The 112831-nt window shown below is 38.1% G+C and overlaps 3 protein-coding genes across 4 annotated transcripts in view; 2 read left to right on the forward strand and 1 right to left on the reverse strand.

The window, feature by feature from the left end:
* The first annotated feature begins 773 nt into the window (after nucleotides 1-773).
* On the forward strand, nucleotides 774-27970 carry zc3hc1 (zinc finger, C3HC-type containing 1). Its single transcript, XM_066669238.1, has 10 exons — nucleotides 774-1014; nucleotides 3741-3843; nucleotides 3991-4141; nucleotides 4235-4318; nucleotides 4398-4525; nucleotides 12737-12864; nucleotides 13909-14155; nucleotides 14454-14639; nucleotides 17675-17887; nucleotides 27778-27970. The coding sequence occupies exons 1-10, from the start codon at nucleotides 881-883 to the stop codon at nucleotides 27823-27825; spliced, it is 1422 nt and encodes a 473-aa protein (XP_066525335.1). The 5' UTR covers nucleotides 774-880; the 3' UTR covers nucleotides 27826-27970.
* Nucleotides 27971-39504: 11534 nt separating this feature from the next.
* On the reverse strand, nucleotides 39505-103090 carry tmem181 (transmembrane protein 181). Of its 2 annotated transcripts, none has more exons than XM_066667577.1 (17): nucleotides 102961-103090; nucleotides 102618-102721; nucleotides 92258-92316; nucleotides 88468-88558; nucleotides 61844-61959; nucleotides 61540-61668; nucleotides 61336-61416; nucleotides 61070-61169; nucleotides 53811-53941; nucleotides 52674-52765; nucleotides 50431-50488; nucleotides 49905-50007; nucleotides 46961-47012; nucleotides 43598-43680; nucleotides 42380-42469; nucleotides 40376-40442; nucleotides 39505-40168 (listed from the first exon to the last, which is right to left on the reverse strand). In XM_066667577.1, exons 1-17 carry the CDS (start codon nucleotides 102966-102968, stop codon nucleotides 40084-40086), a joined length of 1449 nt encoding a protein of 482 aa, XP_066523674.1. In that variant the 5' UTR covers nucleotides 102969-103090; the 3' UTR covers nucleotides 39505-40083. The 2 variants fall into 2 exon arrangements, with proteins under 2 accessions (XP_066523674.1, XP_066523673.1); XM_066667576.1 differs by having other exon boundaries at nucleotides 61844-61962.
* A 5434-nt stretch (nucleotides 103091-108524) lies between these two features.
* The window catches only part of coa6 (cytochrome c oxidase assembly factor 6), a 5646-nt gene continuing 1339 nt past the window's right edge, over nucleotides 108525-112831 (forward strand). The window contains exon 1 of the mRNA XM_066668238.1: nucleotides 108525-108879. Coding sequence (XP_066524335.1) covers nucleotides 108736-108879 — 144 coding nt within the window. The 5' untranslated portion in view covers nucleotides 108525-108735. The remainder of the gene's footprint in view (nucleotides 108880-112831) is intronic.

The following is a 112831-nucleotide window of genomic DNA, read 5'->3' on the forward strand; positions in this document are numbered from 1 at the left end:
GGAGTGTGAGGGTCATGTTTTGCCAACCGTCCCATAATTGGACACTAAAAGCTGCGCTCTGTTTGAAACAGATACTGGAGGCATTTTATTCCATATTTCTGAGGTGAAATTGACAATGAAGCTCTGCAACTCTCCCTCAGCCTGAAAAAGTACGGGCTGTCTGTCGAGTGCTGTGGTGGAAACTGTCTAATCTGACTGGATAGGAGATAGGCCCGCCCACTGACGGATGATGGATAATGTTCATTCATTCATTCATTATCTGTAACCGCTTATCCAGTTCAGGGTCGTGGTGGGTCCAGAGCCTGGAGGGTGTGCCAGTCCTTCACAGGGCAACACAGACACACACATACACATTCACTCACACACACACACTCACACCTACGGACACTTTAGAATCGCCAATCCACCTACCAACGTGTGTTTTTGGACTGTGGATAATGTTTACAGATTTCATTATTTCATAGTGCAAGGCTGCAGGGCGCATGAAATAAGTATATAAATAGTTAAATAATTATTTAAATAATACAATTGAAAAAACATTAAAATGCACATTTAAATAACGTTTAAATGAATGACATACAATTATTTAAGTTTTATTTCAATAAAATGAAACATTTAACTAATTAATTGACCTTTTAATTAATTATGTATTTATTCATTTATTTTATTTATATTATATTGTCATTTAAAAAAAACTCAATAAATCCAGGTTGCCTAATTTAACCGTGCTTTGGCAAAAGGCGTCGAACATAACCGCAGTCAATAGGTGGCGGAATGCACCTCTAGTTGACGATATGCCAAATACCCACAGGAGAAGAAGAGAAACCGCGTTCACAAAACGAAGAAATAGTATAAACTCTATCGTTTTTTACTTCAGATTATGGCAACTTTAGGAAATGACGGAGACCCCATCGAACATCGTGATAAATCAGAAAAGTCGTCAGTAGTGTCTCCATTAAAAATTCGACAACTTCTCCGGGACGGATTTGCTTCAGAACACAATGCCTTAAATCGGTATGTGGGCTTCATAGAAATAGCTTAGTACAGAAGTGGTAGCACTAGCTGCAATATGCTGACAAATCTATATCACATTCGTGAATCCGAACGCCATAGGTGTTAGGTAGCTAACGTTACTAATTCCCAGCTTACGATTCGTTTTTTTCTATATTTACAACCACGCATTCGTTGGTTTCATAGTTTCTAATTCAGCGAATGTCGGTAAATTAAGGGAGTGTTCAAACGGCATATTTTGTATCTTCAGACATAGATCGACAAATAGTGATGTGCTAATCATTTGAGAGTTTTGTTTATCTTTTTACTCTGGCGGATACCTCACATACCTCACAACTGGAACAACGGTACGATAAAAAATTTGCATAAAAAAACATGCGGTCATTTCATTCCAAAAACTAATTGGAAATATGGCACATAAACTAGTGCATAAGGGCAAAGGAATAAAAAAAAAACTCTCCAAGGTGATTTTATGACTCAAAACATGCATATGTTTTACCAGAGAGTGCAGGCCCTGCAGAAACTAAGTGATTGCATCTAAGCAGCAGTAGATTCCACTAGAGCTTTTGGCTGATAAGGTGTTGCAATGGTATAGGTGTTCGACGTTATAGGTAGTTGCTATGGTGTGTTAGATTGTTAAGGTTCTTAAAGTTTTTAGCTTTTTGTGGGTGCTCAAACATTGTTAAGATAAGATATATAAGGTGCCACTCTGCTATAGCTGTTGGTTGAGGTCTAGTGTAAAGTTTCCTCAATCAGTGATGGTTTGGGGAGCAATGTCATCTGCTGGTGTTGGTCTACTGTGTTGTATTAAGTCCAAAGTCAGTGCAGCTATCTACCATGAAATGTTTGCGCACTTAATGCTTCTCTCTGCTGACAAGCTTTATGGAGATTTAATTTTCCAGCAGGACTTGGCACTTGTCCACACTGCCAAAAGTACTTATACATGGTTTAATGACCACAGTATCACTGTGCTTGATTGACCAGCAAACTTGCCTGACATGGGGTATTGTCAAGAGGAAAATGAGGAAAAACCCGACCCAACAATTCAGATGAGCTGAAGCCCACTATCAAAGCAACCTGGGCTTCCATAACACCTCAGCAGTGCCGCAGGCTGATTGCCTCCATGTTATGCCGCAATGATGCAGTAAATCATGCAAAAAGAGCTCCGACCAAGTATTGAGTGCATATACCGTACATTCTACTTTTCAGTAGGCCATCATTTGTTTTAAAAATAATTTTTTAAATTGGACTTATTTTCTAATTTTCTGAGATAATGGTTTTTGGGATTTCCATTGGCTGTAAGCCATAATAAATTAACTTTTTGATGATATTCAAAATTATTCAAATGCACCTGTATATGATAGGAAAAGGTTATGGCGGGGAGCTCATCATTTATGTAGAAATAATTACAGGTATAATGAAGGTCCAGTCACCTCGTATAAAATTAGACAAACCAGAAAAAACCCATTGTTCATCTGAATTTTTCTAATCTGAATATTTTACCAGTTCAAAATGTCAAATTTATCAAATGCCATACAAAAATAATTCAGACATAACATTTTCTGATCAATATAATTCAGCTATTAAAAATTCAATTCAAATACATATTATTGATTTAACACAAACCATAAATTTGCAACACCCTACATTCATCACTGTAGGACTCATTTTGAGATAAAATCAACGTTTTTAAATACTGTGGTATACAGTTACTGTCCAACCCTACAATAATTGGAAACATTACAATAAATGGAGACCTGCTGTGTGTGATCCACTCATACCAGCACAATACACATTACCACAACGTCAGTGTCACTGCAGCACTGAAAATGATCTAACACCTAAATCATACCTGTTCTGTGGTGTTCTTGACCATTTGAAGAACATGCTGATCCTGTAAGAGTGCTGGTTTTTTGAGTGCTCATGGTGTGCACAGATTTAATGGGCCCCATTGAAAACTTAGATGTGTTTACATGCAGCAGCGTTAACTGTTTTTAGTTATGCCTGAAGTCAGGGGACATGGTGTACTTAATTGCAATGTCAATTGTTTCTCTTTTTCTTTAGCATTTGGTCCTCTATAAAAAGATAGCTTTGGAAGTTGTTCATAAAGTCAGTGGCAAACAACTATTTTAGACGTTAGTGTTTCGCTGCATTCACACTGAAAGCTGCCATTCCACTCAGGCATTCTGCCACTCAGATGTCACATGCATACCGTTTACATGAAAAGGCACTCCCCCAGTGCCTAATAATTCTAGGCATAAACAGACAGACAGCCCTTTGTGATCTAAAAAGGTAGGGTGCGTAATAATAGAAGTAAGTTCACTCAAGTACTGAGAGGTGAGTCAATTTAAAACTTTTGACATGCAAAGCAGAATTTTGTAATCTATTCAGGATTTGACTACCAGCTGAACTACTGCTCATAATAATGGACAGAAATGGTCAAATTTCCTAATTCACGTTAGAACTCTGGCTGGACTTACTGAAATTTGTCTAAATATTTACTGGAACATCTTGAATGAATTTCTCAACATAATGTATTATTGATAATACACCCGAATCTTTGCAATATTCTGTATGATTAAGCAAAGCTAGAAATATGACTTATATTTTCATCAGAATGAACTGTGTATCATATAGTACCTATTTTGGAGTTATACTTGTTCTTGATTGCTATTTTAAACGTTGAACTCTTAAAATATTAACTCTCTCTTTTTTTTTTTTTATTTCAGTCCAGCTCTGAGTTCAGACTCACTGGCTTGCACTGTTGTCCATGATGCACCTTCTGAGGGTACAAGCAAAAATGCATTTTTTGACAGGGTGGAATCTTTCTCAATATCCTTTATTGCTCATTGGCTCATATTTTAATGTACCCTTTAATCCTCATATTTGTATAAGTGTTTAGTCCTTTTTGTAAGTATATGCTTCTGTTTTATTTAAATTTAAATGGCTAACTTTGGCAATATTTCTTAATTTTTAAACTGTTTGAAATGGTCAGGAAAGCCCTGTGTTCTCTCACCATTAAGATGCGCTCAGTATGGCTGGATAAATGTGGACACTGACATTCTTAAGTGTTCAAGTTGTCAGACTTTCCTTTGTGCATCTATTCAGCCAACACTGGACTATAAAAAATGTGAGTTAAAATCAAAAGAGTATTTTTAATCTTAGGCTGTAACTGACTAGAAAACATGTTAAATCTGCATTTGTATATTTTTTGCTTTTCAAGATGAAGGACGGGTTTTGGAGTTGAAAATCCAGCTTCAAACACAACATGAAAAGTTCTGCTCATGGCCAGATTTCCCATGCCCTGGTATTTATTTCAATCAGCCAATTTCAGTACAGTCTTGTTTTTTATTTCCAGTATATGATTTCTGCTCTTTCTCTTTTAGATTGGTTCTGGATGGTTCCAGTGGATGAGCCTGAGAAACTAATTAAAGGCTTCCTAGAGCGTTTCAGATGTGCTTGCCTTTTACAACAGCAGCTACCTATCATAAACCCAGAACTTTTCAAATCAATGGTAAGAATCTCTTTAAATTTCTTAATTTTTTTCAGAGGTTATGCTAATGTTTCCATGTACAGAAATGCCAACATTTCCCCTCAAAGGTTTATATTCTGTGGCTTTGCTTGTTTGAGGGTGGGATCATAACAGGAATGTGCCTTGTAAAAGGAGAAGAAATGCTGAAATTTTAGAAAAACACTCCTGTATGTGCAAGTTGCACTTTTATAATACTAAATATTTCTGTTGCTCTGTTGCAGGTTTATGAGTTGCTATTAACACACAAGGCTCCTTTTCAGTGCATAATAAGCGTGAAGGCCAGTATTTGGTCCCTCTTCCAATTTGCTGTATCACTGTTGCTACCCTGTTTTTCAAATACTTATAATCCTCAACTCCCACTTAATTTTGAACAGTGAATGTCTACTGTCCACATTATAGGATATATACACATACACATGAGTGCAACAAGCTATCTTTCATTAAACATTCAGTATTTCAAAATTCAAAATAGTTAGGAAAGAGGGTTTGGAGGAAGGTTGTTGGTTTGAATTCCACAACTTGCTTTCCAGGTGCTTGGGATGGCTGCTGGCTACTCTGGGCACTGCCTCAGTGCATTAGTGTATGTGTGTGTGCTAAATGTGCATTGATGGGTTAAACGTGCATGCCACATTAACTGCCTATAAATTAAAAATAGAACACTTAGTCCTGCAGCAGATTTAATGGCTCTTTAGTCAGTGTCTGTCTCTCTCTATTTCTCCCTTTACCTCCCCCCGCCCTCCTCTCTCTCCCGTTTTTACCGACCCTCAGTTTCACAGACAGACATGACCAAGTATCTGTACCAATAAACACATTCTCATTCAAACCCACACATGCGCACACATCATGAAATGTTTCTTTATATTGAAGGAGAATATGCTATAAATGGTTCTATATAGCCCCTTTTAGAAAAAGCACTGCTGCCCAGTTAAAACATCTATCAAAAATAGCAACTTTTACAGGAGAAGGGGAAAACTTAACTTTCAATGGAAGTCAATGTAAAACCATTTAATTCCAAGTAATTTTGATGCATTACTAATGGTCCATTTGCCTTGAAATTATGCACAATGTGAAGGACATCTGCTGTGTTCAAATCATGTGTTTATCTTTGGAGACTGAAAAGTGTGTGTGTGTAGTATTATAATATAAATTTAATATAGTGTACACACACACACAGAGTAATACCTTGACCTTATGAGTTTCATTTGTTCTGTGACCAAGCTCATAACTCAATTTGCTTGTATATCAAATTTAATTTTAAATTTCCCCATTAAAATGAATTGAAATGTTATTAATCAATTAATTAATTAATCAATCAATTAATTAATTTGATAATCATCAAATTAAAAGAAATAAACACTTGAAATATCAGTCTGTGTTTAATGAATGAGTATAATATACAAGTTTCACATTTTGAATGGAATTACTAAAATAAATCAACTTTTTCATGATATTCTAATTTTATGACAAGCACTTGTAATTTTTGGGGAAAGCTTTTCTGAATTGCAGCTGTATTTCTATGAGTTGTGGAATCCATGCTCCAATCCTGGAAGACACACAGTAAAGGATGACCAATAATAAATAATTATTAAAATTTATCTTCTTACAATTTTTTGGATACCACATATGTCCATACTGGGTGAATATCCACGGACTAGTTCGCACTCAGAAGGCTATAGCTACATCTTTTGGCCAAAGGACTCTAAAGTTTAATGCATTTCTACATTGAATATTTATAAATGGTCAATAATAATAATATGGCCAATAATAATAAGGTCATGGCTCATTTATTATTGTGGTTCATAAGGCCTAATTGTGGTAATTTTTGCTTCAACAGCAGTGGTGCACAGTAATGAAGTAAATGTAATTCATTACTGTACTTGAGTAGGGTTTCTTTATTTTTATTTTTATTTTTTTTTTCTTCTCCCCCCTTCAATTATCTGTACCTTACTGAAGTTTTCCATTTTGGCTGACTTTTTACTTTAACCCACTTTAACCTCCACTACATTTAAAAAACAAATATCTTAATTTTTACTCCAATCCATTATGAAAATCTACCCTTCCTTTTTGTTTAAGTGTGGGTAAAATAGTACCATATCTGAATAAACCTCCCAGCTATAAATTGCGGTACCGTTGCTAGGAGACACTGCACTAAAACAAGTGAAAATGTTTCTCTGCATAAAACCGATAATACCAAATGCAGACCTCTTTCTTTCAACTGTTGTGCGAATTTGAGACTGTTATTTCATAATGGTTCTAAGAACAGAAAATGATTACTTTACAAAGTGTCCTATGCCATTGTAAAAGTTTATACTGTTTTGTTACACTGTTATGTTTAAACGTCAACAGCTTTGTAAACGTTGTGGTATGCGGAGACACAAGAAGTTACATTTCTGGATAGGTGGCTGTGCTGCCTATGGCATAGGTTCGACACAAGCATTAATTGGGCATAATACTCAGGTGACCTCTGTCGGTTTGGAGGGGTAACACAAAGACTGGGGAACCAAGAGTTACACAGTCTTTTTTTTTTTTCAATTATTTATTTATCATTTCCAACTTTGACAACTCAAAGAATTAAGAACAAATAAACATACAGGCAAATAGATTAGGAGAAAAAAAAAAAAAAAAACAAAACAAATGAGGGTCACCAATACATAATGTCAACATACAGTCCCGACACAGATTATAAAGTCAGAGTTTCATTAGTGGTTCCCATATACTTTGGAAGACTTCTTCTTTGTCTTTTAATATAAGAGTTCGTTGTTCCAGTTGCAGTGTTTCCATCAAGATTTTTCTGAACAGATTGAAAGTTGGAGGCCTTTGCTGATTCCAGTTAAATAAGATGCATTTCTTTGCTATATATGATATCATTCCGAGCCTATTAGCAAGAATAGGGTCCAAAGTCCTATCCAGATCAGTACCAAACAGGTATTGTATAGGTGTAAAATTGGTATTTCCAGAGCCTTAACAGTCAAGTTGTGTATAACTTTCCAAAAGTATTTTAAGTTCCAAAACACATGCATATATGAAACATGTTTGGAAACATTTTGCTTAAATGGACTGGAGTGAGATATATTCTATGCATGAATTTATAATTCTGTTCTATTATTTTATTACATGACAATGAAGTAAAAACATTTCGATACATCTTTTCCCATTGTTCATCAGTAAAGGTACAGCCCAAATCTCTTTGCCATACGTTTTTAAGTCCGATTAAGGAGGAGTTATGACTATCTAGCAAAGTACTATAGATCAAAGAAATTTTCCCTTTCAATGATACAGACTTTAACAGAATCTCCTCCGAGCCTGATAGTTCTTGCCACACTTGATCTGATTTTTCCAAAGTATTAATTAAATGTCGAATTTGTAAATATTTATAGAAATCTTGTTTTGGGATACCAAATTCAGATCTTAGTTCTGAAAAAGATTTAAGGAAACTATTTTTAAACAAGTTCTGAAAGTTTTGGATACCATGTTCTTTCCACTTTGTGAACAGAGACTTGCCTATTGTAGGTGGTAGATCTGGATTGTAAGACGGGGGCTAAGATAGATATTTTAGCAAAAGAGCCACAAAACTTCTTTACATCTTTACAAGTATATTATGTATCACATAGGTTCACTAGAGTCTTTTCACCTACATTGTGTTAAGCATGAGTCTTGTTACAAAAGTGATAATAGGACATTAGAGTCATAATACCTCGTTGTATTTTTACATTCGATACCCAAGTACTTTTGAAGGTAAATACTTTTTTACTTTTACTCAAGTGGAGATCTACAACAAGGACTTCTACTTTTACTGGAGTAATATTTTACTTTTTCAAGTACGTGGTTTGTGTACTTTGTTCACCACAGTTCAACGGAAACCTGTTCCACTCATGTTCCAAGTGTCAGTTTTGTTCTAGGATCTAGGAATTGTTTGTGGTGTATTATCTGTTCACTTGAAGGCTTGCACATTAGGCCTTGTGCTTGCAAATTAGGTTCATTTTGCAGCAAGAAACCCACAATGTATATTTTGTGGTGCACTCTTTACAGCCTGATGGTGTCATAAAGCAGCTTTACAGAGTTGAATTTAAAAAATATTTAAACTATACTATAATATTACTATCACGTGGTACATGAGGTGGTTGTGTTCAGAAATGTTTTATTTCCCATCCTGACTGAATGAGGCCACCTACTTAGGAATTCCATGATCCAAATACAGATGGAAGTTTTCAAGCCCAGCTGCTTCAGATTTCTTACTGAACACTGAGGGATAATGGTGATGAATTCTGCGCTGAAATCTGTGAACAGCAGAATGTAACTGTTTTTCCTGGTGAGTTAAATGGTTGAAGATGGTGTCTGTTGAATGGCTAAATCAACATGCGAATTACACATTGTCTAGTGTGGGGGGCTAGCTACTTTTGATTTGCCTAATGATGAGCCTCTTGAACTACTTAATTATTACTGATAAGTTCCCTAGAATTGTAGTCATTGGACAGGAAACATCTTGTTGGCAAAACACTAAAGACTTCTTTGGCATTGGGATGATGGTTGTTAAGCACATAGTGATGAACATTATGCTTATAGACCTGTTTAAGATGTTTGTCAAAACATCTGCTAGCTGGTCTACTTTATGATTTACAGTCTGGCAGGCTTCAAGATTTTGACCATGTGTTTGGTCCTCAATACGTCATCTTTGATGAGACAAAGTATCTGGTTGTTTATTGAGAATAGGTGGATATCATTACTTGCTGTTATGTTTGTCTTTCAAATATATGTAAATAAATCTTTCAGAGCATCTAGTTGGGAGGCATCAATATCAAAAACGTGATTACTTGTAGTTAATGCTGGACTGGATACCCTGCCACTTGCTATGTGTGTCAGCAGAACCTGGAATTGGGAATATTTTCTGTGTAGAGGTGCAATTTTCCTCTCTGGTTGTCTAGGACAGGTTGGCTCTTGCTGTACTCTTGCCTACTTTCTTTTGATTTAAAGGGCTGTTTATATGTTTCTTAGCAGCACATGCACCTCTGATGCAGATACTCTGACTTGAGTCGAACTTAAGTCGCTCAAACAGTGACTTCAGACTCACCTTGCCTTCAAATGACTTGGACTCGAGATTTGGGACTTGTGAACAATCTTTGTGTAATGTAACTTATTGTTATTATTACTATCATTAGGTTTTTAATGTGTATGTTTGTTGTTTGTTTGGTGACCAGCATTCAGTTCCCTTCCTGCCATGTACAAAGAAGTATGCGCACATCCATAGATATCAGCACTGACCATGGCAGCAACAAGTTCACCCACTGTAGTTGGGTCATTAAATTTGATTATAAAATATAATTCTTTATTAGCAATTATTGTTTAAATATTGCTTGATTTTTAATTATAGTAGTACATGGAGTAAGCTTATAGGCTGCATATTTATTTGTAATTCAAATTGATCGTACAGCTGATCAGTTTGATACTAGTGTGTGCTAAAAATGACAGTACTGTATATGATTTTTAAATTATGATTTTTAAATTATAAGGAATAGCAATGCAGTTAATTGGACTTCAGCTCAAAGACTTGAGCCTTAACTCAAAAAAATGATTTGTGAACATCTCTGCTCAGATGTCATCAAGGCTTATAGTTTAGAGTGTGATTAAGTTCTTTGCGAAAGCAATGTCATCAATGTGCATGCTGAGGTATCCAGTTACTGATTAAAATGTTTTTCTCCAGGCTGATGGTGTCAACATTATTTGCTGCCCCTCTAAACCAATCACAGTTGTTGTTCTCAAAACAGTCCTGAAGAGCCATTATAGCTCCGAGGACAATCTTATCAAGTAAAATGCAAAGTGTCGGATGCCATCACTGGACTCTAGAGCAGTGGAGATGTGTTCTCTGGAGTGACAAATTACGCTTCTCCGTCTGGCAAGCTAATGAATGAGTCTGGGTTTGGCAGTTGCCAGGACAATGTTACTTGTCTGACTGCATTGTGCCAAGTGTAAAGTTTGGTGGAGGGGGATTATGGTGTGGTGTTGTTTTTCAGGTGTTGGGCTCTGCTCTTTAGTTCCAGTGAAAGGAACTATTAATTCTTTGGCATTACAAGAAATTTTGGACAATTTCATGCTCTCAACTTTGTGAGAACAGCTTGGGGATAGACCCTTCCTGTTGCATCATGGCTGCATACCAGTGCACAAATCAAGGTTTATAAAGATGTGGGTTATATGACTAGCCTGCAACACGACACAACACCTTTAGGTTGAATTAGTGCGGAGACTACTACCGGGTCTTCTAATCCAACATCAGTGTCTGAGCTCACAAATGTGTTCTGGAAAAATGTTCTAAGATTTGCATAAACACACACCTAAAAATCATGAAAAGCCTTCCCAGGAGAGTTGAAGTTGTTATAATTGCAGAGGGCGAGCTGACATCATATTAAACCCTATGAATTTAGAATGGGCTGTTCATTTGTGTGTGAAGGCAGACAACTAGGGGATACTTATGGCATTATATGTGTAATTCCACCTGTAAAAACAGCAACAAGAGGCTACAATGCTTGGCAGAGATTATGTAATGCAGCATTTTAAATTCATGGCAAATAAATAGATCTCACACAAAAATATTCCAAAAGAAATTTACCTCAAACAATTTTTTTTAATGTTTCAATTTGTTACATATAATTTCCAGATACATTGAAGAAAAAATAATGGTGTCACCCAATGTTGAGGAAATTATGGAATCATCAACAAAAGCAAAATCAGGCAATCCTAGTTTAGGTGCATTGCCGTTGTCTTTACAAGAATCACAGATATTTCATTAATGGAAAGAGAGTCACCATGTGAGTTCACAATATACATACTTATTAGAAGTCCTTGAAAGTAATGTAGACTCTGGGTAATTAACTAATGTGACAGCTGATATATATATATATATATATAATGTGTGTGTGTGTGTGTGCGGATATTTATTAGACATACCATTGTTTTTCTTGTGAAATTCCCTCTTCCCATTGAAAAAACAAAAGTTGGATCCAAAATGGCTGACTTCAAAATGGCCACCATGGTCACTACCCATCAGGTTCCCGTTCACATATACTAATGTGGTAAACAGGAAATTCCATTTTATTAAGGGGTGTCCATATAAGAGGCCCACCGTGTGTGTGTGTGTGTGTATGTATGTATATATATATATATATATGTATATGTATGTATGTATGTATATGTATAAAAGTTGGGACACTAAACAAATTGTGAATAAAAACTGAATGATGTGGAGATGGCAAATGTCAATATTTTATTCGTAATAGAACATAGATAACAGATCAAAAGTTTAATCTGAGTAAATGTAACATTTTAAAGGAAAAATATGTTGATTCAAAATTTCAGTGTCAACAAATCCCAAAAAAGTTGGGACAAGTAGCAATAAGAAAAATTTCAAAAAAGAAATTGAGCAAATAACGAACAGCTGGAAGACCAATTAACACTAATTAGGTCAGTTGACAATATGATTGGGTATAAAAAGAGCTTCTCAGAGTATCAGTATCTCTCTGAAGCCAAAATGGTAAGAGGATCACCAATTCCACCATTGCTGTGCAGAAAGATACCGAGCATAACATCATCAAAAGATTCAGAGAATCTGGAACAATTCTGTGTGTAAGGGTCAAGGCTGTAAAACTCTACTGGATGCTTGTGATCTCCGGGCCCTTGAACGTCACTGCACCTCAAACAGGAATGCCATTGTCAAGGAAATAACAGAATGGGCTCAGGAATACTTCCAGAAAGCATTGTCAGTGAACACAATCCGCCGTTGCCAGCTGAAACTCTACAGTTCATAGAGGAAGGCATTTCTAAGCAAGCTCCACAAGCTCAGACATTTGCACTGGCCCAGGGGTCTTTTAAGATGGAGTGTGGTACATTCTCTCAGTTTAAACTTTTGATCTGTGATTTGTGTTCTATTCTGAATATATTGAACTATATTTGAGAGCAAAAGGCCTTTAGTGTACACAGTAAAAGGTCAGCTCAGCCTTGCTGGCTTCAGTCTTTGTTGGAAGCATGTTCTTCCTTCACTAATGTGGCATTTGTTGTTCTTAGGGTGGAAATCTAGCTAATTGGTAAAACTTTAAATTGAGGAAAAAATTGGTTAAAACTAATAAAGTATTTTTAATGACTGTTCTGTTTGCTTATATTACTTGCAAGCTGTTTCTAGGTTATTTCATTTGTGTTTCTTTGTAGGCATTGACTGAAGATGTGATCTGCAGCCTGTTGCCGTTAACTGAGCAAAAGCAGAATGACTTTTCTTTGGATCAACCTAACATACAGATGGCAGCGTCTATTCTAGCCCTCTGTGGCTGGGAAGCAAGGTGGGAAGATGCACTATTGCATTAACACAGAGACTGAAATGATCGTTTTTACTGATATAATAACCTAATTTTCTAGTCCAGCCAAACAGATTTGATTATTGGCCTAGGCCCAGAATATTTTTTAACAAGAGAGAAAGAACAAGAGAAAGAGTGAATGTGTAGGAGGGAGGAAAATATGTAAACTTTCTGTAAGTATAGGCAAATTTCCTACATAAATAATCGCTCACTTGGAAACAAGCCCAAATTGAACTTAATCATTTAGTGAAAATTTGTAGTGTTGTAGTCTTGCATTTATATTGTCAAGACACAATCCCACTAATGTCTGGACTGGTTTGCAAAAGATGGCCAATCCTGGAGTTAAGCTGCATCTACAGACTCAAATCAGTTACAGTGAGCCAATTAGTGATTTTAAATTTCAGTGCCTGAAATGAGGCATTATCTGTGAATTAAAGATGTTCTTCCCCTCTTTTGAACAGTGGCGCCAACAGTGTGGTGTAATTCAACAATGTGGCGTATGGGCATAAGTCCAAGATACAAGTTATTTTGGTGCTATTTTCCATATGGTTTTCTACTTTACCATTAGAAGGTTGTTAATTTGTGGACATGAAGGGATGCACATTATCAGCAACAGTTTTGCTATAGGCTGTTTTTTATTTGCATTAACAGCCCCAACATGTGTCAGGCTTGATTTCTGACACAAAGTAGGTTGGTTCATATATTCATGCTGTGTGGGTAGCAAATTCTGACCCAGACATCCGTGTGCCTCAGAAGAAATTGTGATTTTTCTAGTCATTTCATAGTTTTTGACCATAGCTTTTCTGTCACTTTGAACTAGTCTCTGCATTCTTGAGGGATGTCTATCATCCGCACCACACTTCTGTCTACAGAACAGTCCATCACAGGATGTTTTTCTTAAATGTATCATGCTAAATAATTAAAACACTTTCTAGTTTCTAATTTGTTGTTGATTATGTTGGCACCTTTCTAATCAAAGGTGTTTTAGCAGCATTAACTCTTTTTGTGTGTGTGTTTATGTTTATGTAGCCCAGGTCAATATGAACTGAATCTGCCAACTCTCAACTGCGCACTTTGCATGAGGAAAGTAGGCCTGTGGAACTTCCACCAATTGGAGGGTGGTTTGGGTGATGGGGACAACTTTTCGTACTCCCAGTTTTCCACTCTGTTTCCAGAGGGACGTATTGGGGACAGATTGACATCCACTTCCTCTTCCCAGTCCACAACTGCATGTCGCATGAAACTTCGTAGCCAGGACAACACACGCATAGAGCAGGTTGTACACAACTATTCTGATAATGTTGTGGGAGAAATTCTTCTAAGTTTGAATGCACAATTTTACACATAATAATAATCTGCAAACCAAATTCCAAGAATTAAAAGGAAAAATACTTTTTCCTTTTAATTCTTAGAATTTGGTTTGCAGATTATTATTATGTGTAAAATTTTGAAACAAAATTAATTCCATACATCAGTGCTCCATAAATCATACAATCTTTGCTTAAATCATTGGGAGTAATTTGTGTTCTGTTACTTATAAAGATAATTTCCTGAACCTTGTTGTTCGTATATAGTCTGAAAGTACATCATCCCTCCCTCGCACAAGGAGTAGGGACTCCCCTAGCCCTAATGAGGATATAGCAAGGGGCAAAAGGCCCTTAACACGGAGCAGAGGCCACGGAGACAACCTGAACGCCGAAACACCTTCCAGCCCCCAAAGAAAAACAAAACGCCCACGGCTCTCTTTCTCCAGTGGTCCTGTAAGTACAAACTATTTTAGTAATGGGGTTTTGGAATGGCAGATAGTAATGCTATGTTATTGACATTTAACTCTTTTATGAACATTCTGAATGGCATAACCAGGTGTTCTGTGATTTTGTTTTACTCCAGTAGAGAAGAGAAAAATTGTCTCAGGCATTTTAATTTTAAATACACACACACACACACACACACACACAAAACAATTTATGGAACATTCGTTTGGGGGTGTGGGCAAGTTGGGGGGAGGATGCATATGTCTAAAATGGTTGAGAACCCCTCATCTAAGTAGCTGCAGTGGTTCATAATATAACATATGTTTGAGTACTGAGAAGCAAGATCAATTAGAAATTAATGTAGTAGCCTTATAGTGTTTAATGTTTATTTTGTGTTCTGAATTTGATAGGCAGCCATGATAATTTATGGATTTGTACAGCCACACTATGAACATTGGCTGCAGCATTCTGGACCAGCTGAAACATTTTTAGTCTTGTGCAGGACATTGCATGAACTCATTTATTTAGCATCTTGCATTGATAGTACATTTGTTAGCTTAGAAATATTTTGAAAATGAAGCAAGCTATTCTAGTAATACTACTACTTTTCATCAGAGGACAGATCAGAATAAATTGTAATGCCAATGTTTTTTCACAGATGTGTCTGATGTGTCCAACTCCGACTGGAAACGAGTCAGACTTACTGCCAGCCATACAAACCAGACTCCTGCTCTGTTTGTACAGGGACTGGATGGCTCGTAGCAAAGAGCCCAGTACCCCATACTACCCGAGCACCCCACACAAAATACCCCGATGGATGCGTGGGAGTTTGCTCAACCACTCTACGTGTGTTTTGTGGATCTGGAGAAGGCATTCGGGTTCCTCTGCCAAACGTTCCCAGCAAACACTCAGCACACGTTTGGGCCTGCCAGGTCTGTCCGGCATCCTCCCCCGCCATCTGATCCAACTCACCACCAGGTGGGGATCAGTTGACAGCTCAGCACCTCTCTTCACCCGAGTGTCCAGAACATATGGCCGCAGGTCCGATGATATGACTATAAAGTCGATCATCGAAATGCGGCTTATGGTATCCTGATGCCAGGTGTACTTGTGGACACCCTTATGCTCGAACTTGGTGTTCGTAATGGACAAACAGTGACGGGCCCAGAAATTGAATAACTGAACACCACTCGGGTTCAGATCAGCGGGGCCGTTCCTTCCAATCATGCCCTCCAGGTCTCACTGTCATTACCCACGTGAGCATTGAAGTCCCCCAGCAGAACAACAAGTGTTCTCCAGCACCCCCTCTAGGGTCCCTGAGAAGGCATGGTACTCTGAACTGCTGTTCGGTGCATAAGCACAAACAACAGTCAGAGCCTTTTTCCCAACCCGAAGGCGCAGGGAAATTGCCCTCTCGTCCACTGGGGTAAACCCCAACGTATAGGCGCTAAGCCGGGGGGCTATGAGTAAGCCCACTCCTGCCTTACGCCTCTCACCCTGGGCAACTCCCGAGTGAAAGGGCATCCAGCCCCTATCAAGGAGATTGGTTCCAGAGCCCATACTGTGTGTCGAGGTGGGCCCAACTATATCTGGCCAGTACCTCTCAACCTCGCACCCCAGCTCAGGCTCTTTTCCCACCAGAGAGGTTACATTCCATGTGTCAAAAGCCAGTTTCAGTAACCGAGGATCAGAACGACAGGGCCCCCGACACCGGCTGCCACATGACAGACCCGGATTACTACCTCTCCCACAGGTGGTGGGCCCATAGGAGAATGGACCCATATTACTCCTTCGAGCTGAGCCCGGCCAGACCCCATGAGTGAAAGTCCGGCCACCAGGCGCTCGCCAAGGGACCCCTCCCCCAGGCCTGGCTCCAGGGTGAGGCCCCGGTACCCCTACTCCGGGCAAGGGAGGTTGTGTCCCTGTTCTTAATCTATTCATCTTGGTCTTTATAGCCCATCACCTAGGACCAATTTGCCTTGGGAGACCCTACCAGGGAGCTGAACCCCCCCCCAAACCTTACCTAGTGTCCCTAAATGAGTAAAAAACTATGTTCTGGTGGAGAGAACACACTAAAGGCCAATTTTTGCTTTTGCATCGACTCAATGAAGAGCCTATGCCTTAGCCTTTGAAGGTATCTAATGCCGTTGTGCGTTGGTGTCTACATCGCTCATCAAAAACAAGGCCAAACCACTAGCTCTCAATTTCAAACATTTTTGTCAACCTATATAGCACACAATGCAGTGGTGCAGTGATATTAGTTTTACCTACAGCATAGGTTAAGCATATACAAACAAGGCTTAATACTCAGGAGACACCAACCTCTGTTGGTTTGGAGGGGCAGCAAATTGAGTGTGGTTAATAGTTGATATATCATCATTCATTTCATTTAATCTTTGCCCATTTCTGCTGTGTTCATGCATGTTATACTAATTAATGACATTCTATTAAATAACTAGGGAACCAAGAGTTACACTAGAGTCTTTTCTCCTACAATGTGTTAAGCGTTGTTCAGAGTCTTGTTACAAAAATGATAATGGGACATTAACGCCATAATACCTCATGGTACTTTTACATTTGATACCCAAGTACGTTGAAGGTAAATACTTTTCTACTTTTACTCAAGTGGAGATCTACAACGAGGACTTCTACTTTTACTGGAGTATTTTACTTTTTCAAGTACATGGTTTGTATACTTTGTCCACCACTGTTCAACGGATACCTGGTCCACTCATGTTCCAAGTGTCAGTCTTGTTCTAGGATCTAGGAACTCTTTGGGGTGTATTATCTATTGCATTTTACAAAAATGTCCCAACTTTTATGGAAATGAAGTTTCTACAGTTTCGTGTTTTGCTTCTTTGAAAGCATTTCTGAATTTGCATGCATTATACAGATTGCGCTCTAGGATGGTACGCTTGTAGCATAATTTAACATTTAACATTCATGTTAAATTATTTGACATACTGTAGGTATTTTTAAAAATCTATAATTTTTTTATTGTCATATATTGTTTTACTTTAACTGCTTCTGATTTGTTGCAGGAAGGGCTCTTGCATAGGTGCTTGTTTGATCCAATTGCCCAACACAGAAATTGGTGCCCGTGGGTAAACGCTGTAAATGAACAAGCAGGCCTGGAAAGTTTACTATCTAAGCGATGCGAGATGGAACTTCCTGTATCAGGCTGGAAAGCTACACTTGGAATTCTCCTGACAAAGAAAAGAGGACCTAGTCCAATAAGAGCTTTGTCATCTCAGGTAGGCAGGACACTTAACATGTTAACAATCAAATTTATTTATATAGCGCTTTTCACAACTGATGTTGTCACAAAGCAGCTTCACAGAATTCCAGTAAGACAAAGATTTGACATGAAATGTAAAAACAAATGTAAAACCCTCAATTGAGCAAGCCAGGGGCGACAGTGGCAAGGAAAAACTCCCCCAGCTGAGGAAGAAACCTTGGGAGGAACCAAGGCTCACAAGGGGTGACCCATCCTCCTCTGGTCAATCTACAGGTGATAATAGTTAGTAGTCCATGAGAACTTCAGTGTAGGGACAGCTTCAAGGCACTTGGTGGTTGTTGGAGCGTGGGCAGCTGGTCTGAAGCGTGGAGGAGGGTATCGACAGTCATCCATCAGTGTCCAGACAGACAGGTGGGCAGTTGTTTACTCGGAAAGATGTAAAGGGATGGAATTAGTTTTGAACTGTTTTGTGTTTATAAAGTAGAAAATATGAAAATTTCCAGAGTGTGGCTAATGACTCCGGCAGATCTGACTATGACAGCTTTAACTAAAAGGAGAGAACCAGGACACACAGACACGGGAGCATCCTGAAACACTGGCATCCCTCCGCTCCACCGTCAACAAACCTGAGTGATCGTGAGAAGCGGCGGGACGACAGCACCAGCGTCTCAGTTTACTATAATTCCCTGTGTCCATGGACCCCCCGGATCTGCCGCCTTTATCTATGGGGGAGCATTAGCTACCAAAAGATAAACTAAACAAATGTGTTTTTAGCCTAGATTTGAAGATTGCGACTGTGTCTGAGTCCCGAACATTTTCTGGAAGATCATTCCAGAGTCTGGGGGCTTTATAAGAAAAGGCTCTTCCCCCAGCTGAGGCCTTCTGAATTCTGGGAACAATTAAAAATCCAGTATTCTGTGATCTGAGTGAACGTGGAGGCTCATAATAGGAAATTGTATCTTGAAGATATTCAGGAGCAAGCCCATGTAGAGCTTTATATGTTAATAACAAAATTTTGTAGTCAATGCGGAATTTAACAGGCAGCCAATGAAGTGATGATAAAACTGGGCTGATATGTTCAAATTTTCTAGTTTTTGTGACGACCCTAGCTGCAGCATTTTGAACTAGTTGAAGTTTTCTTAAATTGCTGCTGGTGCATCCTGATAGTAGTGTGTTACAGTAGTCAAGCCTTGAAGTAATAAAGGCATGTACTAATGTTTCTGCGTCCTGGAGGGATAAGGCATTTCTAATCTTAGCAATATTGCGAAGATGTAAAAAAGCTGTCCTAGTGATACTACCTATGTGTTGATCAAATGATAAATCCGGGTCAATTATGACACCAAGATTTTTTGCTGCTGAACCAGGTTTAACTGGAAAGTCAGCTAGATTTAAAATTAAATCTGATAATTTATTTCTTGCCACTTTTGGACCCAAAAGCAGGACCTCTGTTTTGTTGCTGTTTAGAAGGAGGAAGTTACGCAACATCCAGCCTTTCACGTCTTTTACACAGTCCTCTATTTTCTTTAATCTGTGTTTGTCATCGGGCTTGGCTGAAATATACAATTGTGTGTCGTCTGCGTAACAGTAAAAGTTAATGTCATGGTTTCTTATAACTGTGCCTAGCGGTAACATGTATAATGTAAATAATAATGGACCTAAAATAGAGCCTTGTGGAATTCCAAATCTTACTTTAGAATAATTTGAATTTAGATTGTTTACTTTTACGAATTGATAACGTTCCGTTAAGTAAGATTTGAACCATAATAGGGCTGTCCCTGTGATTCCAACCATGTTTTCTAACCTTTCTATGAGAATATTGTGGTCTATTGTATCGAAGGCTGCGCTTAGGTCAAGAAGCACCAACAGGGATACGTGGCTTTGATCAGAGGCAAGAAGATCATTTGTTATCTTGACTAGAGCTGTCTCTGTACTATGATGTTGCCTGAATCCAGATTGGAATTTTTCATATATATGATTCTTATGTAGATATGAACTAAGTTGTTGGGCCACAGCTCTTTCTAAGATCTTGGACAGAAATGGCAAATTAGAAATAGGCCTGTAATTAGACAGTGTACTAGCATCAAGATTTGGTTTCTTGATCATAGGTTTAATAACTGCTAGTTTAAAAGCTTTGGGTACATGGCCCAGACTAAGGGATGAGTTTACTATAGTTAAAAGAGGATCAATAATAGCTGGTAGTACTTCTTTGAGCAACTTTGTGGGAATTGCATCAAGTGTGCAAGTTGTACAGTTTGCGGAGGTGATAATCTTCTCTAGTTCTAATTGTGGGAGTGGGTAAAAGGTTTCAAGTCTTTCTTTTACAGTTATATTATGTTTTATATCATTCACATCGGGTGGCAGCCAGGATGGATTTGATCCTGTGGCTTGAGTTTGTTGTCTAATATTCTCAATTTTATTATTAAAAAAGTCCATAAAATCTTTACTGGTGAGAGTTGCTGGAATTAGTTGTTCAGAACCTGCTTGATTTTTTGTAATTCTAGAAAACACACTAAACAGTGCTCTCGGATTATTTTTATTATTGGAGATCAGCGAGGCCAGATATGCTGAGCGAGCTTTAGTGAGGGCATTTCTATACTCTATAAGGCTGTCCTTCCAGGCAGAATGGAACACTTCAAGCTTGGTTGATCGCCATTTCCGCTCTAGTTTTCGCAATGTTTGTTTTAAAGTACGGGTCTTATCATTATACCATGGTGCGAGCTTTTTCTGTCTTATACTTTTATGTTTAAGTGGTGCTACCTTTTCTAAAGTAGATCGACAGGTATTTTCTAGGTAATCAGTTAGTACATCTAGGTCCATTGGGTCTGATGGAGTTGGAACTGGGGTCGATAGTTCTGGTAGGTTTTCTATAAATTGTAGGGCGGTAGATGGTTTTATTATACGCCTTGTAGAATAGCGAGGGTTCTTACATATATTATGGCTAAAACGTAGCTCATATGAAATTAAGTAATGATCGGAGATTGCTGAGGATTGCGGTAAGATATTAATTTTATCAATGTTAAGACCTAGTGTCAGAACTAAGTCTAAAGTGTGGCTGCAGTAGTGTGTAGGCCCTGTTACATTTTGAGAAATACCAATAGAGTCTAAGATTGAGGTAAATGCCTTTTTTAGTGGGTCACTTTCCTTCTCAAAATGGATATTGAAATCTCCTACAATTATAACTTTATGATTGCACACCGCTAGGTTTGTAGCAAAATCGCTGAATTCTTTCAGAAATTCTAAGTAAGGCCCTGGTGGTCTATAAATGTTGCATAATAAATATATGTTGCATAATAAAAAAGTCCTTTTTTGTGACCAGATTTGTAATAATAGTGGAGAGTACCTCAAAAGAAGAGAAGGTGTCACATTGTTTAAGACTAATTTCTAGGGTATTTTGGTAAATTACACATACTCCACCTCCTTTGCCTGATATTCTTGGGCTATGTGCATAATTATAGCCTAGGGGGGTGGCTTCATTTAGTGCTAAATATTCATTTGGCCTAACCCACATTTCCGTGAGACAGAAAACATTGAATTTATGATCACTTATAATATCATTTACGATGAGTGCTTTTGAGTTTAGTGATCTTATGTTGAGTAACCCAAATTTTAGTTCTGAGGTTTTGCTGCTAGGTGTTTATGATTTAATATTGATTAGGTTGCTGAAACAGGCTGATTTTGTTTTTCTACTTTTACATTTAGTTCGGGGGAAAGACACAGTCTCAATACAGTTGAACCTGGGTGACGCCTCAAGACAGTTCGCAGACGGTCGGTTTAGCCTGTCTGTCTGCGGCCTGGTCCCGGCTCTGGATTGTCAGCAGCTATCTACACTACTCTGCTGACTAACTAAAAGACTATGTGCTATGCTGCAAGAAAGTAAGGCAGCACCCTCCCGCGTGGGGTGGATACCATCCCTACCTATAAGACCAGGCTTGCCCTCAAAACGTAACCAATTGTCTATAAAGCCCACTTGATTTTCGGAACACCACTTGGACATCCAGCAGTTTAACGCCCAAAGTCTGCTGTAAGCTTCGTCGCCACGCCGCATTGGTATGGGGCCAGAGCAGATTACGGCATCGGACATCGTCTGGGCCAGTTTAATCACCTCTGTAATATTACCCTTAGTTACCTCAGACTGCCGCAGACGAATATCATTGGCCCCTACATGAATGACTACCCTTGAATATCTCCTATTAGCTAACAGTCTAAGGTTGCCACTAATATCCGGCGCTCTGGCTCCCGATAAACAGCTAACTGTTACTGCCGGCGCCCCTAAAGGAGTAGCTAATTTCACGTGTCGAACAATAGAGTCTCCTATAACCAGAGCACTCTTAACAGGCTCCTCAGCGGGTGCTTCGCTGAGCAGGGCAAACCTGTTTGACACGCGAATCGGAGGAGCGTGGTGTCCCGGTGGGCTAGCTTTGGCCTCAGCGTTAGCATCAGCCTTAGCTTTCCGGCTATGACGCCGAGACGTCACCCATTCACCCCGCTGTGAGGGCTCTAACGCCGGAGTCGTGGGGGTGCTAACTCTCCCTAAGGCACCCGGAGTTGCTAACACTGAATCTCGCTGTTTATCCCTTAACAATAATAAGCTCGGGATGCGCACTTCTAACTGGTCCACTTTATCCACCAGAGAGCTAACTAGCTGACACTTAGTACAAACACAACCACTATCTTTATCGCTAGAGGTGGAAAAGGGGGTTAAACTAAACATGCCACACTCTGAGCAGGCAAAACAGCCAGTAGTAGCCATGGAATTGCAGGTACTTACCGCTTTTAGTTGATTGTAGTAACTTACACCAAGAACGTTACTCCAGGGTCCAGTGGCAGTTTTAGTGCCTCTGTAATGAATATTCCTGCGGAGACAATCTAAAAGATAGATCTATGGATGGTTAGTAGGTTATAAAAACAGATATAAATATAGAAATAACAGTGGAAACGAGTAAACAGGAAAACCCGAGCGATCAAAACAGCTTCCAAACGGGTACAGAAACAGCCAAACGGGTTAAACCATGCCATTATGGATTTCGTTTAATACATTTTAGTGATTTTACTATTTTTATTATTGTGTTTATTAGTTATATGTTATTCAGAATGAATAAATCATATAAAAATGTACCAAAACCTGATTTAATTTAATTTTTCTGCTATGGTAATTATACAGGGTGGGCCATTTATATGGATACATCTTAATAAAATGGGAATGGTTGGTGATATTAAATTCCTGTTTGTGGCACATTAGTATATGGGAGGGGGGAAACTTTTCAAGATGGGTGGTGACCATGGTGGCCATTTTGAAGTCAGACATTTTGATCCAAATTTTGTTATTTCAATGGGAAGAGGGTCATGTGACACATCAAACTTATTGGGAATGTCACAAGAAAAACAATGGTGTGCTTGGTTTTATTGTAACTTTATTCTTTCATGAGTTATTTACAAGTTTCTGACCACTTATAAAATGTGTTCAAAATGTGTTCAACACAAGTCCCGTTGTGTTGGATTGTCAATGCAACCCTCTTCTCCCACTCTTCACACACTGATAGCAACACCACAGGAGAAATGCTAGCTCAGGCTTCCAGTATCCATAGTTGGTCATACATAAACATGCCAGATTTTGTGTTGCAGGCATTGCATCCGCTGGTTTCCTTAAATTTAGAATAGAATAGAATAGCTTTTTATTGTCGCTGAGAAAACAATGTTCAGAACAGTGTTAAAACAGTGAAATGTAGTTTTAGCATCCTCTCTCAGGCAGCAGTTAAAATCTAATATATATATATATATATATATATACATGTATATGTGTGTGTGTGTGTGTGTGTATGTATGTGTGTGTGTGCAAAATAGCAGATTGTTCAGAGGCATTAACACAGAAGATATATACAGGCTTAATTTAAAAGTGCTGCGTGCAATTGCTTGTCCATTAGAATGGGTCCGTTGATTCTACTGATTATCTATCAGGACGGATTGGTTACAGTAGTTTGGGGGGGGGGGGTGGGGGGTTTGATGACTTTCACAGCCTGGGGAAAGAAGCTGTGTTTCAACCTGTTTGTCTTTGCTTTTAATTGTCTGAATATCTTTTTGGAGGGGAGGGGAGGAAACAGAGTGTGTACAGGGTGCGTGATGTCCATTGAAATGCTGGTAGCCTTTTTCTTGAGTCAGCTGTTGTAAATGTTGCTGAGGGGGGGTAGTGAAGTTCCTATGATTTTTTTCCACCCCTCACCACTCACTGCAGGTCTCTCCTGTCTTGTGCTGTGCAACTGGTGAACCAGACTGTGCAGCAGTATGTCAGGATGCTCTCAGTTGTGGCTCTGTAAAAGTTCACCAGCAAGTGTTGAGGGAGGTGGGAGTGCTTCAGTTTCCTGAGGAAGTAGAGTCTCTATTGTGCCTTCCGCACTTGGTGTTGGGTGTTGAAGGCCCATGTGAGGTCAGCAGAGATGTGTACTCCCAGGAACTTGAAGTGTTCCACTCTCTCAACCTTCACTCCATTGATGAGGAGGGCCGTGGTCTCGGTGCGGGTGGATCTTCTGAAATCCACGACCATCTCCTTGGTTTTATTTGGGTTCAATTTCAGCTTGCTGTTCTTACACCACGTTGTCAAGTGCCGGACCTCCTCCCTGTAGGCTGACTCGTTGTTGTCCTACAACGGTGGTATCATCAGCAAACTTGATGATATTATTGGAGGTGTGAATGGGGGAGCAGTCATATGTGAAGAGTGAGTAAAGGAGGGGGCCTGTGTTCAAGATGAGAGTTGAGGATGTGCGGTCTCCCATCCTGACGTATTGGGGTCTGTTGCTCAGGAAGTCCAATATCCATAAGCATAGTGAACTCCATAAGTGAACTGCCTAGCCCAGATCGCCCCGTTTTTTGACCAGGTTTTGTGGAATGACTGTATTAAAGGCTGAACAAAAGTCCACGAACAACATCCTTACATATAAATTTTTCTGTTCTAGATGAGTGAGGGCTCAGTGGAGAGCTGTGATCACAGCATCCTCTGTTGACCTGTTGGTTCTGTAGGCAAACTGAGGTTGGTCAAGGTCAGCTGGGATGGCAGATCTGATGTGAGGGATAATGAGTTTCTCAAAGCATTTAGAGATGATGGGAGTTAGGGCGAACGGGAGGTAGTCGTTTAGGCAGCACACTGTGTTTTTCTTTGCTGCTGGGAGGCTGATTTGAGGCAGGTGGGAACTGCAGATTGTTGCAGAGAGAGGTTGAAGATTATGGTGAACACTCCTGCCAGCTGGTCTGCGCAGAGCTTTAGAATACGTCCAGCAACACCATCTGGTCCAGGAGCTTTTCTAGTGTTTAATTTACAATATAAAATTAATTCAGTCATTGGAAAATCTTTGTACATTTGTCAGTTAATTAAAAGTTCAAGAGAACGAACAAATCACAAATTCTTGCTTTTATAGCATTTTCCAGAAATAAGATATATACCAGTGTCCATTCTGAGTTCCACTGACCATACAGGAACACTAATATTATAATTACAGACTGTTGATTCACTGCCTTCTTTCATTTGTTCAAGTGCAATACTACATTGTACGGCTACATACGCAATAAGTTTGACGCGAAAGCACTCCACAAACACAATTTTATTTGTTCTATAGAGATTTAGTAAAGAATTCAAAGTTTACAAAGAATTTCCGTTTGTTTTCGGTCTGAAAACTATGTTGCTCAGTATTTCGTACATCCTTCCAGCTCTAACTAAGATGACTCATCAAAATGAGGGCAGTTCCAAAAAAATGTAATGTTCCAACTACAAATGAACTAGAGGGGGGAAAGGTTCAAACAAATAAAAAGGGAAATATTCAAAACTAATAAGCAAATATGGTATTTGTAACAAATTACATTTAAAGAGCCTTTTAAGAATATAAGGCTATCGTCCATTTGTTGCTCTGTATATTTTTCCTATTTCACCCTAGTCTTCAGTGGTCAGGACCACCACAGAGCAAGTATGATTTTGGTGGAGGATAATTCTCAGTGCTGCAGTGACACCGACATGATGGTATGTTAGTATGTGTTGTGTGGATCACATACAGCAGTGCTACTGGATATTTCAAACCCCTTAGTTGGAACAGATCACCAACCAAAGAGTGTGAGTGTGTGTGTGTCATCCCTTTGTTAATTCATTGGGTTAAATATGATACCCCCCTTTGCTGGTATAACGGTTTCAATTCTTCTAGCAAGGATTGGATGTGTGTTGGAAATTTTGACTATTCTTCCAGAAGTGCATTTGTGAGGTCAGGTGATGAGGTTGGACAAAAAGGCCTGGCTCACAGTCTCCTCTCTAAGTTATCCCATCAGGTGGAGGTCATGGCTGTGTGCAGACGAGTCAAGTTTATCCACACCAAACTCACTCATCCAGGAAGGGGTCATCCCCAAACTGTTCCCACAAATGTGGGAGCATGAAATTGTCCAAAATCTCTCGGTATGCTGAAGCATTAAGAGTTCTTTTCACTAAGGAGCTGAACACAACTCCTGGAAAAACAACCCCACTCCATAATTATGCACAGTGCAGTCAGACAAGTACTGTTCTCCTGGCAACCGCAAATCCTCAGAACCTCAGGCTTCACATCAGATTCAAGATATTGTCCTTGTGCTGTTTGAGATCTTTTTCTGTATGCTCAAATACAGGGTCATGCACTCCATATGCTGAATTTCTTTGACCACTTCCATCCATTGGTCAACAGTTCACTTGTAGCCATTTCCTTGTAATAGCTTTTCTGCTGGCTGCTGTAAGAATTTGGAATAAGTATTTGTCCCTTTTCCTTCATTCTCCAGGCATAAATCCAAAGTACAAACTGGTACAGTTATAGGGTATATCCAACTCTAGAATTACAGATATTTTATCTCTTATTTCTTTCCCAAATTAAATTAATGTAGGACAGGACCAGAAAATTTATATGATCTGCATATTTTTGCCATCATTCCTCTAACAAGAGCTGCTTTGTTTTAATTGATTCAAAGTTTGTTTAGGTGATACAAAAAATGACTTACTGACTTCCAGCAAAATTCCCTCCAAGTGTAGTTCTGGTTTGGGAGCTGCAAATGCTATCCCATTCCTCATCTGTAATAGTCACTTCAAGTTAATTTTACCATAGTTCCCAAGTTAATTTTATAAATGTTATGTAATAAAATTAGTACAAAATTATCAGTTAAATCAAAACTTCATTGCAGAATAAAAACATAAGGAACATTTGAAAATAAATAAATTTAAAATCTAAAACTTTCTATATAAAAAAAATATTTGTAAATATATTCTGAATCTTTTCTGTGGCAAATACATCCAGTTATCTTTAATTGTTTATTAATTTTATTTATAAATAATCTTTATTTATTATTGGTGAGATCTTTCTAGAACCAGGTTCTAGAACATAGTTTGAAAAGGCACACACAAGTCTTTGAAGGGTGCACAGTTTTCAGTGCATTTACAGGACACAAACCAAGCCTAGATGAAACCTGTCTTTGGAGCCTTGCCTTGGAGATTGCATATTGGCATGTAAAGTTCTCTGGTAACATATGGAAAAAGATTCTGTGGTCTGAGAAGGAAACTGAACTCTGGGCAAAACAGCCAATCCTATGCTTAGCACATTGGAATATACACACATTTTTGTTATTTGCCTTACTTAACATAAGCTAGTTTTGTTGTTTTTGTTAAGTCAACACTGGTTTTATCAAATAACAGGATTAAAAAAAATTAATAAGCAGCAATTCAAGTATGCTCTTGACTTTTGACAATAAATATGTAATGTTTCGGTTCTATAAACTGCATCTTTTGTTAGTAAAGTTTATTTTTAAATCTGTATTTTGAGGAGGTTAATCTGTATTTTGAGGAGATTAATTTGTCTGCATAAAAATGCCTATGCCAGCCTTCCATGGTCTCCTTTTTTTCCCCTCTGTCCCCTCTAGGTTCCTGAGGACAAATCAGAAAGGGTGTTCTCCATATTCCGTAAATAACTGTTCAAATCCTTAGTAGAAGCCTGAAAAAATACCAAAACCATAACCCTGGTTGTGCTCCCTTGATTTGTATTTGTATTCTGTTATACTTGCTTAGTTTGATGTACTTGGCTTTCCACAGATAAAACTGCATGTGCTTTTTTTTTACAAAATAAATAAACCAATTAATAATTGCAGGCTTTTTTATTGTAAAAAATCAGGTGGTACTTTGAAACAGTTGTAACAGCCAAATATTAAATGAGATGTAAATTTATCATTTGTTTGTGCTGTGAAATAATTTTTTTTCTTCACATTTAAAATCCATACATGTTAATCCTTTTTTCTTAAAAAGGTCATGCAAATAAATGATTGCTTTTATTTTGCACTTGCTGTACTAAATAATCTTACATATGCTTGGCAAATAATTTAAATCTTATATTTAATTGAAAATACAATATTTTAAATTATGAAACTGAGAAATTAGGTTTATTGCCCATTGTAAATTAGATTCAATTAACACATTTCAAAAATATAAAGGGCAGCATAAGACTGGAAATCATTGATGACATGTCCTCCATGCTTAAAAGGAGAGGGACCATCCATCCAGTATCGTTCACCATTAACAGTGCTTTCACCAATATGAATGTCATGCACACCATGTGCAATAATTCACCCTAATTCCACCACAGATGCAGTAGCGGTAATTACATGGAAAGGCATTGGCACCTTACATTCAGATTCCGCTGGCACATGCCAATGGAAACGGCATCTTGCACTTGGGTGACAGGGACATCGACATCTTGCATATCTAAACATTAGGGTAAAAACTGATTTTAAAAGAAAATCCACAAGTCATGAAGATATCAAGATATTCTGTCATTTAAAAAAATAAATGTTTTAAATTCCTCAATCAGTGTTGGTTCGGAGAGCCAAGTCATCTGCTGATGTTGGTCCACTGTGTTATATCAAGTCTAAAGTCAGCGCAGCCGTATACCATGAAATTTTAAAGCACTTCATGCTTCCCTCTGCTGACACACTTTCTGGAGATGCAGATTTTATATCCAGCAGTGCTTGGCACCTGTCCACACTTCCAAAAGTACCAATACCTGGTTTAATAATCAAATCAAATCAAATTTATTTATATAGCGCTTTTCACAACTGATGTTGTCACAAAGCAGCTTCACAGAATTCCAGTAAGACAAAGATTTGACATGAAATGTAAAAACAAATGTAAACCCTCAAGTGAGCAAGCCAGGGGCGACAGTGGCAAGGAAAAACTCCCCCAGCTGAGGAAGAAACCTTGGGAGGAACCAAGGCTCACAAGGGGTGACCCATCCTCCTCTGGTCAATCTACTGGTGATGATAGTTAGTAGTCCATGAGAACTTCAGTGTAGGGACAGCTTCAAGGCACTTGGTGGTTGCTGGAGCGTGGGCAGCTGGTCTGAAGCGTGGAGGAGGGTCTCGACAGTCATCCATCAGTGTCCAGACCGACAGGTGGGCAGTCGTTTACTCAGAAAGATGTAAAGGGATGGAATTAGTTTTGAACTGTTTTGTGTTTGTAAAGTAGAAAATATGAAAATTTCCAGAGTGTGGCTAATGACTCCGGCAGATCTGACTATGACAGCTTTAACTAAAAGGAGAGAACCAGGAGGACACACAGACACGGGAGCATCCTGAAACACTGGCATCCCTCCGCTCCCCCGTCAACAAACCTGAGTGATCGCGAGAAGCGGCGGGACGACAGCACCAGCGTCTCAGTTTACTATAATTCCCTGTGTCCATGGACCCCCCAGATCTGCCGCCTTTATCTATGGGGGAGCATTAGCTACCGAAAGATAAACTAAACAAATGTGTTTTTAGCCTAGATTTGAAGATTGCGACTGTGTCTGAGTCCCGAACATTTTCTGGAAGATCATTCCAGAGTCTGGGGGCTTTATAAGAAAAGGCTCTTCCCCCAGCTGAGGCCTTCTGAATTCTGGGAACAATTAAAAATCCAGTATTCTGTGATCTGAGTGAACGTGGAGGCTCATAATAGGAAATTGTATCTTGAAGATATTCAGGAGCAAGCCCATGTAGAGCTTTATATGTTAATAACAAAATTTTGTAGTCAATGCGGAATTTAACAGGCAGCCAATGAAGTGATGATAAAACTGGGCTGATATGTTCAAATTTTCTAGTTTTTGTGACGACCCTAGCTGCAGCATTTTGAACTAGTTGAAGTTTTCTTAAATTGCTGCTGGTGCATCCTGACAGTAGTGTGTTACAGTAGTCAAGCCTTGAAGTAATAAAGGCATGTACTAATGTTTCTGCGTCCTGGAGGGATAAGGCATTTCTAATCTTAGCAATATTGCGAAGATGTAAAAAAGCTGTCCTAGTGATACTACCTATGTGTTGATCAAATGATAAATCCGGGTCAATTATGACACCAAGATTTTTTGCTGCTGAACCAGCTTTAACTGGAAAGTCAGCTAGATTTAAAATTAAATCTGATAATTTATTTCTTGCCACTTTTGGACCCAAAAGCAGGACCTCTGTTTTGTTGCTGTTTAGAAGGAGGAAGTTACGCAACATCCAGCCTTTCACGTCTTTTACACAGTCCTCTATTTTCTTTAATCTGTGTTTGTCATCGGGCTTGGCTGAAATATACAATTGTGTGTCGTCTGCGTAACAGTAAAAGTTAATGTCATGGTTTCTTATAACTGTGCCTAGCGGTAACATGTATAATGTAAATAATAATGGACCTAAAATAGAGCCTTGTGGAATTCCAAATCTTACTTTAGAATAATTTGAATTTAGATTGTTTACTTTTACGAATTGATAACGTTCCGTTAAGTAAGATTTGAACCATAATAGGGCTGTCCCTGTGATTCCAACCATGTTTTCTAACCTTTCTATGAGAATATTGTGGTCTATTGTATCGAAGGCTGCGCTTAGGTCAAGAAGCACCAACAGGGATACGTGGCTTTGATCAGAGGCAAGAAGATCATTTGTTATCTTGACTAGAGCTGTCTCTGTACTATGATGTTGCCTGAATCCAGATTGGAATTTTTCATATATATGATTCTTATGTAGATATGAACTAAGTTGTTGGGCCACAGCTCTTTCTAAGATCTTGGACAGAAATGGCAAATTAGAAATATGCCTGTAATTAGACAGTGTACTAGCATCAAGATTTGGTTTCTTGATCATAGGTTTAATAACTGCTAGTTTAAAAGCTTTGGGTACATGGCCCAGACTAAGGGATGAGTTTACTATAGTTAAAAGAGGATCGAGTAGTAGATAGCTAGTAGTACTTCTTTGAGCAACTTTGTGGGAATTGCATCAAGTGTGCAAGTTGTACAGTTTGCGGAGGTGATAATCTTCTCTAGTTCTAATTGTGGGAGTGGGTAAAAGGTTTCAAGTCTTTCTTTTACAGTTATATTATGTTTTATATCATTCACATCGGGTGGCAGCCAGGATGGATTTGATCCTGTGGCTTGAGTTTGTTGTCTAATATTCTCAATTTTATTATTAAAAAAGTCCATAAAATCTTTACTGGTGAGAGTTGCTGTAATTAGTTGTTCAGAACCTGCTTGATTTTTTGTAATTCTAGAAAACACACTAAACAGTGCTCTCGGATTATTTTTATTATTGGAGATCAGCGAGGCCAGATATGCTGAGCGAGCTTTAGTGAGGGCATTTCTATACTCTATAAGGCTGTCCTTCCAGGCAGAATGGAACACTTCAAGCTTGGTTGATCGCCATTTCCGCTCTAGTTTTCGTAATGTTTGTTTTAAAGTACGGGTCTTATCATTATACCATGGTGCGAGCTTTTTCTGTCTTATACTTTTATGTTTAAGTGGTGCTACCTTTTCTAAAGTAGATCGACAGGTATTTTCTAGGTAATCAGTTAGTACATCTAGGTCCATTGGGTCTGATGGAGTTGGAACTGGGGTCGATAGTTCTGGTAGGTTTTCTATAAATTGTAGGGCGGTAGATGGTTTTATTATACGCCTTGTAGAATAGCGAGGGTTCTTACATATATTATGGCTAAAACGTAGCTCATATGAAATTAAGTAATGATCGGAGATTGCTGAGGATTGCGGTAGGATATGAATTTTGACAATGTTAAGACCTAGTGTCAGAACTAAGTCTAAAGTGTGGCTGCAGTAGTGTGTAGGCCCTGTTACATTTTGAGTAATAACCACAGTATCACTGCTTGATTGGCCAGAACTCTCACCTGATCTAAACCCCATAGAGAATCTGTGGGATATTGTCAAGAGGAAGATGAGAGACACCCGACAACAGTGCAAATGAGCTGAAGGCCATTATCAAAGCAACCTGGGCTTCCATAACACCTCAGCAGTGTCACAGGCTGATCGTCTCAATGCCACACCACACTGATGCAGTAATTGATGCAAAAGGAGACCCGAAATGTTTAGTGCATATAACTGTACATACTTTTCAGTAGGCCAATATTTCTGTATTAAAAAAACATTTTTAATTGGTCTTATATAATATGCAAATTTTCTGAGATGATGATTTTTGGGTTTTCATTGGCTGTAATCATCAAGCTTAAAATAAATAAATGGTTGAAATTGATCACTCTGTAATGAATTTGAGTTTCACTTTTTGAACATATATAATACTGTACGGTTAGTATATATGTACTACATAATACATGATATATGTATATGCACCAATAATATTTAAAAAATAAAAGGTCAAATTACAGTATAGGCAAAAAAAAAAAACCTTAAGGTAAAATATTCTATTTCAAATTAAATGCAAAAAGGATTAATTTAATGTTAATTAATAAACATTATTTACATTAATTAATACATGTTAATTAAATGTAGCAAAAAACATATGTTACAGATTTTCTCTAATTTTTTATAATGAACTCAGGCAAATTCCCTGACTGCAGAGGTTAAACACCTATAAGTGATGTGCTTAAAGCTGTGGTGGACATCCAAGTAAAACTGACAACTGGCATTTGCTCAAAGTATTTAAATAAGCTTAAAATCAAGTGCCCAAGAGAAACTGTTGACACTCAGGCCATATTCAGCAGTACATGAAACATAGCAAAGGAAGTTTTTCCCCGCATACCTTAGTCATATATTGGATTGTATGTACACCAACAAACAAATTCAAGTAACATGCATAAGAACAATTTTTATTAAACATCCTATTCAAATTTTTTAATAGAAACACATTTTTAAAAGATTTTTACAAATATTATTATTCATTCATTCATTGTCTTGAACCTTTTATCCAGTTCAAGGTCTTCTGCTGTGATCAAAGATACCCCTAGGTCTGGTTTATTTATCTTTCATCAATGTGAACAGCTGACTGGAACCTGTAATGTGGGAGTTATTCACATGGTTAGTACTGAGACCACCTGATTTGGTGAAACACCTATTTGATGATCAGCCCCTCTTTTGTATTTGACTAACTTCTCTAATTAGGTGTTTACTTACAGGTTACTCACAGGTGTTTACTTACAGGTTGTTGGGCATAATTATTCTCTTGCAGCTTTAACAACTTTATCTCCAACACTTCCTCATCCCAAATCAACCCATGGCTTCACTCCAACTATGATGAAAATAACATATTTAAAATGGGTTACACAACTTGAGGACATGGACACAAAGCATATCATGTTAGGATGTTACAGAAAATTACAAGGAATATCTTTCCTTGACACACCTTTTTCCACTTGACTGACCACGCTGACTCATCCATATTTCAGTAATTTTTCTTTGGTAAAATCGCAATGGTTCGCTTAAAGTAAGAATAAGACGGACACATATATAATTCACACTGGCGCATTTAGACTGGCGGCGTAACAGCAGCGACAGCATACAGTCACAGCTCCAAGGACCTGGAGGTTGTGGGTTCAAGTCCTGCTCTGGGTGACCGACTGTGAGGAGTTTGAGTGTGTGTTGCCCTGTGAAGGAGTGGCGCCCCCTCCAGGGTGTGTTCCTGCCTTGTGCCCAATGATTCCAGGTAGGCTCCGGACCCACCGCGACCCTGAACTGGATAAGCGGTTACAGACAAAGAATGAATTAATGTTTTAAATTACATTTGAACAATACACAACTTTCCTGAACATCGGGTTTGTATTTGCTTGCATTCAGAATAGCCATATGTTTTTCAAAAATCACCCTCACACACACACTCCTTTAAATGTTTACTATGGAAGCAAATCTGTCTCATCAGACTTTGAAATACTGCCACCTTTGTATTTGTAGCATTGAAATTTTTTTTGCACTGAAATTATGCATCTGAATATAATTGCTCTGGAATAGAACTCGTGAATTTTCAAAAACACGTTTTCATTGTTATTATTCAAGGTTAATAAATTCAGATAAAATAAAGTTCAAGCTCAAAAAAATTCAAACAATATATTTCGAAGTTGCTCAAATTCGGAAGACGAAATTCAGAGTACACAATCGAACTAACATCCAACCAATCAAATTACACGCCACTGGTCACGTGACGGCTGTGCTTGCAGCTACAGGAGGGCAGTAGCTATGGCGGCAAACTTGAGCGGCGCCTCTTCGGTGAGTGCATTTACTCTTTTATTTGCATTTCAGTAGGAGAGTTCACTTATGATTATTAGTAATTGAGAGAAGACTGGTGTTCCTAGGTCGTTGTTTTAGTACGTTAAACCACGTTAAACTCACATTTAGCGGTTTAGACTCTTCCTGAATTTGAGCCTTTACCTGTTTTTACAGTACTACTAATACAAATATCTTATGAATCATATATTGCATCCAATTACAGATATTTTAAAAAAAATACTCTGGATATCGAATGTTGAACGCTCTTCTTCAAGCTCGAAGGTTAAGGGTGTAAAGGGTGTAATTTACCCGTGTCTGAGCTTCCATGCACCATGTTGACACCACAGGTGTAATATCCCGTATGGTCCACTTAGAATGCATTGCTCGACGGACCTATTCAGTTCCAGGCCCCCAGGCTTTGATACATATAGATACCAACAACAACCTAATCCAGTAAGTTCTTCTTGAAGAACTTTTTTTTTAAAGTGAAGTTTAAATAAGCAATGCTTGTAAAATGCTTCTTTCATGTTACTGTCCTTACTGTCTTGAATTTCCCCTGGGGATCAATAAAGTATCTATCTATCTATCTTCACCATCACTGTAAATCACTTACAGCAACACCTATGTAAGAATTGGTCTTTTTGCTCCTGAACTCCCCCTACAGCTGCAGAGTGTAGAGTACCCTCTTTAATAGGCAAATGTACATTTCCTCAATTTTTGTTGACTTCAGATATAGTCCATTGTGTTTACTGGCATGTTGTTTACATAAGAATGAATGTCACTAATATTTTAGCCATTTGCTCTGTTCTCTTCTCTGGTCTATGTTCTGGAGCTGTCATGTTAACCTATCTGAAAACAATGGAATTTTATTTGTTTTATTTATTTAAGATATTTAAACATTTTTATATTCCAATGTCTGAATATTAATAACTAAGTTTTTTCTAAAAAAAAAATGCATTATGCTATTATATTTTCATTGTATCATTGGAATAAATTGGTCATAAAATGACAATAATATTGTTTATCACAATTATTTCTGAGACTGCTATCGTGTCTGGCCTAGTCTTGAAATGGTCGCCCTTGTTTGGTGTTTCACTTGGTCTCTCTTTCTTTTCTCTCTCTTCTTCCTCTTCCTTTTTGTCTTTTTGTTTTATTTTTAGCTACAACATAATTATCTTTGGAGGCACTGATGGTTTTTCCCGAAAGGTAAGCAAACATATAAGTGCAATGTGTAGAGTAAATACATTTCTAAGATCTCTAACTTTAGAATGCGTGAAAAGACATAAAACAGTAAAAAACAACTTTCAAATACAAGCTCTTATAGTTTTTGCTGAAAAATTATCTTATTTTTCTGTCCAGCAAAATACTGTATATTATTATTTACATGTTTTTAAATCTAGCTGAAACACTATTCACCTCTGCCTGCAGATAATGTATCTTGGTGCAGCCTCTAGCAACCTGGCATCGACCACCCTGGCTTTCTTTCAAGAATCTGTCAGGAAGTTTAAGTTTAAATTTACCTAAGAGGAAAACCAAACTGGTAATTTCTAAGTTTATGTGATTTGACCCAGATGGAGATCATATATATATATATATATATATATATATATATATATATATATATATCAGAGAGGCGATTGCTCTAAGACCGCAAGGGAAGCTCAGCTTCCCCTAAAATGTCAAAAAATAAGTAATCAAATATATACTGTTGTGTACATGTCATTGAATAAATATGCACTACAACCTGATCAACTTTTGTTCAGAATCAGCTTCTTATCACTGGTAAAGACGCGGCTTTCCTCTCAATCATTCCTGCTGCATCACAGTGCTTTAAACAGAGTTCAATAGCGAACAGAGACTGATATATTTCAAATGTTTATTTTAATTTGATGATTATAACTGACAACTAATGCAATCCCCTAATGCACTAACCCTCTCCTCTCCTCTGCTCTATCAAAAGAAAAAAACTGTTTTATACCTACACATACAAATAAGCACTTCATCATCATACAAGGAGTTATTTTGTAACTGAGACACCTATAAGACAAGAAAGAGAAGTTTTATGCAGAAACTTAGTTCTAAGAATCAGGTACATCCCATGCTCTTTAGAATGAAAAACGTCCTTGAGCTCCAGTATTGCAGAAGTGTAACTCTTTCAAGCTTCACTCCCATATCCTCCCGTCACATTCTTTTTTCTACAAAAGTTAGTAAAACACTTTGAGAAAACAGAATAATGCAACATACATTACATAAAACAGCTCATCTTCAGCATGAATTTAAAAATTCCCTTCACAGTGCATACACAGTACACACACATATATATATTTAAAGCTGTCTTTGTACTACAGTTAAATATAGTAATATCTGCATGCATGCTTATTTATTCAAATTCATAATGTAATATGTTTAATACATTTCTGCATGTACAGTATACATTACTCACCACAAGCATTTCAGTGTGTGGATGTCCTTGGTGTGGTGCAGCTGCCAAGGAGGAATGTGTATGTTTGTGTAATTCAAACAAATCATTGTGGAAAAATATTTATTTACATTCATTTGGTTCTTTACAATGATTAGCAATGTATTTAATAATAACACAAAGTAATAAAATTGAATTATCAAAAAAGTATTATGAATACCACTAAATTCATGCAGTAGACCAGCTATCAAGACAATTTACTGTCAGAATTTTTAGAGAAGTAATTGTGTATGTAATTATAAATGTATATTCACATTAGAAAATTCCATATTACATTGATACAAAGTATTTTAAGAGTGCAAGATAAACGTGGGAGTCCTAAATAAGTAGATTGTTCTGTATACAACACAGTCAAACAGTAAAACAAAAGCAGCAAATGTTTATTAGTAGTGATAGTAATATTAGAGTTAATTTTTTTTATGTTAAATGTCATGCAAAGGAGATGAAGATGCATGATATATGAAGACAAGTGTAGGAATAAAAATTCAGCAGTTGTTAGAATTTTCCATTGGAAGAAGGACCCAAAAGTAGGTTCCTAGTGATCTGAACACTGAAACATGTATGGGCTCTATAGTTTGATTTTATTTAGCTAATACAATCTAAATTCACCTTGTGTATGAAAGGTGCTCTATAAATAAACTTACCTTTAGTTTGTTCATTAATTAGCCAACTTGTCTATAAGTGCCTTCACAGCCTAATATACACTGTAAATGTAATTACATTACAGTAAGTAAATGAATAAATCTGACATTGTTTCACTGTAGCCTACACTGATTTCCTGATTATCAATGCAAATAATTTTAAAGGGCTTTACAGAGTGAAAAGAAAAAGTAAAAAAGCAGTTAAATCAAGAATTAAAAGAATATATATATATATATATATATATAGATAGATAGATAGATGTTTAAAATGATTCAATAAAAGAAAAAAATACTTGTGCGGTTCCAGAATTTAAAGTGAGGAGTATTTTAAACAGAACTGTAGCTGTTCAAACATGAATGTTTTCGGTCTTGATTCAAAAGTGTCTAAGGTCAGGGCTCTTCTACTGTTCAGCTGTTTTCATTTATGAGAGACACATTATCTTCTCCTTCTTATCTTAGGAAGGACTAACTAAAATAGTACAGTAGTGTGTTAAAACTGTTAATATAGTATTTTGTAACATACACGTAGAGATTCTGCTTCACTGCTGTTCTGGAGTTTAAACTGTGCAAAGTTTAACCTGTAGCACCACAGTTTCTGCCTTCTTTTGAAAGATCTGTTAAGACGAGTGGCTGCAATGGAAAATGATTGACACGTAACTCCTGTTGTCGATTGAGTTAATAAAATGTGATTTACAATAAAAGTCTAATATCTGACTGGCTGCTGTCGAAAAGGATTGAAGGGTGCCCTGCCCAGAGATCACACCCACTGGTGCTCCTGCCTGCAGCATTACACATATGGGCACCCTTGCACAATTGTAATGCAGTGTGTTATATTGTGAGGTATAGCAGGCACAGACGCAAGTCAGACAAAAAAGAAAGAAAAAAAAACTAACCTGCATGCACTACCCCGAAAGAGTCGGCGATCTGTGCAGCGCCGGGTGAACAAGCCTATAGCCTTTCAGCCCTCAAAAGAAGTAGGTTTGTCTATAGGAGATTTGCTGTCAGACCAGACCAGTTGGTGTGAACACAGAGCTGCAATAATCCTTCTAGGCCTTAAGTGTAATTTAGAGTTGTGGGTGACTTTGCAATATAAGGGCATTTCTAAGGGTAGGTATGGCAAGCCGTTTAAATATTACTATTAATATTTTGTTCGAGGCCTCAATGCAATAGAAATTCCAGCCAAAGTATTATTTCTGTGATTTTTTTGTTAGCAAATTAGGGAGCTGTGGTTTAGTCCAGTGACGCTCAAAATCACTCCCTGAGCATGATAGACACCTCAGACCTCTGAACCTTGAAAGTTGTGGAACAAGCTTCAGGCCCTAGTCTGTGGGAGAATGCTACCAGCTCCATCAGCACAATCACCTACTAAGGCTGTCTCTCTGAGCAAAGCCCAGGGGAAGAAAAGGAACGGTGGATGACTGCTGCTCCATTGCAATGAGGCCCATGTCTATGAGAAGCTCCAGAAAGCCTCTGAAGTCCTCTGCCCTGTTTTGGTGTAAGTTACAGTGTTATCATTGAGAAATTCCGTCATGTATTAATCTCGCTTTAGTACATTATACATACATATATTTAGTACATTATAAGAATGTATAATCAATATTCAATATTTGATATTTGATTTAATATACCAGTTGTGTTGATAAAACCAATCCTTGGTTATTTTTGTGTGCACCTTTCTTGTATGGAATTCTTACTTTCTGGTCAGATTAAATTTCAGAGCAAAGAACCCTTCAGTGGATCAATAAGCATAAGTTATTAATATAGCTATTATTAATTATAGCTAATATCGGCCAACATAATGGCCTCCTTGTCCAAGCTGAAATTGGACAGGTTAAGACACTACATGGGGTTATGAAGTTCAGGATCTTTTAAAATAACCCACAGAGCCCCATAGAGGTCTTCTATCACACCTTATCTGAAACATCATTTACTTCACGAGATTAACCTCAAACCCAACATAAAAAGAAACTACAGTTAAAGCATTTATAATAAATCTTGTGTAGAAACACACACGTACACTGCAAACTAACTGGAATTTCTTGTTTTATTTATCTTTTTTCTTAACAAAGCTTGTTTGAGGTAATTGCAAATTATCAAAATTATACCACATTATGTGGCTAGTCAACAAGTGGAAAAAAAATTATATATATATATAATTTACAAATGAGGATTTGAGGCTTTTAGTAAAGACATGAAACTTAAAAGAAAACATCTAAAATAATGCATTTGGCAAAGTATACACTGAAATATGTGTATACCACATATACCTGTTTAGTCCAACAAACCAAAGCCAATGCTCAAACTGTATGCATGTAAAACGAAAACACTGCAGTGGATGGAAATACAAATGACAAAATTACAATTTCCAAATATATTTCAAAGCTGATCTGAATTATCATTGGGTACTCGGTTTCAAAAACATGTTTCTTTCGACAATTGCTTTAATTATCAAACTCACACCCTCCTGTGTCAGTTGAAAAAAGAAATTACACACACAGGTTTTTGGCAAATACACACACACACACACAAAGATCAATGCATTTTTTCACTACATCTACACATCCATTTCATGCATTCTTACATACATATTTCTTAATAAAGCTGGTGAGTCTTGTCAGTCACTGTCAGTGTCATCTTGGTACTTGGAGGTGGTTTTAATAGCACGGCCATTTTGAAGAGGCATCACTTCATAATCGCTTCTTCATTTAAGAATGAAAAAAAAAATACATTTTAAATAGGTTCTAAATATAAGATAATATTCATTTATCACCTATAAAATTAATTCACTTATTTAAAAAATAGTAAATGAAATAATGCATAATAAAGACATAATCCCAGTGTCTAATTAAATATCTGTCAATCAATTTAATTAATGAATGCAACATTTTCAAAATTAAAAACTATACCCATAAATCACTTCATCATCTGATTCATTCAGCATTGAAAACGCAGGATTATCTTTCATCTGGGAATCTAAGGTAAAAGATACAAAGATAGTGGTTATAGAAATAACACTAAACAAATTGTGTGTATTAAGTTTTTCCCACCAATATAAATGAATAAAAAAGGATAATCACAAAGCAGCTTTTACAAGCATAAATTGACTTATTCAGAACAAGTCTAGTCAGAATTTCTGTCATTCATCCAACCTATTATTAGTTGTTAGGCATTCTTTAAAAAATAAATAAATAAAAATCTCAGATTGGCAAATGTGACTGTATTTGCCTGGTCATGAAAACTACATTTTCAAATGAAAAGGATTAAACACAGAGAAGACAAGACAAAGTAATTTATATAGGGGAAACAAACAAAAAAAAAGATCAAGAGAATATAGTCAGAATAAGACAACACGATGGAGCCTCATGGGCATGCCAGAGTTCACTCCCTCTGGATTGACCATTTTTGTGATAATTAATTGTATCATGTGAAACCACATGTCCTCTTCTAAATAAAAGGGTTCTTGCACAATTCAGCTTTTAAATACTAATCACAATCTGGTCGTAATATGCCAGAGGACTGATTTATTCCTGAAATCTATACCATAGTATGACTTCAGCAATACACTGCATTCCTCAATTACACTGTGGTTGTGTCTGACTTATTATATGTGCAGTGAAATATTCTGGATTTATTCTCTGAATTATTCAGACATTATTTTCAGAATTATATTAAATTATATTTTAAATATTTTAAAAACTCAACAAAACAAATTTCCGACATTGGTGTGGAGTCTATTACATCAATGTTCCTAATATATTTTATGTTGGTTATGTTCATACAAAATGTAATGAATTTCTATGAAACTGTGTGTTAAACTAAAAAAATTTGTCTAGTGCAGCATCAACTGCCATTAATTCCTCATTGGGGATATCCACGATTCCTTTTTGGGATCCTTTGTCATGATATGTGCCTGATGTTTATTCCTACTGAATTTCAAGGATCCAATGAACTTTAATTAGTTGAACAGAGTTCATTTAAGAAAATAATAAGTCATATGAAAAATTTAAAAATTTCCAGTATGGCTAACTTCCTGTTAGGCATGGTTAATACTACCCAATGGGTAATAACTCTGTCACTGAAAGGACATTGTTTCCACCAAACACTAAAAGAGTTTGAAAGAGTTCGTAAAAAATGTGTGAAAAATTCACAAATCACAAAGAGAAGGCTTCCCACTGGATGGAGTCTCTCACACTAGTATTGAAAATGTGTGCAACAACACCAGTTATGTTTATACCAAATTTCATATTTTTCTAAGCAACAATGTTCTGACCATGTTAAAGTCTCCCACTTATTCTAGTGTTTTGAGTAATAATAGTAATAATAATAACAGTAACAATAATAATAATAATAAATACAACAAAAACCATAGGGCTTTGCACCTCTGGTCTGGTCTCCTGTGCTCAGGTCCAATAGTAAACAGGCTCTAAAGAAGACTTTTAATCTAAAGTATATGTTGTGCAGCAGCCGTCAGCAAAAGAGGCCTAGTAGAATTGGGTCCATAAGTACACATCACAGTGCAAGGCTGAATTTATCAATTAACATTGCAGAGACTATTTTTGTTAGTTAGCTAGATTGTTAGATTAAATTAAGGCAACCTGAAATCTAGATGACCTGACAGGCTGTGCTGTTATGTTTTAAAAAGTACAGTAATCGAAGAGACTTGAATGGCAAAAACATTTTTTATGGTAAAAATGAGGGCAGCCATTGACCAATGTTTAGAGAAGTGGGCTTGGGACTGGAAGATTGCACATTCAATCCCCATGACTGACAGAAATAGTGGGTGTGGGGGTAGTGAAGGAATAGCGCTGAACTTCTCCCTCCACAGCTGAGCTGATGTGTGTATACTCCACTAGAAAATCAAACCACATTCTCAAACTCTGCTCCACAATGTTCAAGCTCGATATACATACCATACAAGGTGTTTCTAGAGGGTGAGTAGATGAATGCTAATGTGTAGAGATAAAAGTTCAGTAGGCCGTAGAAGGATAAAAATTCTGCTGGTGAATATGGAAGTTAAGGAATTAAAATGTATACAAACACACACACACACAGGTGCTGGTCATTAAATTAGAATAACATGAAAAAGTTGATTTATTTCAATTCCATTTAAAAAGTGAAACGTGTATATTATACTCATTCATTACACACAGACTGATATATGTCAAGTGTTTATTTCTTTAATTTGATGATTATAACTGACAACTATTGAAAACCCCAAATTTAATATCTCAGAAAATTAGAATATTACTTAATACCAATACAAAAAAGGATTTTTAGAAGTGATGGCCAACTGAAAAGTATAAACATGAAAAGTTTGAGCATGTACAGCACTCAATACTTAGATGGGGCTCCTTTTGCCTGAATTACTGCAGCAGTGTGGCGTGGCATCAGTCTATACGATCAGGCTGTGGCATTGCTCAGTGTTATGAGAGCCCAGGTTGCTCTGATGGTGGCCTTCAGCTTTTCTGCATTGTTGGGTCTGGCGTATTGCATCTTCGTCTTCACGATACCTCATTGATTTTTTACGGGGTTAAGGTCAGGCGAGTTTGCTGGCCAATTAAGAACAGGGATACCATGTGTTTTGAGTTAATTTTCTGAGATACTGAATTTGCTGAAAAGGAAATCTGAAGGTTTTCTGAAGTACATCTGAGCCCATGTGACTACATTTATCATAACAACATGACATAACAGTTTTCTCTTGTAAAAACCATCTGTGGGCTCAAAGGTAACAAAATTCACAGTGGTTTTTGGCCTTGCCCTACAAGGCCTGAGATTTTTCCAGGTGTCTTGAACTTTTGCACAATATTATATACTGGTACAAGACTGGTAAAAGACAAAGTAAATGTTTTTTTCATGGTCTTTCCATGAAACATATAACATTTTATAAATGTTAATTTGAAAATAAATAACTTTAATTTTCTATTTATTTTTTCACTCTTTATTGCTTCTGCCCCAACTTTTTTTTTAACATACTGCAGGCATAAAATTCTATATTTGTTTATATTTACAAAATACTTACGTTACAATCAGTTGGGTCAATTAAACAACTGGTATTTTGTCAATTAAACAAATGTATTAGAGAATTGAAAAATCTTTTTTTCTAAATGCATCATTCAGGAAAAGGATATAATTCTGATAGTGGTTAGACAATTCTGGAACAAAGTTGTCTTGTAGAGCTTTTGGTCCAAACCGCAGGTAAAGGATGACCAAACTTAAACAAGCAGTCATTTAAAAAAAAAAAAAAAAAAAAAAAAAAGCAGGGAGAGAGCAAGAGAGTTAAAATATGAACCCAATTTTCAGAAAAGTTGTGTCACTTTGTAAATTGTAAATAAAAACAAAATGCAATGGTGTGCAAATCATTTAGACCTTATATTTAATAGCAATTATAATTATACACAAGATATTAAATATTCTATGCCAGTCTGTTCGAGATTCACATTGTGCTGTGGACGGTTATTATCCGATCAGGCACTAGGAACCCCTATCAACTAAGGTTATTCATTGGGCACAATCCACAAGTAACAAAACACCCACTACATCTCTAACTCTTCACAGGAATCATCATGTAGCAACCAACAACAGCCAACAACACCTACTGAAGGCTCAACAGTTTGTCTTGAAGTTTGTCTTGCCAGATCCACCTCCCTCCACGCTAGACTTACAGCCCTTTCATACTCCTGTATGTAGATCCACACTGGCCTCCCTGATGACTAAGGCTGTAACAATCAATGCATGCTCAGTGCCACCAGTTCATGTGAACTTTACTCATAATATTAACTGTGCACACTAACAACAGTAAATCCACACTGGCCTCCCTGGTGACTAAACGTCTCAATAGTGGTGCTGAGGGGCACTGAGCACACATTGACCATGTTAGCTTTATGTGATAAACCAACAATGAACAGAATATCACGACAACACCCCTTTCACTTGCCCAGTCCTCCATGTACCTAAAAACACACCTCAGCCATTTCACCTTTACAGTACATTTTCCCATCTAGTCTGTGCTCTCCTCCTCCACAACCCTAGCCCTTTCAGCTAGTTTGGATAACTCCTTCACATTTTTGGCCCCAAAGCAAAACTTCACAAGCAGGGCACACTTCTCTACAAACTGTACTTCAGTATTTTCCTTTCAAAAGCTTCATCTACTGCTCATTAAATGTAATTAAGTCTATTAAATAAACTATCCATTTATTTTCACACTGTCTGGCCTCAGCATAGTTAATGGAATGTCCACCGGAAATTTCCATTCTTTTCCACCCCATCTACCAATATTTATAGCCTGCGCAGACTCTCCAATATGTTCCCGTCATGCACATAGCTAACCACTTTATTACTATCACATACACAATTTACAACTTACCCACTGTCCAAGGTTTTTCTGAGTTGGAAGGACATCATAAGTTGCTCCCAACAAAAATTTAAAACGACTAGCCTCCATTGCCCCCTTGCAAAATTATTTTCAGCTTCTCTAGATCTTCCCAATGAAGCCACTGGCATTGTTTGGCTTGTAACCCTGCTGTTGTGCACAGTGCATCCTCTTCCTGCTCTCAGATACAACCAGTTATTACCAGCCATTCACCTTCTCCCTGGTGACGTGGCCTTTTCCTTTTTAAACTCTTTCCTAACCCAAGGTCTACACTTCTGCATTGCACTTGTCAATGAACAACGAACTCTTGGTTACTTGCACCATCACTAACATTCCATTTCCTTCCTGCTTTTGTGACTGATGCTACGGCTTGTATCACCACATCCAGTACATTTACATTCCTCATCTAAACTTGCCAGTGGTAGCTCTAGAACACCTCTCCCATACCATGCCACACCACTTAAACCCTGCACCCCTAGCAAATTCCTTGTTTCATCATTCCTTACAAAAATAATCTCTCTATGCTATTAATAGCTTTCTCTTATTCGCTCTTTGCCCCACAACCTGGTGCTGTGCATCATGTACCTAAACCCTTCACTTGTCTTTCCAGTATACAACATATCAGATTTTCCCAATCAAATGTTTTTTTCTGTTTTCCTTTAACAGTTGACACACCTCTAGACTTTAAGTTAACTTTCAGCCTAGTCCACCTAACATTTAACTTCTCCAGCAACTGCAGGGTGCATAAAACCGTGTTCCTCAGTGTCATTCTGTCATCCATGTATGCATTAATTGAATGGAGCACCCTGGAGGGGGTGCCAGTCCTACAAAGGGTACCATACAATAGATTTTTCTTTTTTTTTTAGAGCTAAACATTGGAAATTAACAACATATTCTGTAAATATAATACTATTTGCAAACAATTACAACACAAAACATGACTTTCTAGCACACAAAGAAATTGCAAAGAAATACAGCATTGTTTTATGTGTCCTGATTACATGTTTGATGTATCCTGATAAAACACACATCCAGCTCTGTAATTTGTGAATCATGTGTCTTTTGACACAGATTTACCAAGCACAAACTTGCATGAGTAGATCTACAAACAAATGAGAGCCTGTAGACTTGCACATTGTATAGCCCCTGAACAGTAGGTGGCGCTGTGGGTTCACTTTACAAGATGTGACTGCATGGTGTATGCAGAATTTTGACTCTGGAGAGATTCCTGTCTCCTCCGCCATGGAGCAGAATGAACATAACAGAGTAGGTCTGGAATTCCTGTAGTTTATGGTTAAAAAGAAGTGCTGAACTTGATTTTTTTCTTCACAGTAAAGGTGTTTCTGGCATTAAATTCCTAATGGGCATATATGTTTCAAGAATCATTAAACTTTGAGTTTCAACATTTAAAAAAGATAGGCTTTAAATTATTTGCACATTGTTGCATTCTGTTTTAATTAACATTTTGCGCAGCATTCTAACCTTTTTGAAAACTGGATTTGTTAGTACCACTTGATTAAAACTATTCAAATTATTTAATTACATACCTAAAATATGAAAAAAATAAAGAATATTACATTACTTCATCAGAGTAATTGTGACAGCTTCTCCAAAAATTCATTATCTGAGTAACAAGAAACTACAAAATGCTTAGAACTTTCTTCAGATAATATGCTGCAAGTCACAGCTAGAGACAATATTACTAATACTAACATTAACCGTGTTAACAAATATCAATTATAGGGATTACAGCTTTAACATTTTTGGATTTTAGTCTATAAAATCAAACTCTGTATTGAAAGCATTGAGATAGTTCAATTCTACAGTCAGCATAGCATTTTATGACTTACAAAACAATAATAATAAAAAAACTGATTTGATTATATTCTTATATTCTCAGGTGTGAAAAATTGAGGACATCATTTTTAAGCTCTTTCTTCATAGAATATCATCCTGCTAGCTAGTGTGACAGTGTAAAAGTACCACTAACATGAATAATTGAGAACATTTGAGAACAATTACTGGCAAAAAACAAACAAACAAACAATCACCAGACCTTTCAGAGACAAAGAGAATTCGGGGCTGTTTTAGAGATGTTTATCTGTAAAAAAACTTGAATTACCTAATCACCAATACAAGAAATGTCAGAGTTGTCAGAAACTTCAGTCGCAAATCTGGAGAAAGAATAAAATATTTCTTTGACTGCTTTGAGAAATTAACCACATAGTGCAGAAAGTGAAAATTAGCAATTTATAGTATAGTCTGATTTTACTTGGGTAAATATATTTCTGTCAAATTACATGGTTTGTTGATGAAAAACAAATTTAGATATTCATTTTGGTTTGATGGGGATTTTTTTTGCAAACTCTACTTCATAGGTTACATTCATTCACTGTAGTATATTAAATACAATAAAACAATCTATAAAATGTGCACAGACATGTTATCTTTCAGTTTATTTCCACTTGGTGGAATAATTAAAACAAAAATCCCCATAGAAGGTTGTAATCTGTGTCACACATTCTGGCAGCAGGAAATTTGTCACGTTCATGCACCATGAGTTGCCTTGATGATGTTGTTAAACTTCGATTTGAGAAAAATAAATGGTTGTCTTATTCTTTGTGAATTTATATTGATTTCAAAGAAAAAAAAAAAAAAAGAAATATTGAATATTGAAGAAAAATAGTCGATGCCCTCTTAACCGTCATTATTTCTCATCTCGTCATTTCTGTTGCCTTTTTTCACCGCAACCAATACAAAGATACTGGTCAGTGGGAGGGCTCTGAAATTACAGTTAAAAATACTTTTAAAGATTTCATAGCAATATCTGCCACAATGCCAGGAGATTGTGAATAATAATAAAAGAAGGTATGGCATTCCAACGTGTGGGGGCAGCAACGCTGATGTAACGCCCTCGTCTTGTCATGTTTGTTTTCTCTGCACATGGCTTTGTTTTGTTGTTGTTCCTGTCTCTGCCCTAGCCCCACCTTAGTCCTGCCTCTGTCTCATTATTGTCTTCAGATGTTCCTCGTTTGCCTTCCTATATAGTCCCTTTGTTTCAGTGCTCCCTTGTCTGGTGTTGTGTGTGCAGATGTGTGTTACTCCCTTTTGTGTGTCTCACATGTCTACCCCAGTTCATGGCTGTCTACTTTCTGTCTCTGGATAATTCGTAGTTTAGTCTTCTCTGTTTCTGTGTATCTACCCGTGTTTATTTTGAGTCTATCTATGTTTAATAAAACTTCCTTGCGTTTACGTCCGTCTCCTCGTCCTCCCTGCACGGCCATGACAGCTGAAAAACTTGCCACCCATTGAGCATTACATCAGAAGAGCAGAGAACAGCTGGGTTAGGAGGATGAAGTAACTTTTTAACAGCTGAAAAAAATTGCTTAGGATCATGACCAGATCCATACTTAGAGTAGTAATTAGAGTGAGAATATTTTAACTCAGATTTTGGTGTGTTAATGTGATCAGAGAATGCGAGTGAATGTACATGTAAACCAGGTTTTTTTATAGAGGTGCTTAAGACATCTGCCAAAGTTTTTCATAGTATGAAGCTCAGGAGTAAACCAGGGAGAGGAGTGAGTTGAAGGCACAGTTTTGGTTTTTAAAGGAGCTGCAGCATCAAAGAGAGCAGCGATAGACTCATGATATAGCATCATCAGGAGAAGAAAGATTACAGATCGTAGAGAGAGAAGAGAATCTGTGTAGAGCAGAGAAAGGCAAAGGATCAAGAGCAGAGATGTTACGGAACAAAGGTCAGCTGTAATAGATTTGTGATCAGAAATACCAATGCACAGACCTGAGACCCTATTCACAGTACAACCAGTGGAACAATTCCGGTCAAGAATATGGCCATGCTTATGAGTTGGGAATGTTTAGGTGGCCGATAACCAACAGAAATATGGATCAGACACCTGAAGGGCCATAACTTCAAAAGAGGACACCTCCTGTAATGTACAAAGGCTGATTTTTACACCTTCCTGAAAGATAACTGCTGATATTGATGCTGGGTGAGGAAGAGGATTGCAGCAAACAAGCAGCATGTAGGACTCTGCACAAAAAAACCAACATCAACTCCTCAATATAATTTCTTCCTTCGCCTACGAACATTGGTGCAAACAGAGGGGATGCTGGCTTACGATGTCTTCAGCAACACTGGTTTTGGTCTAGCAGCACAAAGGACATAACGGGGCCAACGAGCAAGACAGATGGAGCAGCAGAATTTGTATGTCACTGAGTCCAGCCGGTAGTGGGAACAGAAAAAGCGAAGTTCCTCAGGAGTGTATGTAATCCTGGGCCCAGAGCTTGCGCCATAAAAGCCAAAAATGCAGATGACAAGAAATATCTAGCAGAACACATCGTAAACAGGTACAAATCCAGCCACTGCTGCAAGTGCTCAATTATGTTAGCCAGACACCACAATCCAACACCAATCAGCAACTTGGAACCCAGCAGATCAAGAGACATCCTAGCGTGTAACCAAGTGCATGCTAATACACCGGCATACAAGGTTTTTAGGATAGAAACAGAGTTGACATATCATTTTAGATGGATATCTCTTCACTCTCTTAAAGGGAAAAAACATTTTTCCCCCATAATCATGCAGCATTGTGGCAGACGTTGCTGTGCAAGGTAATCCCTTTTTGTCATATCAAATTATTTCAGAGTATGGTTCCAGAGCTGTCCTACTGACTAGCAGCTCTGAGACAATGAATGGACAGAAGAGAACATACTTTGAGTTATCATAAGAGCAGCCCAAGAAAACATAAAAGAAATGCCCTTTCTTGTTTTATTTTATTCCATTTTATTTTTTGCTTTCAAATAAAAAATTGGATAATGGGACTTTTCCCAATTTAAGAATAAAAAAAAAATTAAACTGACCACCAAAAACACAGCTTACCAGACTATTTATTTTTCCAATGTGCCTACATATTAAACATCTGTAACAGTAAGCAACACATTTTGGCAACAGGATTCTGAATGCATGATGACCTATTTTTTCTGTGGTATTTGGACATTTGAGAGTAAAACGGCAATAGATGCAGATGGGAATTAAATTGTATTACCTGAATAGGGCAAGTTCTTCAGCTCTGACCATGCTCTCACAAGCAGAAATACAAGATAGAGAACATATAGAATCACCACCAACAAGAAGAATATTTTCATTCCCTGCATGTAAAAAAAATCTGTTAGTTCCAAAAGTACTGAATAAAATAATTTATTTTGTCTTTCTAGTTTGATATTAAAAGCACACAGTCAAATTACAAATCAAGTGTTTTGTCAAAGCACTACGGGTCACCTCTAATCCTCCATCAGTGGTCATTTGTGGTCATCATTTTGGTTAATGAACTACTCAGAGCCCACTAGTAACACTGTGGGGGACTGCAATGTCAGATTCATCTGGCACATCAGATACCAGCACAACATCCACTACCTCATGACAACCACCCTAGTGTCACTGAACTGGATAAGCAGTTACAGACAATGGACGAATGAATTTATCTAAATCTATGTGTACATATGTATGGGTGTTTCTTCCCACAAGCAATATTTTTTAGCTGAGGTATAAAATGCTTGGTGCAGTTTTCTTGCCTGAAAATGCTGCATATCCATATTATACTGATATGTGGGATCCTGAAGTTCATTTACCCTAAGCATGGTAAAAAATGAAATAATTATTACATACAAACAAATAAATAAATAAATAAACATTTTCAGTATTATCCCACATCCATAGAATAATTTGGGATATAAAGATCCCAATTATTTTCAAGTGTAAAACACTGGGCATACAAAAGAAATATATAAAATAACATATCACTTGATATCACTTTTCATATTTTTACAAAGCCTTCTATAAATACTATCAATTTTGGGGTACATGATAAAACTGGGCATTTAGAAACATGGTCTATTGATTAGCCTTTTAATTATTCATTCAAAATATAAACATTTTAATCAATATTTAAATATAATGACTACTTCAAGGTAAATAAATTTTTATTCTCATACCTTTTTCTCAAATATTCTATATTTACATTCCTGTAAATGTCCACCCAAAAAGCCTGCCTCTGCTAATCTTTCACTGGACCCCCATTTGCTTTGGTAATGGCACACATTTGTTGTGGCATTGTATACACAATGGTATACAACATCAAAATATTTACTTCCATCCAGAATTGCATTTATTTTTAGCCTAGATCTTGATTTTTGATGTATGAAGATTTCTCCCATACATCCCAAAGACGTGATTAAGGTCAGGAACTTGTGGTGGTCAATTTCTGTCTTTAAATGAATCCTACTGCTAATGAGTCTGTGCTATCAGATGTGATGTTATCCGCTGATTGAATGACTAGGTCATTATGTATATTAAAAGTACATAGTTGATTTAGTAATTGCAACATAATTCTGGAAAGATCTGACCAAACCCAACTTATACATCTGCGTCAAGCTGTAGATATGGAAGGCCACTGGACTCTAAACATGTTAACACATACACATTAACATTTTACACATTAACACGTAAAATTTAGTCATGATAATGTGACCAAAAAGAACAGGTTTACAGTTTTTTTTAAGGCTCTGCCAATGGGAGGCCTCAAATCCAGGCATACATACACATTCATAATAGGACTTACATCGCACATTACATGCGGACAAACAAACATAACCTATGTGAATGTAGGAGAATAACTATATTGACACATGTACACATTTTTTACTTCCAAGCTCCACTGGAATTTACACATACATTCATACAAAACTGAAACTATTTATGTGGGGGGGGGGAGAGAGAGAAAAAGTGATGGTGTTTAAGTCATTGTTAAACATATTTGTTCCTAATTGCTTCTCTGCACAAAAAAAATAAATTATAAAACAACTTCCTAAAGAAAAAGCCTAATAATTCATGAACATTGTGATTCCCAACAACGAAAAAACCCAAATCCACAAATTAAAAAAAAAAAAAATTTAACACGTTTAAAACTCATTAACATGCACATATCACAAAATTATACTCTATGTGTTAACACGGAGAATCCAACATGATTTGAGACCAAAGGCTTTCAATAGATATGTGCATGTTAATGCATTTTGAATGTGTTAATATGTATATATTTTCCATGTTAACACATTCAGTTTGTGTATTGGGTTTTTTTCTCTGTTCGTGAATCATTATGCTTTACTGCCACCTATTGGTGCAAAGCTGTGTGGGTTCTGACCCTTTGAAGAAAGTGAAAAGAGGCAAACAAAGCATGCAGAGCAACAGATGGAATACAGTTTGTAATTGTGAAACCACATGTGCTTCTGTATGTTCAGTGTAGCAACGAGTGTAGCAACAAAAATGTGTCATAATATGGCTGATTGGTGTATATACAGTGAAAAACATGTCCCTTTCCCCACTTTTTAAAAAATTATTATTAATGTGTTGTAAGCATTCTGTACTTCTGTTTATATATTAAGAAAAAAAAAGCTTTTCCCAAAATGGGGAGTGTGTAAATGTGAAAAAAATGTGAAAAATGAGATTTAGGTAAGGAACAGTAAAAAAAAAAAAATGGGGTGAGACAAAAAATTATATGTACTTCATTAAGTTTTGTATGAAGGTTTTAAATGAAAGTGTGCCAACTAATGTGGCACACTGGTTTGAAGAAAATATAAGAACAAAAAACTTGAAGTATAAACTTAGGTGTTTTCTTTCAATCATGATACTTCAAATAAATGTTATCCGTTAATATTTAACTAAAAGATAAAGTCTAAGATAAACAGCCCATTTTGTTTTTATTTAACATGGGTGTCAATACATTCAGAAAGCACTCTATTTATATAATCACTCTTACAGTTGCCATATGCCCAGGGTGATAGCAGAGGTCCACAGCAGCCCCACAATCACAAGTTTAGGCAAGTAGAATTTCAAAAACGTCCTCTCTCCCTATGGGTAAAACAGAAACTTTACATATCAAACAATGTACAATTTTGCACAAATGCTGAACAAAAAATGTTAAGTGTTTTTTTTCTGGCAGTGTTGCTCGAATCCAGACCTTGGAGCCATGACCCAGGTTGGGGTTTTACAATGGCTGGCTATTATGATACTATGGGTGCTTCCTGTGACCCAGAAACTGATTTTGTGATGCCATCTTGCTATGCTTTTTCTCTCCATGCCTCCTGCTCTTGCCCTTTTCCTGGTTGCTTCTGCATTCTTCTGGGGTAAAAGAGGAGCAGGAGGAAAGGAGCAAGAGTACCCAGCCAGTCAAGTACATTAGCAGTTGCAGCTGAAATTTCATAACAGCTGACCATTTTAAACTTCTGGTCTGGAACCTGGATACAAGGTCCAAATTCAAAACCTCTGCTCCGTAAAGTGCATATAATTATTATTATAACTTTATTCTCAGTTCTGACACACCTGTTATAACATATGTTAAGTCAGGGGTTCCCAAACCCTTAGCCAGAAATTGACCATTGGCTGGGCTTTGGCAAAACTGGGTGTGCTTTATGCAGTTTACAAATACGTGGAAATGTGCATTTGTCCAGTCTGCATTGGACAGATCCACTCTGCAATCTACTCAGTGCTAGAAGTGCTCAAACATATCTCATGTTTCACCCTCTGTGTTAGGGCATCACTGCAAAATGATGTAAAGTATGCATGGCTGAAATTTTAAAAGCTACATCTTTTTTGCTTTATTCCAATGGATATATTGGCAATCTCTGTTTAGTTTCATGGCGTACAGAAAGTTATAGCATTAGGCTACTGGGATAGCTTTCTGTACACTGTGACACAGAACACAGTGTCAATATATGCTTCCAGTGGCATAAAGCGCAAAAAAACTGTAGCTTTTAACATGTCAGGCATGTGTACTTTACATCATTACTCATGCAAAACCCAATGAAAACATATATCAGGGTAATGATAGTGACGTGCCCATCATGATAGCATTGACATGATTCCATCAATAAAAAGAAAAATAAAATATACACACCTGTATGATGATGCCATGGTATACACAGAGCCAAAACAGCAGAAGGGCACACAAAAATAGGGCCTGGAAAAAAGCGTCCAGTGTTCCAGGAAACCAGCTATTTGTCAGAAATGACAATGGGAAGAATGGATCTAAAGCAGGTATAAAAAAAAAAAATAAGTGATTGACATTTATTATGTTTTCATAATTGACTGAATTAATGAAGGTTACATTCACAGAAAAAGAACACTATAAAACTGGTCTAATTAGGATTTTAATAGTCAGTTGCATTATACTTTAAATATGACATTTGGATTTTTTGATGTTTTGAAAACGCACTAGGAATTAAACCAAAAGTGCACTGCAGGCTCTGTATAGGTGTCTAGCAAATAAATATTCCACAGTAAACATCACGATTTCAGACATGATTTTGTTTGTTTGCTCTAGCTGATTTCCTTTTCATTTAAGAAGTTTGTTCCTCATTCACCTTTGTGCCTTTCTCAGTGTCAGAACGTGACTGCAAGACCATCTAAGCTACAAACCGGATTCCAAAAAAGTTGGGACACTAAACAAATTGTGAATAAAAACTGAATGCAATGATGTGGAGATGGCAAATGTCAATATTTTATTCGTAATAGAACATAGATGACAGATCAAAAGTTTATTCTGAGTAAATGTAACATTTTAAAGGAAAAATATGTTGATTCAAAATTTCACAGTGTCAACAAATCCCAAAAATGTTGGGACAAGTAGCAATAAGTGGCTGGAAAAAGGAAGTTGAGCATATAACGAACAGCTGGAAGACCAATTAACACTAATTAGGTCAATTGACAACATGATTGGGTATAAAAAGAGCTTCTCAGAATGTCATTGTCTCTCTGAAGCCAAGATGGTAAGAGGATCACCAATTTCAGAATTGTTGCGCAGAAAGATACTGCAGCAATACCAGAATGATGTCACCCAGCGTAAAATAGCAAAGACTTTTAAGTTATCATCATCAACCGTGCATAACATCATCAAAAGATTCAGAGAATCAGGAACAATTGCTGTGCGTAAGGGTCAAGGCCGTAAAACTCTACTGGATTCTCGTGATCTCCGGGCCCTTAAATGTCACTGCACCTCAAACAGGAATGCCACTGTCAAGGAAATAACAGAATGGGCTCAGGAATACTTCCAGAAAGCATTGTCAGTGAACACAATCCACCGTGCCATCTGCCGTTGCCAGCTGAAACTCTATAGTGCAAAGAGGAAGCCATTTCTAAGCAAGCTCCACTAGCTCAGACATTTGCACTGGGCCAGGGGTCTTTTAAGATGGAGTGTGGCAAAATGGAAGACTGTTCTGTGGTCAGATGAGTCACGATTTGAAGTTCTTTATGGAACACTGGGACGCCATGTCATCCGGACTAGATAGGACAAGGATAACCCAAGTTGTTATCAACGCTCCGTTCAGAAGCCTGCATCACTGATGGTATGGGGTTGCATGAGTGCTTGTGGCATGGGCAGATTGCATGTCTGGAAAGGCACCATTAATGCAGAGAACTATGTTCAGGGTCTAGAACAACATATGCTCCCATCTAGACGTCATCTCTTTCAGGGAAGACCCTGAATTTTTCAACAAGATAATGCCAGACCACATTCTGCAGCAATCACAACATCCTGGCTACGTAGGAGAAGGATCCAGGCACTGAAATGGCAGCCTGCAGTCCAGATCTTTCACCTATAGAGAACATTTGGCGCATCATAAAGAGGAAGGTGCGACAAAGTGGGCCCAAGACGATTGAGCAGTTAGAGGCCTGTATTAGACATGCATGGGAGAGCATTCGTATTTCTAAAATTGAGAAACTGGTCTCCTTTGTCCCCAGACGTCTGTTGAGTGTTGTAAGAAGAAGGGGGGATGCCACACAGTGGTAAAAAATGGCCTCGTCCCAACTTTTTGGGGATTTGTTGACGCCATGAAATTTTGAAACAACATATATTTTTTCCTTACAATGATATATTCTCTCAGTTTAAACTTTTGATCTGTGATTTGTGTTCTATTCTGAATATAATATTAGATTTTGGCACCTCCACATCATTGCATTCAGTTTTTATTCACAATTTGTTTAGTGTCCCAACTTTTTTGGAATCCGATTTGTATAAAGACCCCTAAGCATAGTCAATTAACATGGCAAATTCATCCCTAACCTTACCACTGTTGGTCAACCTTTCAACGAACTGCTCAAGACTAAAAATGTATGGACCTGGGGCCACTCCCAACAGACAAACCTTTGAGAACATTAAAAGAAGGCTAACAGCAGCACCAGTTCTCAGCTTTTTTGACATTGCAACACCAACTACGGTGTCTGCCGACGCCAGCAGTCTGGAAGCTGCGTTACTCCAACTCCACGGAGAACAGTGGAAACCATTCGCCTACAGTTCCAGTCGTCTCACTGAGGCCGAGACAAGATACACCCAGATAGAGAAAGTGTTTCTGGTGAGTGTATGGGCTTGTGAGAAGTTTAATAACTACATGTGTGGATTAGATAAGTTCAGACTGGAGACTGTTCACAGACTGCTAGTGTCGTTAACAGCCGGAGCTTAGACAATGTTCCCTTGAGGTGCCAGCATCTCCTAGTACGGCCCAGAGGCTAAGCGCCAGGTAAAACCCTCGTCGTAGCTGATGCCTTGTCATGTAGTCCACAGACTCATACTAAAGAACAGACTGACACACATAGCAAGGTGGAGTGTTATAAATCTACTGTAATGCAAAGCAGCCCAGACTCTCCTAGCCGAATGGACAGTATCAAACCAGCCACCACAGATTGTGAATTACAAACTGTCATAAAGTACATCAGAAATGAATGGACGGAATACAGAGACAGTGGATGCCAGAGCATATGTGAAAGTGAAAAATGAACTGTCAGAGACAAATGGCCTAGTCATATGAGGAAACAGGAGTGTCATTCCAAAATCACAAAGAGTAGAGATTCTCTAGAAAATACATGAGGAACACCAAGAACAAAGTGCAGAGACCAGGCAAACTTCTCTGTTTGGTGGCCAGGGCTCTCTGCTGAGCTCAGAGACTGTAATGCAATGTCACACTTGACAAGAGCTAAAACGGACACAGCAAAAAGAGCCACTCGTCTCAACACCTCTCCCTGGTCAACCCTGGAAACGTATTGCACTTGACCTGTGTGAATACAAGAAGAATAACTACCGCATAGTATTGGACAACTACACCCATTTCCTAGAGATATTGCACTTGCCTTTGACAACCAGTTCTCAGGTTATTCAGCAACTGAAAGCAACCTTTGCTAGATTTGGGATCCCTGATGAGGTGTTGAGTGACAATGGACCTCCGTTTTCCAGTGCTGAATTCAAAGAACTAGCACAACAAATTGACTTTAAACATCTAACCTTAAGTCCTCACCATCCTCAGGTAAATGGTTACAGAGCGAGAGCAGTGCATACTGCCAAAAAATCCTTAAACAGGAAGATCCTCTCCTAGCTCTTATGTATCATTAATCAACGTCCTGTGCTACAACAGGAGTCAGTCCAGCTGAACTCCTCATGGAGAGAAAGATTAGAATAATTCTCCCTACCCTGGAAAGAAATCTTCTGCCTAAATGGCCCAACATAATCTGTTATGCAAAAGAATGCCACTGAAAAGGCCAAACAGGCTTTCTACTACAATCGCTGCCACAAGGCCAGACTACTTCCTCCACAACGACCAAGTGGCACAGTTGTCACCAAGCTGGATCAGGAAAGACTTGGGTGACACCTGCAATTGTTACCAAGGAATGTGTTAACCCAAGATCTTACCTCGTCCGTGTGATGGAAAAATGCAAACTAACAATGTAGTAAGTAAATGCAAACTAATACTTTGGTTAATCCAAAATGACTCTCTGCAAGACCTAATGCTGACTATGGAGATGTGAGAGTGTAAATGGTAAAAGAAAGATATATGGCCTAATAGTCCATAACATCTGGGACCTGGGAAAATCCGAGACATGATGTAATGGTAACAGGAAAAGTTTACGTGACACACGCCCTATAAATACTGCTGTGAATGTCTAAATTAACTACAGACTGGAGTGAATACTTTACTCTGTGTCTTTATTTCTCTAGTTTCTCCTCTGGCCTGAGAAACATTTTGGAACCACAATTCGGTCTTCCTACCTGGTGGTACTTAGACAAGTGCCATAACAGTTGACACACTGCAGGGAGCAGTGTTCTGGACTCTGTTCAGTGTTCTCACCATCTTCGTTGGGAGAATTTCTCACAGCCTGCCACTTCTTCCATTCCTTCACCTGATGAGTGTACTGCGGTTGGACCATCCCAGTCCGCTAGTACCCTCACTCATGAGACCTCCACCTCTAGCTCTAGTCAGGTTGTTACGCACACATCTGTGGAGTCACCAGTGCAAGTTTTTTACCAGATCTGGTCGTGTGTGCAAACCAGTTATGAAACTGGACCTTTAGTCTCTATGCCGTACATTATATGGCCTTTGGGGAGGTGGGGCTAAAGAAAGACTTTATGAGTTAATATACTGTACTTGAGATACTTAGTTTTGCATTTTGTTTATTGCAAGATAACCTTATTTTGTGGGTTGTACATATATGTTTACAAGATCTGTTCCAAATGTTAGCAATGCAAGTTACATAGTCTACATTTGAATAATAATCCAATGTGGACATGAGTTATACTAATTAACAGGAATTGTGTCAATCTGTTACTGTTTGAGTGCACTTTTGGTATGGGGGAGTAACATTAAAAGGAGGTAGATGTCATATATAGATTTAAGTAAAAGTGCACTGTGAGCTGCTACTGTGTACTACAACTTAACAACAAGGTATTGCCTTATGGCACTAGACTGCTTGACAACAGATGCAAACACCTACCTGCTCAGTACACATTGTGTTATGCCCATGTCATGTCAGCCTTGTTACTAATTTGTTCAGTTAAATAAAGGCATGTTACAAATGTAAACTACCACTCAATCAATTTAGTGTCCTTATCAGCCCCAGAGACGGCTCTGATCAGCCCTGGCAAAGCAAACCAGTATGTACTGTTTAGAGTTAACTTATCTTCTACTAACCTCTGTCTGTTCATTTGAATGGCACTTAGCAAAGTGTTTGGGTACCCTTGGCTATTTCTCTTTAAAATTGGACGACATCTGCAGAATTAATTTAATATTAAACCCCATATCTGTATATTTTAACACTAATCATCATTTCGATGCCAACATAGCCCACAACAATCCCCAGTATATTCACATTTAAATTTGGAAGCAGATTTCTCCTCCGCAGTCTTAGCCCCCATGCTTTTTCATTGAAGCAGGCTGAGCTGGTGAGCCCACAGTGCATAATGGGATGCAATACACGATGAAGACGGCTCAGCTGTACACTGCAAAATCTGAGCGGAATAGTACACCATCTGGGTACTTTTACTGTACTGCAAAATTTCTGTTTGGTCACATACTGCATACTACATACTACCTTTTGCCAAATTCAGTATGCGAGTAGTATGTAAAATGCCATTCTGAATACAATCACTGTACAGAAATGACACTCATTTACATGCGAGAACTGTCAGATAATGAATACATTTAATTAAAATGGTGATATATTTAAAGTTACTAAATGCAAATACCTTTAATTATTTGTTAACAAGAATAACATGGTACAAGGCGTAGCAAGGAACCCGTCATTTATGTAGAACTACTTTCATTTCTGTAAATGTCTGATTATAACACAGATGTGTGTGTAATGGAGGTCCAGTCGCTTTATCTAAAATTAGTGAGACTAAAATAAATAAATAAATAAATTATCCACAGATTTTCCCTGTTTTGGTGTAAAGTTAAACAGAGACGCTGTGAAAATTTGTCAGAGGTTTAGTCAGTATTTATCCAGTTAAACACTGAGATCAATCTCTCTATGGAAGTTTACTTTTTCCTGGGAAGCCTTCTGGTTGACCTCTAGCCTAGATTCATATTTTTGCAATCCCATTTTTTTCCACTTGAATTTATGGATCCATTTTTTAATCTGAATTAATTTTTGTAATCTGAATATTTTTATGTGAATTTTTATAATATGAATATTTCACCACCTCAAAATTTCAAGTTTATCAAGTGCCATACAAAAATAATTCAAATATAGAATATTTAGACACACAACTAAAATATTCAAAATTCACATTCATATACGTATGTCACTGATTTAGCTCCATAGAATCTCTACAAGTATCAGTAGGTCAGTTATATTTGTCTCTTACACACACACACGCACAGAGCTCTCACAGTGTGATCACACCTAATATGCAGTGTTTTCCAATTGTATGTAATTTCTGGGAATGTATCTACATGTTTTGTTAAAGTGGTCATGGGACTCAGCAGGCCACAGTAAGTGGTGCTTATCTCCAGCATCAAATGGCCAACTAACAAAACAAACAAAACAAAAACAGGGTAAAAACTCAAAACTTTTTTTAAAATGAAAGCAAGACTAACTAATGCGTAACTGGAAAAAAAAAAGTCTAAAACGGAATAAGAGAGAGCATAAAATACAAAATAATAAAATATTTTTGTATTTAGTTCACTAACCTGTTTTTAAAATTATTGATATTGGTAAGTCTTATCTTTTACAAAATTGTAATCTCATATCTTAATAAAATTATATCAAATAATGAATCTAAAATAGTTTTAACATCAAAAGATTAATATTTGGCCCAATGTTGAACAGACTCACTTGTATCCAGACCAACTGCATAAAAGTAGTTTTGCAGTTTATTAGGCCAATAATATAAGATGACATAATCATGTACTTTTATTAAAATCATTTCAATTTATCATGGAATAAACTCATGGGACTTAAGGAAATTGTTTTAGTCAAAAAATGTGCTGCTTATTGTTTATTTCTACACAGTGTTGTTAGTTCGACCTCATTTTTGGTTGGAATGGAGTAACATCACTCTTTCATGTACCATATCCCTGTGGTTTTCTGCTTCAGTGATGAGCATCTACTGCCCTGGAAAGTTTCAGGTATTCCAGTTCCAACACAGATGATCCAACTCAATAGCTCATAATCAAACTCTTAATTTGTAGTGTCAAGAATTCAACTGCTACAGCCAACTCTTCAATTATATCAAACAACTGTAAAGGCAACGCAACACTACATATGGTGTTTGGGTTTTATTCTGCTTGTGGTATTTCTGCCATTATTCTTTAAGGCATCCATTAATTACTTTGATTGTGTCAGTTTCATCAGGCACTTCACATGAAAATAATACAAAGATGTGATACTCACCATTGTACAACAAAAGTAAAGGCAAAAGTATTGACATCCACTTCTGCTCTATTCCCCAGTCCCTCATCGAGAATTTCCTCAGTGAATGAGCAAACATACACTACAAAAACATGCATTATGATACACCTCACTATCTACCATTTCCCAGTAATTAAAAAGGAAAACCAATCATACACAAATTTGCAGCAACATATAAATTAAAACAAACTATATATTTAACTGATTCAAAATAATTTAGAGGGTATCTCAGTGGCATAAAAGCTTACCGTCACTATGAAGGTCAAAACAACAAACACAAAACGAATCCAAATCTCCACTTGGGAGAATTTGGGGTTGTATGTCTTGATCTGTTAAAAATAAAAGTAGGTTTAAGAGCACAAACTGGAGGAAGAGTCAGGCTTATAATGGTTAGAGTAAAAACATTTTGACACAAAAAAATTGATTAAACTTTGATAGCAATAATATCTCACCACAAATGTGACATTTTGGATGTTTTGAGATTTTTCCTCTACACCTTTCAGACTGACATTAACCTGATATTGTGTGTAGTTCAGGTAGCCCAGGTGAACAACGATGAACTCATCACAAAAGTGCTGGGGCTAAGTGGAATAAGAACCATCAGTATTGAAATGCATGTGACAGATTTCTGCATAACCCCTTAGTATAATAATTATGTTTAGCAACAGAACATAATAGGTAATATGACCTCAGTACTGAAGGATTGAAGGTGTTAAAAACAGTATACGTGTTTTAATAAATAACTGAAAAACTTACCAGTGTACAATGCAGAAAACGTGATTTCTGGTGCACATTATCACTGATGTGCATAATGCTGGCATCCTGCATTACACCTTTCAATTCAACATTCATCTGAAAATTCTTTATGAAGTCTTCTGTAAAAAATACCAAAATATAATGTAATAAACAGCAAAAATGATTAAAACAGTGCATTCACCATTCTCTGAAGCAGCTGCACATGAGCCAAATATCACAAAACCTAGTGCTAAATGTAAGCTAGCCAGGTATAAGGACCCGTAGCATTGAGAGGAGAAGCAGTGGAACTACAGCAATGCAGCTCAATTCAGGAAACTGATTAAATCCGATGGTAAATCTTTTGTAAACAATGTGGACTATCAAACATTATAAGATATAAGATACAGTGATGTAAAGGGATCCTGAACACACTAAGCCTCTTGCATTCACTCTCAGATGTTAGTGCCACACTGTGGAAATTTTTGGCCCTCCTCACATTTGTTTTGTCATCTCCAAGAGACAAGGCAGTGACCATGCACAAAGCTTTCAGTATGCAAAATTTGAAGAGAAAGTAACTGTCCACATATTCCTCTACCAAGACACCCTAACACAGAGAGAACACCACATACTGCTGAAAGCCTCCAACAGGATTCTGAATTCACATTTCTTCTTTTTAAAGAGTTCTGCTGGTCAGCTAAGTGCTGATGTTTGGCAAGATGTGGACTGGGACAGCCTGAATTCACTGGATCTCATTGTCTGTACCCTTCTGCTGCTGTGTGGCAAGCTGGCAGACTAAGTTTGCTTCTTATTCTGATGTCCCATTCCTCCTTAAGTTGTGCTCCTGATACAGTTGCTATGTGTTGTTTTTCTATTCAGGGTGCTTACAAAGCATTTTATATATTTGCGTATTTCTTAGAGTTAAAACAGCGTAACTGCATTGCCATTTTGTCGTTCAATGGGGGAAAAAATGAGCTGGCAAATAAGGTGCTAAAGGCAGCTTCGTTAGACACAAGGCTAAAGTTGCTTTCCTATTTGGATATCTCATTCCACCTTAAAAGATGCTATAAATTATACCTGAAACTTTTTTTTTTAACCTTTGTCAGTATTAATACACTAAAATTTACAGCACCATTTAACATGGAACTGCAAATTTTAAGGAGATGCTATATTGCATGTTTGTACCCCATGTCACTTCATTTTTTGTATTTTGGTGTTTTGCGAACCTCTGTGATTTGTTTTACAAAAAAGCACTCTATAAATATGACAATTATTATTATTATTATTATTGTATGTTATATTATATTGTCCCATGTCTGCTTTCATGTGTGAACATTAGCAGATACAGAAATTAATTTATTGTGAATATTATGAGCAAACTTTTGGTCACTCTGATTTCCAGCTCTGAGCTAAACTGAAAACAAGACGGGATGGAAACAGGATACTGGGGAGGAGGCTTAAGGGAAGCTATGGCTTAATAAGAAAATGCTTGTTTGGATCTGACTTTGGTTCTCTAGTGACATCTCTATTGTTCACATTTAATTACTATCAGAAGAAAGAAAATTAGCATTTCAAATATGAGCTAATTTCTTCTTTTGGTCTCAATATTCGCCGTAGCAAGTAGGTTTATGCCTGTGTTGTTGCAGTAGACAACCAGAGTGAATGCTCAAGGTGTGATGAAGTGGGCTTCAGGATGTGTGAGTGTCACGGGAGCAACATGAAGTATGAATCTAAGCTGAGCCTTTATTAATGTAGCAGCTTTAGACCCACCCCCCAGACCTAACAAACAGGTGACACGCCCTTACTCCTAGGCAAATAAGTAACTGGCCAGGACAGTACTTAAAGTTGAAACAAATTAAATATTTTATTCAAATTAGTGCTTCTCTTTTCTTGTTCAGATTTTATTTTTATGTTTACAGTTAGCTAATAATAATAATAATAAAATAAAAATAATAAAATTTTAAATAAAAATCGTAAGGTTTCAGCCACAATACTATGTATGTCATAACTACAGTCAGCGCCTTACTCTCAAAAAAAACCAAACATAAGTCCCCTGCAAAGGACTCAGATTTCCACGTCTGAAATTATTAAGAACTGTTCCACTCTTCAGCCTGGAACACAATTACAGAATACAGAGCACTTTTTATTCACTGTAACAGTGATATATTAAACCCACAGAAATAATAACTCTCCGACCCAGCTTAAGGGTATAAGGAACTCAGTCTCTGAGAGATAGCAATGAAAAGAACTTCAGTTACCAGTCTGTGATGGAGGGACAGATACTAGAAGATGTCTGTGTGGCAGGGTACTTCACCTTATATATAAATAAGACCCATATATCTACATCCATTACACAACCTAAAAACAAAATGCCATTAATACATGAGAGGGAGTGCTATAACATGAGATATTGGCACGCGTAGGCATGAGGCCGCAGGCAGAGTGCCGAAGATCAGTACACCAGTGCCAACATCTCACATTATATTAGGAACCTTTATTATTGCATAAATATTTGGACTAATAATCAGACACAACTGGACTTATTCTGGCGATTGTACCACAGTTCGTTATCGTCATTTATTATTAGATTTTAAGATAAAGAAGACCGTGAAAAATAATTTTTTAAATCATCATTCTGCAATGTAGAATAGTTCCGTTCGTCACACATTCCTTTGCTCTTTTCAACTAACTCTGGATCTTGTGCGATGTTGGGGCCAGTTTGTTCTAATGGCTTAGTTGACTACAGTATAAAGATGAGCTAATAATTGCCTATAAGTACATGTAGCATGTAAACCAAATTGATTTCTAACATACCCAAGCGTTATTATGCACATGCGACTGACAGTTGTGTTCTTGATACACCTGTCTACGTGTTCCTAGGGGTTGGTTTTATTCTTTTTCCCTCTCATCTGGAGGGTTAGAGAGGGGTAAAGGGGTTAGGAAGGGAAGGGAAGATGGGAAGGGGTTAAATCAAGACTCTACCACCAACTTACAACAGCACATGCAGGCAAAAGTTAGCAGACAAGTTAGAAAATTTAAATATTGTATTGATCAAAGATAGAGGACTTATTTCTCCCTACAAATGTTCAAACATTCTGGATTTATTACACAGAATGAGAACGGACATTGCATTATGGCAAGAAACACATCTTGAACCTAATAACATCTCCAGGGTTCAAGACTGCTGCCATAAACCAGTTGCTGAATCAGCTGATGGTACACGAACCAAAGGGATTATTATATTATTGAGACGTAGTATTAATGTACCAATCGAAAAGGCTCTGACAATAATGGCTGTTTAGCTTTTTGCTGTTTATCCATTCAAGGTTAAAAAGGTGGCATTCATTAGCCTATATGCCCTAACAATATTCGAATATCCCTCAGTTACAATGCAGTTGCTAAAATTAAGTGACTGTCATCTGTATACAGATAAGGTGTCCCTTGTCTGTTGTTGTATATTTAAGTTCCTTTGTGTTTGTTGGACATTCCACTTTCACTTGTCGGTTTGTCTTGTCTGTTCCTCGCTTCAATTTGCTTCCCTTTGTATGTCAGTCTGGTTTGTCTGTTCCTTCCTTGTGCTTTGTGTGCCCGTTTGGTTTGTCTGTTTGTATTTCTCGTCTCAAGTCTGTTTTTGTCTTATCCCAGTCTATGTCTGTATGTATCTGTCTCTCTAGTTTAAGTATCTCTGTTTAGCTATCTTTGTCAAGGTTAGTCTTTTTCAGCTCTGTCTGTTTATTTCCCTCTGTCTAGGTTTAGTCTGTTTCGCTCTCTGTCCAGGTCATCCTGTCCAAGTCTCTCTGTCTAGGTCTTTCTTTATCCAAGTTTCCTGTCCAATGTATCCAAGTCTGTCTCTGTAATGTTATCTTTTGTTTAAATAAGTCACTGTGTTATAGAGTGTGTCTGCCTCCGTCAGTTCGCCCGGTCATGACATACGGAGGACGCATAATCCATCTGTTAAGTACTACACCTTTTCCATAAGAAACATTTTTTCCCAAATAGATTAAATTCTTGTGTCTTCTGCTTTGCTGCCTTTTGTACATTCAATAGAATTTCTGCCTAGATATTTGTCTGATCATAACCTAATCATATCCACCTTTAATTATAGGAAGATCAAAAATAGGTCTTCAAGACATAAGTATTATCCAGAAGGCAGCTGGCTTCTGGAAGGCAGTAGTTTCTTCAGTATTTCTTCAAAAAAATTTAGTTGCAGGTTTCTAACACTGTCAGTAGAGGAAGACAAAACTCTTGCTTCACCTATTACAATGGATGAGCTACTTTCGGCAGTCAAAGCTACAAATAAAGGTCGAATTCAGGGTATAGATGGTATACCTGTGAAACATTATTTAGCAATTTGGGATGTTATAGGACCAGTTTGGTTAGAAAGAATACACTATGGTGCTGAACATAGACATTTTCATAGAGGCTTCAACATTATAACTGTTACCTAAGCCTGGTAAGGAACCATTGGAAAGTGCCAATCACCACCAAATTTCATTGATAAAGGCTGACACCAAGATATTCTGTAAAGCTTTTGCCAGTAGACTTGAGACAGTAGCTGGAAAAATAATTAACCCAGATCATGCAGGCTTTATCAGGGGACGTCTTACTGCTGATAATATTTAAAGGCTTCTATACATACTGGGTGCCACCCATAAAATCCCACCACCTGACTGTCTTTTTTATTTTTAGATGCCAAAAAGGCGTTGAATGTCTTGAATGGCTCTATCTTTGGAGTCTTTTGAAAGAATTTAATTTTGGGGGCAAATTTATTAATATGATTTGAATGCTGTATGCAAATCCTTCAGCACGGGTATATGTGGGAGGAGGTACACAGCAAGGGTATCCCCTCCGTTAAATTTAAATTTTTCTATTGAACCACTCGCACATTTAACTAGAACTTCACATTCATTTTCACTCTTTGCCGATGATACGTAATTTTTTATGACAGATATTCAACAAACCCTCCCCAATATTCTAAAAACCTTGGACGAATTTGGATATCTTTCAGGATACAATCTCTCAAAATCAGCTCTCATGCTGATTAATACTGATAAAAGTAAGGTGTCTCTTCCCCTTCAGATTATAGTGGTATCTAATCTGACTATTATAACTAATCATGAAATACCTTTTGTTATGGTTTGTTTTATTCTGATGTACTGACTGAGGGTAAATGGCCACTTGAAGAGGTATAGGTGACTTTATAATTTTTAATTATGATAAATATTCATATGGTATGACCATTGATGTGTGCAGGTGAAAAGGATCTTAACTACTGTAGCATAGTGTTGCTAAGCAGTTATAGTATAAATGCACCTACAGAACTATTTAAGGGAGTACTACTCTATGGATATTTTCCTAACATGGACATATGTGGTATCAGCCGAATCCTAAAGACCTGACCTATAATAATTATCAATAAAATGTTGAACTTTCATCACTATGTGGCTTACAGGCCCCTCCCAATAATAGAGATCCAGCATGAATTCTACAAATCACAAATGCACCTATAACTCAAAAACACTTGACCAAAAATTTCATAACTGCACATGCTTGATCAGTATGAGGATCAGATGACATAATTAAATTGTGGTGCCACTGCAATCCTAGATGGCACTATAACACAAAAAAGTGCATTTAATCAGTTATTGTGTAATTGTAGCGCCCCCTTTTGGTGGATTTGAGTCCTATTGTACATGATTCTTCAGAGAAAGGCCATACATACGTATGTCAAATTTGTTCTGGACTGGGCTTAATTTGTTTGAGTTACAGCTGAAAGAATGTTTAAAGCTCCACACACATCAATTAATTGATATATTACAACAAGTTTGTCCAAATGTTGAACTATTTTTGATAATTATTGACCTACAGACTCTGCAGATTCTATCAAGGTCAATTGTTTGGGAATAGAGCGAAATTCCACGGACTAGTTCGAAAAGATTCAATTTTAAACAACTGGCGATTTAGAAAATATGATGCATTTTTTGACAACACTTGCAACTACAACGTTGTGAGGCCCTCTGCAGAGCATACGGAGAAGTAAACTGCGTGTTAATATTAATGCTTAATTTTCTCTGAGATATATCTTATTTTCTTGATATAGCGCCCCCTAGTGTCTATCGTTATGAAACTTTTTATACACTTAGGAAGTGCCACCAAGGACATACCATTCAAATCTCATGATGATTGGACTTTGTTAAGGTTGTCAAACAACTGCTGACATCTGATTGGTCGATGACGATCACAGTTTTGCCCAAATCAAATTGTCCTTAATTTTCTTATTATAGCCTTGCCCACAGAAGCAGCATGCCAAACGGTGTTCTGACCTGCCTTGCAGATGCTGAGATATAAACTTATAGCTTATATTGGCTCCTCCTTTGACATGCTACCTCAGAATCATATCTGGAAGTAGCATAAGAAATTTGAACACATTTGAGTAAAGTATGAATATGTTTTAAATTTGTAAGTAAATACGATAAGCAGAAGAGGTTCATTTGCATATGGCGGCCATATTGAATCGAAATTTCAACTTTTTTTTGATAATTATTAACCATCAGACTCATGCAAACATTTTGGCATCAAGTTCAAGAGAATTGGACAAAAATCCCCGGACTAGTTCGCAAAAGTATGTTTTGCAAATTATGCAAATTAGCGCAATAATAACCTTGGAAAAATTAAATTTTGACTAATCCGTTTTTTTGTTAAGATTTTGTCTCTATGCCTCACGGTGTAGGAGATATGAACCTAAACGCATTTCATTTCGCTATAGCGCCACCATTAGGCCAATCAGTGTAATTTTTGTTGTACTCCTAGATGCACACAAACTACATCTACCCTCCAAGTGGGGAGTCTGTACGACCTACGGTGTCTTCCGCACAATGACTTTTACAGGAGAAAAAGGGAAAAAGAATAATAAGAAAAACCATAACAAATACAATAGGGTTCTGCTTGAACCCTAAAAAAACCTACTCTACTCTGTACTTCTGCCAGTTATTGTACAACCAACATCTTCACAAACTTTCACCTATTTGGTATGTATACTAAAAAAAGTGATTTGTTGGCAAATGTGCCAATATTGGTGTTCTCTGGCAAATGCCAATCGTCCTGCATGGTGTTGGGCTGTAAGCACAAACGCCACTTATGGAAGTTGGGCCCTTATTAGGGGTTCGAGCACGAAGTGCTTGAAACCCTATTGTGTTTGTTCTGATTTTAATTTGTTATGGTCCTAACACGTAGTGTAGGACCATATTGTAATTGCTCAGATTTTTCTTATTATTATTATTATGGTCCTAACACGTAGTGTAGGACCATATTGTAATTGTTAGGATTTTTCTTATTATTAGGGGTTCGAGCACGAAGTGCTTGAAACCCTATTGTGTTTGTTCTGATTTTAATTTGTTATTAGGGGTTCGAGCACGAAGTGCTTGAAACCCTATTGTGTTTGTTCTGATTTTAATTAGGGGTTCGAGCACGAAGTGCTTGAAACCCTATTGTGTTTGTTCTGATTTTAATTTGTTATTAGGGGTTCGAGCACGAAGTGCTTGAAACCCTATTGTGTTTGTTCTGATTTTAATTTGTTATTAGGGGTCCAAGCACTGCAAGTGCTGGAACCCTATTGTTTTTGTTCTGTTTTTTCTGCTTTTTTTTTTGTTTTTTAGGGGTCCAAGCACTGCAAGTGCTGGAGCCCTATTGTTTTTGTTCTGTTTTTTCTGCTTTTTAGGGGTCCAAGCACTGCAAGTGCTGGAGCCCTATTGTTTTTGCTCTGTTTCCTCTTCTTCTTCTTCTTCTTCTTTTTCTCCGATGAAACGCGATGGGCAGCCCAAACCGTAGGTCCTACAGACTTGTCGTTTGGTCAACTGGTAGTAAACCCTCCCGCTACTCAGGCGCAAAGAATCAGCCCGATCAGCCTGATGGTGGCGCTATAGCGACACGGAACGCGTCGCTGCCTATATCTCCTGCCCCGTGTAGCGTAGAGACGAAATTCTTTTTTTCCCTGATTCCTCAGGTCAGACCCTACAAAAAAGCCTCAAGAACCCATAAGCTCCGCCTACTTAGATTTTGAGCTAATTTGCATAATATGCAAAATTGCACACATTTTTGAGCGCGAACTAGTCTCTGGAAATGTACCCAATATGGACATATGTGGTATCAGCAGAATCCTAAGAACCTGAACTTTAATAATTATTCAAAAAAAGTTGGAATTTCATCACTGGTCGGCTTCCAGACTCCGCCCAAATACAGGGGTGGAGCTCGAGTTCCAAAAATCACACAAATACAGTTATAACTCACAAACGCTTTCTCCGAATGTTACGATACTTCACATGCTTGATCCCTATAAGGGATGGAAGCCATAAGTACTTGGCTGTGCAACTGCAAGCCTAGGGGGCGCTGTAAAAGCAAAAAAATTGTTACGCTTCACAGGATTGTCCGATTGACATGCCGATTGGTATGCGTGTAGTGGGTGATGAGCTGACTTAGATTCTATGACGATGATGTCATATTCGAAAAAACATGGCCGCCATCGACCAATCAAATTTCAGCAGCTGTTTCATGACCTTAACAAGGTCCTATCATCATGACACTTGCATGGTATGTCCATGGCAGCACTTCCTAAGCACATAACAATTTTCATTACGATAGCCACTAGGGGGCGCATTTCAAATTTTCTACAGGAAAATATGGAATATCTCAGCGAAATATAAACATATTGACAAGCAGTTTGCTTTATTGCATACTCTGCATAGTGTCTTACAACTTTGCAATTCCAACTATTGTCAAAAAATGCATAGTTTATCCACAATAGTCAGGTATGTGAAAATGGAGCTTTTCGTACTCCTCCCTGGAAATTTGTCTTATCAATAAACAACTGGTATGACCTACTGTCTCTGCCTTTTTTATCTATAATGTGGACCAACAGAGTATGTGTGTGTAACAGTGTAGACAGTGAGTGGACACAGGTTTTAAAATTATCCAGCAGCACTGTTCTGTCTGATCCGCTCATAAGAGCACAATTCACACTGACATAGCACCACAATGTCAGTGTCACTGCAGTGCTGAGAATTATCCACCACCCATATTAAATATATTTTGTGGATGTCCTGAACATTGGGTCAGAATCCAGGGTGAAATTCCAGAGTCAGTTCTGTGCTCTGTGCTGTCTCTGTAACCCAAGCCCCATGTTCACCTGCCTGCAGAACAGAAATTCACCCACTCATCTACTACCCCTTCTTCTTACAATCCAGAGCACCAAGGATCACATTTTAAAGCACTACAAATTCTATCTTAGTGTGGCTCCTGTATCAGGAACTGTCATATGCTACGCTCCTGCTCTGCAAAGACTGCTCGCTTTCAACCTGCTCTTCAATGGTCTGGACACCCATACCTCCATACAGCAGGCATGACTCAGGTGTTGGCATTTTAAATCCCTCAGCAACACTGCTGGACAGAGAATAGTCCACAACCAAACACTGCCAGCAGAGAGTGTCTTCTGTCAACTGATGACTGACTCGAGTACAAGCTACTCCACATCATATCTGCTGTTTGGGGGTCCTGAACATTAGGGTGAGAAACCAGAGTGCAACTCCAGAGTGACTTCTGTGCTCTATGCTGTCTCTGTCATCCACTACTCCTCCATCTCATGCTACACCTCCAAAGAGATGCCAGAACAGCATGGAACACTTTATAAACACTACACAAACTTCCCCAAAAGCCCCTATTATCCCAGGACAGCTAATATGCATAGAACACCTTACAAACACTACACAAACTTCCCCAAAAGCCCCTATTGTCTCAGGACAGCTCATATGCATAGAACACCTTACAAACACTACACAAACCTCCCCAAGAGCCCCTACTATCTCAGGACAGCTCATATGCATAGAACACCTTACAAACACTACACAAACTTCCACAAAAGCCCCTACTATCTAAGGACAGCTCATATGCATAGAACACCTTACAAACACTACACAAACTTCCCCAAAAGCCCCTATTATCTCAGGACAGCTCATATGCATAGAACACCTTACAAACACTACACAAACCTCCCCAAAAGCCCCTACTATCTCAGGACAGCTCATATGCATAGAACACTTTACAAACACTACACAAACTTCCCCAAAAGCCCCTACTATCTCAGGACAGCTCATATGCATAGAACACCTTACAAACACTACACAAACTTCCCCAAAAGCCCCTACTATCTCAGGACAGCTCATATGCGTAGAACACCTTACAAACACTACACAAACTTCCCCAAAAGCCCCTACTATCTCAGGACAGCTCATATGCATAGAACACCTTACAAACACTACACAAACTTCCCCAAAAGCCCCTACTATCTCAGGACAGCACATTGTTCTCCTACCAGCGAATACCAGCTTGGACCCCGGGAATTGTCGCTTGCGGCTATATTTAGGGGTCCAAGCACTGCAAGTGCTGGAGCCCTATTGTTTTTGCTCTGTTTCCTCTTCTTCTTCTTCTTCTTCTTCTTTTTCTCCGATGAAACGCGATGGGCAGCCCAAACCGTAGGTCCTACAGACTTGTCATTTGGTCAACTGGTAGTAAACCCTCCCGCTACTCAGGCGCAAAGAATCAGCCCGATCAGCCTGATGGTGGCGCTATAGCGACGCGGAACGCGTCGCTCTCTATATCTCCTACCCCGTGTAGCGTAGAGACGAATTTCTTTTTTTCCCTGATTCCTCAGGTCAGACCCTACAAAAAAGCCTCAAGAACCCATAAGCTCCGCCTACTTAGATTTTGAGCTAATTTGCATAATATGCAAAATTGCACAAATTTTTGAGCGCGAACTAGTCTCTGGAAATGTACCCAATATGGACATCTGTGGTATCAGCAGAATCCTAAGAACCTGAACTTTAATAATTATTCAAAAAAAGTTGGAATTTCATCACTGGTCGGCTTCCAGACTCCGCCCAAATACAGGGGTGGAGCTCGAGTTCCAAAAATCACACAAATACAGCTATAACTCACAAACGCTTTCTCCGAATGTTACGATACTTCACATGCTTGATCCCTATAAGGGATGGAAGCCATAAGTACTTGGCTGTGCAACTGCAAGCCTAGGGGGCGCTGTAAAAGCAAAAAAATTGTTACGCTTCACAGGATTGTCCGATTGACATGCCGATTGGTATGCGTGTAGTGGGTGATGAGCTGACTTAGATTCTATGACGATGATGTCATATTCGAAAAAACATGGCCGCCATCGACCAATCAAATTTCAGCAGCTGTTTCATGACCTTAACAAGGTCCTATCATCATGACACTTGCATGGTATGTCCATGGCAGCACTTCCTAAGCACATAACAATTTTCATTACGATAGCCACTAGGGGGCGCATTTCAAATTTTCTACATGAAAATATGGAATATCTCAGCGAAATATAAACATATTGACAAGCAGTTTGCTTTATTGCATACTCTGCATAGTGTCTTACAACTTTGCAATTCCAACTATTGTCAAAAAATGCATAGTTTATCCACAATAGTCAGGTATGTGAAAATGGAGCTTTTCTTACTCCTCCCTGGAAATTTGTCTTATCAATAAACAACTGGTATTTTTGCAATCTGTATAGACTGTAGGTCAATAATTATTCACAAAAGTTTTAACTTTTGACATGCTGTTGCGGCAGTAATTTAACAAATGTGCCTGGGCGGGGCTCCATGCACTCTTTGAGCTATAACTACAACAAACTTCACCCAAATCAAACACAACTTGGTGCACATATGTACGTCATTACTCTGAAGCAGTCTGCTAAATATGCCCGCATTGCACAGAAAGGGGGCGCTACAATTAGACAACAACTGGTTGCATAGGTTCATAATTGATTACACTGCCACCTAGAGATGCAGTACCAGCAAGATGAGACAGTTATATTCTGATGACCATGGGAAAGGAGCTTGTGCGTTTTCATATCATTTGGCTAAAGCATTTTTCAGTTTCAGCTGTTAGTTATGTGAAGTTTTGGATACAAGCTGTACTGCTCTTTTTAAGCAGATCCTGCTATCACACAGTAATGAAAGTTCCACATTTTGTTGATAATTATTAAAGTTCAGGTTCTTATGAATCTCATGATAACACATATGTCCATATTGGCTTTTGATCCAAGCACTAGTTCATGCTCAAATACATGTCTGTTCCCACTCACCTGCCTGGAGTCTTCTCTTTTTTGCTGAATCCCCCCTCAGCCCCTCCTTCTCCTTCTCACACACAGACTGTCACCTCTCCCCCTCCCCTCCCCCCTGCCAGTCAGAGAGGGCCAGAGGACACAGACAATTGAAAGCAGTTTTAAACAAATCAACAGTAACATAATGACCACCTCCTTATTTTAGTTTCAGTATCCATGTTTTCAGCTCCACTGTCCAAAGTAGCACTTTGTAGATCTAACATTACAGAGAGGGGTGCACCTCTTGCTCTGCATACTTTCATTGCTCCCTTTCACATGTTCTTCAATGGTCAGGACACATACAGAGCAGATATGCTGAAAATGTTTGACCTACTGTCTCTGCCTTTTTTATCTATAATGTGGACCAACAGAGTATGTGTGTGTAACAGTGTAGACAGTGAGTGGAAACAGGTTTTAAAATTATCCAACAGCACTGCTCTTTCTGATCCACTCATAAGAGCACAATACAAACTGAGATAGTACCACAATGTCAGTGTCACTACAGTGCTGAGAATGTATGAGATACTGTCTGAATTTATGTCTATAAGTTTGACCAATAAAATATATGTATCTCAGTGTGGACAGTGAGTTGACACAAATGTTAAAATCTCTAGCAGCACTGCTGTGTCTTATCCACTCATAAGAGCACTACACACACTGCCATATCACCACAATGTCAGTGTCACTGCAGTGCTGCGAATTATCCACTACCCAAATTATATATGCTTTGTGGGGTCCTGAACATTGGGTCAGAATCCAGGGTGAAATTCCAGATTCAGTTCTGTGCTCTGGGCTGTCTCTGTAACCCAAGCCCCACGTTCACCTGTCTGCAGACCAGAAATTCACTCACTCATCTACTACCCTTTCTTCTTAGAAGTCAGAGCACCAAGGATCACATTTTAAAGCACTACAAAATCTATCTTAAAGTGTGGCTCCTGTATCAGGAAATGTCATATGCTACTTTCTTGCTCTGCAAAGACAGCTCACTTTCATCCTGCTCTTCAATGGTCTGGACACCTATACAGCAGGTATGACTCAGGTGTTGGAGTTGTAAATCCCTCAGCATCACTGCTGGACAGAGAATAGTCCACAGCCAAACACAGCCAGCAGAGAGTGTCCTGTGTCCACTGATGACAGACTCGAGTACAAGCTACTCCACATCATATCTGCTGTTTGGGGGTCCTGAACATTAGGGTGAGAAACCAGAGTGCAACTCCAGAGTGACTTCTGTGCTCTATGCTGTCTCTGTCATCCGCTACTCCTCCATCTCATGCTACACCTCCAGCTCATGCTACACCTCCAAAGAGATGCCAGAACAGCATGGAACACCTTATAAACACTACACAAACTTCCCCAAAAACCCCTACTATCTCAGGACAGCTCATATGCTAGCACATTGTTCTCCTACCAGCGAATACCAGCTTGGACCCCGGGAATTGTCGCTTGCGGCTATATTTAGGGGTCCAAGCACTGCAAGTGCTGGAGCCCTATTGTTTTGTTCCGTTTTTTCTGCTTTTTTTGTTTTTTTTTGTTTTTCTTCTTTTTCTCCGATGAAACGCGATGGGCAGCCCAAACCGTTGGTCCTACAGACTTGTCATTTGGTCAACTGGTAGTAAACCCTCCCGCTACTCAGGCGCAAAGAATCAACCCAATCAGCCTGATGGTGGCGCTATAGCGACGCGGAACGCGTCGCTCCCTATATCTCCTACCCCGTGTGGCGTAGAGACGAAATTCTTTTTTTCCCAGATTCCTCAGGTCAGACCCTACAAAAAAGCCTCAAGAACCCATAAGCTCCGCCTACTTAGATTTTGAGCTAATTTGCATAATATGTAAAATCGCACAAATTTTTGAGCGCGAACTAGTCTCTGGAAATGTACCCAATATGGACATCTGTGGTATCAGCAGAATCCTAAGAACCTGAACTTTAATAATTATCCAAAAAAAGTTGGAATTTCATCACTGCTTTGCTTCCAGACTCCGCCCAAATACAGGGGTAGAGCTCGTGTTCCAAAAATCAGACAAATACAGCTATAACTCGCAAACACTTTCTCCGAATGTTACAATACTTCACATGCTTGATCCCTATAAGGGCTGGAAGACATGAGTACTTGGTTGTGCAACTGCAAGCCTAGGGGGCGCTATAACAACAAAAAATTTGTTACGCTTCACAGGATTGTCCCATTGACATGCCGCTTGGTATGCATGTAGTGTGTGATGAGCTGACTCAGATTATATGACGATGATGTCATATTCGAAAAAACGTGTCTGCCATCGGCCAATCAAATTTCAGCAGCTGTTTCATGACCTTAACAAGGTCCTATCATCATGACACTTGCATGGTATGTCCATGGCCCCACTTCCTGAGCACATAAAAAGTTTCATAATGATAGCCACTAGGGGGCGCAATGCAAATTTTCAACATGCAAATATGGAATATCTCAGCGAAATATAAACATATTGACAAGCAGTTTGCTTTATTTCATACTCTGCAAATTGCCTTACCACTTTGCAATTACAACTATTGTCAAAAAATGTATACTTTATCCACAATAGTCAGGTATGTGAAAATGGAGCTTTTCGCACTCCTCCCTGGAAATTTGTCTTATCAATAAACAACTGGTATTTTTGAAGTCCGTATAGACTGTAGGTAAATAATTATCAAAAAAATCTAGAACTTTTGACACGCTTTTGTGGCAGTTATTTAACAAATATGCATGGGCGGGGCTCGATGCACTCTTTGAGCTATAACTACAACAAACTTCACCCAAATCAAACACAGCTTGGTACACATATGTACGTCATTACTCTGAAGTAGTGTGCCAAATGTGACAACATTGCACAGAAAGGGGGCGCTACAATTAGACAGCAACTGGTTGCACAGGTTATTAATTGATTACACCACCACCTAGAGATGCAGTACCAGCAAGATGAGATAGATTTATTCTGAACATCATGGAAAAGGACCTTGTGCATTTTCATAACATATGCCTAAAGCATTTTTGAGTTACAGCTGCTTTTTATGTGATGTTTCAACGGCAAGCTGCACATCTCTATTTAAGCAGAGGCTGCAATCACACAGTAATGAAAGTTCCACATTTTTTTGATAATTACTAAAGTTCAGGTTCTTACGATTCTCATGATACCACATATGTCTATATTGGGTTTTGATCCAAGGACTAGTTCTTGATCAAATATATGTCCGTTATATCTCATTTATACCCACACCTGCAGACTCACTATACCCTCAGCCCCTCCCTCTCCTTCTCACACACAAACTGTCACCTCTCCCCCTCCCCTCCCCCCTGCCAGTCAGAGAGGGCCAGAGGACAGAGACAATTGAAGGCATATCTAAACAAATCAACAATAACATCATGACAGGTTCCTTATTTTTGTTTTAGTGTCCAAGTTTTCAGCTCCACTGGCCGAAGGAGCACTTTACAGAAAGTCAAGCAGGGGTGCACCTCTTGCTCTGCATACTTTCATTGCTCCCTTTCACATGTTCTTCAATGGTCAGGACACCTACAAAGCAGATATGCTGCAAATGTATGACCTACTGTCTCTGCCTTTTTTATCTATAATGTGGACCAACAGAGTATGTGTGTGTAACTGTGTAGGCAGTGAGTGGAAACAGGTTTTAAAATTATCCAGCAGCACTGTTCTGTCTGATCCACTCATAAGAGCACAATAAACACTGACATAGCATCACAATGTCAAAATACAATGCTGAGAATGTATGAGCAACTGTGTCTGAATTTATAAGTTTGACCAATAAAATATATGTATCTCAGTGTGGACAGTGAGTTGACACAGGTGTTAAAATCTCTAGCAGCACTGCTGTGTCTTATCCACTCATAAGAGCACTACACACACTGACCTATCACCACAATGTCAGTGTCACTGCAGTGCTGAGAATTGTCCACCACCCACATTAAATATATTTTGTAGATGTCCTGAACATTGGGTCAGAATCCAAGGTGAAATTCCAGAGTCAGTTCTGTGCTCTGTGCTGTCTCTGTAACCCAAGCCCCATGTTCACCTGCCTGCAGACCAGAAATTCACCCACTCATCTACTACCCCTTCTTCTTACAATCCAGAGCACCAAGGATCACATTTTAAAGCACTACAAAATCTATATTCAAGTGTGGCTCCTGTATCAGGAACTGTCATATGCTACGCTCCTGCTCTGCAAAGACTGCTCGCTTTCACCCTGCTCTTCAGTGGTCTGGACACCCATACCTCCATACAGCAGGTATGACTCAGGTGTTGGCATTTTAAATCCCTCAGCAACACTGCTGGACAGAGAATAGTCCACAACCAAACATTGCCAGCAGAGAGTGTCTTCTGTCAACTGATGACTGACTCGAATACAAGCTACTCCACATCATATCTGCTGTTTGGGGGTCCTGAACATTAGGGTGAGAAACCAGAGTGCAACTCCAGAGTGACTTCTGTGCTCTATGCTTTCTCTGTCATCCGCTACTCCTCCATCTCATGCTACACCTCCAAAGAGATGCCAGAACAGCATGGAACACCTTATAAACACTACACAAACTTCCCCAAAAGCCCCTATTATCTCAGGACAGCTCTTATGCATAGAACACCTTACAAACACTACACAAACTTCCCCAAAAGCCCCTACTATCTCAGGACAGCTCATATGCATAGAACACGTTACAAACACTACACAAACTTCCCCAAAAGCCCCTACTATTTCAGGACAGCTCATATGCATAGAACACGTTACAAACACTACACAAACTTCCCCAAAAGCCCCTACTATCTCAGGACAGCTCATATGCATAGAACACCTTACAAACACTACACAAACTTCCCCAAAAGCCCCTACTATCTCAGGACAGCTCATATGCATAGAACACCTTACAAACACTACACAAACTTCCCCAAAAGCCCCTACTATCTCAGGACAGCTCATATGCATAGAACACCTTACAAACACTACACAAACTTCCCCAAAAGCCCCTACTATCTCAGAACAGCTCATATGCTAGCACATTGTTCTCCTACCAGCGAATACCAGCTTGGACCCCGGGAATTGTCGCTTGCTGCTATATTTCTTTTTCTTTTTCTGCCATAAAACGAATCGCACAGCCCAAACCGTAAGGCCTAGAGGCTTGAGACTTGGTCAATAGGTAGTAGTCGGTCTCGCTACTCAGGCGCAAAATATCAGCCCAATTGGCCTCAAGGGGGCGCTACAGCGAAGGAAAACGCTTTCATTAAAAGATCTTCCACCCCGTGTGGCGTAGAGACGAAATCTTTTTTTCCTTGATTCCTTGGGTCCTGCCAAATCAAAAAGGTACATACAACCACTAAGCTCCGCCTACTTAGATTTTTTGCTATTTTGCATAATTTGCAAAACCTACTTTTGTGTACTCCTCCGTGGATTTCTGTCCAATTTTCTTGAGCTTGGTGTCAAAATGTTCACCGGAGCCTGTAGCTTAATAATTATCAAAAAAACTTTGAAATTTCGATTCAAGATGGCCGCCATATGCATATGAACCTTTTCGGCTTATTTTATGTTTTACTTAAAAATCTATAACAAATTCATGCTTTACTCAAGTGTGTTTACATTTCATATTCAACTTCCAGAAATGATTCTGAGGTAGCTTGTCAAAGGAGAAGCCAATATTCATATAGGGGGCGCTGTAAATGCTCCAAGTTTATATCTCAGCATCCGTAAGGTGGATCGGACCGCCGCTTGGTATGCTGCTTCTATGGGCAAGGCTGTAGAGGGAAAATTAAGGACAACTCGATTCGAGCAAAATTGTGATTGTCATCGACCAATCAGCTGTCATCAGCTGTTTGACAACCTTAACAAGGTTCAATCATCATGGGATTTGACTGGTATGTCCCTGGTAGGCCTTCCTAAGAGCAGAAAAATTGTCATAACGATAGTCACTAGGGGGCGCTATATCAAGAAAATATTATATATCTCTGTGAAAATTAAGCATATTGACACGCAGTTTGCTTCTTTTTATACTCTGCAGAGGGCCTAACAACTTTGTAATTGCAAGTGTTGTCAAAAAATGCTTTGCTTTTTCTCAGTTTCCAAATGTTCAAAATTGAACCTTTTCGAACTAGTCCGTGGAATTTTGCGACTATTTTCCCCAAATAGTTGACCTTGTTGGAATCTGCAGAGTCTGAAGGTAAATAATTATCAAAAAAAAGTTCAACATTTGGACAAACTTTTGTTGTAATAAAACAATTAATTGAATTGTGTGGAGCTTTAAACATTCTTTTAGCTATAACTCAAACAAATTAAGTCCAATCAAGACCAAACGTGACAGACCTATGTTTAATCTTGTCCTGAAGACGTACGTACAATATGATCAAAATTTACCAAAAGGGGGCGCTACAATTGGACAAAAACTGATTAAATTGGCTTTTTTATGTTATAGCGCCATCTAGGATTGCAGTGGAACACCATTTTAATTATGACATCTGCTCTTCAGTCTGATCAAGTATGTGATGTTTTAAAAATTTTTTGGGGAAAGCATTTTTGAGTTATAGGTATATATTAGTGTACACATATAGCTTATATTTGACTTGAGGAATACATGCTAGATCTCTTTTATTGGGAGTGGCCTGTAAGCTACATAGCAATAAAAGTGCAACACTTTTTGATAAGTATTAAAGTTCAGACCCTTAGGATTCAGCTTATACCATACATGTCCATGTTAAGTAAATATCCACATAGGAGTACATGCTTAAATCTTTCTGTATGTGCTTTCATGGCTGATCTAAAAATATGGGAAAGTAGTCATTTCTCACCAGCAGATGGCAGTCTAAGACTATACATTGTGCTGTTGAACTACAGTGGCTCTTAGACATTATGCAAAATGCAATGTGGAGCAAAGACCATAAGGCCCAGAAACACCTCCCTTGGCAGCAAGGTCCAGCAGGTGTAAAATGACTCAGCCAAGGAAAATGACATTCTTTGGCCAGATGGTGGCGCTATAGCAAAGGGAAAAGCATTTAGGTCTATATCTCATACACCGTAAGGCCTAGAGATGAAATCTTTTTTTTCCCTTATTCCTTGGCTTTAGACAAACTAATTTGCTATTGGATCATTTAGCTCAGCCCACTTAGATTTTGAGCTAATTTGCATAATTTGCAAAATATACTTTTGTCAATAAGTCTTTGAATTTTTGACCAATTCCCTTGAGCTTGGTGCCAAAACGTTCACATGCGTCTGACCGTAGGTAATTATAGAACGAATGTTGACATTTTGATTCAAGTTGGCCGCCATATGCAAATGAACCTCTTCAGCTTATCACAGGTTTTACTTGAACATCTCTAACTCCTTCATACTTTACTCAAATGGGTTCAAATTTCAGATTCTACTTATAGAAATGCTTTTAAAGGTAGCATGTCGGCGATGTAGGCCTATTGCTTCCAAACAGGCCTGTTAAGCGAGAACCCCGTTAATTGCCGCTTGCGGCTATATTTCTATGGTGTTATTTGTGTGCCACAATTCTGCACGCGCGCGCAGATATTTTTGAGTGAGCGCGGTTTCTCTGACCTGCACACTTACAGCCATTACAAAGTGCCTCAGATTCAGCCAATTAGAAATGTCAAATGACAAACGTGATTTCTGATTGGATGGCTTGACTGCCAAGTGGGAAGGACATACAGGCCGGAGACCAGCAAATAACTTTCTAAAGGGAGCTTAATATTGCAGTTCAAAACTGTTCATGTAGAGAGAGGAAGGCAGGTTTAAATCAACCCACTTGAGCAACCCTCCTGAGTTTTACACACACACACACACACACAAAAACAACACTGAACAAATAGGTTTTAACTCTGGAAAGCTCTATTGAGTTTATCAAAAAATAAAAATTACAGAAAGATTTCACAGACGAGGTGGGTTCAATTCACCCTCCTTTCATTCCCCTGTATGTTATTAAGGCTACATACTTTGCCAATATTTACGGCAAAAATACTATTATACTATGAAATACTATTTTGCTATACATAAATTTTGAAGCATAGTTAAATCAAATATACACTAATATATGCAGGTGTACGTTACTACATTACAGAGTTATAGCCAACAGAGTTCTGAATAGCAAACCGCAAGCTAACTTTATTGCAGTATTAAGCTTCCTTTAGGAAGTTATTTAGATTTAAGCATTACATAATCAGCTAGCCCTGTTTGTTGATAACTACCTGTCTAGATAGCATTTACAGTACTTTCTATTACTAATAATGTAGTTTCTACAGTCATTGCAATACCATTTACCGTCGTTGCTAGCACTAATTTACACTATGTACATTGTTTTTAGCATATCAGCTACGTTGCTGACTCAGTTAATTAAGGTAAAAACAAGGATAAAAACAACAGATAAAAACTCTACAAATGTGGCCAATTCAATGAATATAAAATAAAATGTCTGGATGTGGTGCACAGGTCTGTTGCCGTTCAGAGGGCATTGTCAGATTTCTCCCTAACCATAACCTTCCACTCGCCGGTATCCATCTATTTACTGGTCTCCGGCCTGTATATCATTCCTACTTGGCGGTCAAACCATCCAATCAGAAATTACCTTTGTCATTTGACGTTTCTGATTGGCTGAATCTGAGGCACTTTGTAATGGCTGTAAGTGTGGAGTGAGCACGCAGGTCAGAGACATCGCACGCGCAGGTCAGAAACATCGCACGCGCAGAAACCTTCTTGCTCACTCAAAAATATCCACGCGCGCGCAGAAACCTTCTTGCGCGCCCGAAATAACCGCGCAGGGGATATGCCTTGAAAACAGAAAATGTACAACAAAACAAATTAGGAACAAATGGGAGGAAACTGGAGTCAAAGTCTGTGACCTAACTGTAAGAAACCGCCTAAAGGAAATTAAATTTACATACAGAAATGCTAAAAGAAAGCCATCACTAACACCTAAACATCGGCCAATAATGATCACATGACAGCCAGATGACCACTAAATGACCACCTAACGGTCTTATGGGCAAGCTTTTAATTGAAGCACTAGGCCAGATAGCCACCCTGGCTGTAGTACAGCTCAGAGCCAGTGAACATGAGCTTGATGTGTCATGTTTCAGTCAGCTTCAGCAAGAAATGGCAGAAGTGAGCACCCTGACATTTCCCCCCGATGTAACTTCGGTTGCCACTACCTTAAGACAGGTCCAGCATGAAGAACATGAGGATCAGGAACCAGACTCAGGGACCATAACCTTAAGAGCTGCTGCAGCACCACCTATGTTATCAACAGATATTGTGCCAGCCCCCGCATCTCCTGTAAGCTCTACTGTCCAAAGCCTTGCTAGACCCAGAGCACTACAAACCAGTTCTTGAAATCCATTGTCCCTACACTCCCAGTGTCCCTTGTACAAGGATCTGGACAAAATTGCACACAATATAACAAGCTTTGATCCCAAACCAGATGACTCCAATAATAGTGTTCCTTATAAAAAGATATTGATTCTAATCTACAGCGGTTTCCAGGAACGATAGCAAATTACAAACGCTGTGATTTAAACTCACCTCCAACCGAGATCTCAGTAACTTCACTGAACGCCAGCTAAGTTACATGAAAATACGCTATGAAGTGCTTTGCCAAGGCCTGGAGGAAGAATTCTCCAATTACCTGCCACAGACAGGACTGGCTGCCTCTTTGAACATAAAACAACATCAGGAATTACTTCAAGAATTTTACAAATGCAGGCATATTTTGGACCAAGAAATGACTCAGGAATGGAGGAAGATTTAAATTTTAAATCATTAATCATCCAATATCTCCAACCCAACACTAGCCATCGGAAAACCGTCATATTCCCATAAAAGATAAGAGCGATCAGCTTGAAATCCTTCTAATTATACTAAAGAAAAGAAGGACAACTACTGGTATCAAGACACAGATATAAAAAATACAATGCAGAAGACAAATCTAAAGGCAAGGGGCTTTATATAAAAGATATTCTCTCCATTATGTCAGATGAACCTGACCTCGATTAACAGTAGAAAATTGCTTAAAAGGGGTCAAACCAAGCTCCCCCGGTGTACAGTGTGATCCCTCTGTAACCGCTAGACTAATGTCCCCTAATAAGACAGCTACAAAGATTTTATGAGAAGGGGTGGGGGGTATCACCTAGGACTGCGTATAAGTTGTATGGTTTGAGGCAACTAAGAGGTAAGTGATGTATTTTAAAGTAGTCTACTGAGACATAGAAATACACAAGACAATTTAAATGCAAAATATGAATATATTGTGTAGATATACAAACATAAATACCAAATAAAGTAATTCACAATACCCAACCCACACAAAGCCACCAAACAGGCAAAAAAGACCATTCCCAAATAAACAGTCAACAAGCAAACACTCAATACATACATAGTGGTTAAGGTCCATAGGCTACTTTGCAATGTTTTAGTTTTAGTGACTCAAAGAATAGAATGTTTTTTACTTGTTTCCATCAGGCAGTAGTTCTTATATTAGGCCTCTGTAGTAGTTGAGATAGTGGAAAGAAGATGGCTGCAGGAGTTAGCAGCTAATGGAGTGGACAAATGAAGTTGGAGTGGAGAGCGAGGAGGTCAGAGAAGGTCCTAGCACCAACGCAGAACTGTACATCTCCTGAGTTTTAGGAAAACTGAGCCTAAAACTAAAAGCCAAGTAGTCCTACCAATAACATAAGCAAACAGAATAGGCACCTAGAGCATTAGCATTAACAAATACACAACTAGCATTAGCTTAGCAGTAGCATTATTAAACACAGTATTTAGCATTAGCATAACCTATATTTAATGCCAAATCTACTTATGTGCATGCTCACAAAAGACATCAACTACTTTTGTCCTAGCAAGCCTTTTATTCACGACAGCATAAATGGAATGTGTGGCCTTAAGCCTATAATGAGTGACACCCAATCTCCTGCGTTTGTCACACCCCGTCGTTTGATAACCAGTACCCAAGCAGAGATTGTTGGGAATCGTTGGTTGGTGAACACCCCCTTTAGAGAGGACCTACTAACCTATGATTAACATGATACCTCAGAAAGGATACAAAGACCTAGCCAAACTTTCTGGGTTGACATCCACAAAAATGCAGTCTTACATGTGTGAGACATGTCCCTGTATCACCTGTATCCTGGCCAGTATGAGAATGAAACAGAAGTTTCAGATTTCTTTTCCAAACATACTATCGAGCTAGACCCAAAAACACTAACTCGCATAGAATATGAGGCAATAGTGGGAGGGTGGAAGTGAGTACTTCATGAAGTAGACAGCTTCTATCTGCGCTCACGACACAGGTGATAAAACAGAGGAGCACATTGAGTGCAAGACTCATTCCACCGAAATGCACTACAGAGCGCCACAGGAGGTCTTTCCTACCTGTGGCCATCAAACTCCTCAAAGGGTGACACCAAGGTTCATCCGTGCAATACTAAATACTACATTATACTGTTCATATGTACAATAACAATAATATTTTTTTATTAACTTCTTGATGTGTGTAAGAATTCAGAGGTGCAATAATCTATACAATATTTTATATTTATCACAGCCAATGCCATTTTACTGTATTTTTTAAGAATTTAAATGTGTACATATTGCAAATTTCTCTCTTTTTTTAAATAATTTTTGTAGTGTTTATTCTTTACATAAATGGTTGCAACTGTAACAACAGCAATTTTCCTCTGGGATTAATAAAGTATTGCTGAATCGGAATCTACGCATGCGCGTGCACACATGCTCGAACACACAAACAGAAACACACCACGCTGTCTTGCCATTATTCGTGTATGCCGCTGGAGCAGTTCTCAGCACATTTATTGCACGCACTCAGGTCTAAATCCCTGATAAATATAAGTAAATCAACAAAGGAGAAAAATGAAACCAGTGGCGAAGCTTTAATCCCGAAAAAGAGTGCTGTTAAGACCATAAATTGTTTGAGACACACTGCTCTCCCTCAGCCGGAGGCAGGGGCAGATACTCCACAGCTCCCAAACAGAGAATGCGCTGCCCATTGGTCATGACTTTTATTTAGCCAATCAGCAGCCAGACTTAGCTGTCCATCATTTAGTGTTTTGCAGCCAAATCCAACCTACAGGGGTTTGTTGGTTTTATTGGTCTTATTTTAGCACCATGTCTTAAAGAAACTACATTGAATTATTTCATCAACGCATCTGCTATGGCAATAAAACTGACTGACTTTTAGAATCAAAGTAATTCTTTATAAATAAAAATCACATTAGATAATAAGATTAAAAATAATATGAAATTATGCATATGAACTGTTGAAGACAACATTTGTTTACTGTGTTATAAAATAAATTATGCATCAGCTTGGATGCAGGCAGTTTGTTTCTTAACGCGAGTTTTCTTGAAGTGTGCACTGTGTAACAGTACTATCTAGGAAAATCAGATCAGGACAGTATTGAGAGATACTCAATATTTAAAGGCCCATATCGGGATCAGGGCAAAAGGAACTTGATCAGGACCAGGACTGTGCCATCATACGCGATATCATCACCATAAAAAAAATTTTTAAAATAGCATGATAATCATGATATTCTGACTTGTTTGCATAATGACTCAGCACAACTATTATGTGTTTGTTTTGTTATTTAGTGTAAAGCTTTAAGGCTAAAGTGTAAAGTGTAAGTTTAAGTGTAAAGCTTTTACACTTTTTGAATAATTGTTTCCTTTTACTATTTATACGTGCACACTACTTTTTATGCACTTTGGTTGTGTGGTAAATTTTTATGCTACATTATTTCAGAATCTTGGTAAATTATTGTTGTTTACAAAATAAGCTAATTTTTACTAATCTCTTTTGCCACTTGCTTTTATTTGAATATTTGGAACTGTTTCATTTGTAGTAAGCGATAGTCAGTGAAGGCCCAGTATTAGTTTCTACCTACCCACTGACCAAAACTGTACCCTATTTGCTCAAAAACAGCATTTCCAGAATGTGGATTTATGAAGTACACTTTGAGATGCTTTACTCAGATACAACTTGAAACTTGAGATCAGCCAACACAACTGTCCAAGCCATACAATATACTCCCAAAAATTTGAAGCATCTAGTACATCCACCATGCACTATGGCAGTAGTCCCCAAATTGGGAATGCCACCTAGGAGCGTGGTGTTATATCACTTGTAATAATTCCACTCTAAAGGTGATTTGTCACTTTGTGATTTTGCACTTTTCAATAATAAATTGTAGTTGTGTATGAATTAGACTGTTTACATTTGATTCCCGTGGAGTTTGGAAGCAAAAGATTTGTATGTGTATGTCATACAAAAAGGGGTGCCTAAAAATATTTTCAAGTGAGGCGCTGCAGAAAATGTTTGGGAAACACTGCACTAAGGTGTGTTGTGTTCTTAGCCTGCTAGATAAACTAGTAATTGTACTGCAACCACTATCGCTTTAATGTCCTTAGTTAGTTCTGCTTAGACCGACTTTAGTATTCACAGAGTGATTAACTGAAAATCTTACTTTATACTTCCTGTCTGTCTGACATTGGTTTCAGGAAAGAGTCTGCTAGCATCTCTCTATTTTACAGATGCTTCTCCCAGTGTTTTACTTCTGTTCTGTTTGTTCTTTCTGTTGTTTCTTGATATTTGTGGCGAGATGTTTAATATTAGCTATCGCCGATGTTAACAGCTGGTTCTGCTGGCCAAGGGCGACCATTTTCTTTGCTGCTGTTCGGCAGCTGCCTGTCTGCCATTCGCCACTTCTTTCAGCTGGGACTGTTGATTGAGGGGGCCTGTTATTGTAACTAGCTGCTGGCTTATTTCTGTCACTGCTTTTCGCTGTTGTAGATGTTGACCTTGGGAGCATGTTCTCTTTGCCATTGCTTGATGAGTAGCAGTTTGATAACTGGCTGCTATCTATCTATCTATCTTTACACTTATATAGCGCCTTTCTAGACACCCAAGGACACACTGGTGAGAAGCGGCAGTCAAACGCGCACAGCATACTCTCAACCAGGAACGACCGTCCACCTGAAGGACTGCATCGGGCACTAGGATTTCACCCAGGACAGAGCGCCAATCTATGTCTGGGCACACACACATTCACTCACACAAACAGACATTCATTCACATACACACTCATTCACTCACACACCAGGACAGTTATTAGAGAAACCAATTCACCTACCCTCCATGTTTTTGGACTGTGGGAGGAAACCGGAGCCCCCAGAGGAAACCCACGCAGACACAGGGAGAACATGGAAACTCCACCCAGATGGGACTTGAACCCAAGATCCCAGTGCTGTCGATATCAGCTGGGAGAGCAAGTCTCCATTGTTCTCAATATTTGACAATATAATTTTCAAAAAGCCTTAATTTAAGACTATTTAAGACTGTTGCTATTATAACGCACAACCATAGAATCTGTTTTGTTGTCTTGGAACATCTATAGTTTTTGAAACTCTTTGACACCCAAATACACACTGAATGCAAGCTGGGATTAAATATTGTCTTACCATTGTTTTCAGTCATCTGAATGGTGCACAGGAGCCACAGCTGCTGGTTATAATTGGACAGTGGTGGAGATTTTATGAGAAAGGGTCCAGTCTTGAAGGGGAAAAAAAATTTTTGAATGTAAACAAAGTTGTTTTTCCTGGTGGCTCATCACTTAAGTCAAACAATATAGTACACCAACTATTCCAAATGCATTACGATATATAGCAATTTATATTTATTACAAAAAAGTTGAAAACATTTAAAAATGCATGTCCTTTAAACTTACACATCCTCTCTTTTTTAGTGGTATATGAACCCTGAATAAGTAATAAATGTTGCAATATTAAAAAATATAAAAGCAATAAGTGTAATTAAAATTTCCTGAAAGAAATATTTAAATATATCCTGAAGCAAATATTTAAAGAGCAACACAAGTCCTAGGGGAATGGCTGCCATGTTGTGACATAATTATGGTGGGCCGTTTTACAGAAAGGCGCTACTTAAACAGCATAAAATTAACTATCACAGATAGTGTTCCTGTACAATGACAGACACCGAGTGTAGATTAAGGGATTTTCTGAACCAGGAACCGTTCAGAATTCCGCTATTCAAACATACCTCTGATTCCGTGCATAAAGCAGATGGATATTGAATGACATGTAGTGCAGTTTAATATTTTCATAATAATCTAATTTTCCTGTACTAGTCTTAGTACTATATGTATAATATTCCTTTAGTGCTTTAATAAACATTATACTTTAGGCAAAGCTGTAAATACATGTCAGAATTTAACATAAGATTCTTAATGTGCAATAGCACTAGCCATTCAATCCTGCCTCATGACCAATGATTAATGAAAACATGCACCTATTGCTATGTAAAACATTTGACTGTAAACGTCCTTGGGAAAAGTCAAAATGCACAATTTTTTGTTCCTGGGTCCAAAAATATACAGTTGCAGGCCTCCTGGTGACTGGCGTTTTCTTGTGTAAAAGATGGATGATAATTCAAGTAAATGGCACTGCAACTGGCTCATTGAGTTTTCTATGAGCTATACGACTATTAGACGTAGTTTAGACGTCCATTGACGTTATTAATTGGTCCCGAAATAAATGACTTGTTTGAAACCCATTTTGGACGTCCACTGACGTTATCAATTGGTCACAATTTTTAAGATGGATTTTGAACGTCCATTGACGTTTAAAATATGTCCTTGACAGACATGTATTGTTCTCTGATGAGTCCACCTTTACTGTTTTCCCCACATCCGGCATAGTTACGATGTGGAGAAGCCCCAAAGAAGCTTACCACCCAGACTGTTGCATGCCCAGAGTGAAGCACTGGGGTGGATCAGTGATGGTTTGGGCTGCCATATCATGGCATTCCCTTAGCCCAATACTTATGCTAAATGGGCGCGTCACTGCCAAGGACTACCGAACCATTCTGAAGGACCATGTGCATCCAATGGTTCAAACACTGTGTCCTGAAGGCGGTGCCATGTATCAGGATGACAATGCACCAATACACACAGCAAGACTGGAGAAAGATTGGTTTGATGAACATGAAAGTGAAGTTGAACATCTCCCATGGCCTGCACAGTCACCAGATCTAAATATTATTGAGGCACTTTGGGGTGTTTTGAAGGAGCGAGTCAGGAAACGTTTTCCTCCACCAGCATCACGTAGTGACCTGGCCACTATCCTGCAAGACGAATGGCTTCAAATCCCTCTGACCACTGTGCAGGACTTGTATATGTCATTCCCAAGATGAATTGACGCTGTATTGGCCGCAAAAGGAGGCCCTACACCGTACTAATAAATTATTGTGGTCTAAAACCAGGTGTTTCAGTTTCATTGTCCAACCCCTGTATATGCACATATAGTATGCAAATTACTCAGATTCACAAGGAAAGATTTCACTGGAACAATAACATTTTCTTACCACATAAAAGTAATGATATCTTTGTCTTGTGTTATGAAAACATTATTAGGGCATTACCACCTCAAGCGTTTAAAGAAGCAGAAAGAGTAAAAAGATAGATTAAGAAGAGTTTAAAATAATAAATAAACAAATAATAACTCTCCCAAGTGCTGAACCATAGTCATATTGCACTTAACCCATTAGAAGGCTTAGAACAGTGCTTGTAACAGTGGGAAAGCTAGAACGTTTTCAGTTTCGCACGTTCATTCATTCATTGCCTTTAACCGCTTATCAAGTTCAGGGACGCGGTTGGTCCGGAGCATACCTAGAAAAATTCCATCCTTGGGAGTTTTTATTTAAGAGAAGCAGCCTGATGTATGTCATTGGAACCAATTAAAAATTTACAAGCAGAAAAAATTATTTAGTGTGAGGAAAACCATGTCAGGCAACAAACTGTGCTCTCGCAAACCGGAAAACATTTCCCGGGAGGAAAATAAAATGAGTGAAGAAAAGCCCACCGGATTCTTCCTGCGCGTAAGGGAATGTTTCTGTGGTTGTGTTCTGACAGGGGATCGCTATACCAAACACAATAAACCCCAAAACAAAGTGAACAGGAGACTATAACATATTTAATATTAATTTATTTAATACACATGCACTTGAATTAAACTTATTATAGACTTGTTTACCTTTCGCATTCATGCGGTCACCTGTTCATTTAACGTAATAGCATGAGTATACGCGCCAGATAGCGTGCAGCTGGCTGTGCTAACCGGGAATATAAATGAAGGTTTATCAAGCTCTATAACCCAAACTTATCGTTATCGAGCGAAAATTAATCATGAAACATATCGATATCGTTTTATCGGCCAGCACTAGTATTAAGCCTAACTGGCAGTAGAACTGAAAGAGTATGGATACAAAATATAAACACTAACTATCGTAAATTAGACTGTAGCTATTTAGATGTTTACTATCATCAACAATAAACCTTTTAGCCAAGAGAATGTACAGTAAAAATATATATGTATATTTGTATGATTTAAAACCATAAGTATTAATCAGTTACATGCTTCACCTCAAGTGAACGTTATTTATTGTGTACAGGGGCTGTAATTAAAAATCTGTATTAAAGAAACTGTTTTCCAGATTCTCCCTCCATAAACTAGAGGTATAAGTTTAATTTCATCTTTCATACTTGTATGAGTGTATTGTGCCAGGTGTAAAATTTGTGGTCTCCGTCCCCTTCGTTCCAGTGAAACTCCACTTAATGCTTCAGCATACCAAGATATTTTGGACAATTTCATGCTCCCAACTTTGTTGGAACAGTTTGGGGATGGCCCCTACATTTTCCAATATGACTACGCACCAGTGCATATACAAAACTGTGTTAAAAACATCAAGTCTGCAAGCAATTTGCATTATACTTTAAAAATTGAAAATTGTCATCTCCTTTTAATCATTATTACACATAGGTTTATATGCTGTACATATGTATGAGTTTTGCATTAGGCCCAAACACCATATTCAAGCCAATGTACTTATGTCACTTGTGGCAAATCCTATCACAATTATGATAATGACAATTTATCATGCAGCTCTAATTTTCAGTGCTACAGAACGTAACAGTTTGAGATATAAAAAACTGTAATTCACAAAAAAATATATTACTGTAATGTAATACAAGATTTGTTATTTATCGTAAGAATATAGTAGCTATGATTTTACAGACTTCCTTTCTGAGAGAACCAAAATGCCAGAAATGCAACTGAAAATATGAAAGATGCTGAGATAGATTTGCATGAAGTGTCTGATTGCACTTATTCCATTACCTGGAAAGAATCTCTATTTATGGTAGAAATGCCAGTTTAACAGATCAGGTATACTTACCTTTGATCCATTGGCAGTGTTTAAGATATTATAAGCATTCTCTGTTATGACTTTTGGTCCTATGAAAGAAAAATGAATAAAATATAATCATCATGCACTGATTCAACAACAACAATAACATGTATCAACTTTATGTACTTCTAAAGTTTTAAGTGAAGCTGGTAGTTGCACTGAAAGAGTGTGGATACAAAATATAAACACCAGCTATAAAAGAGTATACAAATAGTAAATTAGACTGTAGCTATTTAGATGTTTAATATCATCAACAAACATGTTTGCCAAGAGAATGTACAGTAAAAATATGTATGTATATTTGTATGCTTTAAAACCATAAGTATTAATCAGTTACATCCATCACCTCAAGCCAACATTATTTATTGTTTACAGGGGCTGTAATTAAAATCTTCACAACTTTTTTCCAGATTCTCCCTCCATAAACTAGTGGTGTAGGTTTAATTTCAACTTTGGGGTTGAATATAAATAAACACACCGCTCAGTCATAATGTTAGATGATAATTAACATCATCTAAAGTTTTTTTCAGCTACACTGAACAAACAGATGCACTATGTAGTCCTACAAAATTGTTTGTTTTAGTGATTAGTGTCCAGCCGGAATGGTGGACGGTCGTTTACTCGGAAAACAGTAAAGGAATAGAATTCGTTTTAAACTGTTTGGAAATGTTCACATTTTCTGCTTTACAAACACCAAATCTGACTATGACAGCTTTAACTAAAAGGAGAGAACCAGGACAACACAGAGACAAAAGGGAAGCGGCGGGACGATAGCACCAGCATCTCAGTTTACTATAATTCCCTGTGTCCTTGGACCGCCTGGATCTGTCGCCTTTATCTATGGGGGAGAATTAACTACCAAAAGATGAACTAAACAAATGAGTTTTTAGCCTAGATTTGAAGATTGCGACAGTGTCTGAGTCCCGGACATTTTCGGTAAAGGTCATTCCAGAGTTGGGGAGCTTTATAAGAAAAGGCTCTTCCCCCAGCTGAGGCCTTCTGAATTCTGGAAACTATTAAAAATCCAGTATTCTGTGATCTGAGTAATTGTGGAGGCTCATAACAGGAAATATATCTTGAAGGTATTCAGGAGCGAGCCCATGTAGAACTTTATATGTTAATAACAAAATTTTGTAATCATTGTGGAATTTAACAGGCAGCCAATGAAGTGATGATAGAACTGGGCTGATATGTTCACATTCTCTAGTTTTAGTGAGGACCCTGGCTGCAGCATTTTAAACTAGTTGAAATTTACTTAAATTTCTGCTGGTGCATCCTGACAGTGCGTTACAATAGTCAAGCCTTGAAATAATAAAGGCATGTTCTAATGTAGGGGCGGCACGGTGGCGCAGCAGGTAGTGTCGCAGTCACACAGCTCCAGGGTCCTGGAGGTTGTGGGTTCGATTCCTGCTCCGGGTGACTGTCTGTGAGGAGTTGGTGTGTTCTCCCCGTGTCCGCGTGCGTTTTCTCCGGGTGCTCCAGTTTCCTCTGGTAGGTGGTAGGTGGATTGGCGACTCAAAAAAAAAAAAAGTGTCCGTAGGTGTACGTGTGTGTGTCTGTGTTGCCCTGTGAAGGACTGGCGCCCCCTCCAGGGTGTACTCCTGCCTTGCGCCCAATGATTCCAGGTAGGCTCTGGACCCACCGCGACCCTGAATTGGATAAGGGTTACAGATAATGAATGAATGTTCTAATGTTTCTAATGTGCCCTGCAGGGATAAGGCATTTCTTGGCGATGTTGCGAATTTTAAAATGAAATCTGTTAATTTATTTCTTGCTACCTTTGGACCCAAAAGCAGGAAGTTACGCAACATCCAGGCTTTCACGTGTTTTACACAGTCCTCCATTTTCTTTAATCTGTGTTTGTTATCGGGCCTGGCTGAAATATACAATTGCGCGTCGTCTGCGTAACAGTGCTAGTTTGGTCTAGACCTGGCGTTTTTAGAAGAGACCCGGGTGTCATTATTATGCCAGGGCTGAGTTAACAGTGTTGGCTTTTTAGGTTTAAATGGAGCAATTGTGTTCATAATTTTACCACATGTGCAATTAAAAAGGTATATCAAGTCATCTGGGGTAGTGTATTTGGGAGGATTTTCAATGGAACTAGCTACAGATGACAGCTGAGAACTGACTGGTTGACTGCTGTGTTACAGTGTACAGACGGAGTGTGCTTTGAAAGGGATTGTGGGATGTTGACATTAAACAAATAGGCTGGTGTTATCTCAACATTACACACAGACAAGCCAAGTGAGAGTAAAAGATCTAGAGTATGCCAATCTCATGTGTAGAGCCCATAACAGGCTGATATAAGTTAAAGTAGTCCATAAGCTGTAGAATTTCTGACTAAAGATTTGGTATGACAGCAAAGATGAATATTAATGTAGTAAAATAATTATGCCCCACATTGCGGCAGCATAAATAATATATAGTGAAGTCAGTGATAATTAATAATTATTTGATTAATAATTAATTATTTAATTGTTAAACTCCATGGTTGGGAGCCATTACATAATATGTAGTGTCTTTACCTGTTCAATTTTAGCTTGGACATATAGGTCATCATGTTGGATGACTTTACATATTATATAGCAGGATCAGCTAGAATTAATTATTATTAATGAATTATTATGCTCACTCGCTGTAGGTTCTTGGCTCCGAAATTGAATCTGAACTAAAAATAATAATTCTGTACAAGAAAGGTGCACACAAACAAATAACCAAGGATTGGTTTTATCACACAATTGGTTTATTAAATGTAATATCAAATAATGAATATTGATTATACATTCATATAATGAAAAGGATTACAGCGATACATGAGGGAGCAGGGAGATTAATATGAGGGAATTTCTCTATGATAATTATCTTAAATTCTAAAAAGGCTAGTTTATCCCAGCAAAGCATTCAGCACCAATATCCTGAGCTATGAAAGAAATGCAATCATTTGACCTTACGTATCTGTGGAGATGGACTATTGCAGCATGGGCTTTCTGGAGCATTGTAGCATTGCCTTTTGAAGGTCTCTGTGGGGATTCTCTCTCATCGCTGGTCTGCCTTCTGGTGAGAGACATGTCCATGCAGGTCTCTCCTGGTCCTTTGCTCAGAAGATCATTCTGAGGGAATATGTGGCCTTCTTCTTTGTCGCTGATCCTGAAGTTCTTGTCACCACTTTGAGGGGCAGAGGTCTCCTTCATGCTCTGGGTGTGGCGTTGAGCCTTGCTGGATTTAAACTATAGCTTTTCTTAAACTATAGTTTTTCTACTAGAAATAAAAATAAAAGTTCTGGTTGGAAGTTCTGGGCTCTCTTAGCTGAGCTTCCAGGCTGGAAGCGAATTATCCTTCATTCCTCCCCTCCTCTTTTCTTCTCTCTGTACGTTTGCTTTCTATGTTCTGGATTTGTTCTGTCTGGACTGCTTGAGGAGCCCAAGACTGTTTAAGAGAGAGCCATAAGAGAGTCTGGAGAGCTTCTGAAGAAGCCAGTGTCTTGTGACCACCAGTAAGCGTACATAGTGTTTAAAATGTCCTGATGTATCACTGTAGCGCTAAGAATGATCCACCACCCAAATCATACCTGCTCTGTGGGGGTCCTGAGAATCGAAGAATAGGGTGAAAGGAAGATAAAGTATACAAAGTAACAGGTGGGCTATATATGGTCAGTGGAGCTGATTAAAGTGACAATTAGTGTAGATACAAGGAGGTAGTTTTAATGTTATGGTGTATCTATAGCTGAAATGACAAAGCCTCTTGAACTTGAATTTGAACTTCATTACTGTTGTGCCGGTTATATTCTATGCCGTTATATACCTACATAAAACATTATTATTTCTTAAGGTCTTAGAGATGTTAGAAGACATAGTCAAGGCAACGCATATGAAAGACTTTCCAATATCTTTCATAGAATTAGTCAAAAGGACACACAGGTACAATGAAACAAAACGTATAGAAATTACAATGATTATTGGAGTTAGAATTTATCTACCGTAAAGTTGGGTGTTTTTTAATGCGTAATTTTTTTTTAAACCTACACAGACAGGGGAAGAAACATTCCAAACTCCTCACAGACAGTCACCCAGAGCAGGGCTCGAACTAGTGCTGCAACAACTAATCAATTAAATAGATTAAAATCGAGTGTTAAAATAGTTTTCAACTAATTTAATAATCAATTAGTTGGGTCTAAGTTATTATACACATAGGTGCAGTTGCTACACGTGACGAACTCTGGAAGAAGGGTTTGAAAAATGGCGGAGGCGGTCACAGCAGAGGATAATGTTTGCACAAGCAGAGAGAAAAATGTACGACCCAAGTCATCAAAAGTATGGAAACACTTTACATTAACGCCTTCAAGGAACAGCGTTAGGTGCAACATGTGCACAGCTGATCTCTCATGGCACGGCAGCACCACATCACTGCATGAGCATCTGAACAGGAAGCCTGTTGGAGCTATGTGTGAAAGAGATGAAGTATAGGAAGCTAATTCTACTTTTTCTCTCACTCAATGTTACTAGAGCCCGCTACAGTAGTTAAACAACATTTGATTTTCTTAGTAAATTGATATTACACTCGCGTTTAGCGAACAAGCCTTAGCCTCCCCCCGAGTTTTCTCTTCCACCTTAAATGTGTCAGCTCGACCAGCAGTTCCAAAACAAGTCGTAGTTTTAGTCAAGCTAGCGTTAGCGACGTTAGTTTTTCTCACACTCAGTGTCACTAGAGCCTGCTAGAGTAGTGAAACAAGATGTCTCATTTTTAGTAAATTTATATCACTCTTGTATTTAGCGAGTTTTCCGTTCCACCTTAAATGTGGTGGCAGTTACATTCAGAGTTAAAAAAAAAAATCCAAACATATTTTTTAAATAATATATTTAAAGCCTTTTTCAAGGTCTTTTCTGACTGGCATTGCGTGTTAGTGTTTGAGTATCACAGCCAAGTGTATATTACATTACATACACTGTGTTAAATATTGATAAATATAAAATTAATGTAACGGTTGGGTTAATTCTTCATGTAAACGCAAATTTTTAATAATGGTAGGTTGTGTGTTCCTTATATAATTACATTAGTTCTCTAAAATCTTAAATATCTTAACAATATCTGATCATATGTGTTAGACGAATTTCCCTTTTATTCTCAGCACATGGCAGCATCACCCAATATCCATTTATGTAATTTCAATTTGCCTGCATTGTCTGCATTTTAGATCAGTAGTTATTAACTTTAAAAAGATATATGTTCATATCTACACTTTCTCTCTCACTTCAGATAAAAACAGCCCAGCATTGCTGACTATGCTTTGAAGAAGATCTGCACACCACAGCAAGCAGCTGTTCTCACTGATGGTATCCTAAATATGCGAGTAACAGACAGGAAACCAAATTTGGTTTGCCTTCCTTTTTATCCGATTAATAATCGATTAATCGAAAAAAATAATCAACAGATTAATCAATTATCAAAATAAATCATTAGTTGCAGCCCTAGCTCGAACACACAACCCCAGGCCGCTGGAGCTGTGTGACAGCGACACTAACTGTTGCGCCACCATGTCATCCTGTGAGTTATATTTTTCTGAATTGTGAGTATGTGTTTCATCTTGTTTCAGTTCACCTGCACAGTGTCTGTTTAACTTTACACCATAACAGGTGAAATCTCTGGATTATTAAAACCACACTACTAGATGAGGCAAATTGACCTGCATTGCATATATTTCTGTATAAACAACTAAAACAGTGCTGTAATTATATATATATATATATATATATATATATATATATATATATATATATATATATATATATATAAATAATTATAATATCTAAAATATTATATTATAATATTTATATATATATAAATAAATTGTTTCCAGCAAAATCCTGTTCCTTTACCAAGTACTTATTATTTTGTTTAAAAAAATATATAAAAGGTATTTGCTTTTAGTAATGTGAAAAAATCACAATTAAAATATCTAGTCAGTTCTTGTCGCGTCTCCTGTCTGCTTCTCGGGTTAGAGCACGCTGGCGTCGCTTGGTTGACTGCCGCTTCTCCCCGTATGTTTTGTTTTGTTTGATCCCCGTTAGTGCTGACTTTGTGGATTCCCGGTTGTAATCTTCGCGGTTATCCGACTGTCTTCCCCAACCCTGCGGATTCAGGCCAGTTTGCACCGGGGCTCTCCTGCCCTAGCTCTGTGGATTCCGGCCGGTTGGCTTTGCTGCTGTCCTGCCCAGGTGCGTGGTTCCCAGCTGCTGTTCCAATTGGCTTTGCCGCTGTCCTGTTCCAACTTTGCGGATCCCGGCTGCTGTTCCAGTTGCCCTCGCCGCTGTCCTGCTCTAACTTCGCGGATCCCGGCTGCTGTTCCGGCTGGCTTCGCTGTTGTCCTGCTCCAACTTTTCGGATCCCGGCTACTGTCCCGGTTAGCTTCGTTGCTGCCCTGCCCCAAATCTGCGGTTCCCGCCCACAGTGTCTGCTAGCACTGCGGTTATGCAATTACTTTGTTCCAACCCACTGACAATGCACCTGCTATCTGCTATGATTCTATTGCTGGCTATTCTAATTAACCTAAATAACCTAATTCATCCTTTTTCTCTGATCTGAGCTACTCACTCTCGCTAACTCTTCTTCTTCTCGACTGTTGCTACTAGGTGACTTCAGTATACATGTTAACACTCCTGACATCAAGTTTGTGACTGATTTTTTAGCTCTCCTTGACTGCTTTTCCTTCACTCAACATGTAGATTTTCCTACTCATGACAAACGGTCACACACTTGACCGAGTCTGTTCTCCTTCTGTCCTGGTTCACAACCTTCATCCTCTCCTGTTCCCACTCTCTGACCATAAGCTCCTTCTATTCTCTGTCCCTATGAATGTAGCTCATCAATCTGTTAAAAGACTTATCTCTTTCCGTAATATTAAATCTGTTGATCCCTGTTCCTTCGCTCAGTCCATCAATATGAGCTTTCCTGTTCTCACTGCTCCATCCTCTCCTGAGGTACATGCCACGATGCTTAACTCTGCTCTTTCCGCGTCCCTCAATGCATCTGCTCCTGTGAAAACCGAATTGGTCTCTTTCACCATTTCTGCTCCCTGGTTCATCACTGAGCTGCGCACTAAGAAACAAGCCGGACGTCAGATTGAAAGGCTGTACAAAAAAAAAACAAATTAACGGTGCATGCTGATGCTTATCTGCAACACATGCGCAAATACAGAGATTCCTTACCCACCGCCAAGTCTAGGCATCTCTCAGGTCTTATTAATAGGCCTAATGCTAACCCCCGTAATCTCTTTACAACAATCTCTAAACTTTTCAAAGCCCCTGGCAGCAATATGACACCCTCCTCTGAACTCTGTAACTCCTCTTTACACTTCTTTGAAGATAAAATTTCCAATATTAATAACTCTCTTACGATCATCTCATCTAAATCCACCTTTCCTTCCTCACTGTCTCCACAGCCCTCAGTCTGTTCTATATCCACGCCCCGTTTTTCTGATTTCAGCCCGGTTACTCCTTCTCTTATCAGTGATATCATTACTCATTCTAAAAGTACCACCTGCTCTCTTGATCCCCTCCCTACCTCACTAACATAAGCCTGCATGACTGCTTTGGTCCCTCATCTAACCTCTATTATCAACCAGTCACTGTTTTCTGGCTATGTCCCCTCAGTTTACAAATTAGCTGCAGTTACACCTATCCTTAAAAAACCTGGTCTTGACCCAGCAAATCTAAATCATTTCCGTCCGATTTCAAATCTTCCATTTTTTTTTCTAAAATCCTTGAGCGTGTCGTAGCCACCCAGCTGACAACAAACCTAGAATCCAATAACCTACTTGACTCATTTCAGTCTGGTTTTCGCCCTCACCATAGTCCCCAAACTGCCTTGGTCAAAGTTATCAATGAACTGCTGGTGGCTGCAGACATGGGAGCTCTAAGTATTCTGGTCCTCCTTGACTTAAGTTCTGCCTTTGACACAGTAAATCATGCCATCCTCCTTTCAAGACTGCGTGAGCTGGGTGTCACTGGTTCTGCCCTTGACTGGTTTATATCTTACCTAACAGATCGAAAAAAAATTTGTCACACTTTCTGGACATAGTTCAACCATTTCATCCATCTCACAAGGGGTCCCACAAGGCTCTGTCCTTGGCCAATTACTATTTATTGTCTATATACTTCCCCTCGGCCATATTATCTGTCATTTCAATCAGTGTGTTCGATGACACACAGATTTACCTCCGGACCAATTCTTTCAACAACCCACCACTCTCCAAATTTGAACTATTTCTCTCAAAAATCAGGCACTGGATGACTCAAAATTCACTGATGCTTAATAGTAATAAAACTGACCTAATCCTCATTGGCTCCAAATCTACCCTCAATAAAACTGGCTCCCTCACACTCTCAGTTAACCATGTCACCCTGTCCCCCTCCACTGTGGTCCGAAATCTTGGTGTCACCCTTGACTCTTCACTCACGTTTCATTCCCATGTTAGTTCCATCATAAAATCCTCATTCTTCCACCTTCGCAACATTGCTAAAATCTGTCCTTCTCTTTCCCAGACTGCTTCTGAACGCCTCATCCATGCATTCATCTCCAGCCGTCTTGACTATTGTAACTCTCTTCTTTCTGGCATTAGCTCCTCACTACTACATAAACTCCAAATGGTCCAGAACCCCGCTGCCCGTCTCCTCACCCACACCCGGTCCCACCACCACACCACCCCAGTTCTCCACAACCTCCACTGGCTTCCTGTTAAATATCGTATTCAGTTCAAAATCCTCCTTCTCACCTACAAAGCTCTCAATAACCAAGCTCCCTCTTACTTATCGGACCTTCTTCAACCATACACACCTAATCAAATTCTCAGATCTTCCTCAGCTGGTTTACTCACCATTCCCCCTTCTAAGCTGCGTAGTCTTGGAGACCGAGCCTTCTCCAGACATGCCCCCCACCTCCCTTCCTCCAGAAATTCAACAGTCAACATCTCTATCGCTATTTAAATCCAAACTTAAAACACACCTGTTTGCGGCTGCATTTAATCCCTCTGTTTCTTGATTAGCCTTTGTTTGTTTTTACCCTTGTTCCTGTTTTGTATCATTGTGTTATGTAGTGTATTTGTTCCTCTTGTTTTGTTTGATTGTGGATGTGATCGTCTTTATGGGTTACTGAAAAGCGCTTTAAAAATTCCATTTATTATTATTATTATTGTCATGATCAGACATTTTAGTGCAATGTAATTTTTAAAAGATGCTGAAGTTCGGGAAAAAGCTCAGTTTAACTTGCTAATATACATGTATAAAACTTTAGGTGGTGAAGTTACCTTTACAATTTATTAACCCGTATTAATATATTCTTGCTAAGCAAACAAGGTGTTTATATAGAAATACTTTTATTATTATTTATAAACATCTGATTCAGTGCTGTATATAACGAAGGTCCACAGCCTTTTTAAAATATTGGCCAAACCACTCACTCTCTGGTGTTGTGGCTTTAATAATCCAGAAAACCCACCTGTTTTCATGTAAAGTTATATCTTTGATAAACCGTCACAGTAACAGTTGGATGTGTCCAGCGTTTTGGTGAGAGTTATTCCTAAAATTCTTGATCTCATTCATGTAAATACTAGTTTAAATAGATTTCTCTTCTATTGCCATATACAGGAAATTTTCCTGCGTTTCGAAGCTATACGTCTCATTTCTGCCAGCATGTGTCTCAAATTTCTGCTCATTCTAATGATGTGACCCAGCATCATCACATGTTAGAGATAAAACCCTTCATGTAATCCACTAATTTCACCAACGTAATGGTGTTCTGAATACTGTCCTTTTTAACTGTAACTGCATCAGAGTAGAGTTATGTTTTGTATTCTTAATACGTAACACCGTTACTTGTACTCTGTTATTGCTCTGTTTTTAATTAAATGCTTAATCCTGTGTTTTATTTATTCTTCATTCTCCAGATCTACACATCTAACAGAATGAATATTTAGTCTAAATTATTGTTTGTTTGTTTTTAAACCCATTTTAAAAAAATTAAATATGGTCATCAGTTGTGCTCCTGTGTTAAAGTTATTTCGAAAACACTACATTAAATGTGTGTCCTCTTTGTAATAGATATCCAACTTCCCATGGTGGTCCTCAGAATACAGACCCATGACAAATGTAGAAGCCGTAGTATCCTCTGCTGTGTCGTTTCATTTTGCTCTCACTGTCCATTGGACAGTTATGTGAATTATAATTAAACAATTACATATAGTGTTAGTGTTGCGATTTGGTCTCCTGCTATAATAATATTCTCGTGTCCCGCGGAGTTCTCATCAAATTTCTACACCAGAATAATACTGTATTTGAGAGAAATCAGCACGGCTTACCTGCTAAACCTATGAAGACCGTGAGCACAAAGCACATCAAGAACACGGCAAACACCAGAGCAAAATGCCTTCTGGTGAGAGTGTAAAGACGCATAGGGGCTAACCTGCAACACAGACAGGGGTAGGCTTGTATGACCATTATGTAAGAATTAATTAAGTACGTAAGCTTATACCACAATGTCAGAAAGTATCTAGTCACGTATTGAGGATGAATAACAAATTATGATTGTATTAACCGCGTTAACAAATCGGCCATAAATACATCGGGCTAACTGAAATACACTTAGCTAACACTTAATATACGTCAAACCAAAAATAAACAAATAAAACTCAATAGACTTACATTTCCATTACGTCTGGTTTACTCACTCAGGAACCCGAAAACCTAGCTAAAAGTTTTCTGTGATGAAGCATATCCGTACACATCAGTTCCTACATGTTCGACAGAGCACCGTGATTCGTGCAACATTTTCCCACAGCCGTGAATAATTTTATGTCAAAATAAAAGTCGCCACAAAGCACAAAAAGAAAAGTAAAATTAACATACCACACAGTATGTCATATGGCTGCTTAGAGGGGTGTACAGTTTTCTTTCCTAGAAGATGTTATTTAGACATTAACGCAGACTTTATCATACCTCTGACAACAACATACAAAATACAATGTTTCATTCCTGAAAGTCTTTATTATCAATACAGCAGAAGAATGCCTCAGCTAAACTTAAGCTATTTATAACTTAGGCTATTGTAGATACAGGACAAGTGTAAAAATTGCACATATGACTAGTGCAGAGGCATACAGGTGCTCACAACAATTCATGACTATGTAAATATTAATTTTTTTTTTCATCGCAGTGTATAACAAAATCAACAGCAGAGGCTGTGGTCTGACAGTCAGGAACCAGTCAAGAGCAGTGGAAGCATTTTGTGAAATGATGCATGCCGGTAACCCTGGGATTAGTCAGAATGGTTTTGGAGAGTCATAACTAGCCCTCCAACACCAGTGCCTGACTTCATTATTTATGTGGCTGAATGCAACAATATGCAACAACATACTTGTACACAGCAAATTCACCAATGTTAAATCAACACTATTAGCTAACAGTGTTAATTTAACACTGATAGTGTTGATTTAACACTGGTGAATTTGCTGTGTACAAAACCTATTTGTAGAAAATTTGGCATACTGTGCCACATGTAAATACAAAACAACAAAAACTTCTTTGTTTCTTACTGTAATTTATACCCAAATTGTGTTTGATACCAGCAACACAACCAGAAAAAAACAGGGACAGGGGCATGTTTACCCTCTCATTAAATGCTTTATTAACAACCAGTCTGGACTTGCAGTGTGAGAGGCAAATAAAAGAGGGGAAACTCTTGCCTGCAGCCCAATAGGCTTGAAGAATATTATTTGGGAAAGCGATGTAGGGACTGACAAAAAGGTTATAGCAACCATCGTGGGATCAAGACTTTATTGTCAATCCGGGTTGGTTTTTGCAGGGGTGGAGGCAGTCCCTTGGAGCACTGGAAACCCTAATGTTTAAAGTAATTAAATGGATTGAGTGATTCTAACTTAAAATATATTGAAAAGTTGCACTCAATCTAATATTTCAATTATTTTCAACAATTTCTTCATTTTGAGTTTGTGAAACTGTTTTGAAAAATTTTGATTGAGCAGAGTCTTGTTTGGTGTTTTAAGTAAAAATAGCTGTATATGATTGACTTAACTGAACTTAAATGTTTATGCAGCATGTTGTCTGAAGACACAGACATAGGACCAGCGCAGCAATTTTCAGTTGAGATGATGGATGGTCTAGGGTTCACGGCTTTTAGTAAATTTGGACAGGTTCATGAGTTTATTTCAGTACAAGAGGCAGTGGCACGCCAGGTAGAATCACTATCACATAGCTCCAGAGTCCTGGGGTTGTGAGTTCAAGACCCATATTGGGTCACTGCCCTGAGGATTTTGTTGTGTTCCTCCACAGTGTAAAAAACCTACGTTGGTCGGTGGACTGGCCATGCAAGAGTGTCCATAGGTGTGAGTGTCTGGTGCCCTGTGATTGACTGGCTCCTTGTTTACAAACAATGAATGATATAGTAATTCATTAACTAATCTAAAAATTAATAAATTTATATTTAGATTAGTTAAAAGTACTAAATATTATTGAGTACCAGAAATGCATATTGTTTTAGTTGTATTAAGCATTAAATGAAGTTGTTTACATGTAAATTTAATGTGTTTGCATACCTATGACATGAGTTTATGAACTTAAAAATGGTATGGCCACTGATTGCCTTAATTTTTTTGAGTTCTGCTAATGTATTCACATTTACAGTGAGGGAAACCTGGGGAGTGAACCCACTGTCTGAGGAAAGATCAGGGTAACAAGAAAAGATGAAAATGATGAGTGACCTGTTTGTGGCTAGGCTGAGCTTTCTCTTTCCTTTGGAGCCAATGAGCCTCATTTCATCCTCCCCTGCTCTCATGATTAGCTGCCTTCCTTGACAATTTAAACGGGCTCTCTTTCCACCTCTCTTTCCATATCTCTGTGGTCGCTGTCCGGCATGCTGAACAGGTTGCCACCTTTTTGAGTGATCTCACTGAAGTGCAGAGAGGAGCTCTTGGGTGGCTCAGATGCTGGAGCTGTGTGCATCCCCACCCCCATACCCCCATTATGTTTGTTACATAATCAGTTAAAATACTTGGACAAAACCACAGTGTCGTTGAAAGCTATTTTTAATTTATCAAGATTAAGTGTTGTTACTTTCATTAAGGCTATATCAGCTTTTATATGATGATGATGACAATATCTACATTACTGAGTATAGAGTAAATAGAGCAAAATTTCAGACACAACAATAATATTACCAATAGGCATTGCTTTTAACATAACTTCAGGGTAAGGCTGGATTTGGACTGGGTTGGATGGCCAACCAGGCTGCAAAAAGAGGCTTAACTCCTGCTGTGGCTTCACCCACTCCACCTGGTCTATTCAGACAACCCAAAATTGACTACATCCCTCTGCAAAAATGTGGAAGATTCCAATATGTCCTTGTGATTGTACACAAATTATATATATTGACCAGATACATTAACAATTTCTGTTGATAGTCATGCTTTATGTTTGTGCTTTATGGGTCAGAGGATGTCACTGCATGTTGTATTTACAGCCTTTCACTTTTTCCCATCTAACATCTACTGTCTCCTCTTCTTTCATCAGTTCCACTACTATTTGAAACATATTTATTAGTGCAACTCTATACTCTTTTCTCTTGTACGCGTCTCTCAGAGAACATATACTATATTTGTGTCGCTGTGCTACTGGTGCCATCCATTTCTTCTTCAGTTTCTTTAGTTGTTATAAGGCTATTGGACAGCAAACAACAAACAACAAAGCAGTGGGCCTAGACAACATACAAGTGGAGGCACCAAAGGCAGACATAAACACCACAGTAGAGACGCTATTCCCACTGTATAAAAGTATCATTGCTGAACAATCCTTAGAGTGGAACTCTTCTTAATATGTTAACTTTGTGGATTATGAAAAGGTGTTTCACAGTTTGGACAGGAACACCCTTTGGAACCCTTTATGGGGTGCCAGCCAAGATAGTTGGCATCAAGAGCTTGTATGAGGCGATAACCTGGAGAGTTATCCATGGGAGTCAGCTCACAGATGGTTTTGAAGTGAAAACAGGGGTTTGCCAGGGTTGCCTACTCTCATCCTTCTTCGTTTTGCTGGCAATAGACTGGATAATGATGTCGACAGCCTGTAAAAAAAAAAAAAAAAAACGCTGAAGCAGCAGACGTCAGCCAAAACAGGCAAAGCAAGAGCAGCATTCATACAGTTAAAAAACATATGGAATCCAAAGGAGCTGACTCTACAAAGGAAGATCAGGTTTTCAACTCCAATATTAAGTCAGTCCTGTTTTATAGAGCAGAAACACGGAGTACAAAAATGACAGTGATGAAGAAATTGCAGACATTCATCAACTTCTGTGAAAGATACTACTGATATGTTGGCCAAATACCATCAGCAGCCAGGACCTTTGACAGAAAACAAATCAGTTCCCAACAGAGGACAAGATTATGAGAAGACGCTGGAGACAGATTGGTCACACACTTCGTAAGCCAGCCTCCAACATCACCAAGCAAGCACTGACTTGGAACCCTCAAGACAAGAGAAACAGAGGACAGTCCAGAAACTCATGCCGCCAAGACAACAAAAAGATACCTGGAATCAGCTGGAGTGAAAAGCACAGGACCAGGATACCTGGAGATCCCTTGTGGATGGCCTATGCCCGAAGAAGCTCTGATGATGATGATGACATTTAAAATTTCAGACAGAATTTGAAATGACAACCTACACAGCGAATGTGTGATGTAAATTAAGCTGAATGCTAAACATGGGTTGGGCACTTCACTGTCCTCAAGCCTCAGGTCAAAGTGAATGGTTGAAACATTTTATCAAGGAATGCCTGTCAAGTATACATCAGGAAGACATTCCATGGCCTGAAGCCCTTCCAGCAGGGCTTTTTTAGCATTCATGATACACAAAATAAGAAAACCAGCCTAAGTAACCATCTGAACTTAGCACGTCTGCCTAATAACTATCTAATAACTAATAACTATCATGTACCTGTGTAGATATGGACAATTGGCACTATATCCTGGGTGAACCCAGTGACTGTTGCAATCTGTCAGTCTGTGTGCAGATTGAATGTTGAATGAAATGGCATTATGTGCAATGTTGATTGTAAAGCATTCTTGGGTATCTAGAAAGGCATAAAAAAGAGTAACTATAAATAAATATCTATTGCAAGTTTGGGCATAAAGTAAAGGTAGTGGTGTTGTCACACATCTCCAGGGTCCTGCTTCAGGTCCAAAATCATACATTCGTAGGTGGATTGGCTACTCAAAAGTGTCCCTAGGTGTGAGTGTTTGTGTGTGTTGCCCTGTGCAGTACTTGCGCCACCTCCAGGATATGTTTCTGCCTTGCACCCTGTGATTTTGGGTATACTCTGGTCCCACCACAACCCTGAACTGGATAAGCAGTTACAGACAATAAATTAATACTTTTGGGCATAAGCCTGGAAGCAAAATAGCTAGAAGCACGAAAGCACTTTATGTGCACTCTTAAAGTGAAAGATTATTAGTCTAACTGTCAGTTAGGTTCCTGTCTTATTATCTTATTGTCTAGGTCAATTGTGGAGTCAGGTTGTGTGCTACTGTTTGTTCTGGCTGATTCCTCACCACATCAGTCTTCAACTGATAGTGACAGAGGAAAATGTGAGAGATCATGGGACAGGATGTGAAACTTTTAGATAAACAAAATAATAGGTGTAAAGGCTGGTAACCTGCTGTCTGTTTTATATGTCATACAGTCACATTTAGACCAGAAGACTCGGAAAAGATAATCCATACTTTCACAACACACACTTTATGACATTTGCTCATGCTCACATTGTGTTTTCTCTTTTTATTGTGTCTATTGTACATGTTTTTCATAATTATTGAAATGTTAACATATATGCCAGTTCTCAATGTGGTTGTTTATATTTGCTTATATTTACGAAATACAATTAATTTGAACAGTTTAGTTTGGTAGATAAATATATTTCCAGGGGCAGTGCAGTGATGCAGTAGGGTCGCAGTCACACAACTCCAGGGACCTGGAGCACTTAAAGGCTAAAGTATTGTGAATGGGAAGATAAACTTAGTAAATATTTTTCTATATATCTTCTTCTGTGTATTGTAGTCTTGAAAGCTGCTGATAATTATTGATATGTTTGTTTGTTATTATGTATAACAAATAAGCGTAGGAAAAACAACATGGCGAAGTGGATAAACGGGCCATCTAACGTCATTGCAATCTTATATGTGCACCTACGTCAGAAAGAAGCGACAGATGTAGACTTCATCATCGAGCTTGCTTGGGTTGGAGAGTCTAGTGCCCAGCAATACTTAGAAAACCTGCCAATAACTATTTAGTTCGTACGGCAGAAAATAGGCAATTGTGTAATTTTCATTTTATTTCTCTTCGATTTTTTTCACAGCCTGTTATTAGTGTTATTTATCATTTCTACGCTTGAGTTAACGTTGGATTCGGGGTCCCGCTATGAGTGCTCCAAACTCCCAGGAGAGGCGAACTTGCTGGGGAGCTCGAGATCAATTTTGGAAGTGCCTGGACCACAACCAAGACGACGTCACCGCTTGCCAAGGACACAAACAAGAATTCGAGTTGAATTGTCCCGCTCAGTGGGTAAATATCCTTACTAGCTTTGCATACATTAGATTTGCCGTTTTAACTATGTTTGCATTTTCCGAGGGGAAATATATAGTGCTTGTATGTGTCAGGCGTGTTTTCAAGTACAGCAACAATACATTTGCATTTCCTGTGTAAAATACAAAGTGTTAGAAACGTGTGTGTGTGCGAGATGTATATGTGGTCATGAATATACAGTATGTCCATATTTGAGGCCTCCCACTGGCCTTAATAACCATATTATAGACCTTAATAAACCATGTTATATGAGTTAAGCCCAAAGGCTATGGAGTAGGATTACTGTCAAAAAAAGTGTGCCTGTTTTTCACACATACATGCATGAATGAAACCACACACAAATCATTAAGTTGAAATGCTGTCTGTTTTGTACTAATACAGCTTCAATATATGATGATAAAAATTTACGCATATGACTTATTATTATGGAGATTAGATTATGAACTAGATCTAGATTATGAAAGTTGAAAGTGGAAAAGTGAGAAAACACTCAAATATGCGTCACTGGACTCACAGGCAAAATAAATGTCATCCAAAAGTTATAAATCATTCGTCATAATCTATGTGCATATTCTTGGGATTATGAGCTGACAAAGTATTATTCAGTCACGTGTTCAGACTTCCTTGATTTTAGAAACAAAATTTCACCTGTACTAATGTCTGGTTATACAATGTGTATGTGTAATCCTGGCCTCACTGAATTCTTGAGATTATCCTGAAACTAACAAGCTCTCATCTGTCTGTCTACAATTTTCCTATCAAATATGATTCACTGTATTCCTCAGTTACCACATGAAAATAAAATAAATCTTTAATATGTAAATTCATTTCAACCTAGGTAAATACCATAAAATCGTAAAATAACATATCGGCCACAAGGGGACACCATAAGCTTTCTTTTGACACTGCCACCAGTTCAAAACCAGACGCAGCAAACCACACATGCGCATATTTTTGCAAAGGGGAGGACAATTTCTGATAAAATTTAACCCAGGAACTTTGGAAATATACCAAAATGTAAACTTTACACGGAATTTAATGGATTAGTAGGAAATATTGGATAATTTAAAGGAATTGCATAATACACTATCATCAGTGTACTGTTTTTTTTGTCAACAGCAGACATGAAGGCATAATAGTACAAATAATAACTATGATACATAGTTAGTTGCACGCAGAACTTTATAAGTGCTTAATTATTTTTATTGAACAATCAAAAGTTCAATTTAAAAACAGTTAAAAAAAAAATAGCACCAAATCAAAAAAAAGTATTTTCCAACAAGCTCAATCTGGCCTCTTCATGCTGAATTTTGGCTTTAATCGTTCTAGACTTCTTCCTGAACCTCTGTATCCTCCATGTGCAAATAAATAATTAGTAAGTATTAATTATTGGTTACAGAAACCCGTTGAGTCAAAAAATATAGGTAGCAAGCCTATACTAATCTTGGTAAGCTCACCTCTTGCTAGCCTGCTAGCCTTGGAAAACTAGTCTCTTAAATGTATTTGCTCATTAAGATTACCTGATTTACCAGATAGCAAGCAACTGTGAGATTACACCTTGATTTAATAGTTGCTTAAATTTTTTAATGCTATTCTATGGCATCTATATTACTATCAATAAAAATTTGAACCTCGTCAAAACTTATCCTTAGCCTTAGGAAGGCTTTTGTTCCAAATGTGTGCTTTTGGAAGTGGAGTGTCAGGTTTCTAGAAATCATCTGGACATAAGATGTACATGTGATGGAGTAATAAACAGTGCATGCAGGGGTTGTGGTCTCAATAGCCATGTGCCTGTGATTGAGGAGCAGCTTTGCTGTTCAGCTGTTTTGGTATCACATGTAATTCTTTTAGCCAAAATTATGCTTCAGGATGTTTTTTACCAACAATATGTAAGTATGTATGTTCTCACCTTTATCTTAGAATATTCCCATTTTATTCCCATTAATTCCTGTTAAATCCCATTGAAAATTCCTGGAATTTTGCAACTTTATATCCGCATTATATCGCATAAGTTGTATATTCAATGCATTTTGCCAGTGACATATTTTTGCCAGTGTTTCCTCACTTTTCATTTTGTGTTCATAATCTATAAGTCATACCCATATTAATTCAAGTCGTATGTGTAAAGCATGCCAACTTAATATTTTTATGTGTAATTTCATTCGTACATGTGTGAAAACAGACTTTTGTGTACAGAAGTATTTATGTACAAATGTAGATGAGCATGAACACGTTTTTATTGACAGTAATCTTACTCTATAAAAGGCCTGCTGTAGTGCGTCAGTGTCTGAGGGTGTGTGCATGTGGGTGTTTGTGTACATGTGTATGGAAGCAAGCAATACTAAAAATAGCAACGTAAACCTCCATTTGAATTTAAATGATTACTCATACAGGCATATTTGTGTTAAAAATGTAAATTTAAATTCAATAATTACATTTAACTTAGCAAATTGTGTCAAAATCATAGGCTTATTTAAAATATTATTTACAGTATGTAATATGCAATTCCAATTAGTGACAGTGCCTTTGAAATGTACTTTTTAAATTCATCACCAGATAAATTGTTTACATTATTGTGATTTGTTCATATTCTGACTTGTTTATGTAATGATGTCATGCAGTTACACATAATATGGCGTACACTCGTTATGTGAGTCATTTAAAAGCACAGAGACAGGTACCAACTTAAGGTTAAAGTTCCACCAGTAATTACATCATATCACCACTAGGAATATATTTACATGACTTCCAAACTGTGGAAATAATACACGTGTTATCTCTTTATTTTCAAAGTGTCTCAAAAATCTGAAAGGCTTATTGAAGATACAGTATAAACAAAATCCTGAAGATGAAGAATTTTAACTGGATTTTTTAAAAACATAGCATTAGATGTAAATGTATGGGGAAATTGTGTATTTGGCTTAATTCATTGAATATTATCTCTTTTTTTCCCTTTGTCTCAAGAATCTGAAAGGCTCCTTGAGGCTTCTAATCTGACAGATAATAAAAATGCCATAGGACATATACCAAACAAATTCCACAGTAAAATGTCTTCATCTTCAGGATGCGTCTCTTATATATCGTATATTCAATGAAGATTTCAGATTTATGAAACACTTTAAAAATAAAAACAATCTCCTCATGCATACTATGTCCAATGCTATGTTTATAGGGCCATTACAAAAGATTTCCACAGAACAATTTCTTTAACTTAAGGATTTTGATGGTGTGTTGAATTGTATCTTCAATGAGCCTTTCAGATTTTGACGACACTTTGAAAATAAAGAGATAATATCCAGTGAATTAAGTCAAAAACGTAAAATGTTTCAACGGTATGGACGCCGTGTTCATATGTTGCCATCTAGTGGCGATAGAATGTAATTACTGTACCATCTAAGGTGGAATAGAAATTCCGAATAAGAAGCCAACTTCAGCGTTGTTATTGGAACAGGACAAGAAACAGGACATTACATAAAACGACATTTATGCACAAATATTTACATTGCTGTGTAAAAGTGGAATTGATAAATGGTGCTTTATGAAGGTCACACTCTTAATAAATGTACTGAGTAACTCGCTCTCTGCTGTGGCCTTAATCTGGATATTTTGTTAAATTAAAAGAGTATCCAGTGAGGATTATAGGGAGGGACGAGATGATTTTATTAAAAGGTTTTTGTAAAAGAGCAGAAAGTTGTGTCATAGCCTCTAAATATTGATTATAATAAATTATCTTAACAACTTCATATGTTTCACGTTTAAGCCATATGATGTAAACACCTGAAGGGCACGAGTGTCCCATTCTGCTCTTAACGCATCGACCCCTCGAACACTTGAACATTCGCACTCCATTTGCTCACCCTTCAACAACGTCATCAAAGTGCATACTTCCAGGAAGGGCTTAGGGCATGAAATGGGACAGGGGATCCCTCTC

The sequence above is a fragment of the Hoplias malabaricus genome, chromosome 4, assembly GCF_029633855.1.
Source record: "Hoplias malabaricus isolate fHopMal1 chromosome 4, fHopMal1.hap1, whole genome shotgun sequence".
NCBI lineage: Eukaryota > Metazoa > Chordata > Actinopteri > Characiformes > Erythrinidae > Hoplias > Hoplias malabaricus.

Bases quoted from the DNA above. Each gene is read 5' to 3' on its own strand.
- zc3hc1 (XM_066669238.1), top strand. From the start codon at position 881: ATGGCAACTTTAGGAAATGACGGAGACCCCATCGAACATCGTGATAAA. The intron at 4,142-4,234 runs GTGAGTTAAAAT...TTGCTTTTCAAG, and splicing joins AACACTGGACTATAAAAAAT to ATGAAGGACGGGTTTTGGAG. The intron at 14,156-14,453 runs GTTGTACACAAC...GTTCGTATATAG, and splicing joins ACAACACACGCATAGAGCAG to TCTGAAAGTACATCATCCCT.
- tmem181 (XM_066667576.1), bottom strand. The intron at 61,669-61,843 runs GTAAGTTTTTCA...TATTCCACTTAG, and splicing joins GTTTTCTGCATTGTACACTG to CCCCAGCACTTTTGTGATGA. The intron at 50,008-50,430 runs GCAAGAAAACTG...TTTTACATGCAG, and splicing joins TGGATATGCAGCATTTTCAG to GGAATGAAAATATTCTTCTT.